Raw genomic sequence first — 143,464 nt, 5'->3', positions numbered from 1 at the left:
CTCCTAGATTTGAGCCTCGGCCTTTCTAATGTCCACGTAAGCAAGATCTACTTTGAGCCCGGCACTGTGCCACTCCGTGCTCTGAGATGCTACGGCCAGGTGCCATCTGCTGAGAATAATCCTCTTATCACTTGCTGCTGCTGATGTTGGCTAGGGAAGGACTTTACTAGATGAATGTTTTGGGGGCAGGAACACACGCCAATCAGCCATGGACCCTGGAGGGCTCAGGAGTTTAATTGCACACCAGCTCAGCAGTACTATTGGATGGCTGTTCACGGACCGCCGATGTGAACAGAGCCTGGTGGAAGGGTCTCAGGCCAGTTCCTAGTAGATGAGTAACGAGGGGGCCCCTCTACAGACGTATGCCTGTTCTCCAGGGTACGTACCATGGGCCCCGCGGCCTTTCTTGTCCTGATGGTGCAGGGGCTGCAGGGCCAAACCTGAGTAGCACTGTGACTCCCCCCCCCGTGCACCAGGTCGCCATGTCACTCACGCATTTTTAACCCTGCTGTCATGACAGACGACTGTGGGGCCAAACCCGCGTGGGCAGTGGGGTGGCTGGAACTGGCTGCTCAGCCTCACCCCCCGCTGCCACTCAGTGGCAACCTCAAGCTGTGCTACAAGACGGGGCGGCTGCAGCGAAGGCCCAGATGGGGAGGCCAGCCAAGGGAGGGGGTGGTGGGGAGACGTGGGGCGTGCCAGGTGGAAAATGGCTGGGGGTGCACCTGAGCCACTCTGGAATGCGTGAATCCCGACTCAGCTGATTGCCTCCTCACTATTATTTAGCCAAGCTACGGTGTGTAGAAAAACTGCCCAGCCCACGAGGCATGTAATGCAGAACCTCTGACCCATAGCGCCAGCCTCAGGAAACTGTTCGCCAGGGCTGTGGGAAACGACAGCGGTTTGTCCACGTGATGTCCTTTCAGACACAAAGCTGCCTGTCGGCCCGCCAAGGATATGGCTGGGCTGTAATCGGGACATCTGATTGCAGCATGTGCAGACACACCGGGGCCAGCTAGTTCCACGCTTGCTTGAGTTGCAGTAACAGTGAAGTTGCAGCCGCGTGGCCGGTTGCATGGACTAGGCCCGCCCGCATGGACTAGTCCCGCCCGCCCACAAGCCTGGGTACATACTCAAGTGGCTGCTGTTTGAGTAAAGCTAGCTGTGTACACACACCCCAAGGCTCAGTCTGGGCAAGAGTCAGGAGATCTGGCTTCTATTCCCAGCTCTTCCACTGCCCTTCCAGGTGACCTTGGGCAAGTCACTTCACCTCTCTGTGCCTCAGTTTCCTTCCCGCTTATCAGCGTTTATTTAGATTGTAAGTTCTTTGGGGCCAGGGACTGTCTCTCAGTGTGTATATGAATAGCACCCAGCACAATAGGGCCCCAATCTCATCCTGGAGGTGCTACTATCCTACAAATAATAATACAAGTCACAGAGAAGAGGGAAGCCCAAGAAAATCCATGCACAATGGCTGGCTGTGTTGCAATGGAAAAGGCTGTTAGTTAATTGCCGACTATCTTGCTGGAGACAGCCTAGCTCTCATACACCTCTCAGCCCCATGATACCTTTAAATTTCATCCTGAATTAGCTAAATGAATGTGCACCCGTCTGGACTGCACGTGGCCATTTACTATATTAAATACAAAGGACAAGTGCATTTTTCCCCTCTCATACATTACATGACTTCTAACTTTTGGTCTTTCTCTGGGAACCTGTGGCAGACAAATGAAAAATAACTCGTCTACCTCCCAAACCGCTAAAATCTCTCAGTAATCCCTCCCCAATACATACTTTGCCCTCCTGCATTGTTCAGCTGAAATGGAGCTTCTTGGTACCATTAATCAACAGCTTCGACTGCTGGATACCGCATAGCACGTGTATACTTGGGGAAACCCTCTCATTTATAAAACACCAGGACCTCACACAGTCTCCCATTCCCCATGACCCCAGAGAAGGGGTTAGTATACATGGCACGCTGGCTGAATGGGAAGGTTCTAATATTTATATGGCAAGCCATTAACAGCAACGTCTTATCTCCCGTCTGTTGGAATGGATGTGGGACACTGACTCTCAGTCTTATGTATAAGTCACAGGCTTGCCCCTGAAACAGGATGACTTAGTACTTTTTTCTGGCCATCCTGGCTTGTGACTTGATTACAGCATATATATTACAGATATAAGTAGGCTTGGCAGAATTTGATTGTGTTTTAAAATAATTTTGATGGATAATAACGTTTATTTGTAAGCTTTCCCTCCCCTTGCCCCAATTTTTATCTATTTAAATTTTCACAGTTGTTGTAAATTATGGGGGGGGAGATGGCATCAGACAACAGGGCGGGGGGTCTGATAATAATTATTGAATGACAGTAGATGTAGGGATTCAAAAAGGTTAAAGCTTTATAACCATTAAAACACAAATTTTCAACATCACAGTAAATGTCCTTAAATCAAAGTCTATTAAGTCCTCAAGCAGCATTTTTCTTACTTTGCCTGTCTGCAACTTGCAATTATCAAAGGAAATATTTTTGTTGGTTTGTGCGTGTACAATGAAGCTGACATTTACCAATAAAAGTCTAATCCTTCTAAGCATATATAGAAATGCCTTCATGGGGAAAAAATTCCGGGCTTTAAAAGACTTAAATCTAGAATAGAAAGGTATAACAAGAACCAATGGCCGGAGTTTAAATTCAGATTAAAAATAAGGCAAAAAAATGTAACAGTGATGTTGATTAACCGTTGGAACAAATTGCAAACAGAAGTGGTCGCTTCATCAGCTCTTGAAATCTTCATACCAGGACTGGATGCCTTTCTGGAAGATTTGCTTTAGCCAATCCCAAGTTACTGGGCTCAATGCATGCATACCTGGAGGAAATTCCCTGGCCTACGTTACACAGAATGTCAGAATACGTGGTCTCATGAGGCCTTGAAATCCATGAAACAATGACATTTTTGTTGCCCACGAAAGCGTCTGCCCAAATAAATGTGTTAGTCTTTAAGGTGCCACAGGACTCTCGCTGTTATGCATCCATAGTGGAAGTTATGTGCGTAAAGCCTTGAAGTTAAAGGCAGAGTCACCAGGAGGTGATGTACCTCAGACAGGTCGTCAAAGCCAGACCTAGTGGTCAGCACGAGAGTCCACAGTCGCATGATAGAGAGCCGGGAGCTGGCCAGCCAGGAGGGTAATATAAGGAGAAGGAGGGAGGCCAGGGCTGCAGGAAACTCAGGCTGGGAGTGTGTAGGTGCCCACGTCCGGGGACCGCAGAATACTCACTTGCCTCTCAATAATTGGATCCTAGAAGCCGCCCTGCAGGGGGAACGAGGGCATAGACCAGCTCCACCGAATTGCCATCCCTCAGGGTAAAGTGCAGGTAGCAGCAATATATTACTTCGGGCTTGTCTACACTTGACATGCTACTGCAGCACAGCGCAGCGTGGCAGCTAGACCACTGTAGCGCTTCAGTGTAGACACTACCTACACCGCCAGTATGGCTTCTGCCTTCGGTGTAGGTCCTCCACCTCCCCAAGAGGGGATGGCGTGGTTGGTGGAAGAATTTTGCTCTTAACCTATCGCTGGCTACACAGAGATGAAGGGCAGCTTAACTACATCACTCAGGGGTGTGGATTTTTCACACCCCTGAGCAACGTGGCTGGGTCGATCTAGTTTGCTAGTGTAGTGTAGTGTAGTGTAGTGTAGGCTTTAGATTGGCAGCTCTTTGGAGAAGGGAGCCTCTTGTTGTTCTCTGTACCGCACCCAGTGCAATGGAGTCCTGGCTGATGACTAGGATCCCTTGGTGTTACTACAATAATAATTTCAGGGTACTTCACATTGTCGGAACAGGGGAAAGTGCCCTTAGTGTAAATGAGAATGGGGCCCAAGGTGCAGGCAAGACAGAATCAGGCCCAAAGCTTTAGAAAAGTGAAACATACTGTACGTTTTGCATATCCGTGTGACGCTGTCTGGATTAGGGGTGACCATTTATAATAGTATTTAACACCAATATGACAAAGTTGCAATGATTCTTACAAACTAGGCCATCTCAGGTGTCATTGGAAAGGTTGTTATTTGCTAAGTAGGATAATATTGTTTATGTGTCTGTATCGTCTTTGTCCTATACGTTATGGATAGGTGCGATATAGCTGTACCCAAAAAGTTGTGCTGTGCTGCTGGGTTACACCCACTAGGCAGATTAGTGTCAGCGCTGATGACTCATCGAGGGCCATCAATGATATAATGAGGCCAGGAAGAGAAGCCAGGGCTGCAAATATAAGTCATCATGGCATGTAGGGACATGCCTATGGTCAGGGGGACTGCAAGTGCTTTTCCATGCCCATGTGCTGCTGTGACTGTGAGTTTGTGTTTGAAACAAGCCACATGATAGACCAGAGACTATAAAATGCAGCTGCACCAATACCACCTCCAGCTCCGTCTTGTCTTCAGTTTCATTCTTGCTTCCTATCTCTGGATCAACCCCTCTACATCTGAAGCTGTGAAACAAGGGACTGAGACCCACGTCCATCCAGGTACTGGACGTACTCCAGAGGAGCTGTGCAAGCCTGCAAACTCCAATACTGTAAGAAGCTGATATACATGGACTTTCAAGTCATTTGTATATATCTGATTGCTTTGACCATTTAATCTCTCATCTTGTCTGTTTCTTTCCTTTTATAATAAACCCTACTAAAGGATTTGAATTACTAAAGGATTGGCTGGCAGCGTGGTATTTTGGGTAAGAGTCAAACCAATACTGATCTAGTATTGTGGCTGACACTTTGGAGATTATGAGAACATTTTATACATTGACCAGAGTTTTAAATAACTCCTCACTTTATTGCACCTAGTTGCTAATTGGGAGCCAGAGACTGAAATGCAATAAAGGGGGCTGTGTATTACCTTTTTGAGGCTTCTTGATAACCAGTGTGGGAAATCAGGAGCATGGTTTGTGACTGGTTGGGGAATCTGACTTCAGTGTTAGCCACCAGTTTGGGAGAATCTGCTCTGTTTCTGCAGCCTGCCCTGACCTTGGCATTTTCAAGTGGGCTACCCTAGGCACGGATGGGTCACAGCTAGTTAAATGAGAGGCTGGATACACAGACTTAGAGGCAGAGTTAGAAACCAAGAGAAGGTTTATTTTAGAGCTGGTTGGAAATTTTTCGGAAAAATTTTTTTGGCTGAAAAATGTCATTTTTGCGTCAAAGTATCAACCTGCTGCCCTTAATGATTTTTAAAGTAAAATAATAGAATAGCTTAACCATTATATCATATTATGCACAACTATTACTGACATGAAATAACAAAAATTATAAACATGAAAAAAAGAAATAGAATTTGAAACAAAATGTTAGAATTTCAAAATGAAAATTTTCCAAAACTGAAATTTTTCAGACATGGGAAATGTCAAAATTATTTTTTCATTCCAATTTGGAGCAAACCAAATTTCAAAATACCAAAAATTCCCATCAACTGGAAATGTCAAGTTTCAGCCAGCTCTTGTTTAAAACGTCATGTTGGCAAATGCAATAAAGAGCAGCGAAAACACAAGCGTTTATTACCTGGCTCCGGTATTCGGGGTCAATAAGCCATAGAAGGCTAAACATTGCAACCAGCCTCTGACAGCAGCAATGAGGAAGTCAAAGGATTGTCTCAGGATGGAACACAACATATGTTTTGCAGTTCAATCTTGCTGCAGCGACCAGCTGTCATGGCCAGGGAACAAATGCTTAGTCCTAGTGGGTGAGGCTGGAGTCAGAGGCCTGGGTCCAGAGCCAAGGATTAGAGTTGGAGGCCGGGAACCAGAGCTAAGGGTCAGAGCCGGAATCAGAGGTCAGGAACCAAAGCAATGCAAAGAGCAGCATCTGTGAAAGCAATCAGCTGAGGATTCACCTTGGTGTATAGATGATTCTCTTCAGGCTTAAATAGAGCACCTGGACCAATCAGGGACCTGAAAGGCACTGCCAGTCAAGCCCTTTGTGGGCAGTACCATCCTGGGATGCTTAGTCCCACAAGGCTGTCAGCCTATGGAGTGCTGCTTCATCAGGGCTATGTGGTGGTGGTGGTGTGGGTGTGGCAGCTACCCAGGAACCAGCAGAGACAAGTTCTGGACCCGTGGATGCTCGCAGCAGTGCTGTTAAGAGCTTTTTCTCGGGACTGCTCTGGGAAACCCTCCATGCTCCACTTTAGCAGGGGTTCTGTGTGCAAAGGGGGGTGTTAGAGGGGCAGGCTGCAGAATGGACTCTAAAAACAAGGACAGCGGTTCTGAAACAAATGGGGAACTCGTGCAGTCTGAGGACGGGATGGGGTGGTGTATCTGGCGTGGGTTACTCAGCAGGGTGGGAAGTAGCATCATGCAGGTGCCTGGAGAACTGAGATTTGAGGAGGCCAGATGGAAAGTAGGGGTAGCTAGTCCAGGGGAGAGGGTTTCGTCAGGGGAAGAGTGGAGGTGTACTGGGTTCCACTGTGCCTGGAGATGGTGTCTGGATGATTGTGGGGAGATCATTTTTATAGGCACAAAGAGCAGTGAGGCACCCACTGAAAACCTGAGACATGAGAGAGTGGTCAGAATCACAGATGATCCCAACGTCAGGGTGTTGGGAGCAAAGGCCTATTTTAGGTTTGATAAGAAGCCTGCAGTGATTTTTAAGAGTCTATTTGGATAGAGTTTAACAAACGAAGCTTCGTTAGAACTCTGCAGGTGTAAAAAAAGAGCTAAAGTAGCTGTAAAACTGGAAGAAGTGTAATTCCCAGCTCGGGGAGACATACTCACACGAGCTTTGGTTGACCAGCAGCGTAGTCATTGTGGTGGAATGGGTCAGCCACGCAAGTACGCACACAAGCTCTCGGATGGGATTGTATTTGGGTGGTTAGCTTGTCCCCCCGGCACTGTGGCCACACTGCTATTTTTATCACACTAACCAGTGCACGCCTGTGTCCCCGAGCTGCAAATTACACCTCCACTGCAGAGGCATACCGACACACACAGCATCACCGTCGGAAGTGTGTAACACAAAGGGTCCAATGAGTGAAGCCCCAAGAGACTTGGAATAGAAGCAAAGGCCCGTTTCTTCCCTAGTGTAACTCCCCTCCAGACCCCGCGTCTGAACTTGGCCCAGGGAATCTGCTTTACTAAGGTTCTTTGTGCAAAATGTTTCAACTCCAGCAACAACGAATGGAACATTTGTTTCTCTTTCCAGGGTGAAATAACAGAACCAACATGTTCCCCCATCACAATAAACATTTCACACTCCCCAGTCACTACCCCCCGGCTCCCTGGATGTACGGCGGAGCTCGTGCCAGGCTCCCCTTCTGTTACCAATAGCCTGAATTGGCAACAAATGAAAGGGCTGTGTTCGATTTCGGCCAGGAGTCTGCACTCTTGGCAAGGTCCATTGCACCAACGCTGACAAGCACGGCAGGGCAATACAGGAGAATGCAAAGCGAACTTATGGAAAAGAAGCTTTGGCATTACTCACCACAGGCAGGTGGATGGTATGGGATATGGAGGATCCTCTTATGGGTCACTAGTATGAAATTTTAACCACTGGTCTCAACTGTCCATTAAGCGCCAGATCCGAAGGTCATGGAAGCCAATGGGCATCTTTCCACTGACATCAAAGGGCTTTGATCAGGCCCTATGTAAGTTTTCAATCTCTTAGGACTGGCCTACATTACAACATGGTTGTAGACCAAGCTGCCTGTCCGGACAGAACCACCCGCTGGCACCCAACCTCCCACCCACCTACCTACCCACCTCTCTGCTCTCTGCCCCCCATGTTATATCCATTTTAGATAACTTTTTGTAAGACTGGGCTGAAATCTTGACCCCGGGCAAAACGTTCATTGACTTCAGTGGGGCCAGGATTTCACCCTAGAATTGGCCTGGGTGTGTGGGTAAAGGGGGAGGCGGAGAGCCCAGTTTGACAGCCCGCAGCTTCTTCCCTCAAGTCCCCTCAGCAGATTCCAGCCAAGAAACATCGCCTTCCTTGGGCGGGGGGGACACAGCACCGTGCAGGATTGGACCACTGCTGAGCTCCTGCAAGTCCAAGGGGGGCCATGGGTGAGCGTTGCCTCGCAGGATTGGGCCCAAGGGGAGCTGCAGATGATCAGTATCTCGCAGGATCAGGCTCTCCGAGCACTTGTAGGCAAGGTCCGAGTGGCCCTCCCCTGCTCAGCCAGCTGAAAGGGAGGGGGCACTTTATTTGCATGAGTACATCTAGGTGCTCAGCATGGTCGCACCGTATCTGCGTAAGCACACCTAGGTGCTGAGCATGATGGGAAATGATCAGTCTGGCTGGTATTGCGTTAGAAATCACTTTAGTGCTAACTGCAGGGGTAATGACATGTTGCCCCTCTAGTCTATAAACACATGGCAGCGGAACTGTGCTTAGCCTGTTCTGATGAAAGATTCACTCTCATCTGAACAGAACCCATCCAAGGAGGCGTTCGGGTGCTGGAGCACTGGGAGAGCAGCTTGGAGGGGTTCTCCCTGCTGAGGTGGTACTAGATTGACCAAGGGCTGCCCTCAGGCATGGGTTGACTATCTCCTCCCACTGTTAAAAGGTAGAATTAATGATTCCTCTTGGAGCCTTTTGTTAGAAAGCAGGGCCAAAGCTCCTGTGTCAGCAGAGGGTTTCCCCATGAAGTCAGAGCTGAAATGACTGAAAGCTGAAACTCACTAGAGCTGAAGTCACTAAAGGAACTGGGAAACTTCGAGATACTGCCAGCCAGCAGATCTCAAGATGTTGCATTAGAGCATGAGCTGGGAGCAGTTGTGCTAGGCAGTGTTTTTGGTACCAGTTGGAGTGGGAAGTGACGGTTATCAAAGAGACAAGGTGGGAAAGGTAAGATCTTTTATTGACCCATCTTGTCTTTCTAATATCCTGGGACCAACACACACAGCTGTGACTATCCTGCATGCAGTTCTGAAAGTCAGTTGTGGTGGTCATGAAATATATGACTTTCAGGGTGTCCATAGTCACTGCTGTGACTGTGTGGGTTCAAATCCCATTCGCCCAGTAGGAATTCTTACATTGCCATATCCAAAGAGATCCAGAGGCTTTGGGGCGGGAGGTGAGGGACAAGGTGACTTTATCCACTTTTAGGCTCCTTGTATTCTGGGGCCAGTGCCAGTTAGAACAGTCCTAAGGTCTCTGTAATTTGCACCCAGCTGCCAATGCAATCGAGGGCTTGTTCCAGCGACCAAGAATAGGCAGAGTACAGCAGAGTTATGGCGATGCCCCCTTTTCCTTAGCCGCACTCTCTCCAAAAAGCCCCTACGCTGAGGGCTGCTGGAGGAGGGGGAAATCTAGAGAGCTGCTACATCAGTTCTGTACCACCTGGGGAGTCCTCCTCCTCACCTCGGGGATTCCCAAGTGGCCAGATCCACTGTCTCCATGACTCGGTGCCAAGGAATCATATGACAACAGCGACTCAGGCCCTTTGAGCATGACTGACTTCTGTTATATATGAAGGGGCACAGCTAATCAAGAAAGAACGAAAGTAAAGTCTGCAGGAGAGCGCAGAATGCATCTGTCCTCTGTCACGGGCTCTGTCTCACACAAGGGCAGTGTCTTACACACTGAAAGGTGCATTACCCAGAACACCAAATTATGACAGCCACCCAGTATGTGCACCCCACATGAGCTGGGATTTTCCGAGGGTAAGAGACTTCTGCACACAACTACCAGTGATTGACTCCCAAAAAGGTGCAGCCTCCAGCCAGAAACTTGAATTCAAGTCAAGCAGCCCGCGCTTCCACTGAAACAAATTTCATCCTGATTCAAAGCCCGACCGGCCTTTTCATACTAGCCACTTGCAGCCCCGCAGGGACATGGCAAAGAACGATTCGTGCCAACGCAGCAAATGAAAAGCCTGGCTCTCCCCAGGGACTAAGATGCAGGAGACCAACCTACCTGGGTTGGGGGAGAGGGGGAAGTCCAAGGCAGGGCATGGAAAGCTTTGTAGCAGGACCGGTCCCACAGCTGGGCTTCCCCAAGCATAGCTGGTATCGCGCTGAGGCCTGTCTCAAGCGCTGGGAGAGTCACGAAGGGCCGATGAAGTCAGAAGGCAAAAGCTTGAAGGCCTTGGTGACACGTCCAGACCTGAGACCCGGGCTGAGGTTTGCAAAGGAGACTCGAGGATTTGGCCGCACATTGGAATCACTGGGAGCCGTGCAGCTAACTCCGCTCTTTCGTTTTGCAACGCATTGTTGGTTAATAATGTCCCCGTCAGCCTAGGCAACGCCTCCATGGCAGATGGGGTCTTGAGGAGAAGTGGCGGGTGCAGAGTGGCGGCTCTGCACGCGCTGCCGTGCACTGCGGGGCTCGTGAGCCAACACTGGGGCTGAGGGACCTGCCGGGCAGAACGCCGAGGCCTGTTCTGTCCCCTGCTCCCTTGTTCCGCAAAGAGCACCGGGGAGCTCCAGAAGATCTGGGACGAGCTTTTTGACTCCCAGCAGACGCATTGCTCTGCCCTTCCCATTCAAAGAGAAGGCTGCTGCGTCACGTCCAACCAAGACGGCAGATCTGGTACATTTCAGTCATGTACTGTCACTCTTTGGATGCTGTTTCCAGTCCAACGGCTTCCTTCATCTTTGGTGTCACTGCGCAGTTATCTTTCACAATTGTTGCACAGGCCTTGAGGTGGATACGTGCAAAGAGGGTGAGACTTTTATTGTTTGAGGACACTGTTCCGGCTGCAGCTGTTTGACTTGTAGTTAAAAAAACAATCGGTCAGGAGACACATGAAATCCACTCCCTGTGACTTTGCCCTCCTTGTTCCATTTTGCATTACTTCCTCTTGCCTGTCCTACAAAATACGTCAACGCAACTCAACTCACCAGAGCCTTTTTGTCGTCTCAGGATTTTAGCAGGACAGAAGCCAGAGGTGAGTCTCTTTCTTCATTGCTGTCTGCAGTGCGCTTTGGGTGGCCAACTCTCTAACGCTGGCCAGTTCAGACCCCTCGGTGCTGTTCCCAGCTCTGCAAGTGATTCTGCTTCACGTTGCCTCATTTAGGGCTTCAGATGCGTGGGGAACACTTTCTAACCTGCTTTGCCAGTTCGTGGCATTGCTCCCTTCCCTTCACCACCGTCATATTTAGTTATCACTAGTCACTAATCCTTTACTGGTGTTTCCTGCATTCCCAGACCAGCTATGCCGCTCAGCGAGCAGATGAGAAGCCCAGCCTGCAGGCACCTCTTCATCTTTATTCTCTCCCAATTCGTAACCGCCTTCTGTTTGTTTGCTTACATTCGTGTCTTCAGGGACCCAGGCCCAGAGCTCTGGCCTGGCCACCCCTCTGCCCTGACAGCCCAGTCTGGAAACAAGCCCACAGCTCCACAGACTGGTTCTGAGCTGACTATTCTGCTGTGGACTTGGCCCTTTGGGAAACGTACCACCCTGAGAAAATGCTCTGAGCTCTTTAGCATCCGGGACTGTCACATCACGGCCAACCGCAGCTGGTACCACAAGGCTGATGCTGTGATTGTGCATCACCGGGATGTGTGCTACAGCCGAAACAATCTGCCCCAGGGCCCACGGTCCCCTTCCCAGCGCTGGATCTGGTTCAACTTGGAGTCCCGCAGTCACAGCCCTAACCTGGGCATCATGGATCACCTCTTCAACCTGACCATGTCTTTCCGAAGGGACTCTGATATCTTCACCCCCTATGGGTGGCTGGAGGTCCTCAGCCAGCCCCAGAACTTCAGCATCCCAGCCAAGTCCAAGCTGGTGGCCTGGGCAGTGAGTAACTGGAAGCCAGGCTCCCATCGGGTCAAGTACTACGAGGAGCTGAAGAAATACATCCACGTGGATGTATATGGCAGACAACACATGCCTCTGCCCCGAGACAAGCACCACTCCACCCTCTCCCAGTACAAGTTCTACCTGGCCTTTGAGAACTCGCTGCATGAGGACTACATCACCGAAAAGGTATGGAAGAATGCCCTGGGTTCAGGTGCTGTGCCCGTTGTCTGTGGGCCCCCCCGAGAAAACTATGAGCGCTTTCTGCCCCCCGACGCCTTTATTCACATCAATGACTTTCCCACTGCTCAAGGGCTGGCCCAGTACCTTCAGGAGCTGGACAACGACACATCGCGATACCAGCGCTACTTCCAGTGGAGAACCTGGCTGAAGCCATCAGAGCCAGCTGACTGGGCCTTCCACTTCTGCAAAGCCTGCCGGGCCTTACAAATGACAGAAGGCTACCAGACCAAACCCGCTCTGTCTAAGTGGTTCCAGTAGAACAGGGCTTCTCAAACTTTTTTTTCTGGGACCCCCTTTGAAAGTATTTCAAGCTGTGATGACCCGCCCCAAAAAAGTGTCAGCCCACCCCATGCCATGCCACCCTTACTTCTGTGCTGCTGCTGGGGGATGCGCTGTCTTCAGAGCAACCGGTCAGCAGCCGCTGCTCTCCAAACACCCAGCTCTGCAGGATTCTGGCTCTCAGCCATGCATCCCATGCGAGGGGGACGACAGCTTGCGACCCCCACATCATAACCTCCTGACATCTTGAGGGGTCCCGACCCCCAGTTTGAGAACCCCTGCGGTAGAAGTTACATGCTCAGCTTGCTGTGATTCCTGCTGGTTCAGTTGCACTTAGCCAGGATGGCTGCTTTGCTTTGTACGGAGACATGCCTGCATTTGACACAAGCTGAGTAGACTTTGCACCAGGGATGGGCTGTTCCCTCCCAGATCCTTGGTTGACTAGCTTCTGAAATCTGGATCTGTGAAATGCAGAATGAAGACGAGACAACACAACAAAAGGCAGCTTCCGTGAGTGAGGGGAGGGGACCAGTTTGGGGAGCTCTGGTTATGGCCAGTCTGGGACGCTGGCAGGAACTCAGTCCTCATTTGACACAGTCAGGAAAGGTCTGCTACATCCAGGGGGAATCTGCCAACACATTAAGGTATTGTAAGAATGGAACGACAGGCATTGAGCTGATAAGGGCTCGGAATAAAAAGCCTTTGTGGATTCCCTGGAGGGGCAGATAATAAGGTAGAGCACAGAAGGATGAGGGGCACATGGGGCGTTGTAGCTTCTACATGCCGAGCTGAGCAATTTATAGGCATGATTGAAGCATTAAGGGATAGGTCTTTCTCTGGGCAGGTGTATGTTAGATAGATGGATTGATCGATAGGTAGACAGATAGATCAGGGCTGCTTCTAGGGTTCCATTATGGTGGGGTATAGGGCAAGAGGTTATTTTGGGTCCCCTGGATATTGCTATTTAAAAAAACAACCAACCCTCCAGGAGTCCAGGGGCTGGTTAGATCCTTGGAAATGCTTGGATTTTACGAGTTTAATAAAGAAAAATTTGGGCACTGGATTTAGCTGTGATTTATAATTTAACTAAAGAACAAAGACTCTCCTGTTCCACCCCTTAACACTGGAGAACTTTACATATTTTGGCCTTTCTGACAATACTTTTTGGTGTCCTTTATAGTTTGTTTTGAAAGTGGGGTTGGGGCGCTGTCACTGACATAATAAAACCACCTAAGTGAGCGGCGGGAGCTATGTCCTGCCGACATCGCGCTGTCCACACAAGTGTTTATAGCGGCAGAACTTACGTCACTCAGGGGGTGTTTTTTCACAACCCTGAGCGAGACACCTTTTGCCTGCATACGTGCTAGTGTACACAAGGCCGTAACTTCGGCCCACCCGAAACCCACCACTACCAAAACAAGCCACTGCACTGCTTCTCCTTCTAGTCAGAGGAAGAGAGAACAAACACATGGTAGCTGTGTAGTCATGCGGCTTAATGCAGGCCTGGAAGGTGCTTAGATACTCTGGCGATGAGCGCAAATAAAAACCGAGCAAATGGCACCGGCAGAGAAATGGCAGCTTCCAGTAGCTAAAAACCATCAGGCTCAACCTTTTCTAAGCACTAAGGGTGTCTGTTTGCAAGGCTCCTGTTTATTCCTGCCAGCCCCGTGGCAGCACATCAACCACTGATCTGCAGCACGTTGTAGGCAGCAAAAAGGGTGTCAAACCTTCGAGTCACTAGCATCTGAGCACTTCCAACTCTTAGTGCACGGTGCTGTCCTCTCTGACTCTTCCCAGCAGGCAGCTTGCTGACTGTAAGACCCAGGAGAGAAAGAAAGAGGAGGTGTTTTTAGAAGCACCCTCTACCCCCTGCAGCTTGGCTGTGGAAACCTGAGCAGAATGCTGAGCTGTGAAGCAGTGTTATGATTTGCTTAGGCTGTAGGAGCAAGAGGAGGTCAGATGAAGATCAGGACTGATCCCCTTTCTGCATGGTCCCTGCCAATAACCACGAAAGAGACACTCACTGTCTCTAGTGTTCTCCTCCCCATGGGGCTTCTCAGACTGTGTAGTGACATGAGGCGGTATAAAACCCTGGGAGAGGTAGATGCTGTCACCTCCCTGCACAGGTGTACCTGGGCTGCATTTTCACAAACAGCCTCTCAAATCAGCTCCTGCAGTATTTCCCCCCCCCCGCAAGCCTGACTCTTAGCGTCAGCAAAAGACCTCTGGGTGTGTAAATCGGCTTCTCACACACGCACACTCTCTCTCCGGCAAATTTGGGAGACTGGCTGGAAAGCACAGCTTGTTCGGAACGTGTGTGTTGTGCCACTCTCCAGCAGCTGGCCCAGGCAGGGGATAAAGGCCGGCCTTTGCTGCCAGGAAATGGAATTATTTTGTCAGCTTGTGTGGTAGAGGCGAGGGCTGTGGAGGTAAAAGAGCTGGAGCCCAGCCCTTTGGTGGGAGCTGTCATGGCTTTCATGTTTTCCCATGAAGTGAGAGCTGAAATGACTGAAAGCTGAAACTCACTAGAGTGGAAGTCGCTAAAGGAACTGGGAAACCTGGAGGGACTGAGAGCCAGCAGAGGGGACCGGTTGAGGCCTGTGCCTGGTAGATGGTGGGAGCCAGCAGAGGGGGCTGGTTGATTCCCACGACCGAGAGGTGGACAGTGGAACTACGCGGATGGGTAGGGCAGGGTTAAGCGAGAAGAGAGAGACGAAGGACACGCCCCACATACTCTGGGGTGGAGGTGGGGTTTCTGCTCGTTCTTTATGAATTCTGTTTGCACTGTTTTTCCAAAGCACTGCTGTCTTCCTTCCTTCCTTGTATTAAACGGTTTACTTTCTACACTCAGACGCTGTGCTAGTGAGAGGGGAAGTTTTGCCCTTTGGGGGCGCCCAGCGGACAGTGTGTGATTTCCCAGGTGACCGGGAGGGAGCTCGAGCCCGTTTGCTGTTGTACCATTGACAGGACCCCTAGATATAGAACCCGGCCCTTGCTGCTGCCGACACACTGAAGTCGATGCGGGTTCTGCGCCCGGAGGGTTTTGCAGATCAGAGCCTTCCGCGGGAGCTCTAATCAGCAGTGGCGTACCATGGGTTTCCGGTGCCCCGTCGGCGGCAGCGCCCTGCGAGGGGGGGTGTCTGTGAGCCCATTTCCCGCTCTTCCCCACCCTCCTCCCACTGTGGGGGCGGCAGGAAGAGGGTGTGGGGGAAAGTGGCAAACCGCCCCACAGACACCCCCCCCCCACCGTGGAGTGCTGCTGCTGCCAACGGGGGGGGGGGGGGTGCAAATGTAAGTATGAGGCGGCCGTCCAGGCGGGGGAGTGTGTGACAGACTCTACCCTGGAGCCCCACCTTTGGCTGCCTGGCCCCTGCGTGGCCGGAATCCCCGTGGCTCCCTCCTTGCACCCAGTGCAAGCGGGAGTGGAGGGGCCGGGAGGTCGGGAGGCAGAGGGGCCGAACTGGCACGGTTGCTGGGGATGTCGGTGGGGGCAGCTCCTCCAAGGACGGCCCTGCTGGCATGGCCCCCCCGCTCGGCATGCCACTGTCTGGAAGCTGCAGAGAGACTGAGTTGCAATGCGTGCTTTATGGCCCTAAGAAAGCTCTTCGCCTCCCTCACGGCTGTTTCTCAGGCAGGTGCCGCTTATACTGTTTGTGCTTCTATGGCTTCTTTGTCCTGAAAACTGGAGCCGGAAGAAATAATCTTGCTTTATCTATGCTCCTTTATTGCCTGAGCACAAACCAAACCAAACCTTTGTTTAGCTTGGCAGGAAGCTCCCCACCCATCTAAAATCTTAAATCAGTTACAAGAAACGAAGAGGTAAGTCTTCTGCATTTATTGCACCCTTTATATTTTGCCAAAACGGCACCACTAATGTACTCCCACTGCTGCCTAAGGCTCTTCCTTCTATCGCCAGCAGGAATTGAAAAGCAATGAATCCCTCAACTTCATCCAACTTGCTCTTTCATGCAAAATCTTAACAGCAGCCTCCTACACCCTTGCATTAAGAAATCAGCCTGCCTGACAGCCACACATTCTAGGTCCGGTATCGGGGAAGTTGTTCTAACTTAACAGCAGCCTTCAGCGTTTTTAAGAGGTTGCATTAGAGCATGAGCTGGGAGCAGTTGTGCTAGGCAGTGTTTTTGGTACCAGTTGGAGTGGGAAGTGACGGTTATCAAAGAGACAAGGTGGGAAAGATAAGATCTTTTATTGACCCATCTTGTCTTTCTAATATCCTGGGACCAACACACACAGCTGTGACTATCCTGCATGCAGTTCTGAAAGTCTGTTGAGGTGGTCATGAAATATGACTTACAGGGTGTCCATAGTCACTGCTGTGACTGGGTCGGTTTAAAACCCATTCACCCAGTAGGAATTCTTACATTGCCATATCCAAAGAGATCCAGAGGCTTTGGAGCAGGAGGAGAGGGAGGTGAGGGAGAAGGTGGCTTTATCCACTTTTAGGCACCTTGTATTCTGGGGCCAGTGCCAGTTAGAGTAGCCCTAAGGTCTCTATAATTTGCACCCAGCTGCCTATGCAATCGAGGGCTTATTCCAGTACAGCAGAGTTAGGGCGAAGCCCCCTTTTCCTTAGCCGCACTCTCTCCAAAAAGCCCCTACACTGAGTGCTGCTGGAGGAGGTAGAAATCTGAGGAGCTGCTACCTCAGTTCTATAACCCCTGGGGAGTCCTCCTCCTCACCTCGGGGATTCCCAAGTGGCCAGATCCACTGTCTCCATGACTCGGTGCCAAGGAATCATATGACAACAGCGACTCAGGCCCTTTGAGCATGACTGACTTCTGTTCTACATGAAGGGGCACAGCTAATCAAGAAAGAACAAAAGTAAAGTCTGCAGGAGAGCGCAGAATGCATCTGTCCTCTGTCACGGGCTCTGTCTCACACAAGGGCAGTGTCTTACACACTGAAAGGTGCATTACCCAGAACACCAAATTATGACAGTCACCCAGTATGTGCACCCCACATGAGCTGGGATTTTCCGAGGGTAAGAGACTTCTGCACACAACTACCAGTGATTGACTCCCAGAAAGATACAGCCTCCAGCCAGAAGCTTTAATTCAAGTCAAGCAGCCCGCGCTTCGACTGAAACAAATTTCATCCCGATTCAAAGCCCGACCGGCCTTTTCATACTAGCCACTTGCAGCCCCGCAGGGACATGGCAAAGAACGATTCGTGTCAATGCAGCAAATGAAAAGCCTGGCTCTCCCCAGGGACTAAGATGCAGGAGACCAACTCACCTGGGTTGGGGGGGTCCAAGGCAGGGCTTGGAAAGCTTTGTAGCAGGACCGGTCCCACAGCTGGGCTTCCCCAAGCATAGCTGGTATCGCGCCGAGGCCTGTCTCAAGCGCTGGGAGAGTCACGAAGGGCCGATGAAGTCAGAAGGCAAAAGCTTGAAGGCCTTGGTGACACGTCCAGACCTGAGACCCGGGCTGAGGTTTGCAAAGGAGACTCAAGGATTTGGCCGCACATTGGAATCACTGGGAGCCGTGCAGCTAACTCCGCTCTTTTGCTTTGCAATGCATTGTTGGTTAATAATGTCCCCGTCAGCCAGGCAATGCCTCCATGGCAAAGGGGGTCTTGAGGAGAAGTGGCGGGTGCAGAGTGGCGGCTCTGCACGTGCTGCCGTGCACTGCGGGGCTCGTGAGCCAACACTGGGGCTGAGGGACCTGCCGGGCAGAACGCCGAGGACTGTTCTGTCTCCTGCTCCCTTGTTCTGCAAAGAGCACCGGGGAGCTCCAGAAGATCTGGGACAAGCTTTCTGACTCCCAGAAGACGCATTGCTCTGCCCTTTCCATCCAAAGAGAAGGCTGCTGCGTCATGTCCAACCACGACGGCAGATCTGGTACATTTCAGTCATATACTGTCACTCTTTGGATGCTGTTTCCAGTCCAACGGCTTCCTTCGTCTTTGTCGTCACTGCGTAGTTATCTTTCACAATTGTTGCACAGGCCTGGAGGTGAGTACATGCAAAGAGGGTGAGACATTTATTGGCTGAGGTCACTGTTCTAGCTCCTAGTTGATTGGCTCCTAGTTAAAAAAAACAGTCAGGACATACGTGCAATCCACTCCCTGTGACTTTGCCCTCCTCATTGTATTTTGCATCACTTGCCCTCCCTTGTCCTACAAGATCAGTCAACTCAACTCACTGGAGCCTTTTTGTCGTCTCAGGATTTTTGCAGGACAGAAGCCAGAGGTGAGTCTCTTTCTCCATTGCTGTCTGCTGTGCGCTTTGGGTGGCGAACTCTCTAACGCTGGCCAGTCTGGACCCCTTGGTGCTGTTCCCAGCTCTGCAAGTGATTCTGCTTCACGTTGCCTCATTTAGGGCTTCAGATGCGTGGGGAACACTTTCTAACCTGCTTTGCCAGTTTGTGGCATTGCTCCTTTCCCTTTGCCCGCCTCATGTATAGTTATCACTAATCACTAATCCTTTATCGGTGTTTCCTGCATTCCCAGACCAGCTATGCCGCTCAGCGAGCAGACGAGAAGCCCAGCCTGCAGGCACCTCCTCATCTTTATTTTCTCCCAATTCGTAACCGCCTTCTGTTTGTTTGCTTACGTTCGTGTCTTCAGGGACCCAGGCCCAGAGCTCTGGCCTGGCCACCCCTCTGCCCTGACAGCCCAGCCTGGAAACAAGCCCACAGCTCCACAGACTGGTTCTGAGCTGACTATTCTGCTGTGGACTTGGCCCTTTGGGCAACATACCACCCTGAGAAAATGCTCTGAGCTCTTTAGCATCCGGGACTGTCACATCACGGCCAACCGCAGCTGGTACCACAAGGCTGATGCTGTGATTGTGCATCACCGGGATGTGTGCTACAGCCGAAACAATCTGCCCCAGGGCCCACGGTCCCCTTCCCAGCGCTGGATCTGGTTCAACTTGGAGTCCCGCAGTCACAGCCCTAACCTGGGCATCATGGATCACCTCTTCAACCTGACCATGTCTTTCCGAAGGGACTCTGATATCTTCACCCCCTATGGGTGGCTAGAGGTCCTCAGCCAGCCCCAGAACTTCAGCATCCCAGCCAAGTCCAAGCTGGTGGCCTGGGCAGTGAGTAACTGGAACCCAGCCTCCCATCGGGTCAAGTACTACGAGGAGCTGAAGAAATACATCCACGTGGATGTATATGGCAGTCATCACATGTCTCTGCCCCGAGACAAGCACCACTCCACCCTCTCCCAGTACAAGTTCTACCTGGCCTTTGAGAACTCACTGCATGAGGACTACATCACCGAAAAGCTGTGGAAGAATGCCCTGGGTTCAGGTGCTGTGCCCGTTGTCTGTGGGCCCCCCCGAGAAAACTATGAGCGCTTTCTGCCCCCCGACGCCTGTATTCACATCAATGTCTTTCCCACTGCTCAAGGGCTGGCCCAGTACCTTCAGGAGCTGGACAACGACACATCGCAATACCAGCGCTACTTCCAGTGGAGAACCTGGCTGAAGCCATCAGAGCCAGCTGACTGGGCCTTCCACTTCTGCAAAGCCTGCCGGGCCTTACAAATGACAGAAGGCTACCAGACCAAACCCGCTCTGTCTAAGTGGTTCCAGTAGAACAGGGCTTCTCAAACTTTTTTTTCCAGGACCCCCTTTGAAAGTATTTCAGGTTGTGATGACCCGCCCCAAAAAAGTGTCAGCCCACCCAATGCCATGCCATGCCACCCTTACTTCTGTGCTGCTGCTGGGGGTTGTGCTGTCTTCAGAGCAACCGGTCAGCAGCCGCTGCTCTCCAAACACCCAGCTCTGCAGGGTTGTGGCTCAGAGCCATGCATCCCATGTGAGGGGGCCGACAGCTTACGACCCCCCATAATAACCTTCTGACCCCCTGAGGTGTCCCGACCCCCAGTTTGAGCACCCCTGCGGTAGAAGTTACATGCTCAGCTTGCTGTGTTTCCTGCTGGTTCAGTTGTACTTAGCCAGGACGGCTGCTTTGCTTTGTATAGAGACATGCCTGCATTTGACACAAGCTGGGTAGACTTTGCACCAGGGATGGGCTGTTCCCTCCCAGATCCTTGGTTGACTAGCTTCTGAAATCTGGATCTGTGAAATGCAGAATGAAGACGAGACAACACAACAAAAGGCAGCTTCCGTGAGTGAGGGGAGGGGACCAGTTTGGGGAGCTCTGGTTATGGCCAGTCTGGGACGCTGGCAGGAACTCAGTCGTAGTTTGACACAGTTAGGGAAGATCTGCTACATCCAGGGGGAATCTGACAACACATTAAGGGGTTGTAAGAATGGGAGGGCAGGCAAGGAGCTGAGTAGTGCTAGGAATAAGAAGCCTTTGTGGATATATTGGATATATATATTGGATATATATTGGATGTTTAGTTTGCATAAGTGCAACTGTTGTTAGACCTGTCTCAGATTATTATTATTATTATCATCATCAGACTAGGTTTAGTCCTGGAAGCTCCCAAGGCCCGCTATTAAGCGTGTGCAGGGGCCAGCCAGGTGGAGGCACCGCCAAGTTTAAATTCCTTTAAAAGTAAAAGGGACTGCAGCAGGGCGGTGGATAGAGGATTCCCACCTATTCTACATCACCGCTAGGATACTCAGGATCTCCTTTGTTGTTAATAACCTTAGGTGCCCTTGCACACAGGTGAGTGTTGCCGGCTGCCAAGTAACCCAGAAATAGAAGGGGGTTACACTAGATATGAAGAAAACACTCACGGCTGAGCTCCAGGGTCCGGCCAGTCAATTCTGGAGGGGGATGTATAAAGCTACACCCTGGGCTCTCCTCTTGACTGAAGCAATGGGAACAGTCAACCCAGCAGAGCCCTGCGGGTGGACAGGAACACACAACATGTGGTCATTGAGTAGGTCTACACTGCATTGTAAACCTGGGGTGTTTTCAAGCCTGCACCGGAGCATCCGCGCTGCATTTTAAACCCAGGCTTGCAATTGCTGGACCCAGGTCTCCCAGCCTTGCCAACCTGGCCATAGTGCACTGCACTGACCTGACTCAGGGCCGTGGCTTGAGCTGTGGCCACACTGCAAAATGACAGGGCTAGCACCCAAGTTACAGAGAACTCAGGCTCTGACCCACTCCCCTAGCAGGGTCTCATCACCTGGGGGCCTGAGGACTTGCTAACCTGCGTCAGACTGATTTGTGTGGATGGAAGAGGGGTTTGGGCTCAGATGTGACTCAGAGCCTGCCTGGGCTTAGTGGGTAGTGGAGAAATACCCTTGCCTCAAGGATACATCTTGATAGCAAAAAAAAAAAAAAACCCATGCAGTGAGTCGCCAAGCCCAGGTCCGCAGGCTTGTGCTCGCCGACAGCCCTAAAAATAGCTGTGTAGCTGTTCCAGCTTGGACTGGAGCTCTGATGCCCAGGGAAGGGAGTGTGTTTCCAACCCAAGCCAGAGCATCCACACGGCTATTCTAACGCCACAGTGTGAGCTCCGAGGGCCTGAGTCTGTGGACCCGGGCTCCGAGTTTCCCTGCCATGGGGTTGTTTTTTGCGTTTTGGACTTTGGTTTTTTTTTGGCAGTGTGAACAAACCCTTAGTGGCCCTGAAGTTTTTCCACCCGTGACAGTTAGAAGGGAGCTCCCCAAAGGAGTTTGATGGCACTTCATAGAGGGTGATGCCTTCAGTTAAGCAAGAAAACCTCCAAGTGAATTGGACATCCATTGCTAGGGTTTGGCCAGTGGGCTGCTTCTCTGGTAACAGGGATAATAATACTTAGGTGAGCATGGCAAGAAGCAGTGAAAATTTCTCACAGACTTCAGTACACAGAGGGGCCTGGTTCTCTGTTGTTCCACATTGCTGGGCCAGATCCTTAGGGACCTGATTTCAGTGGAACTACACCAAGATATGCCAGCTGAAGATCTAGCCCACTGCGTTATTTACACCGTTGCACAATGGGTACAAACCACCACTGTTCTGGGAATAGCTCAGAGCAATCCGTGAGCATTACAGGAGCTGTCTAGTCTGCAAAACTGTGCAGAAATAACCTAAGCTTGTTTCCCATGTCGAGTACCCTTGCAAACACGCTGGCCCAATTCTCTGTTGCCTGCAGCTCAGGGAGTCATTTAACACTTCTGCAAAGTGAGTGTAGGATGCTACCATTCTGCTCTGGTGGCATTTCACACTCACTTGGCTGTAAACAGTAGCACAAGGTGCAGAGCAATGGAGACTCCCACCAATGATCACTAGTTATACTCTTGGGTTATTTTTAAATGGTGAGACAGTGGAGCTGTGATTCTCCTGGCTGTAAACTCCAGCTTTGCTTCTGGGTAGGCACCAGCCAGCAGGTTTTTTAACAGCTTCACTTACAGCCAGCCAATTCAGGCTGTGATACACAGAGCCGAGATGCACTCAGCAAGCCATTCCAGTGTGTATCTGACCATGAAGTCCAAAACAGCCAGACCAGACACATGAAGCCAAACCCCCCACATCAATCAAGGGCAAAATGTAAGATGTAAAAGACTCTGAGTCTATTTTCCCAAGTGAAATGCACTTTGTTCTCTCATAAATCCAGCTCTGTGCTATGATCACTTCAACAGTGAACATATAAATAGGTTTGGCAGAATTCAAGTTTCACCATTTTATAATTTCAACAGATAACATCTATGTTTATTTTTAAGCATTTTGAAAAGCTTAATATCTATTTAAATGTTCACAGTTGTGCAGAATCATGGGTTTTAAAGCATTTCAAATTTTTTTTTATCAAGTTACAGTTGCAGGGACCAATGGAGGGGGAAGACAATAATTATTTAATGACAGTCGACCTTGAGATTCAAAAAAACTAAAGCTTTATAACCTTTAAATACAAACTGTCAATGTCATAGGGCCAAATTTTAGCCCTAAATCAAACTTTAATAAATTCTCAAGCAGCATTTTTCTTACTTTGCCTATCTGGAAATTTCTATTATTATTTCTGGAAATGTTTGTGTGTGTATCGTAAAATCAACATTTATCAAAATTTACTGATGAAAACCTAATTCTTGCAAGCCTACACATTAAAAAACCCCCAACTTTGAATCAATACAAAAACCTGCCAAGGACGTAATGGGATAACTCAAAACTGCCAGTAACTGTTTGCTTTCAACGCTCTGAGCACACAACGCGCCTCTCCAAATTCATTCTCAAAAGCAGTCTCATTTCCAAGGGGCTTACAATTTGCACTGTGCATTAAGATGATCTGGTAACAATATAATTTATTATTTGTACTGGAGGAATGGCTGTGAAGGCTCCACGGCTCTAGTCAGGTATGCAGCGTGCAGGACACAGGGCAAATTCTTGAGGCTAGAGACCATGTGTCCATCTAGGATTATACAGCACCAAGTAGACCACAGCTCTGATTGAGGTGTCTGAATGCACAATGCAGGTCTATATATATATGTATGGGGCCTTCATCTGGATCAGGGCCTCTATATGCAAATGCAATATTGTAGGACAGACTCCTGCCCGGTCCAGTCCTGGCGGCCCTTCCGCGGGCCCAGGCTCGGCAGAAGGCCACTGCGCCTTCCTACTCAACAGGGGAATGTTAGTCTTTCAGCCTTTCGCCCCGGCCCCCGGGCGGGCAAGGAGCCTTTCGCCCCGGCCCCCGGGCGGGCAAGGAGCCTTTCGCCCCGGCCCCCGGGCGGGCAAGGAGCCTTTCGCCCCGGCCCCCGGGCGGGCAAGGAGCCTTTCGCCCCGGCCCCCGGGCGGGCAAGGAGCCTTTCGCCCCGGCCCCCGGGCGGGCAAGGAGCCTTTCGCCCCGGCCCCCGGGCGGGCAAGGAGCCTTTCGCCCCGGCCCCCGGGCGGGCAAGGAGCCTTTCGCCCCGGCCCCCGGGCGGGCAAGGAGCAGTGAGCTCGACTCCAGCGGGCAGTAGAGGCTATTTCCCTTTTGGGGGTTGGCAAGGATCGGGGGGAGGGGGACGCAGGCCCACCCAACTCCACTGCGTCCCAGCCCAGGGCCCTAGCAGTGGCACAGGCGTTGCCACTCAGTTGGCGGGGCTCCTGCCGCAACACGCTGACTGGGCGTTACCCCTAGTACAGCCACGCCTCTGGCTGCCCCTGGGCTCCTTCCTCCCCGGGTTCCCCGGTACCTGTGTTCGTCGGTTCCTCTGGGTCGTCGGGGTACACCGCACGGGGTAGGCTGGTCAGTCCTTCCGCGTCCACGGGGGGTAGAGTGGGAAGCTCCTCAGCGAGGGGCAGCTCCTCCAGATCACAGGGCTGGGGGTAGGGTTCAGCCTCCGGCAACTCCTCCAGGTCAGGTCCTGCCTCCAGGGGTTGGGCATCCGGCAGCTCCTCCAAGTCCGAACCGGCTTCTGGGCGGAACTCCCACCTCTCCGGTTCAGGGGGCTCGTCCCAGCCGCTGCGGGCCTGAGGCTGGGTCCAGCGCTTCGGGCCTGTAGGCCTCGGCCAGTCCAGGGGGCCCGGAGGCCCAACCCAGGCCTTAGAGGTGGGTTGCCGGGGGCGCCCCAGGGTCCTCAAGGCCGGGCTAGGGTTACCTGAGGCAGAGATCTGGCACGGTTCAGCCCCTTGCTGCAGCTGGCAAGGCAGCACATCTGTCTCCACCAACAGCCTTCTGCTTTCTGAGCTGCAGGGCCTGCTTTTTATGGCTGCCGGCCTCCCTAAGGCTCCGCCCCCCTGCTGCCGGGTTGGCCGTCCGGCAGGACCTATCGGGGCCCAGCTGCCTGGTTGCCGGGCAGACTGGGCTGCCGGCAGGTCTAGAATCTGATTGGGTGCCTGCCGCCCTTCCGCGGGCCCAGGCTCAGAGGAAGGCCACTGCGCCTTCCTACAAATATTAATGATCATGATTATGATTGTATTACCAACACAAGAGCCTGAGATGACAGACCGGGGAGGAAGCACAGGTAAGAGTGAGCAGTGGGATGAGCAGCAGTCACAGGTCACCAGCGGTTTGTCCACTGTTGAGTTTTTGTGGAGGTGTCATGGGAGAGGGAGTTTTAAGGAGGGATGGTTGGAGTCCTGCTAAGTGCAGGGTTATCCCCTTTCCCTGATAGTTGGGACACAGGAGCAGGTTTGCACCAGATCGGGTGGGGTTTGACTGGAGCAGCGAGAAACATCTCCAGCTAGTTTTGGACACTGTCAGGAAACTGCAAAGTGAACGGTTTGGAAAACCTGAGCCGAAGAGCCGTCAGCCTCCCAGGCTTCAGGCACACAGGCAAAATAAATACTCTAGGTTATGATTTATGAATATTGATTTAGCTGATCCTACAGCAACAGAGCTGCCAGCGAGAAAGCCCAGAATTGCTGTGCAGCCTTCAAGGGATCAACTGAACCCTCTTATTTTAATGACAGAGTCCGAGAATAAAGCAGGGTATAATGAATGCCCCATGCACAGAAAGCAAACGTGGCCCATGTGGTGGGGCCAGCTGTGCTGGCACATGCCATGTGAGCTAAACAGCTAAAAAGGAACTGAAATCATCGTGACATACTTTCAAACAGCAAAACAAAGTTTTATTAACTTGAAGCTCCCATAACTGGCAGCTCCCGGTTATTGAACCGGTTATTGAAGCGAAGAAAAGAGAATCGAGTTTGCTATGCTGAGCCCCTGCGTTTGAGTTCATTATTGGAAGGGAAAATCAACACCACAGCCTAAAAACTGCATAATGAAGAAATTCAATCGAGTGAAACATCTGGATTCCTGTTCTTCAGAGGACTGGCTGCCAGGGACTGGAAGAGTACTCTGGAAATGACAGTCACATTTATTAAACGAGAGCTGAGGATGGGGCGAGCTTTGCTTGCTGCCCCTTTCTGAGTGCCCAACTTCTCTGGTGGTTTAGTCCTCTGCCTCTTTTAAAACAGGCCTCCTTGTTTTACAAAACCGTGAGCCGGGGAAGTGAAAAGAAAAACACCCCACGTGCAATCACAAGGTGTATGCAAACAATGCCACAAACTTGAGAGAAACTTCTGCTCCTAAATTCGGTTCCTTCCATAGATCTCCTGTATGGTGGACTAGGTTTTTAATCAAGGGTGGTGTTGGTGGGTGTTGAAAAAGACACCTTCGAACATATTGACATGGGCGGAACAGCCTGTGGCGCTGTCTCGCTGTGTTTAAAGCTGCCGGCGAAAGAGTGGAGGGCGCGCGATCCTTCGGCGGACGGAGCTGCGGGATGGGATCCGCAGCTGAAATACCCTCTATCATGTCATTTCTCGGCAGAGACTATGATGCAGCGAGAATTACGCCAGCCAGTAATTTAAATGTTGCCCGCCGGTGGAATTGAGTTCGACACCCCTGATAAAGATTCCCTGGGTGCACACCCTAAGGAAAATTCCCTGGGTGCACACCCTAATGAAATGTGCTGTGCACGCCTATGCTTCTTCCAGATTAGGAGGCCTTATCCAGAGAGATAAGAAGAGAAGAAAATGTGAGATTGATGACTGTGCTGCTTATCAGAATCACACCACCCCGCTGGGCAAAACCTAGTGGACTGGGACAAGGAGGTGGAAAGTAATGCAGACAAATGTCACCCCCCCAATAATCCAGGCCCTCTGGAAGAAGGAATCAGCAGCCTTATGTAAAGTGGTCTGGTGCTGAGATGAGAATGGAGTGACATTTTTTAACTGACTTTTTTTGCGTGGGGGGTATGTGTGTGTGTGTGAAAAATGCAAATTCGGCAGCATCAAAGTGTTTCGTGAATACGTGGCGGTCTCAGGGAATGGTTTTGGTTGTTAAAAAAAAGAAACATATGGTTTCAATGTTTTCGAAATTAAATGTTTTGATTTTTTTTCTTTTTACTTCAAAAATGTCTTTAATTTTTTGAAGTTGTGAATCTTTGAAAAGTCACCAAAAATGCCTCTTCGGTTGACCCCACTTTTTTTTTATTTTGTTTTATTTTTCTGGATTGCCAGCGGCCTGAAAAGTCCAGTATTTGCATCAGTCAAATCATGACCTGCTAGGTTTCTCTGGGCAATCCACATCTCTGTCCCACGGATGATGGGACACCTGTATGAAGATATTGGGGTCCAGAGGCAATGCGTATGGGGGGGCCCACAGAGTCACATGCACCCCCTGATTTCTGCCAGGGTTTGCCAGCCCGCTTGGTCACATGGTGCAGCTGGGCCCCTTCCCTGCGCAGCAGCTTCTAGAGCCTCTGAGTTGCGTTCTGCGGGGACAGGCAGGAGCAACAGCGGGGAGCTGCAGGCTTCCTGGGAGGGGACACTGTGGGGTGGGGGGGGCTGCCTGGGAGCCATGACTCGAGCTGTTCCGGGGGCAGCCAAACTCCCCCCTCTCAGCAGGTACAGGTCATCTCTCTAGGACTCACCCAGTTTTGCCCAATGAAATTACTAGGCAGCCAGTTTAAAACAAACTTAAGGAAGGACTTCTTCACACAACGCACGGTCAACGTGTGGAACTTGGTGCCAGGGGATGTTGTGAAGGCCAAAACTTTAACATGGTCCAAAAAAGAACTAGGTTAAGTTCATGGAGGACAGGTCCATCAATGGCTATTAGCCAAGATGGTCCGGGAGGCAACCACATGCTCTGGGTGCCCCTAAGCTGCTGACTGCCGGAAGCTGGGACTGAATGATGGGGGGGAGGGGTGTTGCTCGTGGGAAGCGTTGCCTGGTGGTTAGGGGGTCAGGCCCTTCTTAGCGCAGAGCGGGGTTGGTAGGGAGGCCCAGGCCCTCCCACTCCACTGGCCTTTTAAATATTAGCAAAGGTCCAACACCCAGGAGCGCCTTGAGGCTGCCCTCCTGGGCCACTTCCTACCACCCACTCTCTTGTCCAAGTGTCACAGTCTGTTGTGAAAAGGTAACAGAGAAAGGGACTCGCTGCACTCAGTCTGTCCAGGCCCTGCAGGCAGGCTCCTCTTCTCCAAAAGAAGGCTCCTGTAGCACCCCTCTTCAGGAGCTCCCGGGGCAGGTCCTTCTCCTCGCCTTCTCAGCCTCCGTCTGGGTGGGCTTGCTTCCTTTGAAGCTTCTCCTCCAGCTGGAGCACGCTCTGCAGGTGCTGCGGGGTGGGACCAGTGGGGCCCAGAATTGCTCTTTAAACCCTTCAGTTCTAGAGTGGAGTTTACACACCCAGTCACAGCTGGATCACTTGATAATTGCCGTTCTGTTCATTCCCTCTGAAGCATCTGCAACTGGCAGAAGACAGGATACTGGGCTAGACGGACCATTGGTCTGGTCCAGGATGGCCATTCTTATGTTTTTCTCTCCAGCCACTACAACTGGCTTGTCAGGTGTCCTGCCACTTTGGTTCCTGGTCTGTTTTCCTTCCCCCCCATCCCGCGACATGCCTACTATTTCTTTAAATCGGTATCAGCATGGGACAGGGAAGGGATATAGGCAGTGACGCAGAAAGAGACAGTAGCAGTAGGAATTTCCTTATTTTGATAACATTCCTCGTTTGGTGTTAGGAGAAAATGAACCAGATATTCAGCAGTAAATTGTCATTGACTTCAAAGGGGCTCGGTCAATTTCCAGCAGCCCAGGGCCTGTTTTTGTGATGTGTGTCCATTGTCACGTGACATCAAGTGTAAAAGCCAATCAGGAATTTGCAGCTGTACATTGGTTTCCATTTGACAACGAAAGCCCCGTCCTGTCCCCGTTGAAATCAAAAGCAAACTGCCGTTGATTTCAATAGGAGCAAAAGCAAAGATGTCAAAGCAGTGGAAGCACGGCAGACACGGTTACTTCATTGCCATAAAATGCAGCAGCCCGTTCTGAATTGCGTTAGAATGCTGGCACTTCATTTGGCAGGGCTGGGAAAATCCAGTTGCCTGCTCATCTTAGATTACTTCTGTCAAGCTATCCTGCAGTGACTTAAGAGTGTGAGTAGCAGCCACAGCACAGACTGTTAGGAACCAGGGCCCAAACCGGGTGGTGAGTGCTGTACTTAGATTTCACCAACCAATTATCCAGTGTAAACTCCTCAGGCGTGAGGACAGCCTTAGCATGGAGTCACAGGCAGTCCCCGGTGTACTCCAATCTGTCTTGCCACCCCGGTAAGCCTGCCTTTGTGATAGAAGGTCCCTAACCCCAAGGACCACAGCAATATTCAGGTTACTCCCAGTCCCAAAGGACAGTCACTTACTGCACCTTGGATCTCACACCAAAGAATGCTTGTAGCCAATCCTATAATAAACTATCTACAGATTTATTAATAGGAAAAGGAAATGAGAGTTATTTACAAGGTTAAAGCAGGTAAACATCAATACACAAATGAGTTACAATCTTAAATTGAATAGGGAATAGAATCTTCTATAATAAGCATGCTCCATATGTCATTTAGGGCTAACCCAGGAGAAACAGTTGAGGACCTCTTACTTATGCCTAGAAAACCTTGACCTCTAGAGGCCAGGCAGCATAGACATACAATTTCTTCTTGTTAGGGGTTTTTATTCCTTTACCCAGTTGGGTTCTGAGCTGCAAACTCAGCTGCTGCAAGGAATTTACTTGCATGACTCATCTTTATGAGCAGAGCTGGGGAGAGGAGCAATCACCAGAGTCTTTTGTCATCTTTAAAGTTCCACCATAATTTGTCTAGCGTCGATGGGCCTTCCTTGTTAGTCAGAATATGAGACTTTCTGCTGGAGATCAGCACTTTACACTAGTTATTATCTCTCTCCTGTCTGGTGACGTACACTGTCACAGAGGCTGATAATACACTTGGGCTATGCCAGGTACACCACAGACAGTATGGTTCAGTGCCCCAGGGACTGGAATGCAGGACACCTGAGTTCTATGGCAGACGCTGCCAGTGACCCTCTGCGTGACCTCCAGCGAGATGTTTTTGTCTGTCACTGTTTCCTCCCCCACCCTGTGTCTGCTTGGCCTATTTAAATTATAAGATCTGTGGTGCAGGCACTCTCTCACCTGTATTTGTTCAGGGTCTAGCACACTGGGACCCTGATCTAGGTTGAAGCCCTAGGCACGATCATCATAAATATAAACCTGGTGTGTTGAGCACCACTATTGTCATTGGGAGGGAGGGAAAAAAAAGGTGTCCAAGACCCACTGCAGTTTGATTAATCCCAAGAATCCAGCTCCAACTATGTGAAACAGACAACAGCAGTTTTTGAATGACTGAGACACAGGCCCTCCAATAGCATCAATGTTTCTGGCTGACAAGCGGTTGAGGCAATAAATGGCTTTTGCAGTTGGTTAAACGCCAAAACAAAGTTACGCTTCCAGCGCTGGAACAGAATCTACATGGTGCAAGGGAGGAGGAAAATCCAGCAAAACATCACATGCAAAAGAAAAATGAGGTGTCTCTGGCCTCATGGAGCTTGCAACTCTGCACTCAATTGTGTTTTCAAATTTTCTACTGACACCACTTTGGGCTGGGGCTTGTTTGATATCTATTGCCTCATATTTGAGGCCAGACAGACCATTATGATCATCCGGTCTTCATGCCGCAAACCCCAAATGTTCAAAAATCACGAGTCAGACCAGGAAAAATCACGGGATTGGCTTGAAAATCACCAGATTTTTCAAAACAATAACTTTGGGGGACTTTTTATTTATCTCCCGGTGTCATAGTTATGGCTTTCAAGCTATTCTCTGCAACCATGAGAGTTAAAAACTCACTTTGTATTTAAATGACAGCTGAGATGCTGCCAGGAAAAGCACCAAATGTCAAGAGACTGATTAAAATATTGCAAGTGTTGGTAATATTGCAATCTGACCTGCTGCATAATATAGGCCAGACAATTTCATCCAGTGGTTCCTACATTAAGCCCAACAACTTATGGTTGAGCTAGGGCATGGAAAGAGCTATCCAACCTGAATTTAAAGTCTTAATGGGTGGCGAATCTGCCATTGGATCTATCACATCCAATGGCTAATTACCATCACTTTGCACATTATTTCCCATTTACATTTTTCTGCCTTCCATTTCCAGCCATTGACTCTTTGCCTGTTAACTTATAGCACCTTCTAGTGTCAGAACTTTTTAGTGTACTTGTTTTGATTTATCAGCTGGGAGAGTTGCACGGGATCTCAAAAGCTGATTTGCAGAGGTGATTTCAGCGGGACTGTTGGAGACTCAGCACCTGCTGAAAAATGAGGCCCCAGGACAAGTTAACTTCATCGCCAAATAAACCTGACAGCAAGAAAAATGTGCCCGGAAGGAAAAGCTAGTGAAGAAAAGGGGAGCCCAAGTGATCAAAACTCTCATCACCTGGCAAAAAGACTGGGTAAGGCTGCCTCACAGGGGCTCCAGCTGATGGCTTTGGGCAGGGTTCTGTGGGCTAAGATGCCTGAAACAAGAAGGCTCTGCTGGCTTCCAGCCTGTATCTCTAGGCTACACAGCAAGAACACCTTTGGCTGTTACCATTTACCTTGGATGAGTGTAAGGGGATGTGCAGCTGCTCAAGTGCCTGAGGCATACGGGAGTTATCATGTGTGAATGGCTCCCTGCTTTCCCATTGCATAAATAGTGCTCCCAGGTAGGGCGGCTGGCGCGTCTCCATTTAAATAGCTTTTTGCTGGAAAACTGGGTTTTGTTCAACTTAATGAAATTTTGCACAAAAAGGTGTCTGCTTTCCACAGAAAACTTTGTCAAAAAGCTGAATGCCCCACAATGAAAATATTTTGATTTGAAAATGATGCTGCAGTGCCTCATGGGAGTTGTAGTCTGGTTGCCTCATGTTCTCCTTGATGGGCTGGGTCCCCAGCTGGACTAACTCTCCCCTGATGCATCGCCATCTCTCTTCAAGAGAGGAGACTGTGGTGCATCATGCGAAATGTAGTCCAACCAGTGAGCACAGCCCCTAGAAGAGAATGGGAGCATGGGACACCCAAACTACAACTCCCACGAAGCACCACAGCTTCCAATTCAAAATATGTTGGTATTCAAATTTTCACTGAAAAAAAATCTATTTTTTGTGCAAAACACTCCCCGCCCCCTTTTTTACTCATCAGTTCAACTGCCCTGGCAGAGCTCAGTAAAGGCCTAGGATCCTGTGGTCATGGCTGCTGACAGCTCCTTATGTAGTGGTGAGGAAGGCCAACCCCCACCTCTGTGTCCAAACTGGAAGGAGATGGGGAGGGTTTGGTACTTCAGGGGGAGGGGGAGTATCTAGATCTCAGCTCCACCCCCTTCCTTACCTTGAAAAGGGGCAGAGCTGGCAGCCAGCCTCTCTCCCCCGGACAGCCATGTTAAGGGTTGGCTCCCGGAGTCCTGACAGCACAGAGGGGGCTGTGGTGCAGAGGCCTCCCACCTCCGGGGCAGCCCCCACGGACCATCCAGGGGGCTGCGGTCTGGGAACTGCAGCCCGAGCCTCTCGCATCAACCGTCATTTCTTCAAACTGTCGTGCACGTCAGATTTTCCAGGCAGCCTTTTCCAATTTGATCATTAAAAATCAAATCCTCCGCCCCCCCCCCCCTTCTTTTTGACACAGGCTGGCAGGAAGATCGCAGCCTTTTTCTGCTTCAGGCATGCACACACACACGCACGCACACACACACACAAAGAGATTTATGAGTCTCTGAAGATGGTTCATAAAATATTTACAGAGTGTAGCTTCGAATGTGAGTGTTAGAATCCCCCACAAGCCGGCGGCCGCTGTCAGGAATCTGGGTGGCAAGAGGGGAAATGTAAACAGCCCTTTTTCCATTCCTCAAAACTCTATAAATCTTCTGCTCCTAAAACTTTTCTTATTTTTCATCTAAAAATCATTCCCCCACCCCACACACCTCCCAGCCAAATAGCACTGATTTGGGCGGGGAGATCATTCTCCTTAGTTTAAATTGGGTGTTCAGCAACCAGGCCCCAAAGAATTCTTATCTACCCTCTCCCGGGAGGCAACACCTATTTTTAGATCAGCAGTAAATGAAATTACCGTTGCAGGAAAGAGTTAGGCCTTTTCACCGCTAGGAAGGTTTTGCTGGCATACGTGTACCAGCAACTTTTCCTAATGTAGATGCAGTTTATAGCAGTATAGAAGTACTTTTGCCAGTCTAGGTTACGCCAGCTCCCCAAGAGACACGTGTAGACACGTTCTACAGCGACAAGAAGCGTTGTACCACTTTAGCTATACTGCTGGGGTTAAAGGAATACAACTTTTGGGTGCAGAGAAGTCTTAAAAGCCTAACTCCCGTTGATTTTTAATAGGGCGTAGGCCTGGGCTACCCTACAACGTTCTGCCACCATAGCGCCATCAGCACCGGCTAAGCGACAAAGCGCGGCTGGCAAAACCCCCAGCGTAGACACCACCAGGCTGAAAGAAGAGGTCTTCAGCTGGTTTAGCTAACGTCATTCGGGGAGGGGGTGTTACTGTAGCATTGTCTACACTAGCATTTATGGCGGCAAAACTTTTATCGCTCAGGGGTGTGAAAATACACCTCCCCGAGCAACGTAAGTTTTGTCAGCATAAGCCTTTGTGTGGGACCGCGCTATGTCGGCAGGAGAGTGTCTCCCATGACATAGCTACCGTCGCTCATTTAGGTGGTTTTATTATGGCAGCGGGAGAGCTCTCTCTCGTCAACATAACACATACACAAGCGCTCGCACAGCAGCACAGCTGTACAGCAGCACAGCTGCATCAGTAAGTTTTAAGTGTAGACTAGTCCTAACTCGGCAGAAGAATACCTTGTGTTGCCATATGCAGCGTCTAGGCCGTTAAGCTAGCATCAGAGCCGTGCTTGTTGCATGATCCTCTGATGTCAACAAGGTGACAATGACTTACAGTTTGCCCAGGAGCTCTCAGAAACAGGGCGAGCTTGGCCCCGGAGTTTTGCTGATGGCTGGAGCTTGGCAAAGTTTTTTGGATGCAGAGATGTGTCACCAGAAATGCAGTTTATGGGCTGACAAACTATTTGTGAATTCGTGTCAAAGTTGCAGAATAGTTTCAGCCAAAAACAGGGGGGCGGGAGGGAGGAAGAGATTCATAAGGGGACTAAGGTGCCTTTAGGATGTGCTCCCTTTATACCACTAGCCCAGTGGTCAGGGTACTCACCTGAGATATCAGAGACCCAGACTGAAGTCCCCATTCTGGAGCACAAATCTTGAACACAGATCTTGCCCCGCACAGGAGGGTGGCCTAACAGCTGCACCGTTGACTATTCTGAGAGTTGCGGAGAGCTCTCTAATTCTCTCTCGTTGAAGCTGTTTGACTATGTATAAAATACATGGATAGTTATTAGGCCAGAAAGAATCACTTGATAGCCTGTTAGTGGGCGATTCTCAAGGGGTGGAGACCTTTGTTCCGTCCCTGCTCCAGGAGCTATTTAATTATTTATACTAAGTGGAACAGCTGCAATGGGAAAGTTTGAGAGCAACCCAACTTAGGATAGCCTAGTGGTTAGTGCTGCCTCCTAGGAGGAGAGAAGTCCTGGGCTCAAATTCCTGCTCAAAGAGGGTATGCCTAGGGCTCTCACACCCCCGTCTCGTGCTCTAGCTCTTGGATGGAAGGGAGCCGCCCCCTCCTCCTTGGTTTTGTGACGCTATTCCTTCATTTCCTTTGCTATTATTTTAAAGAAGGTTAAAATGTTTGAAAACTAAACAGAACATTTCATTTGGGGCCAAATAAAAGGTTCCATTGGACCTGAAACAAAAATGTTGTGACTTCTTCAGTTTACTCAAAATGGTGAAAAATTTGGGTTTCGAATTGACATTTTTTTCTGGTATTTTGGACACTGCCCGCAAGCAGAAAAATCAGTTATTTGTCCAGCTCTGCTGACCACAACTCCGAAACTCTCTGATTGCCAGGGCTCCCAAACAGTGAAGCAGATTCCGCCAATACTTGCTGAAAAGTATCACGAATAACACTGTAATAATCGGTCATTTTCATGGAAAGATCTCAAAGCACTTTACACGGAAGGATAGGTATTATTATCTTAATTTTACAGATGGGGAAAAGGCAGGGATGAGTGATTAAATGACCAGATGTGCTGTTTAACCTTAGGCAAGTCAGTGAAAGAATTCTTCCATGAACCTGACTGCACCTTCAGAGGGAGTTAGGTCAACCCAAACCAGGCACTCAGGGTACAAAATTTTTCACAGCCCTGAGCAACATAGCTAGGTCGATCTAATTTTTAAGTGTAGACCAGGCCTTGGTTTTGTGTGCTATCCACTGGAAGATGCAGCCCAAGAAATAACAGAGGGAATTGCTTGCTGCACTGAGACTGAAAAAACGAAAGAACTCCGGAAACGCTATTACAAAGTAGGACCCAGGTTCTCTTCCGCTCTAAAACCTTTGCCCAATGGGCCAAGTGAGGTCCATGTGAACAAAGCCTACAGGGAGGGCTACCATAAAGGCAGGTTTGCTTGGCTTTTTACCAGGTCCAGCAGTTGCAATGTTAATAGCACAAATGAAGGCAGCATCCCACTGACATTGATTAGACAGAGACAGAAGGGAAAGAAAATAACTGGACAGAAATCAATACAATCCTCATTTTATTTTCACCTTGTCTTGAGTATGTAACAGCATCACACCTGGCTTTAGTTTTGTCTTTTTAAAAAAAATCATGCCGCGTTTTATTCACTGTTCAGAATAAATGGTAAAATGTAATAAATGTAAACTGCACTGGCCCCATTTCTGCTCAATAAATTAAAAAAGAAAGAATGCATTATGTAGACTGCACACTACGGTATCTAAATAAATAACATAAGTTACTTTGAATAAATAGAGATCATCTAAAATATAGATGCATTGCATCAACTTCTTGCAGTTGGTCATTCGAGCCCAACAATGTGGGAATGGAAGTGGTTTAACATATGAAACTGACCAGTGCTGAAGAATGGATCCTGGTTACTCAGAAGAACCCAGTAACATAATGTGATCCTGTGAAACTTACAAAGAGAAATGAAATACTGTTTCCGGCTCCTATTGTGTGTGTGTTTAAATTAATTTGAAACTACTCTCCTATTTTAAGTTGGGACTGTATTCTTTGCTCAACCAGTAGTGAAAGCATTCAGTAACCCTGTTTATTAAGAGAACAGATTCCCCATCCCTCCAAATAATTTGTCTTCATAAATTAGGCAAACCAATTTAACAAAAAGGTTTTGGAACTATTTCAGTAAGGAATGATCCATTTGCCACAGCCACTGGTTTCACTCAAAGGAAAACAATGAAATCGGGCTGCTTCTCCTCTCACATATACCAATGCAAATCAGAAGTGACTCCATTTCAGTCAATGGAGTTGCAACTGGTCTAAATGACAGAAGGAAAAGCCTCATAATCACCTCTGTACTTCACAATCCTTCTTGCACTGACCAATGCTCTGGATAAATAATAACAACACAGTGAATTATTCTGTAGCGCATCATCAGACAGAAGAGGGTAAAATAATCCACCAACCCTCATGCTTGATCACAACTGCCAGAAATTTTGGGTTTTTTAAATGCGTCATTGTGTTTGGAAAGCTTATCATTTTTCAAACGCTATGAAATATTTTTGCCACCCTTTATTAGTGGGTAATATTTAAAGCTAATGGCCGATCTGCAGCATATATACAAATATGCAAACTGCAGGAAAAAAAACCCCATAACAGATGTTACATGCTGTTTATTGTTATTAACAATAAATAATTCATGGGATGGTGTGGAAAGAGCCAAATGGCAGATTTGGATGTAGCTTTCATGTATAGAATTTTCCATCCTTTTGCCCTTTTTGCATTTTAGACATTCATCTGGAGGCCTAAGTCTCTTATTGCAGCTGAGAAGGAGATGCAGAAGCATGTGTCAAATAATAGAGAGCCTATTAAAAACAGATTTCAGAGAATAAGCAATGGAGGAGCATCCAGAATGTGACTGATTGAGCAATGTTATTATGCAACACAAACAGAGGGACTTTCTCTGTGTAATGGCCCCAAATACAGCACTGAACAGACACACACAAATTAAAATCCTTTGGTGAGAGGGATACATTTATAAACAAAGGCAGGGAACTTGCATTCAGAAATCCAAACTTTAACACTCTCGTTCAAACATGAAATCAAATCAAACACATGCAGCAGGCACACTGGCGGTACGGCACTGCGGAGGGGATTTTCATCTACAGTTTTGGAGCAGGGCGGTTTTAGTTCTCGGCTGCTTTATGCTGAAAACAACAAACCACATCACCTTTGGAAACCCAATGGGCCTAATTCTGACCTCCCACAAGTCTTTCACTAGTATAACTGTATTAAGCCTGATTCTCCAGTGACCTGTGAAGTCATTTACACAAGGGCAAAATGAGCATAAAATGCAACTGAATCAGAACGGCGCCCCTTTCACGCTCACTTTGCATCGGTGCAATTGACTGCACAAGAAAGCCTGATTCTGATTCTCAGAGCAGCGTACAGCCGCCTTTGAACATAGGAGAATCAGGCCCACGGAGCGAGCTGCAAGAGTTCTTTCTGTTGCAGCGTACTGCAACGGCACAGAGAATTGCAATAGGGGAGGGCACTGCAACAGGCTAACGTGCTGCAATGCTCATGCCAGGCCACTTGCAACTCGTGGGCACAGTACCAAAGCCCAGGCATTTGAGTGCCCTCTGCTGTGCTACTGAATCATTGCCTTGGTTCTTCACTAAGAATGGACCTGTGATTTTTGGAGCGGACACCCTGCCTGAGAACGCCGTGCAGAATCACCCTGGGCTAGAGCTGGTTGGCAGCCAGAATGACACGGCAGTCAGCGGGGCTTTCAAAGACTTTATTGGATATGAGGATAGATCAGAACATTTTAATCAGCTTCAAGAGGAGGGGAAAAAAAAGCAGCCTCAACTGTCAGCTGGAAAACCGAGGTGAACAGCGCAGCTCTGAGTTAACGGATAGCCTCAACTCCCTGTATAATGAAGCTTCACTTTCCCTTGGCAACCCCCTCCGGTCACAATGATTCAGGGCCTGCCATCCATATGGATCTCAAAGCTCTTCACTAACCGATTGTACAAACTGTGGCCAAATCGTGCCCTTGGACACATACAAGGGACATGCAGGTACCAGAGGACAGGACTTGGTCCAGCGTATACAAGGATCCACTCCCATTCCACCGCCCTCACATGCAGACTCCTCTGGGGTGAAACACACCCATTGTTTAGCAACGCCATACACCAGAAGTGGCAGGGAGTGTTTACAAAGGAGACTGCGGGAGGGGGTGGGAGGTGGTAATTTTTGGGGGTCAGAACAATATGAACTACCCAAGACATTAGCAAGAAGGCCAGAGTCAGCCCCTCTGCTCTGCTATGGCTCCTATCACAAGCAGCTTATTCAGTGGCACCCGTGTAACAACAGGGCCAAGGTCCAACCAACGGGAGGCATCTCCCCCCCACTCCCCCCCGTCTTCATGCCCCTCACTACAACTGCAAGACTCACACATTTCTATTCATCACATCCTCTTCTATAGATATGAGCTAGCTGCCGCCTTGGCTGGCAAGCCAGGACCTACAGAGCCAACTTTCCCTAGCTGGGGCCGTAACAGGCTTATATTCTCTGTGGATCAAGCCCCGAGTGGGACCAGTAGTTCTCACCAACCAGTGAGTAAGTCACACCTAAGAAAGCGTCCGTGCTGCATGGGTTTGGGGCATGAAGGGTAGATGAGGCAGATCGCTATATAGGAAACAGAGTCACCCTCCATGAACATACTCAAAGGACCTGATTCTGCTCTCACTCACACAGGTTATTATGCTGGTTTACGTTGCCCTCACTGCAGCCAGTCCTGTTTTACACGAGCGTAAGTGACTTCAGAATCCAGCTCGAAAGGCCAAGATCTTCTGTAGCTACTAGCAATCCTGACTGCCCAGTTGGAGACCCCGTAAGGGAGCCTGATTTCTGGGGGCGGGGACGGGGACAGCTCTGCGCTTGCTAAAAAATGAGGCCCCGTTTAAGGTGTCTCATAATTACTAGGCACTTCTGAAAATCTTGGCCTTTTGGCCAGATTCTGAAATCACTTACACTGGTATAAAACAAGTGTGACTCCACTGACGTCAATGCAAACCAAAAATCCTGCCCCCCAATTCCCACTGACTTCAATGGGAGCCCGGTGAGAACAATTTCCACAGGATCAGACCGTAAGAGCTTGTCTTCACTGCAAAGATAACCTGAGTTATAACAGGGGAGTGTTGCCCCTAACTTGGGTCCCCATCCACACACAAACATCCTTCCCTGGAGTATGGTGGTGCTTTGAGTTCCACTTGGCTGGCCCGTCAGGGGCTATGGGTTACATCTTGAGTGATAACACAGCCGCTCTGTAGTGTGGACTCAAGCTACTGCCACTCAGTGCCTCTGCTCCTCCAGAGCCTTCCCACAGTTCCCCACATGTGCCCAGACAGGACGTTCTCCCAGAATTCACTCAGAAATAACTCTTAGAGCAGCTCTGCTTACTGCAGCCCAAGGAATTATGGGGTCTCTCTCTGCAGAAGTCTTAGACTGTGAGTGCAGCGCCCGTGTGGACACAGCCACTCGAGTGTTACCTGGCAGTGCGGCTGCTCACACTCATGCCTGGCTGACACAAGAGGAGCAAACTGGAGTGTAGATAACTCGATTAAAACTGGCTGTGAATTTTATGGGAAAACTTTTTGTTTAGTCAGAAAACACTGATTCACTGAAACTGAAATTTTTCCCAGGAAAGGGTTAGTTTCGGGAAGGTTTTTCATATCAAAATAAGAGAGAGATGCCTCCTTTCCCTCCCCTCAGAGTAACTAACTGCCCAGGGCTCAGACACCTGGGATGACTGGGGGAGACCCAGGTTCAAGGACAGTAGCTCTTTCATATCCCACAAGTGCCCTGACTGGTGGGCTCTTGGCTATTCTGGGTGTTTTTCTCTCTCCTTTTTCATGAAAAATTTCAAAAGGTCTCGGTTACATCCTGATGCGGAACAGGAAACATTTTGAAAACTCAAACATTTCTGTTGGGATGGGAAAAGCTCTTCCCACCCAAGTTAACTCTCCAGTGAAGACATACCCCAGTCCACCAGTCCACAGAATCTCTGCTGCATTCTGGCCCCAGCCATATATCATTTTTTCTCTTTGAACTGGAGACTCTGCAAACAAAACCAATTTCATTTTTATAGTGGAGTTGGAGCTGGACAGGAATCAAATCCTCAAGAGGCCATTTACTCTTCTTCTTCAGTTTTTTTAAAAGTCAAAAGAGCCAGCCTCTTATCTCATGTAAATAGAACTTGCTGTGATCCTAGCCCCCAAGTTTAATGCGATTGCATCTGCTGCCGGCCTCGCTCATGGCCTGAGGTTGTGGTGATGTGATTTTTTTCATTTACATCTGTTGCTGTGGCACAAGCAATGCTCAAAAACAAGAATGAAAAGAGTAATTGTGTAGGTAGAGCTGGTCAGACTGTTTGCTGGGAATAAATCCACTGAATATTTGACAGATTTAGCCCTCCCCGCCCATGAGTCAATCCAGATTTCTGCACCTGCAATCATTATTTACAAGCATTTACCTTTAACAATACTTAGCTCTGTAATAGCACTTTGCAGACCTGCTCTAACACCCACTGAATCCAGGGAAAAACTCCCTTGGCTCTCAAGTGAATGCAGGGTCTTGCATCAAGAGCAGCCATTCCCCAACCATTCAGGAGACCAAATCTTTGTTCCTACAATAGCCAGGACTAGCAGTTGTAACAGCAGCGGGACAAGAGCCCGAGGAAAACAAAGAGTTGTTTGGGGTCTGAATGACTGCGCACAAACATGATGGCCACCTCTCATATTGCATCAGCTCCCTGACATTTTTCAGAATGGCGTATTTTTCTGCATGCCTAAAGGAAATGAAAACCCTGAAGAATTAGCACTGATCTGCCACGGACAACAGGGATTGCCAAAGTGCAATGCTCTAGTGGACCATCACATCTGTTTTTTTGTCTCCAAAAGTGACATTCTGTTTACACACAATGGCCTCGGATTGGCATGGTATCTCTTGGCCGACGCTAGCGTATCAGGTTTCCCCCAGATGTAAATATCACCCTACGCTGATTCGGGTAAAGTGGAAATCTTCATCACACTTTTCTACAATGAATGGACATAAAAATCACGCACGTCTTTCATTTTTCTATCAACTGGGTGACATTCCGAGCTGATTTATACCTTGGGCAATCTCCGTGAAGCCAACAGACTGGATTCTCCCGTCACGAACACCAATTTCACGCTGATGCAACTCCACTGACTTCAACACAGTTGCTCCTGATTTATGCTGGTGTGAGTGGAGAATCTTAGTTCCTTGGAGTTGCATAAGGGGGCTGGGGGATGGTATAAGTCAGCACAGAATTTGGCACATCTAATAAAATGAAAAGCAAAGGTCGAGACACAGGTGGAATGGATTTAAAGGGGCCAATTCAACTCACACTTATCAAATGCAAATACAAATGCAAATCAGGAGCAACTCCACTAAACAACAGACTTGTGGAGGTGTAAAAAATGGTGTAAGTGTCCGTAGAATCAAGCCCAAAGAGGGGTATTCCATCATAAAACCTCAGGCTGAATTCTCATGCCCAGCCTGCATTAGGAGGTGGACTTCTGCTACATTCACTGTATTTTTCAAAAAAAACCCAAAAACCCAGCTTGGCTGTCGTCACTTCTGAACTAATGGCAGCTTGGGTTAGCACAGTTTGCTGCTGAAGGGAGTTTACAGTACACCGTGTTCACATCCCCATTATGGCATTAGACATGGTCTTGTAAAGCTCGATATGTGCGAACCTGGTAGAAGCAAAGCGGTGTTGTAAACAGCTGCCTTTTGCAAACTGACCGGAGGTTTTACATATGTGTAAAATCCAACAGATGGACTTTATTCCACTCCCCTGCTGCCAGTTTCTACATCTGGGCTCCTCTTTCAAAGGTGAAGGTAAAGATTAGGATTCCAGAACACAGCCTGCTTTTACATGGAAGCAGGGTTCAAATTAGTCAAAGCCTGCTGAATGATGATGTTTATATTGCTTTGATACATCTTGGCTCCGTTCAGATAAGAGCAGCTTTTGGATCCAATGGAAAAAAGCCCGACCTTCTGCAGAGGTCAGAAATCTATGCTATTTACTCTCCACGTTACATTTTTCATGTCTTGCAGGAGATACACACAGGAAATATTTGGGTTACCATTCACATGATGGGCTGGGGTTTTCAAAGTCAGGCTCTCAATTCCCCTCGACATTTGTGGGGAGTTGGGTGCCTAACCACCTCCCTCCGCCCCCCCCCCCCACCCCGCCTTGGCTCCTTTGAAAATCCTAGCCATAGCTGCTAATTATCCATCTTTGCAAACAGGGGGGCTTTGCTGATTTCATGGACAAAAAAGGAAATAACCCATTTTCCCTGACTGCTGTGAAAAATAAACAAGAGGGCCAGATTCTGATCTCAGCCACTCCAAGGTGGAGTGACTCCAGATTTAAATTGGTTGTCTCTGGGATCACCGTCTGGCCCACAGTTGGGCAAAAGAAATGGAAGTCAATAACAATCAAAGAATTCCAGGCCTGTTAGCTTTCCACTGCCTTGGTTAATGCCCAGGACATGACACCAATATGCTCCTTCTGTTTATCATTTGCGTTAGCTGGGAAAAGAGCCAAGTGGAGAAAACCATCTATTCCAGGCGACAAATATAGCTTGTTCAGAGACTGCAAAAGTCTGTAGTCTCATTTATTTCCCCACATAGTAAACAACACTGACACAGCTGTAAATGCTAACCATAGACAGAAAGGGCCTGGTTCTTCTCTCACCCATGATACAAGCTCTTCTACCCTATCAAAGTCAATAGGAATCACTTGTGACCTGCTGTGGGAAGAACTGGGCCCAAGTTCTCTGGAGATAAGGCACTAATTAAGCAGCTGACCAGCACACACAGCTCACCACACACTCGTACATTCGGCCAACTAAGTGGGAAGTCTTAAATCCAAGACCTTCTAGGATTCAGGCTCATGTGATTTTGTGAGTGTTCCCTGTTGCATTTAAAAATAAGTTGGGTTCTTAAGATGCCCATGGATTTAAGTCCCCTCATCTGCAGAGATGCAGTTCCCGATGGAGCTGTTGATTTCAGCTGCTTCTGGAGTGGGATCCTGCCCTTTCTGATTTGTCACTGAATTTCCATTGCTGCTCCAGCTAGGATGTTACGTATCCTAATTTTATGGCTCTGGTCTTCCGTTGTATCACAACCCAAAGCATCCCTAGCCCTCCGACTAAAATGCCATCCCATGGAAACGCACATCTCTCATACTGCAGAGTTTTTATACACCGTTTTACAAGGTGCACAGAGGACAACCTGGTCACGTGAACCAGTCACCAGCCACCAGCAAGCGGTGGAGGAAATGGAGAGTTGATCCAGTTATGTTAGGTTGGCGTGAGCCTTAAGAGCAGGAAGAGGGGCACGCTATCATTCTGAGTGGGCAAACAAGAAGAGGTGATTAGACGTGGCCCGCGACAAACAAGGTGAACAGATTTGAAGACCTCCTACAGCTCTTGGGAGACAGAAGGCTTTCCGCTGACCTTCGTGGGATTTGGATGAGGCCCTAACGGGGGAAACGTCAAACGTTTGTCCGTTAAAAAGCCCCAATGGAGGTCAAGTTGGGTGTAAATGCCAGGGAGCTCCGTTTCCTTTCAAAGGATGGCCAAGGCTGGAGCAGCAACCCACACTCTTTGCATAGCCAAGTGGAAGGCTGGGCTCAACAGTCACCCCAGTCTTTGGGAATGTGGAGCCCGAGGCTGGCATTTTCAGAGGAATTAGAGGCCCAAATCCCATTGAAAATGAATGGGAAGTCCCAAGACAGCGTCAAAACTCTCAGCCTTACTGGCTAATCATCCTCACTCACGACTTGCAATAGAATTTGGGTGCCTAACTTCCTTAGGCTTGGCCTACACATAGATTTTGTACTGGTATAACTATTGTGGTGCGGGGTGTGATTTTTTTACCTGTCTGGTTATACCAGTACAGGCTCTAATGTGGACACAGTTATACTGGTGTAGCTTATTTTCCTTCCCTATACTGATAAAAGCACCTTTATACCAGTATAAGCATGTACACACTAGGGAAGATGGACTGCTTTAGTTACACTGGTATAGTTAAAGCAATGTGACCTTTGTGTGTAGACAAGCCCTTAGACTCCTTTGCAAACCCAAATCTTAGGTCAGGTCTACACTACACACTCACTTCAATATAACTATGTCACTCAGAGACATGAAAAATCCATCCCCTGAGTGACATGGTTTTACTGACCGTAACCCCCCGTGTAGACAGCGCTATGTCTCTCCTGCCGACATAGCTACTGCCCCTTGTAGAGGTGGTTTTATTATGCCAACATGAGAGCTCTCTCCCGTCAGCTTAGAGCATCATCAACCAGCAGTGCTACCAGTGCATCTGCATCTCTGCGAGTTTGTAGTCTAGACCTGCCCTCAGTGTATAATGAAGTCAATAGACCCTGCTGGAGCATAGGGGCCAATGATTCTACAACAGCAGCGCCCCTGCAAAGCCAATCCAAGGAGAGGCATGGACCGGAGGTTTATTTCAGCAGGACAGGAGGACTGCCCAAAGGTGGTGCTCAAAGCAGTAAAAACACGGGAAATTATGGCTTCCTTCTCAACAATCACATTTCCTACCTAGCCTCAGTGCCGCCTCCTGCACGTACACATGACTGATTCACAAGGCTGAGATTTTCAAAGCTGCCTAGGAGATGAGAACACCCAGTCCCCATTAAAATTAAGGCCGCTTTGAAATTCTCAGCCTAAAATGGATCAGTGCCCACATGCTCTACCCCAATCCTCCTCCTCCGGTTAAACAATCAACGAGACTGGTATTTTAGGATCACTATTCTGGCCCAAATCAATGGAACGGGTGGGGTGGGGGGGACGAAAGCATCCAATAGTTGTTAATTGACCCCACTAGAAAGTTGGAATAATGGCTATGAAGGAGTGATATCTGTATATCTGCAGTCGCCACCAATATTTATATCTATAGCTCTCTATATATTCCTGTATATTTACAGAGCATGAATATACTGTACGTATACAATAAAATAAGGGTAAGATATGATTTCAAGATATAAAAGAATATTTCTCAGCTGTTCAGTCATTTATCCACTCACAAAGGTTCCATCCATGTGAGTTCCATGCCCGGGCACAATTCTCTGGCGCAATCCACTTTGGAGGGGAGTCTCTGGCACACAGAGCATTTTAAAGACCCCGGAGGCCTCAGTTTTCAGAGGATTAGGAATGTGGACGCCAATCTGAATCCTCCTTTCAGACTGGATCGCAGTTCCGGAGCCGGCCGTAAATTGCATCCAAAGACTAGAACGACCGGCACCTTTTGGACTTGAAATAGTTGGCCAGCAAAGCTTTCCTGCTAAACCTCTTTGTGCAAAAAAAGAAAAGCAAAGCACATGTGGATGCCAGGCTGGTGCCTGCATCCCTGAGGAAATCAGCAGGTGTTTCCTCCTACCTCTCCATTCCCCAGCTCCTCCTTCTTAGAACAGACCAACGCTCAGGGGCACCAGGCACGTGGGGGGAGCGCAGAGGCACCTGCAGACGTGTCGAAAGGCTCCTCGATCTCGCTCAAAACAACCTGGCATCAAGAGTTTCCCTGTTGCCCCTAGAGTCCAACTGCAGAACTGAGGTAGACTTGGAAACAGTTGTCTTCTCGACTCCCTCTGAGCCTGGGACCCCACCTTAGTTCCTTTCTCTCTTGGGTCGCAGCAATATCCCTTTGGACAGACCCTCGCGCTCTTGGCTTTCGGGCACTGCCTTACAGACATCAAACTTCCCAGGTTCCCTTTCCCTGCTTCACACGCAGCCACACTCCTTGGCCGACAGCTCGTTGACGGTGTAGTAGCGGTTGTAAGTGTCCAGGAAGGAGACGTCGTCGTCGTAAGCGAGAGGCCTGCAGCAAGGCCGGGCTCGGACCTTCTCCTTTTTGATCTTCTTCTTGAGCCGCATGTTCTTCAGGGAGAGGTCGTAGTTCCTGACGGCCGTCTCACACGTGCCGCTGCAGTAGCGGAACAGCACGATCTCATCTGACTCGTAGCCTAGGCCCAGCTCGCTGACGCTCACCTCCAGCTCCTTCAGGGTGCAGGGTTTGTGACGGGCCCGGGCTCGCTTCATGCGGTTCCCGGGCTTGGGGAAGAGCGGCAGCTCGTGCCCCCCAGAGTTCATGGACTGGCTGTACCTCTCGACCAGCGTGGAGATCAGCTGTCGGATTTCACCCTCCGTGTAGCTTTCGAACAAGGTGCTGTCTGCAACAGAAGAGGGACAGGGGTTAGTGAGCCAGGCTCCGGGGAATGGAAAGCACCAGGAAAGGGAACCTAGGCAGCCAAATCTCAATGGGTTCCCAGGGGATTTGGCCGTCTAACTCCTTCGGACTCCTTTGAAAAGCCCAGCCCTGAACACTTCTGCTGACTGCAGCTGAACGTTCCAAAAATGCTTAAGTGACTTGAAAAGGCTAACGCCCATTTGCTTACGGTGGGGTTTAAGCTCCAAAATCACTTAAGGTTTTCCCCCTTCGTTTCCCCAGCCTGCACTCACGAGCAGCAAAGAGCCCATAAAAGGGACAGAAGAAAATGATGGGAGTTAGAAAATCAGGGATCCCGTAATTTGTGCAGCCCCTCCGCAATGTTTGCTACATCACCTGCCTAACACTTCCCCTTGCAAAGCCATTGACCTGTGCAGTGAAACAGACACGCTCCTGCCTGGTTAGCCCTGGCCCCAGCCAAACTCCAGCATCATCAAAAGACGGACATTCACCCTCTCCACCACCCTGCTTGCTCCTTAGAGGTCAGATGGGCCGGTTTTATTTAGCAGAGCAGACCAAGGCCTTGTCTACACTAGGGCTGAAAACGAGCGACTTGGACTGTCGCGGTTAATCACCAATTCAAGTACTATGGTTTAAGCTTTGCATCCCATCTTCCCTGGTCCTGGGGGTGGAGGGTTCCCTGGGGCCAAGATCCACAGGTGGGGAGGATAGGGAAATGTTTTTCCTGGCACCGACTCTGCGATCAGTCCCACAGAGAATACCAGGCAGCATGAATTAAGTGGCCCCATTCTCCCCCACGAGGGTTGGTTGCAGGGACAGGCTCTGACTGGGGTTTTACAAAGTGGGGAGACACATGGCCAGGCAGCCAGAAGCCAGTGCAGCAGCGAATGCCCTGCATGCAGGTTCTCCACCCCATGCAGCCAGCTAGATCTCGGAGATCCATTGGTTCGGATGGGGCAGAGCCCTGGGTCCTTGGCCACAGGGGCCCTCTGTGTAAAACGGGTGAGAGAGTGAAAAATAAATAAATTCAGGGATGAGCCGGGTTTCAAGTGTCTTATCGAAACAGGATGAAAAATCTTTCCTCCTCAGAGTGAGAGGCCTTAACAACAGCTTTCAAATTCAGCCAAAGAGCAAAGCTGGCTCCAGATGCTCTTAGCTTAGAGATGTGGCTAGGGCCCAAGAGACAGGAATGCTTTAGGTAAGGCTGCCTCAGGCCCTGTCTACACTTGAATGGATATGCTGGTAGAGATATACCAGCCACGCGCCACCACCCTCTTCACCCCCACTGCAGATGCAGCTTATACCAGCCAGAGAGTGCTCCCTCTGGTAGAGCTTCAGCCTGTTCCCCTACTGGAGTAAGCTATGCTGGCAAAAGAACTTTAACTGTTTCTGCTCTGTCTACAGTAGGGTTTTTGCTGGGATGGCTGTCGGTCAGGAATGAGAACCAAAGAGAATCACATCCCTGACAGACGTAGCTATGCCAGCAAAACTCTTCCGTATTGATCAGGCCTTAAAAGTTCCTAGCATTTCCTGACGTGATATCACTTTGTGCTGTTTTTTACAGCTTTCCTTAAGCTAAGCACTCTCTGGTTGGGTAAGTGTTCAGGTAGGAGATCTCCAGATGTTTTGGGCAATGGCAATTTCCCTTTGAGTTAATATAGGCCAGCATGGGGCTTACTTTTATAGGACATGTGCAACTCCAGTCCTGAGCATTCGGGGCAGTTTCTGTAAGAATTAGGGATCTGTTAACCCTGGCACCAAATTCCAGCGGTTTAACGAAATTCCCTCTACTGTTTCATTTGAATAAGCAGCATGGATTGTGTCTTGATCTATGTGATGTAGCTGGGTGGGGTTAATGCAGAAGCAGCTGCATTTAAATGGTGGGTGAAATACTCATGGTGTCAGTTAATTAATGGATGCCTGCAAGCACATTGTGATTCTCAGAGGAAAGGCACCATAGAAGTACCAAACATTGTCCTGGGGCCAATTGCTGGTTTTACTCAGTCCTTACTCGCATTGATTACAGCAGGAGTCAAAACGTAAGTAAAAATGTCAGGGTTTGGCCGAGGGTTGCTATTGGTAGTAAATTATTCTAATCCCTCTACTGATCAGAGAACGCCACAGAACCATGTTGTTTATATGTCAGAACTGGTTGTTTCAGCCCCAACTGACTTTAGTCCGTGTACAGTGGAGTTGGGAAGGAAATGGTTTTCCCAGTCTGCAAAAACTAGGTTTCAACAATTTTCCTATTTCATCTCGGGACGAAATGGAGACTTTCAGACTTTTTTTTTTTTTTTTTGGCAGAACCCCAAAGCACAAGACCAGTTCCAGAATACCTCCGTGATTAGGGTGCTCATCTCAGATGGGAGAGACCAACCCATGTTCAAGTCCCCACTCTGCCTGATTCAGAGTAAAGGACTTGAACCAAAGTCTTTCACTTTCACTTCTGCAGCCACTGCTCATCATCCCATGCTTGAATTATGACGCAATCCCACTAGCCGGTGCTCGTTTCTTGAGTCCAGAAGCAGCGCTCCACCATTTGCAGCTGCTCTGCGAGTGCCAGCAACAACCTTGAATTGGTTCTCGCTATTTTCCACAGCCATCCACCCTCCAGGAAACCATCACCTTCCCCACGACTCATCTGGTAGCTCTCAAATACTGGAGGATCGCAAGTCCTGGGCTTGCAACTCTCATGCCAATCGTGCAGAGCTGTGCAGGCTCCAGGCTTCTGTCAGAGATGGCGGACAGCGACAAATCCCACGCTGGCTTGTAGGATTTTCAAAATAGACACGAAAATTATGGGATTGGGATGACATTATGGGATGGAGAAAATTGCACGATGGGACCTTGATACGGCATCCCAGTCACCCCTGCATGCCCTGTTTCTGCCCCACCATGCATTGCTGAAAACGTCCCAAAACACAGTGCACTGGATGGTGGCCAGTTGCGTACTGCGATATGCAACCGCCCTGTGCCTGGAAACATGCAGGCCTGGTGAGCACACGCAGCGCCAACACAAGGAGCCAAGAATGATGCGCACAAGTGATACTCTAACTTGTGTTGGCAAAAGTTTGCAGTGTAGACATGCCCTGAGGTAATTGCATAACAGAGATGATTACAGGCTTAATTGGAAGTAATTTATATGTGATGGTGGAGAGTGTTGATACTCTGGGGCAATGACTGGGCTAATGAAGTAATTAGCTCAATACGGGAAGATATAGAATTGGCAGGCCGTAAGAGGGGAGCTCAGAGAAGGAGCTGGGTGTGGTAGAGAAAGCTGGGTGGAAGATTCCTCCTGACACATGCCTGTGCAATGAACTACAATGCTGGGAATCGAAAGATATGCATGGGGAAACGAAACAGCCTGTGTGTATATTGTGAACAAGAGACCATTCAAATGGGCCAGGCCCGCGGCACACCGGGGAGCAGCCTATGACAGAGGCCCAAGCAAATCGCTGGGTGGGCAGGGAACTTCCACCGCTGCGCCACAAATGGAACGCATGAAAGCCTTGTCCTCCAACCCCCATCTCACCTTCCATCTCCTGGCTTGGAAAGGATCAGGTCAATATCTTTTCCAAGCTAACTCCGATCCCTCTCCAGAGTTCCTGCTGGAACTCCTGCTCTCCACACCCCTCACGTTGTCCTGTTTATTTTCCTACTAGACTTTCCCAGCTTGCAGCAGTTCAGGCCGCCTTGCATGGCATGACACTTGACGTGCACGCTTTAAAAAAAAAAAAAAAAAATCAAACATTTGGTGAAAAAATAAAATTAATTCCTGTCGCGTTCATGACTTCCAGATGCTTTGCAGAGATCCAGCCACGTCAGAGATGCTCGGAGGAATCATGGCTTCCTCTAACGAGAGGGAAACGGGCAAGCGCGTACTGCAGTGAATGGGTCAGGCACCGCATGCTACCGCTCATGCAGGCGTCGCAAGCAATCAAAGCACAGGGAAGAGGGAAGGAGGCAAAGAGACATGTCCCCGATCGATGGCGACCACAGTGCCTGCATCTTGGGCAGCTGCACTGTAGCTATGAAGGGACTAATTCTGATCTAATCAGCTGGGTAAAGAAGCAGTAGTGACTCTGCTGGAATCAAAGGCGTTGATTCCAGTCTCACTCCAGTGTCACGCTAGCGTAACACAACTGAAGTCAATGAAGATCCGCCCAGTTTGCACAATGGTAAGTGGGAGGAAAATCTGGTCCATAGGAGTTAAACTGATCTGAGCTCAGATCAGACTCGAAGTCTCTAACGCTGTTAAAACCAGATGTCACTCTGGATCAATGCACTGTAACAAGTCCAGGCTATTCTGTACTCAGTGCAAGCTCTCAGGGCCTCTTGCTTAAATGAGGTCACAACCCCGTCCTCTGAACAGACGTCATCTAACCTTTCCAGACACAGGCCTCAGTTCACAGGTGATGAATAAGGAACAGCAAAAAGGCGCGCAAAGGGCAGCAAAAGGCATATCTCTGCCCCAAAGGTTACCGCCCTGGCAAATTTCACAACCTTGCTCCAAAGCAGGACATACCAGAACTCTGCAAAGAAACGGCTGGCAATTCTTTTTAACACGTTACCAAAGCGATCGGACTTTCCCTTCGCCTCCCGCTTGGAAGTGGTTGAATCATTTTCAAAGAAACTTTCCGAAACAATTCAGCCTGCGGCAGAGAGCAAGAATGGAATACTTCAGCCACAAGGGTTCAAGTCTGGTCGAGTTATAACCAGCGGAAAACCGGGTCTGTCTTATAATGGAACGTGCGAGGCGGCCCGTGACTATCAGCATGGCCACTGACTAGGCCTCTTTTTACTTTTGTCTCCACTAGCACCTTTCAGCCAGGTTCTCGGCCAGTCTTGGACCCTCCCAGCCCCTCTGCGAGATTCTACGCCGTGCGTGTGTGTGAGGCTGCCCCTCACGTCTGGGCAAAGCTTGCTGTAGACATCTGCACCTCATTGTCTTCCTTCAAACGCCTCCTGTACTGCGATGCCTACAAAAAAACTTCACAACGGCTGCTGGGCTGAGCTACTGCTTATCACGCTCATCATTGTTTGCTTGTGTTACCCCATCTGGCTGTATCCCTCTGTTGTCTTATACTTCGACTGTAAACTCTCTGGGGCACAGATGGCCTTTTTGGTCGGTGTTTGTGCAGCACCTGGTGCAACGAGGTTGTGTTGTGTGATTAGGACTCCTCTAGGTGTCACGGTAAGTGCAGCAAATAATATTTTCATCAGCAGAGTCAGGGGCAGACCCGGCTCTGCTGACTCTCAGTCCCCTGCTCTAACCACCAGACCGTGCTCCCTCTCAGTGAAGCAAAGACAGAATTAAGCCAGCTAGAATTCAGTGAGGACCCAGCGACTTCAGGCTACGTCTACACTGACGGTGGCAAAGTCGCCGCCGTCAAATCGACTTATCTGGATCGACTGAGCGGTCAGCGAAGACCCGCTCAGTCGATCCAGAAGTCGACGCTGTGAATCCAGTCCCGCAAGCGGCGCAGCGCAGTGGAGACGGCGCGCAGAAGAGAAGCACAGCAGTCAACGGGAGTTACGCAAGTTCTCTGCGTATTTTGCGTAACTCCCGTCGACGGCCGCCGAATCGCCGGGGTAAGTGTAGACCAAGCCTCAGTCTTAACCAAAAAGTGGTCAACGCCTGTGGGGAGGACCAGAATTTCATTGATCCTCCGAAGGGCAGCAGCCCTTTGACAACCACCATCCCAGGGCACTGGCTCACCACCGCCCGGGGAGTCCCCTGCCAGCACCTCAGTGCCCCTGGGAAACCCGTCTCTCTCGGTACCCACCAACTCTCACTAGGCTTTAACCTTGCAGGCAAGACAGGAGCAGAGCACAGCAGGTGTCAGCTGCAGGCCCATAGGCACAGGTCTAAGGAGAGCGGGCTGGTTTTGGGCAGATTTGTAATCACATGCTGTCCATCATACACAAGATACGCAAATCCACATGCCGTCACACCATGTACAAGAAGGCCTCCGGTAAAGCAAAAGAGGAACCAAACCCCTTGTCTGGAGGGGTGAGTCTTGGTTGAGGAGAGAACACAACGATCCCTGCAGCTTAATTGGCTCGAGAAGCTAGCGGTGGCCTGGCTCAGACACTCAGGGTCTGTCTACCCTGCAACGTAAGCCCTGGGTTAGTAGAACTCGAGTTAACAGACAGTAGGTTTGTTAACCTAGGACTTGAGCGTCTTTACTCATCTGTAACCCCAGGTTCGGAATTGTTGAACCCTGGGTCCCAGCCTGCAGCTCTAGCTAATACACTGCATTAGGTGGGCCTGAGTCCAACCACCCATATCCCAGACTTCCTAGCACCTTCCCGAAGCGTGGCCGCTCCAGCCCACTGTTCATGACGCAGCGTGGGAAAATTCAGTGGTCCAGAGGACACAGAAAGTCAGCCTGTGGGATTGCGGGATACTTTTGGAGGATTCTCAGAGCAGGAGTCCAGTGGGGTTGTATCTGTACTGCAAAGCAATAGGGCTTGAACCTGGGTCCTGACTTGACTCAGGCTCAGACCGTCCAGGGTACATCTACATGGCAATAAAAGACCCACAGCATGGCCGCGGCTAGCCTGGGGCAGGTGACGTGGATTTGTGGGGCTCAGGCTGTGGCACTATAAAATTGCAGCGTAGACATTCAGGCTCAGGATGGAGCCAGTGCCCCGAGTCCCCCAGCTGGGGAAGGGTCTCAAACCTGAATGTCTAAACTACTATTTTTAGCCCTGCAGCCCAAGCCGAACCAGCTGCCCTGGCTCTCAGACTTGGTGTTGCAGGCTTATATGGCAGTGTCGACGTATTCTCATCCCGACTCTGGGTCCATACCCTGGGTTAGCGCGATTCATGTGTAGACATAAGTGGGGCTAGGCTTGAGCCTGAGTCTGAACCCTGGGCTTACACAGCAGTGTAGACATGCCCTAAGTCCCCTGTGGCATAATCTCACCATTATCCCACACATCCTGTGCATAGCAGGGCTAGGAGGAGGAAAGATCTCCCCCCAGCAGTGCCCGCAGAGGAGAGATGCCTTCCCCCGGCTCGGAGCGGATGGAGTCAAGGCAAAGCATGCTATAGCTTACATTGAGAGATCAGTGGGTCCCGGTGCTCCAGGGCTCGTGGGTATCTTCGCTGACCTACAGGCGAGGCAGAAGAGGAGGTTGACCTTGATGGCGAGGAAGGGAAGGGGCTGTATTTCCGGCTTCCGTTGAGCATGTCTCTACAAACTAAAATGGCCAACATGGAACTGAGGAGCATCGAGGCGATGGCTGCAAACTTCCATACCTTCATCTTAGAGCAAGTCAGAACATGGAAACTCTGCAAAACAGGCAAAACAAATATCCTTATTACACAGCCTCTGCCCCCGGCCCCCAGCACCTCCCTGCATCCAGGTCCCCAGGAATAACGGTCGGGCTGCAGGCTGAGCAAGCTCACTGGGGATCTCAGAGCCATCACACACATTCCTTTGGTCCGACTCACCCTCAACCTTGGGTCAGTGTCTTCATCCTGATTTTACAATGGGGGAACTGAGGCACAGAGCGGGGAAATGACTCGCCCAGAGCCAGGGGGTGAGTCAGAACCCAGGAGTCCTGATTCACAGCCCCATGCTCTCAACAACAGGCCTCGCTTGGGTCATTACTTTCCCATCACGGTAGCCGGTTGCTCTGCTCGTGGGACAGAGGACATGTACAGAGAAGCAGCACTGAGGAGCAGACGGTGCTGGGCATTAACAAGGGCAGACGGGGGGAGGAGGGCACGCACCCACACCCACACACACACATGCATGTGCCCTGGGAAAGGATGGGGGCTGGGATACAGGAGCTGCTCAGTGCGAGAAGGCTGTGCTATCCACAAGGGTGGTAATGCACAGGCTTCCCATGTGCCCCCCTGCCCCCTCTAGCCAGCAGAGCTGCCTGGATGCAGGAGGAACCTCGGCTGCATCTTACAAAAGGCAGGAGATCTCCCCTTCAGCAATTACTCCCCTAGAGCAATTCCGGATGAGGCAAGAAGGATTCTACCTGGGGTTGCAAGTGATGGATGATGTCCCCATTGCGGGTAATGCACTGTCTAGCCTGATATATTTTAAATGGATCTAAACCAATATATAACTGGGGGCTAGCACATTTCTCCTTCAGATAAATAGCCATGATTCATCATCAAGAAACCCCAGGCTCGTCAGAACAGCGAGGATGTGAACGCTAAGTGCGATTGCTATGTCTGATCGCTACCTCCGGAACAGGATGGATTTAGAAGCTGTTGCCAGCAAACACCCACAGAAGCAATTCACACTTTGCCTCTTTTCCAAAAACCTTTTGCCTTATCCTGCCTTTCTCTGGGCCTCGGGGAGTCATTTAATCCAGTGCAAGGCAAATGCCGTTCTGATTCAGTAGCACTTCACACTCACTTCGCACTGGTTTCAGTGGCAGCACAAGGATCAGGTCCCTTTTGAGAACTGAAAATAAAATAAATGAATACATTCTGCTCAGATCAGTTGAAGCATTTTATTTCAGTCGTTTTGAAACGTTTCGTTTAGAGCGTTCCGAAACATTTTTTTCCGATTTCAATTTTCCCTTTTTTAAAAAACCTCTTACTAGTCTAAATGTCCTCAGATTTCCAGATCAAAAATAGTTTCAACTAAATAAGCCTGAACTTTTTGTTTAAAAAATGTGGACATGGGACATTTTGACTGTTTCAAAACTCTTTTTCCCGATAATGTCTCAAGTCAGGAGATTGTGCAACAGGGCTGATTTTGCTGAAATAGTTTCAATCCCGATGATTTGAAATTATCCAGCAAAAAACACCTTGTTGAAAAATTACCAACCAGCTCGGGTAGAGACTTAGCCCTGGTCTACACTACAGAATTACTTTGATATAAATATGTCACTTAGGGGTATGACTAATCCACACCCCTGAGCGATGGAACTATACCAGCCTAAAGGCTGGTGTAGACAGCACTGGATTGGCAGGAGAGCTTCTGCCGCTGACACAGCTACTGCCTCTTGTGGAGGTGGGTTAACTACACCCATGGGAGAGCTCTCTCCCATCGGCATGGAGCGTCTTCATTAAAGCACTGTGGCACTGTGTTTTAAGTATAGACCTGCCCTTAAACAAGTTTCACTGCTCTTTACTACGGTTTGCTCTGCAAAGACATCTCAGCTAAGGGTGAGTCAAGCTAGAGTCTGTTCTCCCTTGGAAATTGACAACAGAATTGTTTACACAGTTCCAAGCAGTTACACATGTGCAAACTCCCAGAGGACACTTGGGATCTACAGGAACCATCCAAAGTCTACATTTCAAAACAGCCGGGAAAGCCGTAACAGAAGGGCTCACTTGACACACAAACCCTTTGTTAGTGGTGTTGAGGCACGAGAAGGAAGGAACCTCAGTACGTCTACACTGCAATTAAAAAGCTGCTGCTAGCCCGTCAGCTGCCTTCGGCTCACAGGGCTCAAGCTAAGCGGCTGTTCAATTGTCATGTAGACATTCAGGCTTGGACTGGAGCCCAACCTCAGGGACCCTTACACCAGGGCAGAGTGGGTGTAACATGTTCTCATTCTGCTTAGAACTGGGAGACGTTCTGGAGGAAACTTTTTGTTGGGAAAAAAGCAGCTTTAGCAACATCGAAACCTTTCACCACTTGTAGGCTAAACCAACAAACAGACAAAAATGATTCCACAGACATTGAAACGTTTCAACAATCTCTAAACGAAGTGCTTTGGTTTTCTGGTTTGAAATGGTGTCATCGCAAAAATGGCCTTTAATTATAAATAGATTTTTTTAAAAAGAAATTCAAACACGTTTCCAAACGATCAAAATCGAAACATTTGGATTTTGTCAAAATGAAACATTTTGTCGGACCTGAGACAATTTTTTTTAAAAGTCGACTTTGGTCTGACCCAAAATGAATTCCCCTTCCTTCCCCATTTTTTGGAATGTCCAATTAACCAAAAAAAATCCATTATTCACCCAACTCTAATTTTGATTTGGTAGCCTCTTACTTTCTTTTTGCACTGGGGTAATTGACAAGGAACAGGGGAAAAGTCACCGGAGTCTTGGAGAGACAACACACACAGAGCCCTGTGATGTCATTTTTATAGTCCCTTTTCAGAGCTGAGCCACAATTAAATGCATTAATTTAGAAGGAGAAATTAGATGAATCCAGCTGTGCCATATTCCAGCTGGCAAGAGCCCTGCACCCTGTGCTCCCGCTAGTGGAGATTCTTGTGTTCATTACCAACAATTCTCAACAGCCAAGTAATAATTACGGGCCAAATCATACAGTCCTCACACAGGCCTGATTTTCATTGACCCTAACTCCCCTTTACACCTGCCAGCGAAAGAGGCCTTTACAATGAGTGTAAACGTAATGTAGATCCAAACCAAGGCTTTCTTATACAGGGCTACGGCCTTCGTATCAACGAGACGCAGATCCCACTGACTTTAATAGGAGTCTTGCTTGCACAAAGTCTAAACAAACTACATGACTTAGCCCAATAATAATACCAATAAATTATGAACTGGGCACCCCGTGCCAACCCACAAGGTCTCTGGGCACCTAGTATACTGTAATAGGTCTCATTAAAAAGCCACAGAGCTAATAAACAAACGAGAGAGCAGAAACAAACGCCCATCTTCTCAGCTGGCCTCCAGCCCTACGCCCACACCTCGCCACACACAGACAACCCTCCCTCCCCCCAAACAATGCCAGGCTAACACAAAAACAGCTCTTCAGTTTGGGTCCGGAAGGAGGTGGACTCTGGGGTCGGGGCATATGCCAAGAGGGAGAGCGTAGCGCGGTTCATGGGTCTGTGACCTCCACTGCCTGCGTCCTGGGCAGTCAGCAGCTATCCCCCATCTGATCTATGGGATAAAGAACAGGACTGCGAAGGGGCGTACCACCCCTTTAAAGGCCAGCCTGGCGCTCCCAGCAAGAACTGCCTGAGGCTCCCTCCTCCGCCCTCGGACTGACCTGTTTACACAGGAACAGGGAGCTGAGCTGGAAAGAGAGGACTAGAAGCCATCCAGGTTGCCACCAGCGGTGATGTCTCTCTCTCTCTCCCAGGCTGTTCTGGCTGTGAGCTCCTGGCTGACCTCAATGAGGTTGCAGGCTCATTCACAGGGCCCTGCCAACAGCACCGAAAGGTCTGAGAAGTGACTGTAAAGACAGCTCTGTGTTTGTCGACCCCAGAGCCCAGCATGCTCAGCTGACAAGCCCAGAGGCGTTTGGCTGCAATGCCAGGTTAGCCTTAGTCTGCCGGAGGGAAACGTGCAGCTGTGCAGTGACAGCAGTGCAGTTCCCAATGCACCCGAGCTGCACGGGCAGGGTTCACCCCGATGCAGAGTAACCCAGCAATTCACCAAGCCCCACGAGCAGCGTTTCACATTCCCTTTGTGCTAGCATCCATGCTGAGGCCAGGTGCAGGGGAACGGGGCCCATTGGCAAGGGGGCAGCGTGTGGGTGAGGTCTACCGAGCCATGGCCTGTGGTGCCTTGGGTTGAATCACTGTCACTCCGCTTCCTTTCATTAACACTCAAAATAAGCAAACAGACGCTAGCGGTGGCAGCAGGGGATGCCCAGCTATTGGGCTGCCCTGCCGGAGCCAGGCTTCCTGGTGTAAACACACGAAGGTCTTCCCAAGGAATCCCGGACACCTCTGAGTGTGGAGACTATTGTTGGGGTGAAAGGAACATCTCTCTGCGGGGAGGCAGAGAGCAGGATGTTGGCATGTCTGGGCTCATGCCGCATCCATGCCGTGCTTATTCTGTGTCTCTGGCCCCCAGGGCTGTTGTGCCATCAGCTTTCACCAGGATTAAATTAAAGGAAAGCAGCAGGGGTTAAACTGCTGCTTGACCAGACCTCAGGAATAAGACAGAGAGTGGCTTCTAGTGTCAGGTTAGTTACAGCCACCGTGGAGCAAACTCAGGTCTCCCAGACAATCCAGCTCCTTGCTGAAGGAAGAAGACGGGATTCTCCCACCTCTCACCCCCGTTTCAGGAGTGATTTCATTGTACAGCTCCGCATCGGCTCGGCCCAGCCCCGTGACACAGCTCCGTCCTGTACCCGAGTCAGGTTTAGTTGATTCTCTCCAACTTAAACTGGCCTCCTGACCTTGTCCCAACTTGCTGCTTAAAGCTGTGCGGGAAACGCCTGCAGTTAAACGGAGCAGGTGGGAAAGGGCTAACCGGGATGGCAGGGAAATGGTATTCATGCCGAAGTGGAGAACCAAGAACCATCAGGACGGCGGAGGTGCTGCCCTAGGAACGAAGGCGACGATCACTGCAGCTGCACTGTCGTCGCACTCTAGACAGTGAGGCTCATCTTTACGGGATCGCTTCACAGCATTTGGCTCTGTGATGACTGCTTATGGATCTTTAGCAGGTCTCCCCAAACCATGGGATTTCACATTAATTACAGTGGTTATCTACACTTCTTCCCTTCAGCCACCAGGCCCTGGAGCACCGGGCAAACTGCTACCTTCTCTCCCCCTTGCCTTGTTCTCTGTCTCCAGCCAGACCAGATAAAACCAAGGAAAATGGTTATCCCCACTCTGGAGGCTGGAGTCCGGCTGATTGTAAATGTTATCTGAAGTGCCCATCATCTCTTTGAGGTTGGATTCAGGAGACAAAATGCCCTCTGCGCCCTCTGCTGGCTCTGCAGGAGAACCGGCTGAGCAGAGTGATACATGGAGCCAGGTTAATTTTTTTTTTTTTTTTTTTTTGCAGCGAACAGGAATTTGGCCGAAAAATGCATTTTTCGGGGCTCCGAAACGACTTACGAATTTGGGTGGGATTCAACACATAGTTTATACAGCTGCAAGGCTGCTTGGATTTGGTTGCATTTCACGCCCGCTCTACAGTCCGCTTGCGTGGATGTTAATGAGCTCCCAGTGTGCCGGGCAACTGAGAATTAGGCCCTAGGTAGGGGGCGGCAGAACCAGGGGGATAACGCCCCCACAATGCGAATACTGGGGGAACCGATCTATATTGCTCACTCCTCCCCAACATCTCGTGGAGGTGAGAGCAAAATGGGACCCGGCTGTGTCCTGAACATGCACTGGTGGTGAGAAGAGATGAGAGCAGGACCTGGAGGAGGGCTGGAGCAGCCGCAGCGGTGCACGATATCAGGCCAGCCGCCGGGGAGAAGGTAGGACTCCCCTGACCAGCCCAGTGCCACCTTCCGGCCACGCAGGGCCCTGCGGAGGCACCCAGCCCAGGAGAGGAGCAGGATCACGGGTGCTTGGGTGGAGCAGGGGACAGGACAGGGCACCGGCACCTGGGCGGGGGTCAGGTGGGCATTGACACCAGCCGCCGAGAGACTGCCATAGGAACGGCAGTAGGAACAATCGGGAAACACCTTTCCAGCCTGGAGCCGGCTCTCCCCTCCCCCAGTCTTTAGCTCCTCTTGCTCCTCCTCCAATCCCGCTGACCACTGGCCTTAAGTTCCGTTGGTCCCGCACCATTACGGGGGGTGGAACAGCTTCCCTATGAGGAGAGATTAGAAAGACTGGGACAGTTCGTCCTAGAAAGGAGACGACTGGGAGGTGGAGGGTGGAGGGGGAATATGACAGGAGTCTATAAAATCATGGTAGTGGTGGGGAGAAAGTGAATAAGGAAGTGTTATTTACCCCTTCACATAACACAAGAATCAGGGGTCACCGAAGGAAATCAATAGGCAGGCGGCTTAAAACTAATATAAGGAAGTACTTCTTCACACAATGCACAGCCAACCTGTGGAACTCATTGCCAGGGGATAGTGTGAAGATCAAAACTATAACTGGGGTCAAAAAAGAACTAGATAAGTTCACGGAGGACTGGTCCATCAGTCGCTATTAGCCAAGATGGTCGGCGACACAGTCCCATGCCCTGGGTGTGCCTAAACCTCCAACTGCCAGAAGGGAGGACTGGATGATAGTCCTGAGGTCCCTTTCAACCCTAATCTTCTGTGATTCTATGACAGGGGGTGGATCACTCAGTAATTGCCCTGTTTTGTTCATCCCCTCTGAAGAATCTGGCAATGGACCACTGTCAAAGACAGAATACTGGGCTAGATGGACCATTGGTCTGACTTAGCACGGCCATCCTTATGTGCCATTAAATTCCCTGTAAAGGCGAGTTTTCATAAAGCTGAACTGGCCTGTGATTTCCTCCCTTTTCCTTTCAGCTCTTTGCAAACTCCAAACATGTCTCCATTTTAAACCACATTCTCCAATCTAGAAACACAGAAACAAAAAGGGAATACTTGCCAAGTGGGGGGGAAAAAAGTGAGTTTAAGTGGGGAAAGAAATGTTTACTGTAAAATGGAACTCAACAGATTCTCCTTTAATGTTACAACAGTTAATAATAAAAATGGCGCGAGGAAGCGACTACATTGCCAATAACACTTTATTTTACAGGATGTAAATAATTACATGTTAACTAATGAAGTAATTTTATGCCCTGCAGGTTACAGGATAATTGTATAACCCAGCCAGAGTCTAAATATTTTAAATGGACCGTAAACAAAGCCAAGTTAGAAAAAGAATAGTTTAGCCATATAAGGAGAGGAGATCGTTAAATACAGCTATGGAAACAGGATTAGCTGTGTACCTACCTGATTCTGCAGGCAACAATTTCAATGAAATTCATATCCATGTACAGGAATAGCACAAGGATTCTACAGACCACTTAGGACTCATGTAAATCCTATTCTGAGAGCTTAGTAAGTGGTGTCTAAACCTTGTGTTTGTCTTTTGCACAGTTTGTATACCAGCAACAGCGTAGTCCCCAGCTGAGATCCAAGTGCCACCGTGCTACACAGCTGTACACGCACATGTAAGAGACAGTCCCTGTCCCTAAGAGCTGACAATCTAACTAGACAAGACAGAGCGCAGGGTGGGAGCAAGGAAGGCCGATTCTCCGCATTTTACAGAGAGGCAAATTTCACCCAGTACGAACATCAGATCTGCACCAGCGAGCGTTCCCACCTGATTTCAAGGATTGTGCCCTTCCAGGGAAGGAGCAGAAACGTACCCTGTGAGCTGTGAGTCCAGTCAAAACAGATGGAATGAGGAATCCGTGCAATGAATTGCCTGAGGGCTCAGAAATGTTAGCTGAATCCTTTCTGTGTATAGCTTGGAGGAACAAAAGACAGCAAATTGATGTATATCCTTGGAAAATTCATTGCCTCCCCCCCGCCAAAAAAAAAAAAAAAAAAGAGAGAAAGGGGTGAAATTCACCACATACCACAGGCCACGCTTGAGAAAGCCTGATTTTCATTCCTTATTATAAGTAACATTTCAGTAGAAACTCAAGGCCCCAACCAAGATCAGAACCCATTACGCTAGGCCCTGTACATATACTTAATAAGAGACAAAGCCCACAATCTAAGCAGATAAAGGATGGGCAGGGGAAACAACTTGCCAATGCCCATTAATTCAGTGGTAGAGCTGGGACCAGTACCCAGGTCTCTTGATTCACAGTCCAGGGCCCGAGCCATTACCTCCTGCTGCCTCACTTGCTCCATTTTCCTTTGAGGTTCTCAAAGCACTTTGGCAACTAATCAGTAAAGCTTCACAACACCCCCATGTGAGGCACAACGGCATTATTAACCCCAGTCTACACACGGGGTAAACTGAGGCCTAGAAGGACTCAGCGGCTTTCTCCAAAATCACAAGGGAGTACAGGGCACATTCAGGAGCAGAAACCAGTTTTCCTGCCTCTTAGCCTTGCGCCTTTACTATAGGAACATCTTCCCTCTCCCACTGGTAGAGAGCCCAGACTGGCCTGGGCAGTGGGATTTCAAAGATGAGGCACCTCAGTTTCAACATTGCCCTCCAGTGGCTGCAGGGCAGACTCACAGTTATCTGTATCCCAAGGGGCAGATGATGATCCATGATCTTGGACTTGTAGGCCACAGACCGTAGGCCTGGGTCCCCACCGTCATGTGTGACTGCGTGGCTGCCACGTACTAAAAGCTCAGTTCTTAGCACGGAAAAGCAGCTTGTGCATTTTTCCCGGGACGGGGGGGATAGAAGTGATGAGGTAGTTTCTCAGCTATCTAATTACCAGCCCCGGTGGGTGAGCCGACTGGAACAAAATGACTTGTGACGGAAGCAATGGTAACAAACCCATGTGCGGCGGGGGAAAATACAAAACCACTAGGTAAACCACACACAAAAGTGGGGAACCAAGCCTAGAACCTCGGTCCTTCAAATCAAAACACAGGCCACTGCTCTTGAGATAACGGAGAGCTCCTGGAGCTCACTTTTGCCGTAAGGCAAAGCTGCAGCCACCAGAGAGCAGCATGGCAATCACGCATTCACACAAAGCTAGTACATCACACAATCACCTCTTTGCCTCTCAAACCAGACTAAATAACCTAAATCTTGGCAGTGGAGAAATGAAACATCGCTTCAGCACAGTGTTAGGGTAGGGGGAAGGAAAAAGATCAGGGCATGAGAGCAGAAGGTGGTCTAAGCCAATAATTGTGGACGACACAGAGAATTCTCCCTTGGAAATGTCAGTCGGTGACCCCTTCTCTGAGCTGTGCACAAAGCTGCAGAGCCAGTTGCACCACACTCAATAGGCCAGTTGCTTAACTTAGGGGGAGTGGAGTGTGGAGGCATTTGACTATGAAAGGATTAGGAAAGCCACCCTGGACTACAACCCCATTCTATCATGCAAGTTAAATACCACTGAGACTAACTACAGTTGGATAGGAGACTGGGAAGGAAAAACTAGCGTGCGGCAGAGGGTGGGGCTGGTGCTGTACTTTCTCTGACACCAGGGTGATAACCGTGTCTGAGAGAGTCGACACGGAGTGGTGGTAGGGTGTACTGGTTAGAGCAGGGGCCTCTGCACCAAGAGGTGCATGTTCTACTCCCAGCTGCTTTACAGCATGGCCTTGGGAAAGGCCCTCCTGGAGATCAGGATTCAGTTCCCTGCTTTACCACCGACTAGATGTGGAGCAAGTCGCTTTGGGTTGAGAGCTGTGTCTCATTGCTTCTGCTGTGCAATGGAGATGACAGCCCTGCCCTACCACACAGGGGTGTTGCGAGGGTAAACGTGTTAAAGATTATGAGGGGCTCATATGCTATGGTTAAGAACATCAGAACAGCCATACTAGGTCAGACCATGGTTCATCTAGCCCAGTATCCTGTCTTCCAACAGTGGCCAAAGCCAGGTGCTTCAGAGAGAATGAACAGAACAAGGCAATTTTCAGGTGATCCATCCCCTGTTGTCCACTCCCAGCTCCTGGCAGTCAGAGGTTTAGGAACACCCAGAGCATGGGACTGTGTCCCTGACCATCTTGGTTAAGACCATTGATGGATCTATCCTCCATGAACTCATCTAATTCTTTTTTGAACCCCGTTATAGTTTTGGCCTTCACAACATCCCCTGGCAATGAGTTCCACAGGTTGGCTGTGCGTTGTGTGACAAAATACCTCCCTTTGTTTGTTTTAAACCTGCTGCTATTTATTTTATTGGGTGACCCTTGGTTCTCGTATTACGTGAAGGGGTAAAAACACACTTCCCTATTCACTTTTTCCACCCCATTTATGATTTTATAGACCTCTATCATTTCCCCCTTTAGTTGTCTCTTTTCTGAGGTCAACAGTCCCAGTCTTTCTAATCTTTTCTTGTAAGAGAGCTGTTCCATACCTCTAATCATTTTTGTTGCCCCCTTCTCTGCAACTTTTCCATTTCTAATATATCTTTTTTGAGATGGGGCAGCCACAACTACACACGAGATTCAAGATGTGGGCGTACCATGGATTTATATAGTGGCATTATGATATTTTCTGTCTTCTTATCTATCCCTTTCCTAACGGCCCCAGCATTCTGTTAGCTTTTTTGACTGCTGCTGCACATTTAGCAGATGTTTGCAGTGAACTATCCATGATGACTCCAAGACCTTTTTCTAATTTAGACCACACCATTTTGTATATATAGCTGGGATTATTTTTTCCAATGCTCACTACTTTGCACTGATCAACATTGAATTTCATCTGCCATTTTGTCACCCTGTCACCCAGTTCAGTGAGATCCCTTTGTAATTCTTCACAGTCAGATTTATACTTAACTATCTTGAGTCATTTTGCAACATCTGCAAATTTTGCCACCTTGTTGTTTACCCTCTTTTTATGAATAGGTTGAATAGCACAGGTATAAGTACAGACTCCTGGGGGACCCTACTACATACCTCTCTCTATTGTGAAAACAGATCATTTTTTCTACCCTTTGTTTCCTGTCTTTTAACCAGTTATTGGTCCAAGAGAGGACCTTCCCTCTTATCCCCTGATTGCCTACTTTGCTTAAGAGCCTTTGTCGACAGACTTTGTCAAAGGCTTTCTGAAAGTCAAGTACACTATATCCACTGAATCGCCCTTGTCCACATGCTTATAGACACCCTCAAAGAATTCTAATAGATTGGTGAGGCATGATTTCCCTTTACAGCAGCCATGATGACTCTTCCTCAACATATTGTGTTCATTTACATGTCTGATAATTCTGTTCTTTACTATAGTTTCAACCAATTTGCCTGCTACTGAAGTTAGGCTTACTAGCCTGTAATTGCCAGGACCACCTCTGGAGCCTTTAAAAAAAAAAATCGATATTACATTGGCCATCCTCCAGTCATCTGGTACAGAGGCTGATTTAAGTGATAGGTTACATACCACAGTTAGTAGCTTTACAATTTCATATTTAGTTCCTTCAGAACTCTTGGATGAATACCATACAGTCCTGATGACTTATTACAATTTAATTTATCAGTTTGTTCCAAAATCTCTCTACTGACACATCAATCTGGGACAGTTCCTCAGAGTTGTCATCGAAAAAGAATGGCTTAGGTATGGAGATCTCTCCCACATCTTCTGCAGTAAAGACCAAAGCAAAGAATTACATTTAGCTTCTCTGCAACAGCCTTGTCTTCCTTGAGTGCACCGTTAGCACCTCGATCATCCACTGGCCCCACTTCCTGCTTCTGACAAACTTAAAAAAATCTTTTTTTGCTCTTAGTTTTTGTGGCTTTAACTAACTGCTTTTAAATTCTTTCTTGGCCTGCCTTATACTTTTACAACTGGACTTGCCAGAGTTTATGCTCCTCTCTCTTTTCCGCACTAGGATTTGACTTCCAAATTTTAAAGGACGCCTTTTTGCCTTTGACTGCCATAAAAGTCGCTCAGACAGATAAACTCTCCATGTCTCAGGTTTCAGGCCAAGTCTACTTGGCGTGCTGTACTGACAAAGCATTCCTAGTGTGGACGCAGCCGGTACTGGCAAAAAACTGCACTTTTGCTGTTGTAAATTGTTCCAGCCTCCCCACCACATCCCTTGAGTGAAATATGTCATGCTGGCACGAGTGCAGTTCTGTTAGCATAGCTGCATCTATACTATAAAATCCGTAGCAACAGTCTTTACCTCACAGGGATATTTTAAAGCTTTAATATTGTTTGAAGGCTTGGCTCTTCTCTGTCTAAACCAGGAGTAATTTCCCTGAAGTTCATGGCATTACACAGGGGTTAAACTGGTGTAAGGGTGTGGAGAATCAGGCCTGGAGCCTTGCAGATCTTTCGATGAAAGGCGCTATAAGAGCACAAAGCCGTGTGGGATCGGTATGTTGGTTTCAGGGTCGACATAGAGCCGGAAGGAGCTAAACGCAGGACTTGCATTTCTAGCATCAGCTGTTCTCTGTGGCACTCCAGAGAGAAGGCCCTGGGTTCTGTAAAGGTTACACGTCCACTGCACACTTTAAATCACACGACACCGTACAACTGCGAACCTTGCTGGAGACCCACGCCGTACTGACCAAGGCATCTTGCTTGTACTTTACAAGCTGACAGACACAGATCTGGATCTTCCGCTGCAGTGGAAGACGGTGAGCATCTAACAGGACAGAGCAACGCTAGGTGAAGGTTGAGAACAAGATGCCGAGAAGCTCAGACGCACTCCCATGGAAGGTGATGGGAATTTGCGTGTTGAGAGACTGAGTGAAAAATTCAATGTGGGCCTCTGGATTTGGTCAGAGGTGAGGAGATTTTAGCTGGAGAGTGGGTCTGACTTGGAATTTGGTAAATGCAGCCTAAATTAACAGCCCCGTGCTAGGGAAAAGCAAGACAGGATCTATAAAAACTACCAAGGTCCAGGACCTCAACCTGACGTCTCCTCTGAAAGCAGCTGCGAGCACTCCCTAGCACATTGGGTTGGTATTAATGCAGAGGAAGAGCGCCACCTGCTGGATGCCCAGAACTACTTCCTGTGCCACCATCCGGTTCCGTGGAGGCATCTCATGCGGCTTCTAGGCCCTGCCTGGCAGCTTTTAGCTTGGGAGAGCTGGCACGGTGACAGCACAAGGTGGCATGGCTGCAGGCCACGTGAATGTTTACAAAGAGACGATCTCAAAATACTTTTTTCCAGAACAGGAACTACTGAACTGTCAGCAACTCAGAGGCACAAAAATAGACAAAGGGAGGCAAGTGTTCCTTTCGGGCGAGGATAAGCTGCTTGTTTGAAGGCTCCGAGTGGGATTCTCACCAGGAGTTGGACGACTTGCCGGAATGGACGAGCCCCTGGAGGTCACCATCAAAGGGACTGAGCGCCCAGCACAAACAGAAGGAAGAGAGATGAAAGATTCAGCTATTTGCAGAAGCCGCTCTGCAGAAAGGCAGCTAATTTCCCCCTCTGTAACAAGCCAGGGCTCAGGGGGATGGAAAGCCTTTGTAGAGGTAACCTGAGCACCCTGGCTTCAGGAAATCAGACAGCAGCCCCTCACTGCAGCAATGTACACAGATAGCTTTACAGACAATAGAGGCAGGCGTTCCAGTCTAGCCTTTCTATTCAGGTTAGCAAGAGGAGGAGTATGGCAGTTGCAGTAGTCATGGACCAAGGCCCCCATTGTGCTAGGCGCTGTACAAACACAGAACAAACAGGCAGTCCCTGCCCCAAAGAACTTACAGTGTAACGTTCTTATCTCGTCCTTTGCACCGTAGTATCTGAGCATGTGATACTGTTAGCAATGCGGGACCCCATCCAATGGCAACACACATGCACACACACCCCCTCTCTCGAATACGCTTCAGGAACATTATGACAGACTCAGAGAAGGGCGTCCCAGCACCTCATTCTTCAACTCTAAGTGGACGAAGCAGGCAAACAGCTCTCTCTTGTGCCCATGATGCCCGTGCACAATCAGCAGATGAGTGGCCGTGACGCGACTTCATCTTCATTCCTCCACAGCATAGGTAAATTGAAAACTCTTTCTGGGCTGGAGTTTGCTGTGGCTTATGCTGGTGTAATCTGGGGCAACTGCACTGAAATCAAGGAGGGTTTGCTCTGGGTTTACACAGGAGACTCTGAGATGAGAATCTGTCTGTCCGTCTCTCTCTCACTTCATTACAAAGCAGGTAAATTCCAAAGATGAAGCACTCTGGCCTACAGCCCCACCATCTCTGCCATAGACCAAAGAACGTTTAGTTCCTAAGAAGATTCTTAGGTCTTGTCTACATGGAGACACGCAGGAAAATTAATCTGAATTAATTTTTAAAGTGGATTAATTAAACCACATTAAACCCCTGGGTGGACACACTCATTTGGAATGAAAGTGGTTTTAGGAAAATTAATCCAAATAAACTGAAGGAGTGAATTCAAAGTAGATTAGTAACTAATCTGCTTTAAATTCAACCTTCAATTAATTTGGATTAACTTTCTTAAGTGTCCACATGTAGACAAGCCCTTCTTTCAGTTTGATTTCACACAGAACTGGTCCACAAAGAGCTCATCAAGCAAATCTGGAGCAAGGGAAAGGGCACCATTGTCTACACAGTAATTTCTGGTTCATCCAAAGCCAGGAAAAACCAAAGAACTCAGAATGAGCTTCTGAAAGGCCTTGAGTAAGCAGCTGATCTTCAGTTTAGCCATGTTCCATGTGGTTTGTCCATCACTAGTCAGAATGTCCAGGCAGTTTAGTTATCCCACTAGCTAAACATTCTTATACATTTTCCCTTTTGCACCAAGGAGATCTCTGTAGTAATTACACGAATACAGTTCGGACACCACAAATCATCAGGCACTCAAGTCTCCTTTTCATCCTGGGACTTACCTTCCATCCAATCTGCATCGCAGGCAGGGATGGCCACTCTGGGGAAAACCCCAGGATATCCCAGAAAGGTCCGGAGGCATTAGGCACAAAGACTGGGATTTCAAAGGCGCCTAAGGGAATTAGGGGCTGAACTTTCACTGAATTCCAGTGGATGGGGGTGCCTACGTGGAGATGGGTGAATTACTGATTTTTCACTTTGACCAGCACACCAAATATTCAGTTTGGTTTAAAAAATGTTTGGTGCATGTCAGCAAATTGGAAAAGTCCATTTCAGGCCAGCAAACGCTTTGGGTAGGTTTGCACTGCAATAATAAAAAGACAAACAAACCTGTGGCACCGAGTCTCAAAACCTGGGTCAACTGACTCAGGCTACGCAGGGCTAAAAATTGCAGTGAAGACATTTGGACTTGGGCTGGAGCCCAGGTTCTGAGATCCACTCCAGAGCTCACGTTCCAGCCTGAGCCCATGTGTCTCCACTGCAATTTGCAGCCCAAGCCAGCTGACCTAGGCCAGTCACAGATCTTTTTATTGCACTGTAGACATACCCCATGCAACCTTCAACCAAGTTGTTAGGATGCTTGCTTGCACTGTGGGAAAGCCAGACTTGGATCCCCACTCGGGAGCAAGGACTTGAACTTCAGATCATCCCCCTGCCACGTGAGGCCTCTAAACCCCAGGCCAGAGGCAGCTCGTGCGGGACGGAGGGGGCGGGAGGGGCTCTCACTATCTTGTCAAAGCTGTTCCACTTTGAATACATATTTAAATAGCCACTGGGCCAGGCAGAACATTAAACATTCACCTGGGAAGTGGGCACTGTGATCAAATCCCTCCTCTGAATCAGACAAAGGGAAGACGGGAACCCACAGCCCTACCTCCCAGGTGAGTGCCTCAATCACCAGCCTATGGATTCCTTCTTTCCTTCACTGGCCCAGCGAATAGGGAAGTAGTTCTACAGCATGGAACAGCTTCAGCAGGAGGCCTTGAGAGCAGAATAGGCTCAGCTGCTCAGAGGGAGACCCCAGCTCACGTCCTTGTTCTGCTGCAGGCCCTGGCTATCTCCTTAAGGAAGAAGTAGTGAAGCTGTGGAACAAAACATACCTTCTGGAGACTGACGTGAGGCTGGGAAGCAACGGCAGATCTGTTCCACTCATCCAGAGTAAATCCAGACAGACTGCTTCTGGGGCAAAGGGGGGAGAGTCTGGAGTGGAAGCAGCTCTGCTGGGATGACAGGGACTCGTAATTAAAAGCCCCATCATGAAAGGAGAAGCAGGGTCACAGAGGCTCGTCTATAAAAAAGTTTCATAGTTGGGAAAGAATTCCTGGAAAGCCTCATAATGCTGCAGCACGGGAACAGAGACCCGAACAACGGGCTGCAATGAAAGGCAAGCGATGTGATGCTGGAGTGCAGACAGGATAAACAGCCCAGGTGGCGCTGGGGAGAGCGAGAGGCAGCGACACTAACCAGAACCCTTCAGCCTGTTTGAAGTTCCCCAAAGAAGTTTTGCCAAGGCAGCTGTTGTAAACCTCCAGTTGCTCCCGCTGGCATCTCCAGAACCCACTGTGCTCCATTCTCATTGAATGCTATTCTTGGGGAGTTTGAAAGCAGAGGCGAGGTGGAGCGCTCTTTCCCAAAGCTCTGGGGGCGGTTCACTTGCAAGCTCTGGTTCTCCCTCGCTGTCAGAACTTTGGCTCCATCCCTGCCACTTGCCCTCTAGGTGAGCGGCAAACGTCAAATGCTAAATAAGTCCTGCATGTGCAAAGCTTTTTTGCTTTTGTTGTTCTTTGTTTTTTTGTTTTTTAAAGATGCACTGCCAGACAGAGGCAAAACGTGGGGCAGACTGGTGGTCACTACCCTGCAAAAAAAAAAAAAGCCACAGTAGCAAGTCTCTCTCAGAGCCTGGGTCAACAGACATGGGCTTGCAGGTCTCACACTGCAGGGCTAAAAAAAAGCAGCATAGACGTTTGGGTTCAGGCTGGAGCCTGGATTCTGAAATCCAGAGAGGTCGGAGGGCTGCAGAACCCAGGTTCCAGCCTGAGCTCAAAAGCCTACACTGCTTTGTTCTTAGCCCTGTAGCCTGAGCCCGGTGAGCATCAGTCAGCTGACCCAAACTCTGAGACTCGCTGACCCAGGTCTTTTTTTTTCAGTGTAGACGTACCCTTGATCTGTCCATCAGGGAAGCTGGGGAGGGTAAAGGCCCCTGTTTTAGTTCCCACCCATAAAATTTTAGGAGAAATATTTCAGCCAAACAGCAGCACTTGAGGGGGGTGGGAGGGGAAGGATCTGTTATTTTGCTTTGTTCTTTGGGCTCTTCTGTGTTCAATCTGTCTATAAAGGAGAGGCTGGCAAGACGTTTAGGGGAGACTCAGAATATAGGGTTTAAAGAGTTTTGCAAAGCCTAATATTAAGGGAATTGTTTTAATTATTTTAGGTCTTAATATTTAAGTGAAAACAGTTGTTTGAGCGGTGGAGCTATCCCCAGGAGGTCCCCAGGAATTCCAGGCTAGTGCTGAGTGTCTCCAACTCTCATCCTATAGACCAGGGTTTCTCAATCTACTAGGGACCAGCCTGCTGCCTTCCTAAACCGTGTCAGGGAAATCTCAGGGACCAGCGCCGGTCCATGGACCGGTCATTGAGAAACACTGCTCTAGATCATGTCATAAAGCAGATACGTCTCATGGTTCCCACTTCTCTGCTAAGCTCCTCTTTCTGTGGCCCACAGGAACGGACACACTGGAGCAGACCTGAGGTCCATCTCACCCAGGATCCTGTCTCTGACAGTAGCCAGCACCAGATGCTCCCGATGAAGATGTAAGAAACCTTGCAGGGTTGGTGGATTAAGCCACCCCCATAGAAATCTGCTCCTTGATTGTTAGAGAATGGATTATACCCTGAAGCATGAGCTTTTCTCTCTCTTCCAAGACTGTGGGGTTTTTTAAAAGTAATTTCTGTGGTAACTGGATATTCTGGAAGAGCTCTGCATATTCCTGGTATCCATCATCCAAACTTTCAGGACCATTTGGACAGCGCATCAGAAATCCATGCTCCAAGCTCAGCAAAGGGGGGAAGTCAATTAGATTCTGAAATCTCATCATTTTAAAAAACCAGCAGCAGCATCACAGTATGGGGAAGAATTTTCGTATAGAGACAACATCCCTTGAAACGGGGATATATGCAGGGCACGGCAGTGACAACTTAGCTCCTGGTTCTGCAAGCCTTCCTTGCAGCGAGGAGTCCACTGAAGTCAAGGGGATGGCTCACATGGGTGCTGCAGAATCTGGGCCCTTGGTCTTCTTCCCATATGGAGCAGTGGGAAGTTGTGGCATTACAGAGGTGTTTTCATGCCACCCTTCCAAATTATTTTGCACTGCTAATTCTTTGTCTTGACAGATAAACAGCTGAAAGGAACATTACCTAATGGTGTGCTTGAAAGGCTGACAGATCAGCTTGTGCCCACGGTGAGACAGCATGGTCTAATGGTTAGGGCCCTGATTTGGGGTGGCAGGATAGTTGGGTTCTGTTCCTACCTCTGCCACTATCCTTGTGGGAGTTACTTCTCTTCTGCATCTGTTTACCCTCCCACCCTTTGTCTGACTTGTCTATTGACCATGTCAGTTGTCTTTCACCATGTTTGTACCATGCCTAGCACAACGCGCTGGCACTTCTAGGTTATATTGTAATACCAATAACAACCGCCACCCAGGCCTGCTTCCAGACGCAGCAATGCGAGTGTTAGCACAGGCCTGTCCCCCACCATGTCCGTACTGTTCTGATAAGAATGCCCTGTGCCCTATAGATCATAACTCCCAGTAGGTTAGTACTAGTCCGAAAGCAGGGGACCTACGGCAGTGCATACGTGGCCCTAATCTCCACTGTGCAAAATCGATCATCTATCAACACTGGGTTTTGTAAAAAAAGCTTTCTATTTATGAATCATTGGCAGTGGTTTTCAACCTGTGGGCCACGGACCCCTAAGATTTCCAAAGGGCTCTGCATCTCCATTCAAAAATCTTTTTAGGGGTTCGCAAATGAAAAAAGGTTGAAAACGACAGGCCTAAACCGCTTGCCTTGTGACCTTTTTAAAAGCCAGCTCACTGCTTCAATGCGCGAGACGACTAAATTACGTCATGATCCCGGGCCTATCTTTTGGATTGTCTTGCATTGGCAAACCACAAAGCGTGTGCCAGCCAACAGGGGGATCTGAAATCTACAGCAAAACAAATGAGGGCCCATGACTCACTCAGCCTTTATTTGAACTGTGCTCTCAGGCGTTTCATTTCCATTGACAATTTTAAAAACGGTTTGCTGTAACAATAAACAACAACAATAGCAGGGCCTCGGTTACTTAACGAACAAAGCACAGTTCAGGTTGGGAGGTGCCGTTGCCAAAGGAATCTAGAAGGATTATAAAAATGACGGGTGCCAACAAAGCTGACTATTTATTTCCAAACAGCCCGAATTCACTCCTGCCCAGGGCCAAACTCACACTTGGAAGCGACTGATCTCTGCTAAGCTGCTTCCTTTCCTGGTTGACTCCTGCAGCACAATGGCACTGTCTTCATCGTCTATGGATGGTCTCAGTGACCTCCCCCTCTATCCCAATCCCAGTCAGACGTCGTGTTAGCCGACAGCTGATTAAAAACAGACGACATTGGGCCAGATTTTCCGAAGAACTAGGCTTCTGTTTAGGTGCTGAAATGACGTGCCCAGCACTTGCCATTAACCATGGAAATCGCCCCCTTTCCCCCGTGCCAGGGTCGCCAGTTTCGGTTGGACATATTCCCAGAGGTTTCATCACATGACATAATCTTTAAATAAAGACAAATCTTTAATTCCTGGAGACCTCAACCCTACCCACCACCCTCGTTCTCAACGGGAGCTGCTAGGTGTTGAGCGCTTTCAGAAACTTGGACCATTGCACAGATGGTCACCCCAAGGACACCAGCCTTAATATTTCCCCCTATGTGTTGAATACGAGGAGGGGCAGAACTGAGCTGTCAGATGTCCTACAGGAGCGGGTCCTGGGTTAGCAGCCACTATACTGAATGGTAGCTCAGAATGGATGAATCTATAGCTGAGCTGCAGAGCTGAGAGAGGAGGCCATGTCTGCTGGCTCCTTGGCCTTTCTGCTGAGTCTGCCAACAAGACAGCCAGCTAGTGGGGGTAACGGTCTATTAATTAGCTTCTATTCTGAGATCCACCAACTGATTTTGCGTAGGCTCTCCAGAGCCAACAGGAGCTTCAGATCCCCAGGTACCAATATGGAAAGGAAGGAGCCCAGCTGCCAAATGGATCCAGCCACCAGATCAGGCTCACAACACATTTCCGCCCTCTTAGTTCACAAGAGGACAGCGTGGGTTGGTCTCTCTCCCACCCTGCCTCCTCCCTTTCCTCCAGCCAGAACCAAACCCCTGCGTGCTGGCTGCCACCTGCGATGTCTCACTCAAGCGGATACAGAGTGAGCATCAAAAGAAAACGCCCCCAGGAGCAACGATCGGAAAGCCTCGGGCATTAGGCTGCTAAGCTGCGCTGATGTGCTGAACGAGGCTTCTCTGCAACTGGATATTTTACAGCATAAATAGTGACAAGAGCCTATGTTGTCGCTATGAAGCATCGATCCTCCTGGCACAGCAACACCTGCTGGGGAGGAACTGTCAGCTGCCAGCCAGCCCTTCACCCTGTCCTTTAGACATGCACTTGACCTTGGCCACTAGCTGCTTTAGATGAAAGACACTGTGTGTTATACCAGCTGATCTGTTCCAGGCTTGCTTTGAAAGTTTGCATCTAGTATCCTGCTGGTACCTAACAGTCTGAAAGGGAGATTCCTGTAAGGTTTCCTTAATAACGACAATTAGCACATATTATGCCTCAATCTCAAAGCAATTTATTAGTTATTAATTATTTGTATTACCATAGCCTCTAGGAGCCTCAGTCATGGACCAGGACCACAGTGTGCTAGGTGCTGTACAAACACAGAACAAGGGACATTCCCTCCCCCAAAGAGCTCCCAAACCAAGTACAAGACAAGACACAGCAGGTGGATATGGACAGACAGGTGAGTGCAAGGAAACAATGAGACAGTACAGGTCAGTGTGATGGGACGTGCTCTCAGGACACCTGCATCCTAACCATTGTGAAGACTTTCTATGCATCGCGGCAAGGGAGCGATTTGAATCACAGCAAAATGACTTTGCAGTGGGAGCTCCTCCCAAGCACGAGCGGGGGCTTGTTTGCAGATTTTACAACTGGATTATGGAGACTGGCAACATGGCTCAACATTAGCCCCATTGTACAGGTGGGGGAACCAAAGCACAGCGTAGGGAATGCGACTTGCCCATGAGTTCTGATCAGAGGCACCTTGGGGATGAGAGCACTTTTAGCCTAGTGTCTTACCAACTGTACCATGCTGCCCTGCTAGGGAACAGAGCAATGTTGTAGAATTACATATATCCGATATGATAGGACTTACTCCCATCCAGTTTCCTGAATTACACATAAGCTTAGCACAATTTGATTTTTTTTTTTTTTTTAATTTCGATGGATAATAGCCATGTTTCTTTTTAGGCACTTTTTCTATTTTTTTTCCCATTTAAATGTTCACAGTTGCGCAAAGTGATGGCTTCCCCTCCTCCCCCAATTGCTACTGATGTAAGCTTTCACAGTTGTGCAAAATCATTTTTTCATGGCGGTAAAACTGAGACTCCAAAAGCTAAAGCTTTATAACTGTTAAAAACAACTTGTCAAGATCACGTCACGGTACACAAAGTAAATATCCTTAAATCAAACTCCAGTAAGTTCTCAAGGGGCATCTTTCTCACTTCGCCTATCTGTAAATGTCTATTAATATCAGTGGAAATGTTTTTTCGTCAGCTTATGTGGGTGCAGTGAAATCAACGTTTACCGACAGAAAGCGAATCCTTCCAAGCCTAATGGCACAAGAGTCTTCAAAGCACAGCCAAGACAGGAAGAGAGTTCAGCTCTAACAGATCTGCCTGTGATAGGGCCTGAGAAACCAGAATAATCACATGAACTTAAGAAATACAGATTGTTTGGAACGTGCCTAGGAGATCAACAGTCCTATAGTTCACGTATTAGCTGTAAAACCATGCAAAAAAGTATTCCTCTAAGATGCTATGAGCCTGATTTTCCATTGTCCTGGACTTCATGCAGTCATTTACACCAGGGCAAGAGCTGTAACTTTACTATACTGGCAAAGAAGACTTTGCTCCTAGAGAAAAGCAGTGTGGCCTACTGGATAGCAGCACAGGCGAGAGGCTTGGGTTCTAACCTCAACTCTGCTGTGTAACCATAAGTATGTCTCTGTTTCCACTGGCTGTCTTGTCTCTCTTGATTTTAAACTCTTTGGGGCAGCCAATCTCTGTGTAGGGCCTAGCCTGATGGGCTTCTAGGCCCTGCCGTAATACGACAAATACTACTAGTGAAGCTACAGAGCTGACACAGCTGTGGGGGAGCAAGTGGCTTCCATTCTGGCTCAGGCACCAGCAATAAAATAATGAGCCACATACTGACTGCAAAAATCAAAGTGAATGGTGAGGATATTATCATATGTATCGAGGTAGCACCTAAGAGCCCCAGTCATAGACCAGGACCCCACTGTGTTAGGTGCTGCACAAACACAGAACAAAAGCCAGTCTCTGCCCCAGAGAGCTTATAATTGACGTATAAGACACAAGACAACAGGTGGATACATATGGGAGAGCGCAATGAAACAATATTGGTCACTAGTATAGGCTGTGGTATGAACACCCAACTTCCTAGCCTTTGTCAAGTGCAATATGCAATCCAGAAAAACACAGATTGACTCTCAGATCCCAGGGAGAATTTTTAGTACTGGCCTTTAGAGAAAAATCACCTTTTTGCTTGTAAACGGAGTAGCTTTAGCCTAGGAAATATCGGAAATAAAGACACAAGTATGAAGGATGTGGGATTGCCGTGTAATAATTTATTATTACTGTACTGATTGGGTCACTGTGGTAATTACTGTATGAATGTGCTAGTTCAGTTTAATGGGAGAGCTTTTGGGAAACAAGCAGGAAGGCCCACAATGGCTTCACACAAGCAATCTCCCGGTAAACACATTGGGGGGTCATAATGAGAGAATGCCTGAGCTATTAAAAGGGAAGATACTACTTCCAGGCCCCAGTCAAGTTACAAAACTTGTTTTGCCAAGGCAGAGAAGGAATACATCAAAAGAACTACAAACAGGTAAAAACTCTCCATTCTGAGGGGGCAGTTGTTCCAGAGCTGTTGGCAGGGAACAGACACCTGCCTGGGAAGCTGAAGAAGTCACACCTTCCTCAGCTTTCCAGGGGGATGGTGATCCTAAGGTAAGACAGGCATGCATATGGACAGTTAATTGTTTTTAAATTCCTTTTCTCTTATGCTTTGCTTTGTTCCTACTGTTAAGATTAAACAATACTTTGGTGGGAGAAAGCTGCCTGGTCACCTGCATTAAAAACTAGTCACAGGTTCCTGAAGGGAAGACCCACAGGTACCCGAACGCAGCCAGATCAACATGGTTAATACCAGATTCCAGGCTATTGACCCTGTGTGTAAGGGAGGTAAAGGCACAAAGCCTCGGACCTGATGTGGGGCACTCAGGGAAAACAGAGAGAGAGTCAGAAGCAAGCAGCAAGCCTGGTAACCATGACAGCAAGGTCCTGGGCCAGGAATGAGGACAAATGAGTAGGGCCAACGTGGGAAATATTTTCTAACCAATTATTTCAACTACACATTCACTTCCATAAATCGGACTGAAACTATGTGATGGTTCCAAGTTGCTTTTTAAATTATATCCCATTTTTCTTGATGAAACAGGAAACCAAAAAAAAAAAAAAAATTGTTCAGGTCAAATGAACCGTTTCGCATGTTAATTCAAAATGACATTTTCAAAACAAACCGTTCTGGTGTTTCCAAAGTGTTTGTTTTCAGGGGGATTGCTTGTTCCTGGAGTAGACATTCACCAAATTCAGCCTGAATAAATGAAAAGTTCAGTGTCCCTCAAATGGATTTTCCAGCAAATTTACTCCTTGCTGAAGATATTTTGCCCAGTTCTAGTAATACCTAGAGCTGAGTGAATAATAGTTTTTATGGGTCAGGAGCCAAACCGAAAAACCCAAAAGAAAATCCAGTTTGATTTGAACTAAAACAAATGTTTTCAATTTTTTTTGGTCATATCAAAAAAAATTTCATTTTGAAATGACTGAAACATGTTGAGTAGACCCAAAACAAATTTTTTGTTTTTTTAATTATTTTGAGTCATATGAAACTATTTTCCCCCCCAATGTTTTCCTTTTGGTTCAGATGTTTCAGGTGTTTTTCACCCCTTCTTGCGTGTGTGGTTTTTAAACTGGCCAAATTTAAAATGAAAACACTGTTTCGAATCAGACAGCCAAAAAGAAACACTTCAAAATTATAGAAATCTTTTTAAAAGACATCCAGCCCTGTTTTAAAGACATAGAATCCATCATATTCCTTGATGAATTGTCCCAATGGTTAATTACTCTCACTGTTATAAAAATTATGCTTTATTTCTCATCTGAATTTGTCTATCTTCAGCGTTCAACCACTGGATCTTGTTATGCCTTTTTCTGCTATGCTTAAAAGCCATCTACTATCAGAATTATCTTCCTTATGTAGGTACTAATAGACCATGATCAAATGACCTCTTTACCTTCTCTTGGATGAACTAAATAGATAGAGCATCTCTCTCACTATAAGGAAGGTTTTTCAGACTTCAGCTCATTCTTTTATGTCTTTTCTGAACCATTTTCTAATTTTTCAACAGATGTTTATTGAAAATCTTGTGATATTGTATATTTGTCTTAAAGCCCCAGCTCCTGGAGTCTCCCGATTATATGAGATTCTCAGCTTTTAATTAAAAGGAAAAAAAAGTAAGTTTCTAGGCCTCACCAATGAGGGAAAAAAGAATGAAAACATGAATCCTACAGACTTACAAACCCAAAGGCAAAAAAGAACCCAACATGTATCATAGTTTTAGTATCTCTTGATTTTTAAGCCAATCTCATAATTTTGACTCATGATTTTTGAATGCTGCACCGGACAAAAAGTTATCAGTCTCCTCTTGCCAAACAACTTCTCTCAAGATCAAGGCCTTGCTGGAACATCAAAGAGAGTTTCCACCTGCCACTCTATTTATTTTAGTGCCTTAAATGGGAGCTGAGCTGCTTTGAAATCCTGGATCTGAGTGACTCACTCAAGAGGCATTAAACAATTTCCACCCAGGATCAACATACTAGTAAAATAACTCCAGCATTTGCTGCAAGGTTGCTCCTCAGAGCTGCAGCCCCTACAACAAAACCCGATTCCCATACGGCCCGGTCTAGTGATTGAGGATGTGACGCAGAAATGACCCGTTCCAAAAAGCCACGTGAATTAACAGATCACAAAGACAATACCAAGATAGTAGAGAAAAGTCTGTCAGCCAATAATCCAAACACAGCAAAGTGCCAATGCTTGGGTGGACAGCCTAGCCTCCCAGATGGGAGCTGCATGCAGTTCAAAGAAATACGTTACTAGGAATGAGTGAGAGAGAAAAAAGAGTTCCTTTGGGAGAGCTGGGGAGGAGGGGAAAAAAGTCACTCTAAAGAAACTAAAATCTCAAGTTACTGACCCACTTCTGGGAAATTAATTACCTATAAAACCCCCTGAATTGAAAGGAAAACCAAGGAAATCCCAGAATGAGGCAAAAGCTGCACAAAGTGAAACAAGACCCACACAGCGAGGGCCTGCTGCAGTGTAAAGCTAACCTCAGATGTTCAAAAATCGTGCGTCCCACCCCTAAAGGCATGAGGGGGGTTTTATAAAGGTCATAGTGGGTTTTTTGGTCTGACTTTGGATTTTTGAACTCCCTCAACTTTCATTTCCAGTGCATGTGTGTGTGTGTGTGTGTGTGTGCATGTGTGTGCGTGTGCATGTAAACAGTTCCCAGCGCGCTGACCTATGGCCATTTACACCCCACGGAACTGATGTGCAGCAGCAGGGTCCATGTGAGAGGTCACTGCGCGGCAAGACAGCACACTGGAGATTCCCCCCTCCGGCTTGCCACTCACAGTCTCCATGGAGACAAGTCCTGAGCGTTGCCCACTCTCCCAAATGTTTTAAGGACGACGATTTTGGCCCCCCACAGCTGGAGCACTCATCCTCACATCGGCCCACCCTCCTGCCCAGCAAATAATTCTTGCCCTCCCCTCAACCCTGATATCAAGCCTCTTCCACCAGCCCAGACATGCCCAGAGGAAAATTGTCTTCCCCACCTGCCAACCCAGCCTAGATTATCCCCTGATGCACACACAGAAACCTTCTGAGATACACGATATGTAAGGACAGGCCTCCTGCACCCCAACGCCAGATCTCTCCTCTAACCCAGAGGCTCACAGCAAAATTCCCCCCCCCCTCCCCCCCCCCCCCGCAGTCCCCCTGGTTTCCCAGCCCAGATAGATAGAGCAGTCAGGCAGGGGGTCACAGTGAGGCCTAGTCAAGGCTTCTCTGCCTGGACTCCCCTACAACAGCCTCTCCCCACGGCCTTCAGCCTGGAGGCTCCTCCCAAGATGGACATCAGGTAGTAGGCCCCACTCAATCCACAGCCCTACCCAGTCCTAGCAAAGAGAGGTTGCCAACGCAACAGCAGCTCTACTATCTGCAGGCTGGGAGAAGGTGGTCAGTAGGAGTGAGTGTTGCCAACTCTGTTTTATCACAAAACTCATGACATTTGGTGTTTTTCTTCAAGTTTCAGATGCCGGAGTCCTGGGATTACCTGTCAATCTCAGCTCCCATCTAAAAAGAAAGAGTTAGCTTCTAGCCCTTGAGGACTAGCTTGAAAATGAGAGCAGAGAGTGACCTGAAAGGTTTATAAATCAGAAACAAAAAGAACCCCAAAAAGGTACTATTCTTTCATTTGCATGATTTGTAAGACCATCTCAGGATCATGAAAGGGGCTTACCCATGATTTTTGATCGCTTGGGGCTGGCCATACTGCTATAGACTCTTGGAAAGAATATTTTAGACACACGCACATGGTGACTTGTTACTGTTTTTTTCTTGTTCTTGCCGGGCCATCTCTACCCGAGACTAAGCAAAACCAGAGCTTCAGTGCACCACAGATGGCTCCGCTTTCCCTCCCATTGTAAGCGAAAACCATCCAATGTGAAAGGCACACAAAAGCCCTTTCTTCCATCCCCCACTTTTCCCTGGTTCCCCTCTGGACAGGCCAGCCTCACCAAGAAAGACCCCCTTTCCCTCCATCCGTTCTCTGGGGACGCCTTTTGGATGACAATAAAAGCCTTTTTTTCCAGGACTCCAGTGGATATTCTGCCTCCTTGTATCTAGTGAAGGCAGGAAACCACAGCAGCTAAACGCATCCCAGATTTGCAGGATCACAGACAAGAAGGAGACCGCAACTATGTGAAGGGATTTATAGCATTCCAGGCAGGATGGAAACGCCATCGGCAGGACATGCTAACCAGCAGCAAGCTGTGCCTTTCCCATTGTGACATGAAATTTACATTCGTCGCGAATTACAACAGAATTGGTTTTCATCTTGGAACAGCTGCACAAAAGCAACAAGGTCCCCGCAACACAGAAGAATGTGGCATCCCCCTAGTACCACTCTGGATGTTGAAATGGATGCGCGGCGTCTCCGGTCTTTTCCCACCAGCGTTAGCGTCTCAGGAGCAAATTTATGAGCAGGAGCGTTTGGCAGAAGCAGTGAATTTTAAGCAAAAAGTAAGTTTCAAATTTGTAACTGCAAGCACTGCCTGGGAAACCTGGCTCAAAGGCCACTTTGCACCTTGTGCGGTCATTTGCGCCAATACAAAGAGAAAGTGCCAAGGGGTGTAAAATGCTACGGTTCTGATTTGGTATTGGAGTGGGGTTGGCTGTTTATTGAGCACCCCTTTGTGGCCAGGGGTCACTTTGCAGGCACTCTGCCCCTTTAGCCCCCTTGCGGGTCCTCTAAGAGCTGCACACAGGCTTTCACATGGATAACACCACCTCCCGCCTGAGGTTGGTTTAATAACACAACCGTTCTTAACCATCAGGGCCCCAAAACAAAGTCCATCACCACACAACAGTCCATACTTAGCTCTGCCACTCTGTTCTCAGAGCCCGTCCACCCAGCTCTTCCTCACTGGAGCTCAGCCTTCTGGTACTGGCCTCTCGGCCCCCGAACTTCTAGGCCCAAACTCCATCCAGGTTTCCTCAGAGGAGCCCCCCGTCCCTGGGCTCCTCTGTCACCTCCTCCGAGCTCCCCTCCCTGGACTCCTCTGTCACCTCCTCACACTCTGCAGTTTCTCTCCTGAGCGTCCCCTCCTTTCACTGCAGCCTCCTGATGCGCTTTAAAGGGCAACCACCCATCTCGCTCTCAGGTGTGACTCATTCTGCAACGTAATTAGGGCTGCCTATCCCCAGCCCTTAAGGGGTAAGCTGCCCTGTTACACGTATCATCATAATTTATTATTTGTATCGGGCTGGCACCTAGAAGCCGCAGTCGTGGACTAGGACCCCATTGTTCAGGAGTTCTCAAACTGGGGGGTCGTGATCCCGCAGGGTGTCGTGAGGTTATTATGGGGAAGAGGGGGTTGTGGGCTGTCAGCCCTCATGCATGCCAGTAAGGCATGGGGGTGGCTCATCACAGAGGGTCCCAGCAAAAAAAGGTTTGAGAACCCCTGTGTTAGGTGCTATACAAACACAGAACAAAAAGTCGGTCCCTGCCCCAAAGATTTCCCAATCTAAGTATAAGACAAGAGACAGCAGGTGAATACAGACAGAGGGTGGAGGGAGCCCAAGGAAACAACAATTTTCAAGAAATTAAGAACACCGAGCCTCTTAAATCTCAGGGCAAGGGGTATTTTCCATACCTCTAATAATTTTTGTAGCTCTTTTCTGAATTGTCTCCAATTTTGCAACATCGGTTTCTAAATCTCAAGCACCAAAAATGGATATAGTATCCCAGCAATGGTCTCACAGATGCCGTATAAAGAGATAATATCACCACTCTACTCCCACTCCATATTCCAGCGTTCATGCATCCAAGGATCACATTAGCCCTTTTTGCCACAGCGTCACAGTGAGAGTTTGTAAGACGTATTAAGATAGATGAATATTTGCTTGTATACACACAGCATTTGACTGTATCAAAAACTGTGCCCAGTTTCCTAAGCAAACCATATTGCCCTGCCCGAGTGACTGGTCTTTGTCATAATTCACCACTCTGTCAATCATCTCATCTGCAAATTTTAATCAGTAATTTGATCTTCCAGTTCATCCACTGTGCAACCCTTATCCCAACAGGGGGTAAATTTATCTCTGTGCAGAGGGGACCAGCAGAAGATTTAGGCACCACTTCTTGAAAGTCCGACTTTAGCCCTCAAAGTGGAATTCAAGTGGTACACAGGCCCCTCTGTTTTGGAGCCAGTGTAAGCCCAGTGTGCATAAGGGGGCATAGTCAGGGTCCCGACATTCATGTGGGAGAAGGTGGCACATATCAGATCCATTTCAGAACCAGGATGCCGGAAAGGAGGTCTAAACATTTCTCCATTTCCGCCAAAGAGGGACTGGGGGTGCGGGGAGGGCTAAATCCCTCTTTTACATCCTTTGACCATGTGCAGTTCCCCTGGAAAAGCAGACAAGCTCCTAGCCACGAAGAGGGGGTTGTTGCCAGGCGCCCTTTGCATTCCTTCCCAGGAGGTCCAGTTCTGGCTCTTATTTCGCTAATTAGGCAAAATATGCAGCTGACTGAATTAGGGATGGAATCTCTTTGCAGACTCTGTTGTCTAGGTCCTTGCCCCTAATGCTGTTCAATTTCCTCCGTGAAGCCCAGCTTGGGAAGCAACATCTGCCCTTCTTTGCAAAGCTCAAGCGCCACAATGGAGACGAATGGCACTGGCAGGAGGGCAGAGCCATAAAGAAGAATAACCCCGTGCTGATTGGTCCTTCGTATCACTAAGGACAAATGGGGATGCCAAGTTTTGTTTAGCCATTTCCTCACATGGTTGCCTTGCACCATCATCAATCTGCCGTGCCCTGATGGCCAAAGAGAAACCTTCCCTGCATACGGCCTACACCCCTGCACATAAAAGGAGACGCCGCACCTAGGCTAGGTTGGAGGCAGTATGACTGGGCTGGGAATCAGGCCATGTATGTTCTAATCCCCACTGATCTGCTACATCACTTTGTGTGAGTCACTTCCCCTCTCACAGCCTGTTTCCCCTTCCACCCCTTGGTTTGTCTAGTCTTTGGGGCAGGGACTGCATATTTGTACAGCACCTAGCACAATGGGGTGATCTTGGCTGGTGGCCCTTAGGCACTACTGTCATACAAATAACAGACAGACACAATGCTGCCTTCTCTCCATGGCTCTCCCTTTATCTCCATATTTCACCCAGCCCTGCTGGGGGCACCCTCACTACCTTGGCTTTCCAACACTGCGAGTAGCAAGGGCGATCAGCGATGAAAGGGTTAAAAATGCTGGCATTTGTCTTGCAAATATCCAGGCTGGAACCAAAAAACAAAACCCAAAAACCCAAACCAGGCTCCCCACCTTTGACGTTAAACTCTCTCATGTCAACTGTGAGCTTAGCAAACCATGACTGATGAGGACTCCACCATGGCCAGGGGTCGTGACTCATTTTGCTTTCCCACCCCCACCAGTGTGCACTGGACCACAGTTGCTACATCCTGGCTCTATATAAACATCCCTCCTAATCACATACCACCTGGTTGCTGTGGCAACGGCCGTGATGTCACATCCTGAGGATCATGCCCGCCCTGTGTCGGAATAAGGAGTAGGACGGCCAAGGCAATATGGATTCTGCTCTCATTCAAATGTCACCAGCAGTGAAGAATGAGGGAGGAGAGAAGAGAAATCTCTGGGCATGGCACAACAACAAGAAGGTTGCTACAGAGAATTCTCTCCCCTGAGGCATCTGCATTCCACAGATCAATTCCGGAGCCAGCACACGTTACGCAAGGACTTGTTGCTTTGGCATGGCGTTATCGACAATGGAACATAGCAAATTAGACGTGCAAGATTTCATTAAGTTGCAAGATAATAAGCCACGAAAACCTGCTGAGTGCCCTCGGATACTGGAATGTTATCACCAGGTTGGAGGGTCCAGGGGCTCTGTATCCAGGAGGGTTGAGGAGCCCTGAGCAGGCATGGCCAAAGCAGGATGAGACACCAGCTCGGCTGCCATGCTGGATCCTAGTGTCTGGAGAGGTGGGGCCAGAGAGTTGAGTGGCTGGAACAGTCAACTGAGTGAGTAGCATGGAACCATCTTGTTATCCAGATGATTCTTGGAGGAATCCACTAGCCCAGTGGGTTCCAAGAGTGGGTTCCAGCACAACCCCCTTCCTGATGCATGGCTGCCCCGTTGACAGACAGAGCGTCTGCAGCAAGAGGAAGGCCACACACAACTGAGTGCGCGCGTAGCATAGGAGGGAGGCAACCGGGGTTGGAGGTTGAGCTAGGACCCTATAGATGAGGCAACCCAAGTGTTAAAGTCATTGGGCTATTGCTAAGGTGACCCAATTATAACTTATATTGCAGTAGGTCAGGGAGGTCACAACTAAAATCACAGCCCCATCGTGCTGGGAGCTGTACGTCCACAATCTAAATGGACAAGTCGGACTCAGCATGGGACCTGACCAAGCCAGGAACGGGCCCCCAGTCTTCTGAATTCCAGCCCGCTGCCCCTAGCCACACTGCCTCTCAAGCCTAAATGTTTCCATCCCAGAGAGTCACTTTCAGACGGGAAATTTTCCGCACAAATGGTTAAGACATTTTTTGATGGTGACCAAAAACAAAAAACAAAAACCCAAAACAACAACAACAAAAAACAACCAACCATTTCTAGCATTATAAGAAAAAATCATTACGACTTGTTTGAACAATTCCTGCACCTAAAGAGGTTGGAGTTAGAAGCCTGATATTTGGCAGAGACACAGTCCCTAGGCCACAGGTTGCTCTCCTGCAGTCTGATGGAAATCGGCTTTCACTTAGCTGCGTTAGAGCAGTTTGGCATCGTTTCCATATAGTGCAGGTGTCTGTTACTGATGTGCCAGTGTTCCCCTGACACTGTGTGTGGATGGGTGTATCGGTGGCGTCGAGAGGCATGCCACAACTCTGTTGTGGATCTGCACAGGAGGGCTTATGAAAGCTAAGTGGGAAAGCCATTTTACAATGCATGCTCTATGCTGGCACACATAGAAGGAGAAAGGACTTTGCCAGAGGCAGCCTGGTCTAGTGGGGCGGGTGCTAGCCTGGGATTCATGACAGCTGGGTTCTAGTCCCAGCTCTGCACCGGACTGGTTAGTGGATGTCTACACTGCACGCTAAGCTTAGGGCTTTGCGACCCGACTTGGTGTTTCCAAGCCTGTGCGTGAGCATCCATGCTGCTTTGTAAACCTGGGTTTACAATTGCTAGACCTGGCTCTCGCAGCTGTGCTAATACATCTATGCTGCGCTATGCAGACTTTTCTGGCTTTGCCCACGTCTACATTGCAAAATGACAGGGCTTGGCCCTGAGACACTGGGATCTGAGGGCACCACTACATTGCAAAACAAAAAACCCTCAGCAGCAAATCTCAGAGCCAGGTCAGCTGACTCAGGTTCAGGCTACGGGACTAAAAATAGCCACGTAGATGTTTCTTCTCTGGCTCTGAAACCCAATGAGTGGGATGGGTCTCGGAACCCAGGCTGCAACCTGAGCGGGATTGTCTACACGGTTATTTTAGCCCCATGAGCCCAGGTCAACTGACTCCCTTTTGTCTAAAACACTCGCTGCCGCTGTTTGTTTTAATTGCGGTGTAGACATATCCTAACCCCCTCTCCACCCTAGCAAAGTCCTAGGACCTGGGTCCTGAGTGCTTGCTGACCAGAGTCAGACTGATTTGTGTGTGAACGGAAGAAAGGCTTAGCACAAATGTGCTGAATCAGAGGCCGGGCTCAGTGTGCTGTGTAGACTTTGGCAAGTCATTTTGCCTCTCTGTTCCCCCTGCCACCCTTTGTTTATTTAGATCGTAAGAACTTTGTGGCATAGATCTTACTATGGCCTTGTCTAGACTAGGGAAATCAGTTGGGTTTGAAAATACGTTAGTGAACATGGATTTTAGATACAGCACTTTAACAAGCATTCACAAGTCAGGCTTGAAGTTTAGTGGGAGAGCGGAGTGAAGCATGACCAGCTGACATGTTAGTAAAGGTGTTAAACTGTGTCTGCATTAGGTGGAAAGCTGTGTGTTAAATCGTAGTAGCTAACGTTTTCGAGCACAACCTACTTTCCTTATCTAGACGCAGCCTTTGTATTTGTACAGCACCGAGCACAATGGGGCCCCAATATCAGACCCTTGGTGCCACCTTAATACAAACAACATCACCACAGCCACCGCGCCGGTCGCCTGTGCCCCGGGGCTATTTATTTTCCTTGATAATCTTTTTTATAATTGTTGCCATTCCAAGTAAACTAAGTTCACTGGGCCACCTTTGACTCATTGATTAGCTCTTCCACTCTCCTCCGATTGTGCTCTCTGCACTATGTTCCCTTCACAAAAGCCAGGGCGGTTTGGCCCAAACTTGGCCCAGGGTTGCCCACCCTTATCCTGTCCTAGGGCTTCCTGCCCATTTCGCTCTCGTCAAGATTGGACTCATCACATCTAATTGTGCCTGGCATTTTCCTTGGCTCCTTCTTTGAAACTAGGCCTCAGAGAAGCAACTTCTCTGATCTTCAGGAACTGTTACTAAATATTCTTCACAGGGCAACCAAAATTGTGGTAGGCTTTTCCTGGGCAAACACAAAGAGCTCATGATCCAATTTTAGATACGACACAACGAGCGAGAGCAATGATGCTATGGTTTGGGACAGGCAGAAGGGCAAGAGGTAAAGCAATGAGATCCCCTGGGGAGCTGAGAACTAAAGCAAATGGTTCTATCACTTGAGCTAAAGAAACAATTCAAATAGCTAGTAGCAGTAGTAGATCATTACCCTTTTATATAGACTAGTCACTAAAGAGGAACATGTCACACTTTGCCAGTGTGTTACACAAGGTTACTGAGTTATGGTGTGTGTGGATCTTGATGGGACCATTTAAGCCACTGGGCTAAATTTGCCTCTTACACTGGTGTAAATCGGGGTAAAATCAAGAAAGTTAAGTGAGATCAGAATCAGTACCATCATTTTATTTAATTGTAAATTAACTCACTTCTTGTAGGTACCAGGGCAGAAGTTACTGGTTTAAGCACATCACGTGGCTGTGTACCAAGTCTGGTCTCCTCCAAACTGGTTTCACACTGTGAGAACTCCATGAACTTGTGTGAAGTTCCCCCTGAGCATTTCCACTCCTGGGATTTCACACTTAGTTTCTTTCAGCTGAATAACATCTGGCCCTGGTGATTTATACTCCAATACCACAAGTTCCTCTGCAACCCCCTCCACAGAGAATTCCCTCTCTGGCATGGTCACATGCCAAGATTTCCCATAAAATGAGCCTCAGGAATAGCAAAAACCCGCCCCAACTTTTAGCAGAAAAACTGACACACACACAAAAAAAAAAATTCATGCATCTTTGCTGCCACCCTAACATCCTCCAACTGTCCCATCTCAACTCCAGCTTCCTTCCCCAGATGTGAAGACGAGCTCTGTGTAGCTTGAAAGTTTGTCCCTTTAGAACAGAACAGAAGTTGGTCCAATAAAAGATATTATCTCACCCACCTGGTCTCTCCCATCTCAACCTGAAAGTGTAGGGCCTCACCCGTCAATCACCAGTATCGCTGGCTATCTGCCCTGCCTATTGGGGCCAGTCTCCATTGCGCTGCTTCTTGTTATGCAGATTCAAGGCAAGAGTAAACCATAAACATCCCAGAGCATTTTGCCCCCATGGCGCACAGGGGTAAGTGATGGCCCAGGGTGTAAGGCAGCGGAGAATTGGATGCAGACCACACCTGAATTTCTAATGTGTGAAACAAACAAAAATAAACAGACACCTTCCATCTCAGGGCACGCCCTCCCGAGCCTTCATCCCTCATAAAGAAGTGCATTTTCCCTTTATGGGTCACTCCCAAAGTCTGGGTCCTACAGCCCATCCTTGGAAAGTCTCTCCAAAGTGCCTTGGGCCAGACCCAAGGCCAGTTGTCCCGGTTCAGTCACTGCTGCAGGGACTCTCGGCCTTTTCCCCACGACCCCCCATGACAACAGAACACAAGGGTCAGGACCCCTCCTGCCCGATCCAACCATGAACAGAAGGAGGGTGATTGCAGCCTCCTGAAAACTGCTTCCAACCTCCCGTGAGAAGCTCTGCACTAGAGATTAATTCCTCTTTTTTCAAAATAGACGCCTAAAATTGGACTCCGAAATTCACATTTAGACACCTAAATAAGGGGCCTGATTTCCAATTCCACAGCTCTGAGCCATTTATTGAGGTGCTGGGGTATGGACATAGGGGCCTAACTGATTTTTTGGGGTTTTTTTTTTTTACATCTGGGCATTAACTCTCTGCAAAGCTGCAGAACCCAAACGAAAATCGCTGCTACCAACCTCATAACGCCTGATCTGTGGGCCTGGGACATTGTGCAATCCAAGAGGTAAGCGCTATTTATGGTAGGTGCAGGTATTAGCAAGTACGTTACAAAACAAAGCAGGTACTTGTGACACCCCTGCAACTCAGGCCAACGATGGAGTTTGGAATGCCGGCCGAGATAACGCCTGGGAGTTGCAACAGGAGCCACTTTCTCCCAGTAGAGCCAGGAATCCACGGCCACATATGCACTAAGGATGCGACAACGGCACAACGACTGGTGCAGCAGCACTGTAGCATGGATGCGTCCTGCAGTGACCAAGGGTTTTTTCCCCATTGCGGTAAGTAACCCATCTCTCGGAGCAGTGGTAGCTAGGTTGACAGAAGAATTCTTCTGTCGACCTAGTCATATCTACACTGGGGGTTAAGTCAGCAAAGCTGCGGCGCTCAAGGGTGTATATTTTGCACACCCCTGAATGCCACAGATATGTCAACCTAAGTTTTAAATATAGACCAGGTCTAAGATAGGAAATATGCAGACAGAATAATGTACGTGGAGGGTTAAAGGCAGTACATGGGATGGGGATGCTGGGGGAATTTCTAAGCTTGCATGCCACAAGGAAAGCAATTTGTAGTTTTGCCCTTTCTCTCCTAACCCTTTCTGTACAGAAGGAGCTGGCTCATGAAACCTTCTACCGAAGATTTTACCGTTCGGCTGGCTCTGCTCAGGGCAGAGGGTCCTATTGGAGATTTGCAAATCCAATTTGTGCTAAACCCTTCCAGTGGATTAGGGGTGAGTACAGCCCAATATCATGCTAGCATTTACTGGCCTGCCCCTGAAGCAAGTGGAGACATATTGAACCACTTAGAGCAACGTGAGGGCAAACAAATGAGAAATTCCTCCCAGAGCTGCAATAGGACAATGCCTTGAAAGGCAACATGAAAGGTAGGTTCGGAGGCGAGAAATAAAGGACTGCTTGGGCTAAAGAGGGTGGGGGGGGGGGGGGCCAGAAAAGTTTGAGAAGAAGGAGATGGCAGTTACCCAAGAACAGGATCATAACCCCCATGCGCTGCCTACCTGCGGCCAGTCTCTGATGCATTCTGGAGTCTCTGGCTGGAACAAACCTGGATGAGGCTTTGCAAAAATCCCTTCTTTGGGAAATCACTCCTTCTCTCACGTGATCTCGGGGCCGCTGGCAGCTGTCTATTGGATGTGCCTCTAAGAGAGACCATCAGACTGAAGTCTTTCCTGCTTGCTCCGCAGCCTACAGGCGTTGTGGGTTTGTTTTTCAGTTCGAGGATACTTTGGAGATTGACTCTTTCACGCTCAGATCCCTCCAACAGATCCATGACTACCAACAACATAACGCAACACCTCCTGACAAGTCAGCAGTAGCAAGGACCAAGCCCTCAACCTTTGGGTCTCAAAACCAGGCGCTGCATCTGCTTGAACTAAAGAACCCGTATTTCTTAACACAAAGGCTCTAGCTGACTCACATACTCCTAGACATGGACTAGCCACAAGAGGGAGACAAAGACACATGGCTGCTATAACGGTTGCTCAACCGTGTGCCATGTGCCTCCTTTACACCCAAAGCCCTAAGCACAAAGGAGCACCGCCATCAGCTGTTCTAGTGATGGGGCTTTACAGCATCTGGGCTCCCTAGCCCCTAGAGGATGCCAGAGCCACATTCACTTCAGCCCCAGTCGGGCATCTGCGTAACCTAGGGTGGGAAAAGCTGCCATTTAGCAACAAGCCCACCAAGAAGTCAAAGGGCTCTGCTGATAGGACAGCAGGCCTGTGTGTTGGGGCTCAAGGGACAGAGTTCGGATCCTGCTCCCGCTGCCAGGGTGTCCTGTCTGCAACACCTGGCTTTGTTCCACACGGGAAGTGGGCAAACCCGGCGGTTGGTATGAATCAGTATCCTGGAGAGTTGGTTTATTTGGGCTGTGAGTAGTCAGGGGACGCGACCTGCTGATCAGTGCTAGGAGAACTGAACGACTGCAGGTTTCAACCTGTTCCCAGCAGTCTTTGTGCATCATGACCATCTCGGCAGGAAGCCATTACCGAGCACACCCAGCGTTGTTAGCCTTGCGCCAGCAATTTCCAGAGTACCAAGTGAAAGTGCTCATTAACTCTGAAAAGTGACCCTGTACCAATGGACTCACGGGGCTGAAATAGGTGCCAAGCAGCGTTATGAGCAATATTAATTATTATTACAATTGCCATTATGTTTATTATCTCTCAGGGACTCCAGATCAGATACGTGCAGTTTGCAGGTAAAGGGATGGGGGTTTTCGTTCAGCAAGTTCACCTGGAATCAAGAGTCTGTGGGTCAACTTTTGCCCTCAGTGACACCCGTGCAGTCATCTGTGAGTCTACCCCAGTGTAATGGATGGATTGGAATTTAGGCTTTAAGTGCAGGTCCTTAGGAACCCTCAAATACAGATAGGTGCCTAGTGGGAATTTTCAATGCACCCCTGGGGGTTAGGCACGCAGGTGCTTTGGAAAATCCCATTGGGTGCCAATCTTTAAAATTCTGGCCCTAAGTTAAAAAGCATTTCAGCATGTCCTGAGGTCAATAGGACTTATGCACATGCTTCAGTGTTTTGCTGAATCAAGGCTTACTAAGCAACGCTGACAATGCTGCTCAAGACGACATAGGCTCCAGCTCATTCTCTCTTAGCTATGGTAGCGCTGCAGCCATACCAGGTGCAAAGAGCAACAAAGAGGTGTTTGTTGTTAGTGCAGTGAGCAGATCGGACTTGGATACACATGGGGGGGAGCGCTGATATATGAGAAGGGGCTTTTTTTGCATGGTCCCTTTTCAGAGCAGAGCTGCTCTCAAAAATCCAAGATCAAACCAAGAAATGTATCTTCTCATCTGCTCCAGAACATGTTCCTTATGTGTTGCTGCCCTCCATCTTAATTACATCCCCGCTGCTCCTATCAGAGCGCTGTAACCTGTAAATATTCTCCTGGGCCCCAATCCAGCAACACTTAAATCTATCCCTGCTTAGCAAAACACTTAAACACATGCCTAATTTGAAGCATGTGCTTAGCTGGCTGGGTGTGTTGCTAAACAAGAATGCATGGCTGAATGGGGAGGTCCCAATATCGATCTTAGGGGTTTATGCTGGTTCCCCAGATTCCTCCCATGCGCCAGCGGTATGCCTTTCAGATCCATTTGCACGGGGTGTATCGACCACATGGTTCCCAGCTGAATCCGAGTTTGTTATTTTCTGCCCATGTTGCTAATCCCTCTCTGTCCTGCTCCTCCCAAATTACTATCATCTGAGAGCCTCATCAGCATGTTGTTTACTCCCTCTCCGAGATCATTCATAAGATGCCTCCCAATGCCTTTAATACAGAGCTATGAGCTGTTTGGCAACTCACCAGGGTGTGATGTGCCAGCGAAAGAGTAACTATGTAGGTGCAGGCATAACTGTGCTTGCATACAGAGCATTGCACGCTGATCCAGCTGTCCTTGTTTCAAGATTACACAACCCACATAAAAACAATGCACTAATAAATACATCAATAGCGGGTGCCTGTTTGCAGGCCTATGTGAAAAGAGTTGGTAGGTCTCATGGACAACCCATTAAAAACCATGATCACGCCTGCATCAGAACCGGATGGACCATGCAGGCTGAATCCTTGGTCAGGCTGTTGGAGATCTCTCAAGGGCCCAGCATTACTGTAGCAGCTAGAATTTCCAGCTGAGATTATGGCACGATAGCGCTAGGTGCTGTACATACCACACAGTGAGAGAGAGTCCCTGCCCCAAAGCACTTACGAGACAGATGGTGAAAACAAAGACTCAGAGAGAAGTGGCTTCCCCAAGGTCACACACAGGACACCAGCGATAAAGCTGGGAACAGAACCCACATTTCCCGCACTGCAGGGTGCTATCCACGGGACCATGCTCTCTCTTAAGCTTAGGGTGAAGTTTACACTCACACTACCTGTGCTGCATCTGTTATCTGGCTAGAGAGAGATCTTCACACTCCCCACGTAGTCTTCAATCTAGCACCTTTCACCAGAGCAAAAAGCTCAAAGCAATTAAATCAAAAAAGTACATCCATGACAATGCGGTGATGATGACTGCTAGTTAAAATAAGCCAGTATTTATCTTCAGCAGCACAAGTATCAGAGGTTTCAGCTAGGGTGACCAGATAGCGAGTGTGAAAAATCGGGGTGGAGGTTGTGGGGGAGGCAATAGATGCCTATATCAGACAATCAGACAAAGCCCCAGATATCAGGACTCTCCCTATACAATCGGGACATCTGATCACCCAAGTCAAAGCTGCAAGGGAAAGGGGAAAAATGTCTGGTGCTTTACAGAACCTTTGCCTAGCACGACAGGAGCACAGTCAGCTGCGGAAGGTCTTAGAGCTTACAGAGAAAGATTGCCCGGGATGGGGAGGGAGGAGGTGAGAGATATTTGTTACGTATGAGAAATACGCTTCTCTGCCTGGCCGCACAGAAGCCTGCTGACCGTGGAGAGGGAAATCAAAAAGACACCACCCCAATCGCTGCAGCAAGCCCACCCAGCTCTATTTTTATCTTGTGATTACAGGTCCCAATTCAGAAAGGTTTTTAGTCAGATGCCCACCTTCCAGCACCTGAGTAGTTCAATATCACCCACCCCATGTATCCTAAAATCATGAGTCAGGCCCCCATAATCATCAAATTGGCTTAAAAATAACTTTTTTTTAAAGCAGCAACTTTTGGGTTTTCTAATTGCCAGCAGGGTTCTGAGCCTCTGGGGCACACTCGGGTCATGTTTTCAAGCTTTCCCCTGCAACCACGAAGGCCTGACATTTACTCCTGTTTGTAAATGAAAGCTGAGCATCTCACCTAATCACAAGACTCCAGGCACTGAGGCTTTATGAAAAGCACCAGTCGTCATAAAAGCTGGCAACAAATCCCATTGGCTTACTCGTGTGCTTAAACTTGGGCAGACACTATTAAGACAAAGTAAATTGGGCCAAATTTATTATTTGTATTACAATAGCATCCAGAGGCTGGATGCTGCTCAGACAAAGTGAGAGACAACCCTTTTGCCCTATTTGAGTTTACATGTACAAACAAACTAGATTAGAGAGAGAGAGAAAGCCAGAAGTAAATGGTTTGGCCTGAGACTTAAAACCCACAGGGGAGAATGAACAGAATACATTCAGAGTAATTATTATTGTCAGCTCTTCGGGATAGGGACTGTCTTTTTCTTCTGTATTTGTACAGCACCTACTGCAATGTGGGCCTTCCTGGTCGACGACTGGGGCTCCCATAATATAAATAGTAAAACTACCCAGAACTTACATAGCATTTTTTCAGTAACTGACCCCAAAGCACTTTACAAAGGTGGGTGGGTAATATTTCCCCATGTCACAAAGGGGAAACTGAGGCACAGAGCCACGGGACTTGCCCAAGGGAGTCGGTGGCAGAGCCATGCATAGAATTCAGGAGTCCTGACTCCCAGTCTGAGGCTCTAGCCACTGGGCTACTTGAGCAAGAGGCCGAGACAGGGAGTAGAGGGCATCGGGGATGCAAAGCTGGCACAGAGCAGGAGATCTTAGCCAGGGGCATCTGGCAGGAGCAGCGACTTGGGAACAGAGGGGAATCTTTATAGCAACTGTCTGACCACCAGATCTGTGCAAGCAAACCCGCAACATCTGGCTAGCCGCCTGCCCCAGCCTTAGATGCTCCTGTTGAGGTGCCACATGAGACGGGCTGACCTCCCTTCTGATCCACCAAGCAGCCCTTTGCACCGGAACAGCAGCAGCCTGTGTCAAGGGGACCTTTGCCTTGAGGGCCCTGGTCCCAGTTCACCACGGTTCTTAAGCACGTGCCCAGCTTTGAGCAGTTCGGTGGGGACTACTTACGTGTTTGAGGTCAGGTTGCCACCACTGAGATGGCAGAAAAATTGGCCATTGGCCACCTACCCACCAACAGAAAGGGTCCTAGTGCCGAGTGTAGCTAATTATTCCCCACACCTGGGGCCATAGCCACCTCTGCATGACAAGTCACCGAGACACACAGGAGCTCCTGTCTTTCCCCCCATGAACCCTTACACCCACCCCGTCCATGATCCTTAGCCTTTGAGGAAACCCTCTACTATCCCCTCCTAGGAGCCTCTGACACCACCTCCACCCTTCTCCTTACCCCTCCCTGCTGGTGAGCCTCAGGTCCATCCTACTTCCCAGTTCCCAGCACCAAGAAAAACTGCAGCCATTTCAGCTGATCATGGACCCAGCACACAGAGTGAGACCCAGGTACCGGCCAACTCCAGGGCATGCGAGGTGTGTGGTAGTTCCCAGATCGCTGCACGGCCGCGTGTGGGCACAGCTGACAGGGAGCATTGGTCCCACATAAAAAAACCCCAGCTTATTCGATTTTTTCCACCAGCAAGACAGTGCAAGAACCGGCCAGGCTAGTTACAAACCAGCCAGTTGGCAATCCTCGTTTGAAGGTAGGCCAATGCTTGCTGAATACAGCTCTCCACACACAGTGTTGAAATGACTTGCATCACGAGCTAATCTGATCAAAAAAGCACATCAGCATCGCTCAGGTACATGTTATAAGAGCACCCGTGTTAAGAACGCCTGCACATTGGTGTGTCGCAGTATGCCACTCGATGGGGGCGTTTGCCTATGAGAATTCAGCCCCAGCCGTAAGGTCTCCAAAATGCTGCCCGCACCATGGGAGTGAATATCTCATGGCAGACGACCAAGATTCAGAACTTTGGAGCTGGGGCTACCAGAACCCCCCAGACACGTGGGGTCGAGTGATGTAGAGAACATGGATGAATTCATCCACCTAGACTGCAAAGGGGAGTTCAAATGGTCACAGCAAACCGGACATTGGGCGAATAGATCTCCCCGCTTCCTGCATGAAGTCCATGTCTCACTTTTGGACGCAAGAATGTCTTTGCACTGAGACAAGCCGTGCACTACCTGTATTGCTATATGGGTCAGACACTTCTTACAGGCACTACGCATGCGGCTGGAGGTGCTCCATACGCACTGTCAGCACCAATTCCTGAGCACAAAGTGGTTGGACTTTGTGCAAAATGTCAGTCTTGCAAAGACCTGCTCTTCCTTTAGTCACTTATTCTAGTCAAAAGCAGAGTCACAGGTCACCTGGATGGACAACAACACCCCAGCAAACTGCGATCTCAAGTTCTCCATCAATGCACAAAGGGGTGCCCCCTCTGACCCTACCTGGCGCTGCCCATGGGGTTGCCCCAGAGGTCTGTGGATTGCCCAGATCTGGGCACTTCACTACACAATGCCTGGTGTGACCTCCTCAATCACAGCTGCTCTGGCTGGTCCAGTGGTCCTTAGCAGCTTGCGTGTGTTTCTTCGGTGAGAGAATTGCTGCTCCCTTGATCCCATTTTAGGTCAGCCAAGCCAAAGCGTTGGAGCTGGAATTCCATACCACACCCCCTAATGCACGGCCCAAAGACAGAGCCCAGAAGGAGAGGGTCCAGGGTGGATTTCAGCCATCTCTGTGCCACCTGGATTCTGGGCTGCTGGGGGGGGGGGGGAGGCAGGAAAATGGCCCCTGGCATACGCTGGAGCCACCTCCCCAGGCTGTCTAGGGCCTGCACTGCAGCCCAGAACCCACCCCCCACATGCCCCGTATGCTGGGGGTTGTGAGGAGGTTAAAGCAGACTGCTGACACCCGGCCTATGTTTCTGCTCCCATGTCTCCTCAGAGCCCCTTTACACGGCCTGTTTGCCACCAAGGAGACACACTGGGGCAAGGCCAGAATCAGGCCCGTCCCCATCTTGCCAACCTGATACAGACCACATCTCATTCCAGAACCAGAAGGACAGTTCGGACGGCCACCACGCCGAGAAATCCACGGGACAGGCGCACATTACCCCTGCCTGCCGGAATCGATGCTAGCTAGTGGCTCGATTCCATCCCGGGCTACCTGCTCCAACAATGATCCTTTTTAAGCCCCGCCCTCGAGCCATTCCTCACGTAGGCCCCGCCCACAAAGTGACCCAGTTTACCGAGACAGCAGCAGCCAGCCAGCCAGCCGGAACCAGCAAACGGGGCCTCTGTCCCCCAGCGAGGAACAGCTGTCAAACAGTTGCCGTTTGTTGAATCCTCTCTTCTCCATTTGTGCGACGGGGATAACGTCCCTGGCACGAGGGCGTCAGCCTCGCTTGGGCAAGAGCTGTTTATGGCCTCTCGTGTTCCTCTGCCACATTCCATTCGCTCTCTCTCTTGGCACCGTCCCTTCCCGCCAGCCCTGCAGAGATGCTAAGCCTCAAAAATGTGCTCTTCATAAGCAAGTGCCACTTAGCTAAGGCAGCAGCTGCCCTACTAAACGGGAGTCAAGCACTTACTCAGGGCGGACATTCAGGGAAGCTACTCAAGTTATTCTGCCCACTGCGTGCGTGCGTAGGAGATGGCGCCGTGTGCCGGCGGGCGACGGAACACGTGAGCGTGCACAAGAGACAGTGAGCCTGGTGTGCAGGGGAGGGTGTACGCACTGAGCTCCTTCTAGGAACGTTCTGCTTTATACCCTCGGAGAGGCTTCATCTTGCTCTGTTCTAAGGGGCTTGTAATAATCGCTTATGGAAATCCCAGGGTTTCTTGGAACACTGCAAGTAACAACTCCAGCGCACACAGGCAGGATTTCACTTCCTCTGAGTCTCCACTCCATCCCGATCAGCAACAACAACATACACCACCACTAAGGTTAAGCTACAGCATCATCTACTGATGGCACCACCATCTATTGGCTCAGCTGTCAACACTGATCTGTACAGTATGTCTACACTGCTCAATTAACCCAGGCTCTGACCCAGGTGTTAGCATCAACCTCCCCTCCCCCACCCCTCCACACACAAAAACCTCCGATCCAGGTTGGAGGTGCTTTAAACTCACACGCGCTGACCTGGCGAGGGGGTAGGTTAGAACCCAGGCTCTGCTTTAATGTAGACTGAAACCCACCCACTTTGCAGCGAGGGCACAAACTAAAGCACTCGACTGCTGATGGTCCTCGGGTGCCCTTCCCGCAATACCCCCTGAAGTGGAGACAAGTTCTCCCCCCAGTCGATTCGGAAAGAATCCTAGAGCGTCTCAGCCCAAAGAACCAGGGGATCTGTCCTCAGACACACACGGGCAAGTGCGGAAAAGTGAGGGCAGAAAGAGCGGGTCTGACTTTGCTGTGGGGATGTTCACACCCAGGCGCTAGGCTAACCTGCCTGCTCAGACGTGGAGGCCGATGTGGCCCAGGCTGTCTGTGCAGCATAGTCATAGCTATGGGCCAGATTCTCCATGGCCCTGCCCCTTGTGCAGCCATTTGCATGGTTGCAAAGCGAGTGTAAAATGCTCCCACTCCTATTGGGCAGGGCTCTGCATTTGCTTTGCACTGACATAAATGCCCACTCAAGATGCAGGGTACTGGAGAATCGGGCCCCATGAGCACAGGGCTGGGCTTGTGCACTGGTTTTGCCTACTTGGGTACAAATGGGACACGGTATGTGTTGGGTACAGGCTGAGTCTTTCCACCAGTTTCACCTCTGTTACAGCAGGATAGTATATTTCTTTAACAGGAACTCAGTGTCATTCAATGGAACTCACCCTGCAGGCCAGGTGGAAACCAAAGGATGGCTGAGCTGTGCTGGCATTGCCGCTTGGCAGCACCCTCAGAGCGGGGTGCCTGTGTGCCGAGAGATAGCCCTGCACCATCGCCATGTTTGGTCACTCAAAGATCCCCTCAGCCTTTCCACACCACTGCACAAGGAGCCCTGGGAAAGGGCATTGCCCCTCCTACATCCCAGCCACGTGTAGCTACAGGACTGTGATACTTCTCTAAAAGGTTATTTAAGATCCAGTGAGGCCCAGATATTCCTCTCTGAGCAGCACAGCCACAATCTATAGCACGGCGTAGAGGGTATGTTTGGCCATGTCTTCGGGAGAAATTGCAAAAGCAGCATGCACAACGGAGAGAGAACGCAAGGCAGCAAACACAGGACTAAAGCCCAGCACTCCAGCTCTAAGACAAGACAATGCTGTGTCCTTGATCACACCACCTATGTACTGGGATGCTGTGGAAATCTACATTCTCTTTGCTCCCACCTTCTGTCTAGCAACAGCCCATCTCTAAAAGTGCGCTTGCATGGTGCCTACGTGCTCTGATTTCAGCTGGATCCGCCAAACCCTCCAATAATAGAAATAACAACGGCAGAAATCATCACAAAGAGGCAAATCCTCCCCCGCAACCCCTGGGACTGTGTGGATGCACCTGGAAGCAATGGTTCTGCTGCATTGGGGGTTAGGAGGAAGGACTGGGGGGAGCTCAGCTCCATGGAAGTTTCCCAATCAAGGGTTGGGGCCTAAGAATTCTCTAGGTCAGCCTTAACGAGAGCAGAGCTATTGCTCCACTTTAACGTGCAGCGTCCCCTGCAAAGAGGAAGCAGTAGGGCTACAAAAGGTCTTAGGGTGCGTCTACATGGCAGCTAGGTGGTGTGATTCCCAGCTGAGGTAGAGGTGCCCAATGCTAGCTCTGCTTGGGCAAGCATGCTAAAAATAGCATTGGGGTCCCAGCGGCTCGGGTTCACCACCCAAGTACTTATCTAGGGATCTCAGGTGGCTGGCCCAAGCCACAGCCCCACTTATTTTTAGTGCACTAACTCAAGCAGAGCTAGCGCGTGTACAGCTACCTGCGCCGGGACCCACACCTTCCAGCTGCGGTGTAGAGAGAGTCTTACGGTCACTCTGGCTGTGTCTACACTGCAATCAAGAGGTGTGATAGCAGCACGTGGAGACATACCTGTGCCAGCTTGAATAACTGCGGCAGTGAAGCCGCAGCTGCTGGCGTATGTGCCCTGGGTGGATGATGCTGGCCCATGCTAGTTAGATCAAAGCTAGCTTGGTATATCTACACATGCTGCAATCATGTCTCCCAACTACAGTGTAGACACACTTTCTGGGGCCTGTTATGGAGAAATCCTCCCATTTACATTTCCCCAGTACCCAGCCCCTCTAGGATCTAGCTCCTGGTTTACAAGTGAGTTAAAGTTAGTGGGGACAGAGCAGAGGGATTAAAAGCTGCACCCAAAAATCTGTTTGGAAAGAAATGAGCAGGGGCTGCTCTCCAGCCCTTAATAGAGCTTAATGCTATTGGTGCTCCAGCCCAATAAAAACAGCTCCCGTATTTTACAGGGAAGGTCTAGAGGTCAACAGCAGCCGGCAATAAATATCCCGTGCCTTTCCAAGAAGCCCAAGGAGGCCACAGCCAAGAAGAACATTATTAAAGGCAAAGAAGCTACTAAACGCTGTGCAGAAGTTCATTTCCTGCGCAGAGATTCAAGCCCTTGATCCCTTTCCAAACAGCCTGGCTGTGCACACACCGACTCAACAAAAGCGGGAACGTCAAAGGAAGGCATGTTGGCCCAGTGGAAACAGATCTGGGCAAGAAGGGGTTGATGTTCTCTCATCCACTGAGCTGTATAATTTGTTATATTTCCTGGGCAAGATTCTCAGTTGCTGTAAATCTGTACAGCTCCACTGAATTCATGCTCAGTGATGGTGATGTATGGAAAACTGTGCTAAAATGACAAGCTCTCTCTTTATGAGTTCAGAGTTTCCTGGGCCCTCTTGCAGGTTAGGGGGCTCTGTAGGGACGTGTGAGATCTGGGTCTTCTGGAGGCAGTCTGCAAAGAGACAGCCTAGAGCAAAGTGAGAGTGAGTTGTGCCTTCTTGTTTTAGAAAGCAGCCTGCTTTGTCTTTCTGTTTTTGTTTCTTGTGCGTTCGGGTTCTGGATTCTAAAAAAATACACTAGTGTCATGTTGCCATCTTCCAGAAAGAATAGCTATTGTTTTCATCTAACTTCTCTATGCACATGCCATGACAATAACAATGATGTACACCAGCTGGGAACTGGGGGGCCATTTCCTTTCCAAATCAGTGATGGGAGAACTTGGCTTGATCCAATTTAAAGCCCACTCAGAGAAAGTGAAATTGACGCCTGAGCAGAAGGCCAGCACAAGGCTGTTAAACTTTGAAAATTATTACTATTTAAACTGCTGTAGCGCCCGGGAACCATTCAGCAAGGCTCCATTGTCCTAGGTGCTGTACAGACAGGGAATGAAAAGACAGTTCTTACCCCAAGAAAACCTAGAATCTCAGTTGTGCCTGATCCTTGACCCGGCCACCTCTCCACAGGAGTGAATTTCACCAGCACGTCAATTGTGATAGCTCCATTCATGTTGCAATGAGAGAGAGACTGGGGTGGAAGGAGGAGAGAAAGTGAAAAGGGGGGGGGCACAGAAAAACAATGAAAAAATAGACTGAAAACCAGGACAGAGTGGAGCAAAGTAAAAAGCAAAGATGGGGTGGGGGAGAACAAAGAATCTGAAAGAGTGAAAATGTCTAATGAAAAAATAAATACCTTCTTGCGCCAACCTAGACTTGGTGGGATTCTTCTATCCCTTTCCCAGTCCTGCCAACCCACAAGTCTCCAAAACTCTTAAGCTAGACACACACATACCCCAAAAAAACTTATGAGATTTGAAAGAATAATACATTCTTTTATTCACTGTCTGGGTTTTGAGCCTTAAAGAGGCGTGTTTTCAAGCTTTTCTCTGCATCATAAGAGCTAGAAACTTCCATTTTTACAAAATTGCATCAGAGTTCCATGGAATCCCAGGACTCCAGGAGCTTGGGCTTTAAGAACAGCAGCAGATATCATAAGACTCACAAAACAGCCCTGCATGGATTAGCAACACCACTTCCCATTAGGGACATGACTTTTAAAAAAAAAATCAGAGCCACCTTTAAGCCACTATCAAAAACCCCTGCTCGTGTTTCCACACACTGGAGTGAAACATCAGTCATCAAAGAATTTCCAAATTCGAGCAAACACAAGAGGAGTCCCTTTTGCACTCTTTGCTTAGCTACCACTCTCACTCTAAGATGAAGGTCCATCCAGAACAAGGCTGAGATGTTATTATCCAACATATATATTGCAATAGTGCCTAGAGGCCAACCAAGTGGGTCCCATTGGGCTAGATGTTGTACAAACGTATAGAAAAGGACAATCCTTGCTCAGAATTGCTTATAATCTAGTGACAGATTTTCGAAATAGCTCAGAGACGTATTTTTCAGGTACCCCACAGCTGAGGCCAGCATTTCAGCCCCCAGCGTGCCAAAATCTGCCCCATTAACACAATGTGCCAAATGAGTACCTTCTCCAGTGCAACAGAGGAATGTGGTATGCGAGGAGTTCTATGGCCTGACCCCAGCCATTGATTAATGTTTAATATCCCATTGACTCCAGTGACCAGTGTTACATCCAGGGCTGGGAGATCAGAGCCATTCACTAGCCATCCATCCGCTTTAAAATATATTTGGGCTCCCACCATTTTATCGGGGAAGCACCATGAATAATTATCTCCACCACGAGCTGCACATGTGGCCATCCATTAGATGCACAGGTTCCTTCCTCGCTAATTTTCCTCCCAGAAATCATTCCGAGTTTGGCAGTTCTTTTGGGGCAGAGACCGTCTTTGTACAACACCTAGCGCAATGGGGGTTCTGGTCCATGGCAGGGGTTCCTGGGTACTGCCACAAATAATAAATGACAATGATTAAGTGCAAATTCATGGATACTGTGGCCACAAGAAAATACAGCACAGGTTGGCAGAATTCGATTTAAAAAAAAAAATTCAACAGAAAATATCTAAGTTTATTTTTTAAGCTTTTTTTTAATCTATTTACATTTCCACAGTTGCACCAAATTATGGGGGGAGGAGAATTATTTAATGGCAGTAGACACAGAGTTCAAGCTTTATAAACAGTTAGCACACAAACGGTCATCATCACATGTCAAAACACACAAAGTAAATATCCTTAAATCGACAAATCACGCCTGTTTTTACTATTCATTCATTAGTCCGTTTGTAACAAGTCGGATTCAAACATTAAAATCCCTGGATTTTGACTGCGTGCAGCATTGTTGTAGCCGTGTTGGTACCAGGCTATTAGTGAGATGAGGTGGGTGAGGTAGTATCTTTTAGCAGACCATCTTCTGTCGGTGAGAGAGGCAAGCTTTCAAGCGGACACAGAGCTCTTCTTCAGGTCTGGATTTTGACTGTAATTAGTTCTCAAACAGCATTTTCCCTACTTTGCCTACCTGTACATTTCAATGATTACCACTGGAAATATATTCTCATGTGTGTGTGTGCATGTGTGTGTGGTGAAATTGATGTTGACTGACATTTACTGATACAAATCTAATTCTTACACACCTCAACGTGGGGCTCCTCCTTCATTTCAAGGCTAATCCTGTTGTCCTCTTCCCTGTCTCCTGCACTAGCATATCAAAAGCCTCCAGCCCTGCCTTGCAGAGAAGCAAGGAGGTCCTGCGTGTCAAAAACAGAGCCTGATCAATGACAGCAGCGCTCTGAGGTTTAAGTTTAGTTAGATGAACAAGCTGAGGCAGCATTGCTGCAAAGGGAGGAGAAGCCCTTGGCCAGATCTCCTCTGGCACCCTCCCTTCGGGTGCAGCTTTGAAGCAGCTTGGAGGGCTCAGAGCCGAGGGCCATGTGCTGCCAGCCCACATGGGACCAGCAAAGGGACGTTTCCCGGTGGCACCATTCGGCACATGTTCTTTGGTTTAGACAAGTAATGAAAGAGTCTGCAGCAACTGGAGAAAAAAAACCCACAACTAACAGTTGTGGACTGTGCATTAGTAGCCTCAAACCCCTGTATCAGACACTCTGTCAATGGTGGAGTCCTACTGTTTACCTCTTGCATTCTCCTTGTCTCTGCCCATCTGAAGCCACAGCATACGCCATGTCAGACAGAAGGACTAAATATCCCTATGGTCTGACGAAAATGTTTTTTGCCTAAATTAATTATTATTTATATTATCGTGGTGTCTAGAAGTCTCAACTGAGATTGGGGCCTGGTTGTGCTGGGCTCTGCACAGACCCGGTAGGATAGCCCAAGAAGCGTACAAATCCAAATAGGACAAGACTATGTCTCCGTACCGCACCTAGCACAATGAGGCCCTGATCTTAGCTGAGGCCCCTAAGCACTGCTGGAATCAAGACAACAGCAATAGGCATCAAGGGCGTGCAGATTGACGATCCTATCTCTTGCGATCTAGAAATTAAGTGTTAAGCATGTGCCCAGTCGTGCCGGAATCCTCACGTTGCAATAGGCAGGGGTGCCGTTTGCATCGCGGAAACATGTTTAAACTGAGCGACTTGCTCAAACAGAAGGTGAAAACAGGAATTGTGTTTCCACTCCGGACCTTGCGTGGAACTGTTCATTGAGGCAGGCCAGGAGCACCTCGTGGGAAGTATGCAAGAGAGGGACTGAGATGCTGGGGTCCTTCCCCCTTTTTTGTGGGGTAGACATTCAGAGAAACCCAATCCAAAGGGGACTTAAAGCCGGATTCAACTTCCCAAGCAAGGATCTCTGCACCTGGCATAATATTCCTCGCAACCCTCCCTCTCATTCTCTGCATGACACAGGCACCGTGCTGAGCTGTCAGGACTCCAGGCTCTCTCTAGCACATACCCTGGGTCCCTGATGGGCATGTCCATGGGCAACTAGCCTGTGTTGCAGCCCACGCTATCACAGCTTTACTGCTCTTGGTACCCATGCTAGCTAGATCAAAGCTAGCTCAGGGACGCAGCATAGACATGCCCGCTAAGGCCCAGCACTGAATGGAACAAGGACAGTTTTCAATCCATAAGTAGATACATAGATTCCAAGGCCAGAAAACCACCAGGATGCTCAAGACATCCTGCATCACATAGGCCATACAACTTGCCCACAATAACAATTTAGTTGGGGTTGGTCCTGCTTTGAATAAGGGGCTGGATTAGATTACCTCCTGAGGTCCCTCCCAACCCTCAACTCCTATGATTCTGTGAATTCCCAGAGCAGATCTTTTAGAAAAATATCCAATCTTGATCTAAAAATAGCCAGTGACGGAGAATCCACCACGATTCTTGGTAAATTGTGCTAAGGGCTAATTACCTTCACTGTTAAAAATGTACACCTTATTCCCACTTCAGCTTCCAGCCATTGGATCATGTTATCTCTTTCTCTGCTAGACTGTACTGTGAGGAACGAAAGAAGCATTTTTAATGAGGCTTTCCCAACAGCAGCTGTTTGAAAATCACTCAGGGGGCTGGAAGGTTAGAGGCAGCCACAGCAGGAGTGGATTAGTGGGCAAAAGGCAGATGAGGAGGTCAATAGAGCACGATGAATGCTATTTAGTGCATGAGACTGGAGCTAGTGACAACAGAAATAAGTTCATTTAACCCACTGACATCATGACCACAGCATCTGTATTATAAGTGCAGAGAGGGGCTGGGATTTTCAGGAATGGCTAGTGATTTTGGGTGCCTAATCTGAGACATTTTAAAGAGAACAGATTTTCAGACGGGTTTGTAGTTCAACACTTTCTGAAAATCAGGTCTCAGGTTTAAGAGGTCTCAGGCTGAGTGCCCCAAATCACGAGACACTTCCAGCAACCCTGGCTGGAATGATTTAGCTGGGGTTGGTCCTGCTTTGAGCAGGGATTGGACTAGATCTCCTGAGTTTCCTTCCAATCCTAATCTTCTATGATTCTATGAACCTTGGCCAAGGCGTGTAGGTAAAAGAGAGCAGGTTGGTCATGCACTTAAGACCCTGGCCAAAAAGTCACAACTGGGGATCTGTTCTTGGTTCTCCCAGACTCACTAACCAAGTCACTTCACTTCTCCGTGCCTCAGTTTCCACACCTGTGAAATGGGGATAATGTCTCCGGCCCCTGCAGGGGGTATGGTGAGACTAAACACATTAACCAATGCAATACTGGGGTGATGGGCATCATAGAAAAGCCTATGAACAGCCAAAACCTGCTCCCCACTTCCATAACCCATTCAGAGAATTAGACAGGAAGCCCTGAGACCACAGTACACCCAGGCAGCCTGTCTGACCACACCTATGCTGAAAGGATCACTCCTACCTTTGCCAACTCCCTCCTGCCCTGCTCCCAACGCAGACCTGGGCTGGGATTTACTGGCATTCCCCGGGACTCGCCGTGCTCCCCAGCTCACCCCTCTCTGGAATCTCTCGGTTTTTCCTCTCCACGTGGCAGACACTGCTGGGAGATAAATATATCAAGTGTAGCCTGACTGATTAGCTTCATTAGGTCATGTCTACACTAGTGAGTTTACAGCGGCACAGCTCCACCAATGCAGCTGCGCCGCTGTAAGCTCGCTCGTATAGCCACCCTACGCCGATGGGAGAGAGCTCTCTCGTCAACGTAAAGCCACTTCCACAAGCGGCGGTTGCTATGTCGGTGGGAGAAGCGCTGCGCACACTACCACGTATGCTGGCAAAACTTATGTCACTCGGGGGGAGAGTGTTTTTTTCACACCCCTGAGTGACATACATTTTGCCAACATAAGTGGTAGTGCGGAGAGGTCAGCTGGATAGCTCGGGAAGGGGATACAGCTGAAACTGTTGGTTGTGATTTATTGTGTGTATTGTTGTAGCATCTAGGAGCATCAGTCGTGGACCAGGACCCCACTGTGCTAGGTGCTGTACAAACACAGAAGAAAAGGACTCTACCGGCCCCAAAGACCTTACAAGGCTTTGGAACTGCAGATTGCCTGAAGTAAGAGGACATATGATCCATTACACACGTGGCACTCAAATCACTCAAGAGTAGTGAAGCATTGACTGACGGGCAATAAAAAGACATTGCTATCCCTGGTTCACAATGGGCAAACTGCTATAAAATAATCTGTCCGGCCCTTCATAATGCACCGAGAGACTTGGGGAGAGACTATTTTCAGACAAGCTCAGTTTGACATAGCTCCATGAAGTCAGTGGAGCAATGCTGATTTACACCAGCTGAGCATACGGCGCTCAGCCTTTGGATCAACTGTTCCCTTAAACTTTTTTTCCCTTGAAGTGCCAACCCCTGCACATCTTATAAAGTCGTCAGATTTGGCGCTTGCACTGTGAGTCAGCACCCATGCCTAATGCCTATGGCATTTCCTAACCCTAAGCGTTAAGTAACCAAAACGCCTGCCACTTACAATCACCATCTGTGGTGCATATTACCTGTGGGAGCAAGCACTAACACGGAGCGTACTGAACTAGGAAGCAGCTCCTTGAAATCAGTGCTTTGGGCTTGCCAATCCCTCTCCTGGAACCTACTCCTTGCTCAACAGGGAGGTATTGCTATAGGGTGGTCAGTTTTGGCAGGGAAATTTGAAAGAAATATAATAAAGCCACAGAGTCAAAAGCCTCTGACTCACGTCAAATTCAATCAATCAAGCAGCCAATCCAGCCGTCTGCGGTGGAGTTGAATGAGCAGGGCTGAGTCTCTGTCCCAAGGGAAGGGAGGAAGGGGGGGGGGGAAATCACAGCTTGTGTGAATCTTGCATGCCCCCACCCTTTCTGACAAGATTACCATCCTCGAGACTCTGTGCAGTGAGTGCTCACAGCATAAGGAGCCTGAACCTCCTGCAGTCATTCATTCACTGCCTTGAGTCTCACACAGTCATTCGCACCTGGGCAAAGTGGATGTGAGATGCTGTCAGAGCAGAACGGGAAGAATTTAGGCTCACTGGTGTAAACGGCTGCATAAGGCACAGGGCCATTACAGAATCAGACCCTGGCCCTTCCACATCAGGGGGCAGCAAACATAGTTCTTGCAAAGGCTTCTGATCAAAGACAAGCCCTTCATTAGACCAGCAGGCTCTCTGGTCCAGTCAGAACGTGACTCGCTCATTTCATTCTGCTGGGAAACGGGGATCATTCTGTAGATGGTTCAGAATGTCAAACTCACCAGGTGCCATCAACCACCCACACTCACCAGGCTGGGATACTAATTGCCAGTTGCTGACCAAGGAGACCATGTGCTGAGTTCTCTGCTCTCTGTCTTTCCCCATCCCTTACAGGCAAGATTTCCCCTGAAGTGAACAGGAGTTTGCATGAGTTGAGAACCGAGCCAGGGCCTGAGGTTCTGCCTTTTATTTAACTTTGGAAAAGCAGCAGTAATAAAACTGGCTTTTGTTACAGCTTCCCCGCTGCTGGTTACAGAGTGCCCAGTGAATATTTAATGAATCAGGTCTTGCCTGTGAGGTGGGTCTCATTAGCTCCGTTTTACAGACAGCAAATCAGAGACTCAGCAAAGATCAAGGCCTGGTTTTCAGAGATGTTGAGTTCTTTCATCTTCCATTGAAGTAGGTGGCTAAAAGTAGGACCCTAAATCTCCTAAAACCACAAGCGCTGGGCTTGATGCAGGAATCGCTGGATGAGGTTCTCTGACCTGTGTCATGTGGGAGGTCAGACTAAATAGTCATGATGGTCCTTTCAGGCCTCACAGTCTTTGCATCTGTGAACATTTAGGTGCCTGAATAAGGAGAACTGAGGGTGCTCTGGGCCTCTGAAAAAGCAGGCCATAAATGATTCACCCAAGGTCACCCAGTGATGGAACAGGAAACAGAACTCCGACCTGCTGACTTCTAGGCTTCAATTTGTGAATAATCTCACTTCACTGCCACTTCAACTACTACCAAAGAAGCCCATCATAACAAGGAAATCAGATCATCTACTCTGCACATTATGTAATTGAGGGTTGGATCCAGAAGCAAAGGTATGATTTAAACCCACCCTGGGTGCAAACTATCATACACAGGTAAGAACATAAGAACGGCCATAGTGGGTCAGACCAATGGTCCATCTAACCCAGGATCTTGTCTTCTGACAGTGGCCAGCGTCAGGTACATCATGGAATGAACAGAACAGGCAATTGAGTGATCCATCCCCTGTTGTCCACTCCCACCTTCTGGCAGTCAGAGGCTAGGGACGCTCAGAGCATGAGGTTGCATCCCTGACCATCCCGGCTAATAGCCAATGATGGACCTGTCCTCCATGAATTTATCTAGGGTTTTGTTTTGTTTTTTAACCCTGTTATACTTTTGGCCTTCACAACATACCCTGGAAACAAGTTCCATAGGTTGACTGAGCATTGTGTGAAGAAATGCTTTCTTTAGTTTGTTTTAAACTTGTTGCCTATTAAATAGTAAGGAATCACTGCATCAATAAGCATGTAACAACTTCCATGGTTCACATTTTTAAACCTCCACCCAGCCCCAGTGATACTGGGAATTTCCCTTCCCTTTGGGCGCAGGTGAAACTGACCCGACAGGCCCGGCTAAGCTCTGGATACAAAGACAACAATTCAGAGGGGGCTTAGAACTGGCTCATAAAACTTGTGGGAAGGTGACAGGTTTGTGAAGGCAAGCAAAGCCCAGATGCAGATTCTTCCATTTCTTAAAATAATATTTAGACAGGACACATTTTCCCCCTAACGAGAACAAACCCCACCATGATCAGCTCTGGCTGTGTTTGTGTTTCTGTGCAATGGGATTGCTTCATACTTGGAGACAAACTCCTCTCTCTAGACAGACAGGACTTCTTGACACCAGCACCGCAGCGTGAACTGGGCTTTTCCTCCAGCAGGATGGGAAGCGGGAGACGTGCGTCTATTGGGGACACGCAGGCAGGGAATGGGTCTGGCTGGCTCCAGCTCCTATTGAAGTCACTGGAGCAGATTCTCCACCGTAAAACCATATTAATGAAATGACATGACCATCCCGATTTAGGGACGCACGGCACCCACTTTACACTGGCGTCAATGACGCCACAAGGTGCAAGGCGACGGAGAATCGGCTCCATTGACTTCAGGGGGCGTCGGAGCCAGCCTAGGATAGGAATACTTGAAATGTTCTTTGTCAAACTTCACTCCAGTTCTTCATTCCCGGCAGGCTTCAGCAGACAGACTGGAGCACAGTCTTCAGTCAAAACTCCGTTTAGGCCACATTCTGCCCCCCCAAAAAGATGCAGTGAGTGTAATTGAAGGGCTGAATTTGGCCCAATGATTTCAATGAGGGTTTTGCCTGAGTAAGGGCTGCAGGATTTGGCCGCCCAATCACAGGCCTGATTCTGCTGCCTTTACTCACATTGAGCAGTGTCTCGCTAGGGGCCCAGATCCAAAGTTCATGGAGCAAGGTACAACCAAGTACAAGTAACGGGGACAGCCTCAGGCCTGCAGCCCCAGGTCAGCGCTTTGGCAGCCGCTTAGCTTTAAGCTTGTAATGCCCTCCGTGCTGAGCAAAGCACTTCGGCATGGACTTGATTCCCACCGGCTACCAGCACATACTTAAGTGCTTTGCTGAGGTGGGTCTTATCGGAACAAGTTGTGATGGCGAGGGTCTAATAAAGCAGAAGCAAAACCAAGATTTGATCAGGGAGGGACACCGCCACATGCCGATTTGTGTTCAAAATAAACAAAGAAGTAAATATATCAACCCCCCAAAGGCATGAAAACGTGCAAAGCAGCTAGAAGTTCTCCCCAAGGTTCTGTCCCAGGGTCACTGCCTGCCCTGACAGTGGTTAGGGATCCCCAAGACGATTACCCTTTAAATGGACGGAAAGCATAAAACATTGGAGAGCCATATGGAAAGCTGAGGTTCAAGGGAGGCACCAGGGAAAGCAGCTGAGCAAAACGACCGGCGGGAAATGGTTTGTTTCATGCATGGGTGAAAGAAGCAGGCAGCTTCGGCCTTCCATCTCGCCCGTACCTGAAATGCCCTGGGGAAACCGGGCTAAGAGCCCTTTTGGCGTCTTTACAATCTTTCAGAGGGGAGGGAAGAGAGAGGAGAAGCAGTCTTGTCAAACGGGCTTGGTCAACCGAACCTTAGACTGTCCAGCTCCTGACCCAGCCTGTCTTTGCCTGGGGAAGGGGACAGGGGCTCAGAGCCGGTGGGGGGAAGGGATATGTCGTGTTTCTGCCCCCCCCCCCAGGGCCCCACTCGCTGCCCCTGCAGCCTGGGACTGGAAGGAGGATCCCTACCGTTAAGCCCGGCCAATCCAGACTCCTCAGATGCGTCTCCTGCTGGGTCTCAGGGGCGAGAAATCTCTCCGCTCCCGAGCCATGAAGAGAAGGGTCAGGTCCCCCGGGTCCACGCCCTCCATCGAGGGAGCCAGGCAGCGCGGTTCCCACGGCCGATTAACTCTTCATGCCAGGCGGGAGCAGCGGGAAGTCAGCGGCGGGCAAGCGGCTCGGCTCCGGCGCGTCTTCGCCGGGAAGTCCCATGGCTCCAAATCTCCAGGGCAGCCGCCCCCTCCCCGGGCTAGCGTCGGGCCGCGGGGGGGAGAACGCGTCGCCTCGGCCCCTGCCGCCCCGCAAACAACGCACACGTGCGGCGGGGGGTCGGCCGGCTTCTCCCTCCCCGGCGCCGCCCGGGGCCCAGCGTGCCCGGCGGAGTCCGGGTGGGTGGCAGGCGGCTAGCCGGTGCCCGTGGGGGCTGAGCTGCGCATCCAACCCACCCCTCTCCAGCGTGCCAAGCCAGCCACCTGGCAGGGCCCCCCCGGCTGCTCTGCTGAGCGGCTCCCGGGGGAGGCGAGCGGAGGCAGCAGTGGGGGGTGATGCACAGGGGGGCGGCTGCTGCCCCCCGCCCGGCCCGCTGGCGACCTAGCGCCGGGGAGCCAATCCCCCCCCCCCGCCAGAGACACGCAGCGCCTCGGGCTGCCGCTTCTCCACGGACGATTCCTCCGCCCGTCACAGCCCCGCTGATCCTTCCAGCCCCGGCGGTCTCGCTCCGGCTCCCCGCAGCCCCTGCGCCGCCGGCCCTTCTCTGCGCCCCGGGCCAGGAGGCTCCGCGCCGGGCACGGAGCAAAGGGGGGCGAGCGCCGGGGAAAGGTGCAGCTACTTCTCCGGGCGCTTGTGGCAGGAGAAGAAGAGGCGAAGGGAAGAGCGGGGCGGAGCCCGGCGTGAAGGAGGCAGCCCCGGGGGGGGGGCGGATTGGGGGCGGGCTCCCCCCTGGCTCGGATTACCCCCCCCCCCCATTGCCATATAGGTGAATGGATCGCGGCGAGCTCCGGCCCCGGCGCCACTCGCTCTCGGCCGGGGTTTAGGGGCGCTGGGCAGGGACAGAGAGAGGCCAGGCGAGGAGCTGCTGGTAGGCGCGGGTCGGAAACAGCCCCCGGAGCTGGGCAGAGAGTCACCGGTGATTGCTCGGAGCTGCGCCACTGGCTCCAGCCTTTCCCCCCCTGGAAGCGCTTTCCAAAGCGCAGCCGAGCCGGTACCGGCGAGGCGGCCGGGGCAGATGCCGCGGAAGGCCAAGGGCAGGGCGCGGGGGGAGCTTCGCTGAGCTCTGCCCCGGGAGCCCTGCCGGGCCCGGCCCAGCTCTGGAAACGCGCGCCGGGCTCCGGCGGGCCGGGATGCTGCGGACGCCGTGCACCGCTCTCTGCGCCAGGGCGCGCCCGTCCCCCGACTCCCCCGGCGAGGTGGATTAAGTGTCACCCGCCGGGTGGGTCTGGCTCCTGCCGTCTGTCCTCGCCTCGGGTTATTTGCCTGACGGCTCGGGGCTGGGAAGGGAGCTGGGGTCCCTCCGGGCAACGCACCGTCAAGTGCCTTATGCAAATGCCCAGGGGAGCAGGGCGCATCCCAGCCCTTTGCAGGGCAGCTGCTGGCAGGCTGGGAGAGAAGCGGCGAGCTCGGTTGAAATCGCAGCCCGGTTTCATTTCTCCTCCCCTTTTCCTAACTCGCTCTCGAAGTAAAACGAAAACAAATTGCAATCCAGTCCCTCGATCTACCTCCGGTTTCCGTGCAGACTTAACACTTGGTTTTTGTTTGTTTGGGGTTTTTTTTGGAATAAAACAAAGCGGCGCAGCCAGCGTCTGAGATACCGCTTTCTGTACCTGGCCTGAGATGTCCCACGTTTGGGGCCCCAGACTTACACACACTTACGGTGAGTAGCTCGATGCACGCGCACGAGAAGTTCCATTGGGCCTGATTCTCCATGGCCCTGTGCCGCGCGCAGTCTCTTACACCAGTGCACAGTGGGTGCAGAACACCAACCTTGTGAGCTGGTAACATTTTACACCGGAGCTAACGAATGCAAGGGTCAGGGCAAGGGAGAAGCAGACTGGAGTATCATGGGGGCACTGCTGGTTACCCCATCGCAAAGCCAGAAATTGGGAGAGGACCACAGGGAGGGGATGGGTCACTCAACGATTGCCTGTTCTGTCAATTCCGTTTGAAGCACCTGGCATTGGCCACTGGGGGAAGACAGGATACTGGGATAGATGGACCAGTGTGTGCCCCAGTATGGCTGGTCTTATGTGAGATATTGAAAAATGAAAGAGGGTCAGAGGAGAGCAGCCAGAATGACCAAGGGCCTGGAAAAATTCCTGTGAAGACAGACTAAAAAAGATGGGGATTGTTGTGTTAGAAAGGAGATGAAGAAGAGAGGACATGATGAAAATGTTTAAAATGATGGATGGGGCAGAGAAGGGAGACAGGAGCTTCTGTTTTCCCTATGGCATGAGCCAAGAACAAAAGGAGGGAAATTCAAGAGTGATCGAAGGAAACGGTATTTCACAGTTTGTGATTACACTGTGGAACTCGCTGCCACAGGAAGTCATTGTAAAGCGAATGGACACTAAGAATATCCAGAGTCATGCAGCAGGGTGTAAGCCAATGTCCAACTATTAGAGCTCAGGATGAGACTGAATGGGGGGGGGAGGAGGAGATTTATCCCACATCTGCTACTGGGGGGTTCTTCCCCCTTCCTCTGATGCTGGCCCATGTCAGAAATGGGATACAAGGCTGTATGGACCTTGGGTCTGATCCAATCTGACAATTCATACATTTCTACGTACTGACATACGCACAGGAGTAAACTTTATGCCACTGTTACATGCATAAAGTTACTCATGTGTGTAAGTGTTTGCAGGTTTGAGGTCTTGATTTCTGCCCACAGCTTATTCTGTGTTAAGCGGTGGGAGAGGGGTGTAGATATGCCCTGTTCATGGGTTGAGAATTCTTGCCACACTTTTTTAAACAAGTCAAACAGCAGAAATTGCTGAAATTTTAAGCTTGGCCTAGATGTCATCCCTGTTTCGGTGTATGTTGCTTAAGGGGGGAGGGGGGGGAAATGGGGTTAGGTACCTTACCAGGCCCACGTGAGGGGTATGAAATGTGAAAGAAGCAAGCTGTGGAACTGGGATAAAAGGAGAGACAAGGTAAGGAAGGGGAAGGATAGCAGCTGCTGTGAATTCCTCCCTAGAGGACTAGAAACATGCAGTGTCAGTTGCTGATGTCTTATCGCTCATGGGTTGCAAAGCAGACAGGCAGACTAAAAACTGAATGAGCGATCAAAACTCAGAGCAGCCGCTTCAGTTCAAATATTTGTAGATAACTTTTGTTTATATTAGACTTTAAACCGTGCTGCATCCCCTGCTCTTCCTGGCAGCCAGCAGCACCTAAAGGGGACGTGCCAGACGTTGTTTTAACTTTCTCTGAAGGAAGCAAGCAACCCGCAGGATTGAAATGGATGGTTTATGCACCACCCACCTGACTGCAACAGCCCCCCTAGCTTTCTCCTGGCTTTCCTTTCCAACTCCTGCCGGCAGCTCCCCCTTGTGTTCAAGCATGTATTGCATCTGCTCCCCCCTCTGCTAACATTTTGGCTTGGGGGGCAGCCCTGAGCAAACGGTGGTGGGCGCATGAAGAGTTCCACGGCTGCAGGGACATCTCTGAGTTACGTCACCCCCCTGCTTCCCCTATGTTCCCAGGGGATAGCAATTACTCCTGGCCTAGATCAATAACTTATTGCTATCCTCCAGTGCCTGCCCATTCCCTGCCCCTACAAACCGTCTCGCCACGGTAACACGAAGCAGGCAAGAAGAGAGAGCAGAGGCAAAGACTGGGAGCAGCAGGGCCCCAGGCACCTAGCAAAGATAGGCTTCAGGGGTGGGAGAGGGAGCTGAACCCCCCTCTAGCCCTAGTCACCCATCACGTATCGCCCACAGACTTGCCCAAGGTCACAACATAAATCTGTGGCAGAGCAGGAAACTGAGTCCAGAGATCCCGGACTCAGGCCCTAACCCTAGTGGGTGGATTCTCCATCTCTTGAAGGCTTCCGGTTGAAATCAGCTGCCTTTCTGGAAGATGCGTGTTCATCAAACACAAGCAACTGGGCTCTGTGCAGGAATAAGTGGGTAAAGTTTTCTGGCCTGTGCCATACAGGAGGTCAGACAAGATGATCCAGTGATTCCTTCTAGCCTTAAAAAAAAGGCGTGGGGGGAGATGAATCCAGGAACTAAACTAGCCTATTACAAATGAAGGGGTCAGGAACTCATTCACCTTCAATCCCTGTATGCAGCACCATGCGTTCTCACTTTTATTCAGGTTTCTAGGAGCAGGGTTCCTCTCCATCTCTTTCCACATCAGAGCTTGGGCAAGACCAAGTTAGGGGATTCTAAATGCCAGGATGATGGACATGGTCAAAATGCCAGCTGGAGAGATTTCTCCAGTTTTCCAAACCAAGACTGGAGTGATGCTCTAATATGGCAAAGATACACTGCTGGGAGAAGTTATTTTTAATAATAAATAATCCAGGTTCAGCTACCTAGATTGATGTCAAGGAATTTATATCCTACAAGAAGAATACTTTTAATTTAAGTCAAACCTGGGCCCTTGAAATCTTACAGACCAGTTGATGTAGAGCAGTTCAAAGGACAGGGGTTGTTTTGGTTGCATTTGCGATGTGGTGGCTAGGTTCCAGAAGGGACTTAATCCTTTTGTGGGAGTTCCTGTGTCCAGGGACCAGATTTGCCATGTCTGTTTGTGTGCCCTGCAGCTCAAACCAGGATTTTAGGGGTCTCTGGATGGCAGTGCTACCCAGTGAGCCATAGAGCAGCACACACACACACCCAAAAAAATTAGGGACAGCTAAAACCCAGATGCCAAGGTTCTTATATGCCCCCTTTCTAACACCACAGAGTCCAAGAGCTCACAACGCACCCTGTGAGGCAGGGAAGTACCATTATCCCCATTTCATAGATGGGGAAATGGAGTCACAGAGCAGTTTAGTGACTTGCCCAAGGCCCCAGAGGGAGTTGATGGCAGAGCTGAATCCAGATCTCCTGAGTCCCAGCCCAGTGCACAGAGTTAGTTTGTGCTGAAACATCCTGCTTTTGTAATCCTGTGCTCACCTGCTTGTCTCACCCACCTGTTATCTCTCATCTTACACTGGGAGCTCTTTGGGACAAGTACAGTCATCTACGATATTTGTACAGCCCCTAGCACAATGGGGCTTGTGGCAGGACACACTCACCTTTGGAGCGCCCCCTTGCGTCCACACGTAATATCACTGGTATTCCTGCCTCTGGCTCCAGACAGCCCTCCGACCAAGTCAGAAAGCTCAAACCCCTTTCGGGGTATTACAAACAAGTCCAAACAAACCTGAATAATTCTTCTGTCCCTTTGGACTACTGAGCTCTTCAGTCACAAACTCTTCCTCGGGGCTTCCCCTGTAGGAGCCTACCTTGCCCTAGTGCTGTACTTCTCCCTTGACCCTCCTGTTAAACCCTAGCTTTGGGCTCCTCTCTGCCAGAGAGAAGCCTGTCTCCTCTGCAGCCTCTTCCCCAACTGAGTGCCTTCAATCTTCTTATTATGGCTTAGCTCCACCCCCTCTGCCAAGAACCAGTTCGCTACTTGCCTCCCCTTGCAGAAAGCATGACTAAGTTGGTGCATTTGGTAGCTTTGCAGGTGATGGGGGTTAAGCCCCATCATAGGGCCTCAAACTGATTAAGGCCAATACCTGCTACTCCAATCTAAATATGGACTATTAAGAGAGTCACATGAGAAGATCCATTTTTCTAGTGGAGCCTGGAAACAAGATCTTTGCTGTTGTCAAAAACTTACCTCTCCCAAAAGAAGCGGGGGGGATGGACTACAAGAACTGAACAAGCAATATGAACAAATTTTCTAGCATGCTTTGATCAGAAGTGAAATAGTTAATGTCAGTGCTTACCTGTATCACATTAGGCTTCCAAGTTAGCAGACATTTATGCAGCAGCTCATGCTTCCGTTTCAGATGACTATGGAGGAAAGGAGACATTGGTGCATCAGGTTTTGAGCTGGTCAACATTTTTCAAACAATCCAAATGAAAATACATTTTTTTTTTAATTGCAAAACCCCTTTTTGGTTTTACAAACCTTTTCCTTTGTGGAAAAAACTTTTGTAAAAAAATGATCTCAAGATGTTGCTGCTGCTTTCTTTGTCTCCAAAGAAAACTGATTTTTTTCCCCCCAAATTAATTTTCACTTTTGGTTGTCCACTGTGTAATTTTGGATTGGGCACAGGTTACGTTTCATTGTCAATACGGGGCCACTCCTGGCTGTTCCCTCTTGACCACTCCTTGACTAGATGAGTATGTACAAAAATACCTGATGCACTCCCGTAAGGGTGCCCCTCCTTGGGGGTTGCAAGGGGAGCATGGCCTAGTGGCCACACTGTAGTCTGTGGCCAGCAGGGGTGTGTGTGTGTGGGGGGGGAGGGGATTCTTAATGTCTAGGACTCACTGGCGGGGGAAGGAGGAGAAGCAAAGAAATGCCCCCACACTTCCTCTGGCTGTCCTAGGATTGGGGCCTCCTTTTCATCAGGGAGGGCTCTTCTTTGGGGTACCAGACTCAGGGCCTGCTGCAGCTCTGCTGGAACTGTGAGCTGTAGGTCAAATTCTTTCCAGCTCTGCTACCCAAAGGAGCTGCTCCTCTCTCTCTCTCTCTCTCTCTTTTAGGTGCTTCACCCAACAGCGCATTTGCTGCAGGTGTGTTAAATGTTGGCTGGGCCCAGAATGAGCCCTTAACCCCTGGTTTCCCAGTGTGGGGTTTGTATACCCCATCACAACCCCCCTCCATCTGTGTCTCACAGAGGGGTCTCTTTGTGGTTTGGAAAAATTTGGGGGTTTGGTCAAATATGAAAAACAAAATGAAAAAAACAAAAAAATATTTGTTTCAAAAACTTTGAAAAAGAAAAACCATGTATTTTTTAGATTTTTCACAAAGATAAAAAGGAAAAATGTTGCTCAGCTCTAACCGGTTTGAATATTGAAGGTTATCTTTGCATCCATAAAAACTGGAGTAACTTAATCTTTCAGGAGCAGGCTAGAACCTAATTCTCCCAAGTGCTACAGTTGGACTTGAACCACAAACCCACACTGCACATCTAAATACACCTGCCTTCTTTTCACCATGCTTTGTGCACTGCAAGATCAGCTATGTTAGAATACTTCTGATGCATGTCAAAATAACCATCAGAGGTTACTGTCCTGACTGTGTTATTCGTGTTCATATTTAATTAAAGAGAAAAACTCCGTTTTTAAAATTTGGATGAAGCTATTTCAGAATTTCCAGCCTACCTCATCCTGAGCTGAGAGCCCCGTTGGGCTGGGTACCATACATACACATAGTAAGAGACATCCCTGCCTAAAGAACTTACACTGCAAGTAGACAAGACAGAGAATAGGTGAGAGGGGAAACTGAGGCACCAAGACCAGAAGTGATAAAGCCCGGGTCACACAGCCGGTGAGGGGCAGAGCTGGGAAGTGTGGTTTTGTCACGTTACGCATGAGGAGGTCAGGTGTTGGGCCAACCACCTCCCAATATCTTCCCAACTGACTCAGTGCTGGTTCAGGTGGCTTGGCCATCTGCTCCACATTCAGAGTCCATACAGTTTGCAAGATTTAAGGGTTTGTGACAACAAAAGCTAGATGGAGAAGACCTTGTGGATGGCCTCATACATGCTGGAGAGATGCCTCCACAGAGAGCAGTCGACCCAGCTCTCTGGAAATGGGTGATCTGAAGTGTGCGCTCCACCCTCCATGGGCCGGAGAATTAAGGAATGAATGGACGTGCTGGGTCTCAGTGCTGTGACCTCTCCACTAGACCGTGCTAATAGCATCCAGGCCTCCTTGCACAAACAGCTGTCTTCCTTCTTCCTTTAGGCCACGTCCAATGTTCAGATTTGGACGAACATGATTACGTAAAAGGCTTTTGTCCAGATCTAATTAGGCTGCCTAATTTCATAATTGCATATTCTCATGGTGCAAGCAATGTTAGTAAGTAAGTTTAGAGCATAGCAAGAGATGAGAGCCTGGAAACACTCAGATCATTAGTACTGATACCCTGGTGAAATACTCAGAGCCAACAGGCCACCGGGGTGCCGCTCCTGGGCCACTCCTGACTGTTCTTTATTGGCAATACACCGCCAGCATTCATAGATTGATGCAGTTTAAGGTCAGAAGTCTGACCTCTAAGTCTGACCTCCTGTGTAGCACAGGCCATTAAACTTCACCCAGTTATCTCTGTATTGCGCCCAATAACTTGTGTTTGGCTGAAGCAGATCTTCCAGAGAGTCAGCCACTCTTACCTTGATTTGAAGACACCAAGTGATGGGGAATCTGCCACTTCTCTTGGGAGTTTGTTCCATTGGTTACTCATCCTCCCTGTTAAAATGCTTGCCTGACTTCTGATTTGAATTTGATAGCAGGGCTGGATGAATATCCACCATAAATGAGGAGGCTGTGCACACTGGCATCTTGCTGCTAGATTATTTGTACTGTGGTAGCATCCAGGAGCCCTAGTCATGGACCAGGGACCCAGTGTGCTAGGTGCTGTACAGACACTGACAGCATCCAAACCTGTCCAGCAACAACACAGAAGCAGCAAGCTTTGCCTCCCCGCGTGCAGCTCAGGAAGTCATTGGCAGCCTTGCCTGAACTTGGATTTACCAAAGAAATGAATAAATCCGCCCCACTTTGCTGCTGCTTGTCCAGGGCACTCACCTTGTTCACTCATCAGGCCGATGGCTCCCATAAAACACCCTTGTTTTGCAGCAAAAGCAATATCCGGCTGTTTGATTTATAACGGTTCCCATGGCCCAGTGAAAGCCATTTCGTTCCCAGAGCAGTAAATTAAAGGGATGGTGTGACCGGGCTCGCTGGCCATATGACGGTATGGCGTTGGTTCCACCAACCACCCCGTATAGGGGGCGTTCCAAAGCGGAGGCTGCGACGCTTCCAAGACAAATGGATTCCAAAGGCTGGGTTTTCCCTTCTTTGATTTATGCCATTGGAATTCTCTGGCCTGTGCACCTTGTCCTGGCATCCCAGACTAGAGGAAAATGAGCTGCAGATGTGCCCAGCACACCTGGATTTCAAATTTCTTCAGGGACAAACTGTGAGAGGGAAAGCCCTTTCTAGTGACGGCATGGCCCAGGGGGGCGGGCGGTGTCAGAGCTGGAGATCTACAAGCTATTCCCAGCTCTGTAACCTTGGCCAAGGCACTTTACTCTTCGGTGTTCCCTCCCTTCCCTTCCTCTGCCTCATCTATTTAGATTGCAAGCCCTTCAGGGCAGGAATTGTCCCTTAGTATGCCCCAGATCCTCAAAAGTGCCAAGGAAGGACCTTTGGGGGTCTGGGCCTATGTTTGTGTAACCCACTGATCAGTGTGTGTTACGGGTCCCTGTCTGTGCTGAGCCACAGAGGATATAAGCCACCTGCAGCTCAAGCCATAGTAACAGGTGTTTTGGTCTGGAAGTTCCCGGTTCAGTCCCTGGAACGTTAGCTAGGAAGGGGACTATCAGATTTGTACAATGCACTTTGGTACGAACATGGTATTAGGTCGGAAGACCAGCAAATTACAAAGCCTGCGGACCGAGGAATGCCGCTGCAGAGCCGCTGATCAAGTGAGCATCAACAGCTTTGATGGGGCGATAAAGTCGCGAGTGAGGAGCATAACCCGAATATCCAGCCAGACCATCTTAAAGGACCTAGCTAGAGATCGCTCTGGATGGTGCTTAATATGTTTCACCCCTTTGGGATTTGCCTGTGCCTCACGAGCGTCAGCCACCCTGCAGATTGCACCATCCCGGTCTTCCAGGACAAGCTGGACCGGTCTCCCTCTCCCCCACCACCCTACCCCCGGCCTGTGCAGGGTGGCCTCAGTCAATCCGCAGGATGCAATGCGAGGTGCTCGAATAGAAGTCTCCTCCGCGGCACTGCAGAACCTCCTGCGTGTGAATGAAGGCCGTTCTGCACACTGCCCAGGGGCTGCAACAGGGAAAACAAACACCGCCAAGGCAAAAATGTCCTGCCAAACCCGGCAGCTGCTAAACAAACACCTTTGGCTTAATGCAAAGTGCCCTAACCAGAGTGGAGGGAACCGTGCCTGGGAAAGTGTAGGGGAAGTTACAGGGTTGGAGCGAAAGGACACAAAGCAGCGAGGGCTTTGCAACAAGAGGCCAGCAGAGGCAGGGCCCGGTGCCTCGCATCTTTTTTTAGAATTAGCATTTTATTTACAACAGGTTGATTACGAAGCCAGACGACAAACGTCACAGGAAGGATTGAGCACTCCGATCGTAGCTGTGAGCGTAACAGTTATTGACCAGCTAGCTTAGGGCTGTATACCGCTGCCTAGCACCATAGTATCTGGGCACCACCTATGTAAAAGCAATAGCAAAGACAAAGTCCCAAGGGGATTTCAGGGAGTCTCTGTGTCTTCTCCCTCTACAGGGTCAAAACTCCACTTGGGGGTGGTTTTTTGGTTTGGACTTTTAGATTTTATTGAGCTCATTTTCAGTTGGGAGGGGTGCACGGGGGTGTCAGTGTTGTGAGCATCCTTCTTGTGGTGGAAAGGCATTGTCGAAGGCTCTCCAAAGGCACAAAACTAGTGTTGTTCTGCATGGACCTCAGGGGAGTTAATCCTGATCTATGCGGGTTTACATGAGAAGAGAATGAAGCCCAAAGAATAAATAAGAGGGTGTGACCTCTCCTAGCAGGTCAGAGGCAGAACCTTGCCTGCTTACTTCCAGTCCAGTGCCCTACCTACTAGGCCATGCTGCCTTAAAGCAGTGCAGGCTCTTCCCCCACCCTCTCCCCCTCTCCCCCCACCCCTTCCCTCTTCTTGTGCCATATGGTTGAAAGTCTTTACAGAAGAAATGTAGAGGAAGGAGGGGGTTGAACGAAGGTAATGTAATTGTACAGGGATACGAGGAGAGGGAAACGCCCAAGCACAGGTGGTGAGATGAAAGAAGATACGAAGAGTGTGGGCCGAATTCTGGCCCTTGTGCCCCACTCCAGCAGCATCAGGGGCTATAAAGGATTTATAACAGCCAAGGGGAGACTGCCCCCAGTGCAGAAGCAACATAGGACTGACATACACAACCCTACACTGTCCCCTCTTGCAGCACCATGGATAGGAGCATGCCAGGGCCAGGGGCAAATGAGCACAGTCACAAGTTAGAGGAGTGCCTGGGGCTGCTCTAATTTAAACCATGGGTCACACCAGCCCCCAGACCTGACAGATCCTAGGTGGCACAAAGGTGATTTAAAGCTACCTCTGCCCACTCCCCACCTGGTCTGAGCCTTCTGTGCCAGATCTTTAGAGGGAAGCAGCCCCAACTGTAGCCCTTTTGGTTCTGTGTTTGTACAGCACCTAGCACAGTGGGATCCTGGTCCATTACTAAAGCTCCTGGGTGCTGGGGCAATACAACTAATAAATAATGCTCCATCTAGGCATCCCATGTTCACTGCCATGGTACCTGAAAGCCTAGATAAGGATGGGCGGAGAGGATCACAAAGAAGAATACATTGCTTCATGGTAACTTGTCTGCTAAACCATAACTGCACCAGCCTTCTCTTCACTAGCTGAGGCTTGGCCTCCTTGCAAACATCCCATTAGCATGTCTGTTCTGTTGGATAATCAGTGCCAAGAGGTGGTGGGGGTTTTATTTAAGGTCTGATCTCATAGCCCAGCCTGGAATGTGCGTGCTTTTAAAGAGACTCGCTATGCAGGTTTGGGCTGAAAATAAGGTCTCCCGATGACGCTGTCGCCGCCTCGCTGAGACAGATGTTCCTTTGGACACATGTGCCCAGCATGTGGATGCTAATAAAGGAGCTGCTCCTAGCAACAAGGATTGGAAAGCTCTCAGCACTTCCTTTGGGATATTTGTACAGTGGGGCAGATTAGTGAGGGAGCCGGCAGGTTAAAGCACTGGGGACAGGAGCAGGGGGTGTGAAAATGGCTGGCTCTGCGATTGCAACAATGGGCCGGTGAAACAAGAGGCGTTTTTCAGGACCCGGCTGGGGGGAAAGGAGGCATGCTGCAGGCCGCTTGCCCCAAACACATGGCAATGTCGCCAGATCCCACGCGACTCTCTCAAGAAGAGATAGGGAGGGGGCAGATCCGGCCCGGTTCCCAGGCGCTCCCTTTCTCACCAGCGGAAGAGGTGGGTTGGTTGGAGAAGCACACGTAGTCTCTCTCAAGGTGGAGGGTGGAAGACACTTTCACCCCGCAGGATTTGGGATGATTCATCTCCTGGGCTGACCAGCCCTTTCCCTGCTCAGCTGGATAATTCACCCCGGTTTTGATCCATGAATTGAATTGTAAAGGTTTCCATGGAATCTTGTTTGGAAATAGAATCTCCAGGCAACCCCCCCCCCCCCCCATTGCCACTAGCACCCCAAACCACCCTCCCCTCTAGTCACCCCCAAAGCAGTATTACCCCAAACCCCCTTCCCTTTAGCCCCCTGCAGCATTATGACCCAATCCCCCTGCCCTCTAGCGGCCCCCAGCATTGCTGTCCCCCCAAAATTCCTCCTATCTAGCTTTCCAGCACCACTAATGCTGCAAATCCCAGAATCCCTCACAGCCACCTGGGTCTGCACACATGCCCTCGCCAGCTCCGTTACCATTCCAGGATGCGCCTGTGCTGGCAGCACACACAGTTACTGGAGACAGCAGGCCTGCACCTGCTCATGTTGACGTCGTTGGCTGTGCGCAAGCCTCCGCCAGAGACACTTAGGCCTCGCCTGCTGTCAGCGCACCTCAGTCCCCACCTGCAGCCCCGTTTGCATTCAGCATGGGCTCACCGTCCCAGAGCACCCCCTCAGGGCGAGACCCAGCACCCCAGACCCTCTGCCGCCTCCTCCTCCTGCAGTGATCTAGGCGGTGATGGGGCCCCATGGCCATGCCACGCGGAGAATCCTGGCCCTTCCAGGTTAACCGTGTCCCAGTTCACAACTCAGCAGAACGAAAACTCCTCCGCCCTTCCTGGGCTCACTCCTCGGAAGACAATTCACCCCGCTCCCAGGCCTGCTTTAGGAGTCTCCGGTCACCCTTTCCCTCCAGGGACAGCCCCAGCCAGGATAGTGTCTCCTTCCCACAGGCCCCTCTCTGGTGCCTTTCCCAGAGAGAGGAAACTCCCCAGTACCTGTCTCCTGGATTGGCTGGTCTCTGTCTCTTCTTCCCCTGCCTTGCCGTGCAGTCCTTCCTTTATAGGAACCACCCTGCCTAGATCTCCTCAGCTGGTTCTAATCCTTAATGACCCATCTCCCCTCCAGGTGCCACAGAATAGGCTAACTGGGCTCACTGGCTCCCCTTAGCCCTGCCCCAGTGGCATTGATATCCCCCGTCACAGCAGGACGGTAGTCCTATGGGGCCTGCTGGAGATCAGAGCCTGTGCTAGGTGCTGTACATACACATAGGGAGACACAATGCAAAAAGACAAGGCAGAGTGTATGTCTACTGAGCGAGCAGAAACCCATGGCAGCGAGTCTCAGCGTCCGGCTCTACAGACTGGAGCTCATGCTGCAGCACTAAAAGCAGCTGTGTAGATGTAGACGGACCCAGAGAGGGGAAGGAACTTGCTCAGGGTCACTCAGTGGGTCAGCAGCAGTGCTGGGCTTAGAAGCCAAGGCTCCTTCGCTGTCTCTCTTCACTGTACCACACTGTCTCTCCTCTCTGTGGCCCTGCTGTTCTAACCTTGAACCCCTTCTGCACATCCTTCGTTGCCCCCCGGTCCTGACCACCAGCACCCCAGGAGAGAGATTGTCCTGACCTCTGAAGGCACATTGAGACATAGAGCTGGAGGCACCACGGCAGGCCTGACCGGCCCTTTTCTCACCGTGTCAGCTCGCCCTGAATCCTATCCCCGACCAGCAGCTTAGATGAGAGCCTGAGCTTCCAGCCCTTGCTCTTATGTGCTTAAAACTCTCCAGATCCATGTCAGCTTGGGCACAGGCTAATGCAGTTCTCGCTGCAGTCAGCAAGAACTTTTATGCCAGGGCTAAATTTGCCCTATTGCGTTTCATTGCTAATAAATCATTGATTGTTTCCTAATGACTCCTCTGGCAGAATTGAACTTTACCCAGCAATAGTCGATGCTGGTGCAGAAGAAAGCGGAGAATAATGCCACGTGTTTGTGATTACTTTATTTTACTGGGGGACTTAAATTATTGGGATTGGAGGAGCTGACGGATTTGATGCTATTATTGTCACCAGTGTATAAAACTGCAAGCCCCTTTCTGCATCTGTTTCAGAGACGTAATGATTTCCATGTGTGTTTGCTGTAACTCGAGGAGCCAGAGACCTTGCAATGTGCATTTCACACACATCTTCGTCCCCCACGTCCACAAAGCTAGTTTAAATATTTACGCTGCCTTGTTGAATGGAAGGCGCTCACAAATGACAGTGATCCTGCCTGCAGGAAGGAAATCTACACCAGTGCAGCTACACGACCATGAGTAATACCTCACTATTATATGGTGCCATTCATCAAAGTAGGTCAGTGTCATTATTCCCATTTCACAGATGGGGAAACTGAGGCACAGACAGCTGACGTGACTTTCCTCAGGTCACCCAACAGCAGAGCCAGTTTTACTGAGTCCCAGGTTAGGGCTTTATCCACAAAGCCAGACTGCCTCCCTAGCACAGACACCCAATGTAGACACAATGCACCAGAGCCAAATGGGGCTTACACCAGTGCAGTTTAGGCCTTGTCTATCCAGGGACCCCCCAAGAACATTAATCCGAATTAACTAAAGGTGTGACTTTGAAGTGGAGTTGTTAAACTGCAGTAAACCCCTGTGTGGATGCTGTTATTCACAATTAAAGTGGTCTTAATTCGGTTTAGTTTAATTTACTTCCTCTGCGAATTTCCCTCAAGTAGACCAGGCCTGAGTAAAGAGCTCCTAGAACATCAGGTAACTCTTCTCAGCGTAGAGTCTAGTGCTGCCCGAAGAAGTCCAGGCTAATCTCTGTCAGATTTGCAATTGGGCTGAAGCCCATCCCGGCATGGAATACTCCATGCAATTTAAGCCGCACTTAAGTAAGGGGAGGGTGGGAGTAGGATAACTATGTCCTGGGCCTCTGTACCCCCTGTGTGTTATAGGCATCAGGAGCTTTATAATAGGCCAGCAAAGAGAGGGTCTTTGGGGGCAGGCTGGGGCTACTGGAGCTGAGTGTTTTTAACCAACGCCCAAAAACCACATGGTGGAGCAGCAGCCACAGGCAATGCTGCAGCTCCCAGCCTGGGTGGAAGTTGGGCCAGTGGCTTGCATTCCCATCTCCCCTGAACAAAGCTGGGAGTTTGCGCTATGCAGGGAGGGGCGGTTTTCATCTCGTGCTTGGATTCCATGAGACTGGGCTTCCAAACGTAGTCCCCATCACATGCTTAGCAGCAACGCAAGCTCCTCCCGCCCCCCTGACTCCACTTGTCAGAATAACTCCCCAGGGTGGGAAGGGCAGACCAAAAGCCCTACCGGTTTATTCACTCTGCTTGGAGCGACGTTTGGTCCCTCTCCAGCAGGGCTGCATTTGAACTAAAGTTGAGCCAACTGGTTTGGACAAACTAAGATGCTACATGAACCTTCCCCCAACCCCAGCCCCCTGACAAAGGTTTATGGCAGTTCAGTTCCACTTGTTTTAAAACGACTGGATGTTGTTGTTGCAGGACCCTTGGCCTTCCTTGGTTCCAGCCGGGGCCGGAGCTGCCGTAGAAGTGCTGGGAGAGAAGCCAATCCTGACCTTTCCACAAGCAGCACACCTAGGAGACTTCGCAAGGAAACCGGTTCTTGCGAGACGGCAGGACCAATCCTGCAGAGTCAAGACACTTGGATGAGGATAAGCATCTGGGCAGTTCAGGCTCCAGACCTTGGGACCAATCCAGTTCTCCCTGAATGCAACTGGGAGGGAGTCGTTCCACTCGCTTTGATGGAAGTTGGATCAGACTCTGCCTGAGGTTCTCCCATTTCTAGCTTGTACCAGCAATCTCATAGTGAACACTTCAGAGTCACGTTCCCGGCCCCCTGAGCACATGGCCGACCTGGTCCCACCCAAAAAACCCCTGAGCACACAGCTGACCTGGTCCCACCCCCGGTAAAGCCAATCTGTCTGGAAACAGAAAATCCAGCCCTTCCAGGCAATATTGCGCTGTTAGAATAATTGCACAAATCTCCCCATATGAATCTCAGCTCTGCCTTCTCCTGGTGGCTTGCCTGCATGTGAGTCTGAAATGTTAATGGCCAGCAGTGCACAGGACACAGATTACAGCACGGCCGGAGGCACGACGCAGGCATGAACCCTTGCTTCTGGTGACAAACGTCTGAACAGATGCAACTGCATCTTCTCAGCCGCTCTGCAAGCCCAGCGAGAGCTGAGCACATCTCAGATCCTCCCCTCCTCTCATTACCCAGAGAGTCAGGAAGGACTTGAGCCAAGAGGGAGACAGCACATCACTACAGCATCTGCACAGGACCAAACCCACTAGGATCTCAGGACAGAGATGCTGGAACAATTTGTATCGTGGAGGCACCATTGAACCAAATTGTAAACCCCATATATAATGGAAACCATTTCAAGCCAGGGGGTGCGGCAGCACCCCAACTTCCAGCCCTTATGCCCCAGAGTGTTCCCCCAACAAACTCTCAATGATCATTTGGATGGGGAAGGGCTAGCTTTTCCAAGCCAGCAGCCTAAATGACATGTAAAATCTGCACTTGCAAAAAGGCTAACTGAATGTCTGCAGGCCCTGGGAGCTCCTTGTATTCACAGTTATTAGGGCCAAATTCTGGCTGTTCTTGCGTGAGTGCACAGCGTGGGCAGCAGACGGGTCCAGGGAAAACTTCCCAGCCAGGCACTGCTAAGCAAGAAGCAGCCAGAATCCTGGCACATGCCCACCTTGCCGTCAAAGAGCAGGATGCTAGCGAAACCTGCTGCACTCGCATCGCGTAAAGTGGGGTGTGGGAGAGCCATTGCTCTCTGTCTTCTGCAGATGCTGGCAGAGCACACGTGGCACCTTCATACAGGACCTGGCAGGGCTCGTTCTCGGGTGCATCGTCCCACAGCAAATCCTCCTGCAGGCAGAACAGCTACAGGAACTGCCCCTCCACACAAACCCCTGTGGTTTGTTGACCCCTTCATTTGTACACGTCCCAGCATCTCTCACAGGCACCTCTTAGAGAATGAGTCTGGATTCGGACGTATCAGGCTTGATCCTGGTCTCGGGCTAGGGTTACCTGATTTACACCCATGTCCATGACAGCAGGATCCGACTCTTGCACCAGCGCCCGACTCTGCGCTCAGTTGCATCAACGTCCATCTCGATTAACACCGTTGACGTCAGTGGAGTTATTCTGTTTACACTGGCACTGGTAACAGCTGGGTCATAGTCCACACCGAGAAGCTCTCGAGGTAGAATTACCATTGAGTTAGACCTTCGTGGCTACACAAGGGGAAAACTCTTTTCATTTTTCTTGTTGAAGACTTTTAAATCCTGACTCTTTTGTAAGCATCAAGTTTGGCAACATTTTGTGGGCGTGCAAGATTCAACCAGGATCTGGTTACAGGGACAGGGAAGGGAGAAAGTGGAGAATCAAAGAAAGGAAGTGAAAAAGTGGTGGATCAGGCATGGAAGGAGCAAGTGAGAGAGGAGTTCAAGGGGAACTGTGGGGCTCGATCTGAATTTAGAACCCCTTCCCCACTCCCCAGTGCTGGATTCCCTGGTGTTGCCAACTCCTGCGATTTTATTGCGAGGCTGGTGATATTTGGTGTTTTTATTAAATCCCCAGCTTCTGGGGTCATGGGATTACAAGAGACCCTTGGATTTCTTTCTTTTTAAAGTGTGTTTCTAGCCCTCGTGGTTGCAGAGACAACCATGACAAACGTAACCTGAGGGTGTCCCAAAGGCTCAGACACCAGAAGGCAAATAGGAAGAACCCAAAATGTGTTAGCAGTTAAAAAAAAAAAACCTCATGATTTTTCACCCAATCTCATGGCTGTTTTGAGATCCGACTCCTGATTTTTGAATGTCAGGGGGTGACACTACTAGAGCGCTGCCAGTGTTCTTTAATCCTCACCTGCAGCGTCTCCTATCCCAGTGCCAGCACACACCTCTGCTGATGCCTCTCAATCTTGACCCACAGCACCCCTGCTATTACAGTCCCAGGCTTGCCGCTTTCCCCAGACACAACTCTGCTGATGCCCCTCTCTCCTGACCCACAGCCCATCCAGGACCAGACAGTGCTGAGATCATGGTAGTTTTGTAATGTGCCGTGTATGCTCTCTGCAGTAAGCTGAGTCCATCACAGTCCTTTTTACTTGTTTAACTTGCCTTTCGACCAGTAAGTCTGGAGGAAAAATCTGGTGCATTATCACCCTGCCCCACAGCTTCTCCCAGTCTTCTTGGTGAACCACTGAAACACCTCAGTGAAGATCTCTTGTTCCAAGAAGTGGATCATAAACCTGGCTGAAGGCCAGGGCTTTAATTAGTGCCAGTTCACAAGAGTCCTTTTCTCCCACCTTGTCCTCAGCATCCCGCCTGGAAAACATGTGCGGAAAGCTGCGGAGCTGCTCCGTCTGCCATAAACATATATGAGATCATCTCTCTCTTGGCTTTATGGCCCAGGTTTTCAAACGTGCATGTGCAAAAAAAGCATGCACACATTTATGTGCCAGGCCCAGCTCGTGAGCACAATTCGGATGTTTGCTCACCCTATATCTGTACCAAGTAAGGACTGCAGGAGCTGGCCCAGTCTAAGCTTAGCAGGCCAGTATCTAGATATGAAGTTAAAGTACCAGGGAGACACAGTGCAAGCAGCATCAATGATAAGGACACTGGAAAGTCTCTTCCATATAGAGGCTTCTTAAGAGTCTTCTAAAAGTCCCTCTCAGATTCAGCTGTCAATCCGACACTTTGGCATACACGTTCCATGTTAAATATTTCTTTGGTCCACCTCTCAGTTCCCAGTTAATTCATCAACCCGTGAGGGAAAGGACGTTTCAAATACACGATACACAGTAAGACCAGAGACTGTGAAATGCAGGAATGGAGTGAAAAAATGGAAGACAGCCGGAAAATGCTCAGTACATAATGTCTCACTCAAAATCTAATATGAGCAAGTGTCCATAAACATAAAGGGAAAAAAATCTAAGCAATTAAGTCATTGGAAATGTCAAATAGCCCATGGACCCCACATTCTGACATGACGGATGGATAAAAACATAGACATTAAAAATTCCTGAAAACTAACAAAGGAACAATGATTAATTTCTCCCTGTTCCAGGGCAATCGCATTATATACACACAAAGGAGTCATAAAAATTCCACAATGATGGAACAAAAAGTCCCTGAAGAGCTTCACAGATAAAATACAACCATACTTGAAGAGGTTGGAAGCATTACATATAGGGCTGCGCCTCGGACCGGCTCCTGCTTACGGATGGTGCATGATAGACTTCTTCCCTGGAGCATATCACGGCAATGTACAGACCACGCTTGTTAAAATTCCTAGTAAAAAAAAAAGATTCTGCTATGCCACTGTAAAGGATCTACCCCAGCCGTTACTGCTTCAGGAGCACAAGCCGTTGCCACTTGTGATAATGGTATCCCTGTGTTAGGTGCACGGAAGTAGTAGGCTGTTATCCTGCATCTGAGCAATGCATGACAGAAAGACACGATTGCCCACGCATAGCCAGGGACTATGCTACTGCCAACAGAATCTACGTAACTACATGGAGAAAGAGGTGGGGTGAAGTCATCAGTGCCGCCCCTCATATCTCCCTCAAGACGAACGACCCGTGGAAACCAACCTCCAACTGGAGCAGTCTTCCCTGACTTTGAAGGGCTTAGTAAGAGGCAGATGGTCTCCAGGTCAAGGCACAGTTTGACTTAACTTGCCATAGTGAAGAAAAGGAGAAGCTGTTGAGGTGAGGTACTCAATGTGTGCACTGGATCAGTTTGCTGACTAAGGGCTTGACCCTGGGAGCTGTTGAGAACCTCTTGCTAGGTGTAGCATGCTCCGGAGTTAGTGCAATGCTGCGTGCTTTGACTTCCGGGTGAGCTGAGGGGTCTCAGGCCTGGCTCCTCAAAGGTATTTTTGACCTCAGCATCACCTAGGACGAGACTCTTGGACCACAGCGGTGTCAGGCGAAGCTGGCTGCTTTCCATTTTGCTGTGCGCTGTCTAGCCTGTCGGTCATGAGAGGCTCCAAACCCCAGGCCCGAATAGCCTGAACTCCTTCGCAGGTCAGTGCAAGCCTGCACAATGCAGTGGGAGGCAGGGAAACCCTGTGCACTAAACATCATTGCTAAACCAGGGAGAAGAACCTAGAGAACCACTCAGAAGAGGCTGAATTTCCAGTGCAGGCTTGGGTAATAGTATCTACGTATTCGAACAGTATTCGAAGGCAGTAGCTGGAAGCTTAGGAGCTTTGATTGCCTCCCATACACGAGGGATAATGGCGCAGGAACAAGCCTATAAGTCAGGAAACCTGGGGTCTAGTCCTGCTGCTCTTCTGACAGCGGACAAGTCATTTCAACTCTGTTTCCCACACACACTTTGTCTGAGCTGCCTATATAGCTTCTCCGTTCTTCAGGGCAGGGAGTCTCTCTCCCTAGATGTATGTACAGCATCTAGCTCCAGGGCCCCTGCTCTTGGCTGGAGCTTTTAGGTGCTACTGTCACGTAGATAATGATTAAATGAAGGGGGAATGCCTGTCAGCTTCCCTTTTACTAAAAATGGGTATGGCTTCCATTGCCAGTGTCTCACGCCTCCACTCCTGAACAGGGGACAGATCTGTCCAGTAAAGCAATGTCTAGGGTGACTCTTTGAGCCAGGTATCACTGGTGGATCATACTGAGCGACTGAGATTTTCTTGCTAAGGGAAACAGTTCCCCAAAGACATTGATTGGGCCTTAGTCTTATAGAGACACCAGGGTCGTGGCACATCTGCAGCTGGACCCATCGATGGTTTGCTGGGCAAGTGTCTGGCAGAGGGCCTTGCTTCGGCTCTCACAGTCATCATGCTACAGGAGCTGCAATTGCTTAGCCTCTTAGTACCCAGCAGTCTTTGCATCTGACGCTTCACCATCTCTTCACCCACGTCATCTTTGAAGATACTTTGTGTGTTCGGCTGGGGATACGGCGCAAAGCTAGGAGGGTGAAAAGATCACACCCCTTAACCGACATAACTATGCCAGTGTAAGAGCAGCGATGCTGACAGAAAAGTGCTGCTGGAGGCATAGCTTGTGTCGCTCTCATCGGTGGTGTTTCTCCACCCCCAGCACGCCTCCTTCCATGGGCATACACAGCGTCCACCCGCGGGAGCTGTGCCCACATAGGATCCGTAGAGCAGACGTGGCCTTAGACTCTGGGGGGTGAAATTCACCTGCGCAGAGGGTCAGTGTAAGGATCTTGGGGTTAAATGGGACTTAGGCCTCGCACTTGGTCCAGGGCCCCAGGATAAATCCCAGCCTCCGTGCTTAAGCATACCTTGTATGCCTCGGCCTGGATAGCTCTGATATGGCTCACGTTCCCCATTTCACGGGCTCCATTGTGCAACTGGATGGCAAGTACCTGGTGCGACGATCAAAGCCACTCACACAGTCCTGGGCTGCAGCACAAAGCCAAACGATCAGACTGAGGTATGTGTGATACAAAATCTTGTAAGAGGGATGCATAACAAAACACTGTGCTGTAGGGGTATTCTCCTCCACTGGTGATAGCTGGGATTCAGACTCATTCATTCTCTGCATACGGTAACAAACCCAAGAGACCAGGGAAAGAGATTCTTTATTGTCATGTAAGAATGTTACATTTTTATTTGTCCAATTCCCTTGTTATTCTTTTGGCTTGATTTCTGGGTCACCAGGTCTAGTTTCTGGTAACTGTTGTATTTTTACCATTGTATCATGTCCCAGGTGTTTGAACTGAGCACTTTGGAATATCATAAAATTAATGGATAAAGTACAGTCATTTCAATCCAAGACAGATTTTCTTTCTTCCCTTAATGAAAAGAGGATGTTTCAAACCCAAATCACAAAGAAAACACCAATAAAAGAATTGGAAGAGGCCAGGGCTTAGTAAAATAATATTCTTTGTTTTACTTTTATATGATGCCTTTGAACATCTAAGCCTCTAAGTACGTAGCAAAAGTTCATTAAGGAAGTCTCCCAATACCTCCAGCGGCCCAGAAGGCAAGGGGGATGGACCACTCCACACCTCAGTTTACCCGTCTGTAAAGTGGATGGAAGGTCTACTGTCTTGATCAAAAGTGCATTGAAATAAGTGAGAATCGTTCCACTGATTTCAGTGAACTTTTGGATCAGGTCCTACGTGACATGGCAAAGAACCCATGATAAATTGGTAGCAAAACTCAGGAGTCCTGACTGACATTGTGCTTATCCCCAGAACATCCTGTCTGAACCTGTGCAAAAGGGAAAGGCAGACAGTTTTGTCTTGCATGAATAAACAGAGAGACAAAGTGGGTGAGGCAATATATTTTATTGGATCCACTTTGTTGGCGAGAGAGACATAAACAAAGGCATCCAGCTGTGACATGGAGGGGAATAATATGAACAGAAAGACAATGGGTAGAAAGGCAGACAACGTATGTAGATGTTGGCACACAGAGACTATGCCATTATGTGTTACCAAACACAGAGAGCAATCAGACTGGCAGTGTGAACGTCTTTTATTTTAGATTAAGGGAAACTACCAAACAAGACAGAACCAAGTGGTGGGCCAGCTGGCAGCTGATTTCAGCGCAGATGCGCTGATGTACTCCAGCGGAGCCTCTATCTGTGTGGGAGAGAGCACAGCATGTGTCATCTCCATAACATGCTGCCCTGGCTCTACCTAACAAAATGGCTGACAAGCATAACAGGTGTGTACTACAGCCATTCTTCATAAGCCTCTGAGCCGTGAGACCTGTTCTCGCCCAAAGCATCTACGTTCTTTTTTTAACTTGCTGCCATATCCTGAAGAAACCCCTGTGCACGGGGGGTGGGTGGGGGGGGTGTTGCTTGCAACCCAGTTGTGTAGCTTGATTATAACTCACTCACCACCGGAGAACAGATGCTATGTGACCTCAGCTGTGACCTCAGCTGATAAAGATGTTGTTCTCTTATCCTAACGAGCCGTTAAACTTCTAGTACGCTCAGGACACAGCAGAGCATTCGCTGGGCCCTTGACTGCAAGGATTTGGTTGCAAATGTGTCAGGAAAATCATCAGGCATGTGGCAAAACTATATGAAGGAGCCTGAAGGAGAGCAGCAGGGAAAATCCCACAGGAAGACTCCACGTGAGGAGTCTGGAATGTCACCCACTTCATCGCTTTGGTGGACCAATGTCCATGCCAGAGAGGAAGGATGGTTCGATGGTTAGGTCATTAGCGAGGGGGCTGGTTCAGATTTCCACTCCAGCACAGATTTCCTGTATGACCCTGGGTAAATCATTTGCCCTCCCCTTTGTAAAATGAGGATAAGCGCACTGCCCTGCCTTCTAAGGGTGTTATTGTGAGATGCTCAGATACCATGGCGATGGGCGGTTATAGGAACCTCAGATAGCGATGCCACTGAGCCCTTCTATTCACTAGGAAACAATGTTGGTTTTTGGCCATGTGCTAGCTACCCTGTGGTAACGAACATGATTATTTATTATTTGTACTGCAGTAACTCCTAGAAGCCCCGTCATGGACTAGGACCCCATGGTGCTAGGCACCGTACAGACATAGAACAAAGAGATGGTCTCTGCCCCACAGAGTTTCCAATCTACATAGTAAAATCCTAGGCAAGGCCAAGGCAGTTAGCAGTTTTCATGTGTGTTAGCTGGTTGTGGTAAACCCTACGCTCCCCTCCTCGTGTTTAACTTGACCTGGTAAGGTGTGAAAATGACAAACTGCCTGGTCTTAGGAGGGTTTTTACCAGCCGTTAGCTTATGCATGAGAAAAGCACCACAGGAACAGCATCAACCACTGCAGAGGGACTGGAGTGGGAACTAGGAGGTCTGAGTACTATTCCTCTGTGCAACTTGGGAGCGTTCTCGTCCCACTGTTGTTTTGTCTGTTAGACTGTAAGCTCATGGGGGCAGGGACTGTGTATATACATCAGCCAGCACAATGAAGACTGGATCCGAGTTGGAGCCCTTAGGTGTTACTGGAATACAAATAGTAAATTGCTGAACCAGGGCTTCATGGGAGCAATACCCGTTCCCCAGACAGCTTCTCTGAGGGACTATTCCCGGACCTGCTTCCTTGCAGATGCCAGGAAGTTCCTTGGACTGGCTTCTTGTACAGCTGTGCCCAGCGGTGCCCCCTCTGCTCCCATTAGCTGTGCTCGCCCCTGGACTGAGTGTGGTTTATATTTCCTATCTGAATTGCACAGGGCTCGGGGTTTTCCATTTCCAGGAAAGGTGGGCACATCAAGATAATGTTTACACCAAGCCACAACAAAATTCGCAAAGATCACGCCTATCTCACCGAGTCTGGAGGGAGGAAAAAGGAGGCCGGTGGCCAAATCTGTCTGCCATGGGAAGTGTTTTTACTTTTTACAGCCAATGTGATCATTCGGCCTCAAATGTGGCCTCTGTTAGGAACAGCTGCCTCTTTCAGAAACCCGGACCTGCCGTAACTGCCCATAAAGCAAGCCTCCCTATTTTCCCCTCTCCTTTTCCTCCCGTGACATCCTGCCCACTTCCCCTCACTCTCTCTTCCCAAGCCCCTCCTCCAGCTGAATCAAGAGACTGGAAATTGAAGCAAAACCAATAAGCAAGCTCAATCTGGCTTGCCCCATTCAGGCGTTCCCATGCCAGATGCAAGCTGACCCCAGCAGACTGCAGTGAATGAGGGCTACCATGAGCCCGCGTCCATGCCTCTCAGCTCTCCCCGGAGCGGGAAATAGATGAACCTTGTAGCATGCCCTAAAAGTCAATATATTCTGGATGTTTGGACCATTGGACTCGGCATTCTGTAGCGGAGAAGTGGCTCTTCTTGTTCAGGGTCCTGCCTGAGACAGGGGCCAGCACTCATCTTGTGTGGGTTGAGTCTTTGCCAGGTGGTTCGCACACCTATGGCTCGATCGCCATCTGATTAGGGAAGGCTGTCAAGGAACTATCTGTGCTAGACAAGGTGGAACTGTCGAGGTTTGTGCCCTGAAGAATTTTGTTTTAATGAAAATCTGGAAACCCATTGGATTTTCAAACCCCTTTTTTCAGTTAAAAAAAAAAATCCAATTTGACCACTACCCAATCTTTTTCTTTTTTTTGAAAACAGAAAAAAAAAATCAGTTTTTGGTTTTTCATTGGAAAACTGGAAAATTTCAACCAGGAGAAAACATTCCAAAAAAATGTTGACCAACTCTGCTGGACAGTCCAAATCCAGCTCTCCTACCCCCCAAAATAACCATTTATGTTACTCCCATAGCCTCCCCCATGGACAAAAATTTCATTCTCCCTCATGTCCACAAGCAGAGCAAATAGATGGCTGTCTGGGAGGCAAGCTAGTGTACACTTGGGGGAAGGTATACATGAGAGGGGACAAAGGAGCGGGGGATCTAGTGTATGTAAAAGGGAGAAGCAGGTGGGGTCAAGGAAGAAGATTGTATAAGGGAGAAGTCTGGGGTGGGTGTGGGATGGGGTGTGTGGGTGGGGTGAGAATGAGACAGGATGTGTTATGTGGGGAAGGTAAATTACATGCACAAGGCAGACCTGGCTGCAGTGAAGTCTTGAGATGGTCTTACGCATAAAGTCAGGAATCTGATGAGAACATCCTCTTGAAATTAGTTACTGAAAGTCCTGTTATTGGAAGGGACTGGTGAACTCCCATCCATAGCCCGTGAATTATGAGCACGCTCCAGTTGAAATGTGGCGGAATAAATCTAATCATGTTTTTATGATCCTCTTTCTTCTCACATGGGGCTGGGCGCTGGACGTATGATGTACAGAAAGGGAGTTGCTCCACATGCAGCTCTTTGATTAATGGGTTGAATTATTAGCAGGTTACAAATTCAAATTGCAAAGAGGTGATTCACTAAGAGCAAACCAGAGCCGTCAGGAGAGCTGTGAAGTCCAGGTAGAAGGAACCAAACTCTGCCCTGAGGCGTTTTTCAGGATCTCAGGCGCTTCTGGTCTTTCTTGCAGTCTTCTCTGTGCCTGGTCAATGCATGAGCCATTTTGGGTGCATCTACCCCAGGAAAAATGTGGAGGCAAGAGAACAGGAAGCTTTGTGGTCTAGTGGTTAGGGCACTAAAGTAGGTGTCAGAACACCTGGGCTCTATTCCTAGCTCTACTGGGTGATGTTAGGCAAATCATTTCCCCTTCGTATCCCCTCCCATTCTGTCTCATCTATGAGGAATGTAAGCTGCCTGAGACAGAGGCCGTCTCTTATTCTGTACATGTACAGAGCCCAGCACAATCGGGCCATTGTAATACAGCTCCCTGAGTCGGGAGTGATGACAAGTTGGTAAAAGTGGCAGGGAGAAGGGGGTGGGGAGAGTAGGAAGGTCTGGCAGGGCTCTTGTGAGGAAGCAGGGTACTCTCCTCCCCAGGCCACTGCTTCTCTCAGCATGTCCAGGGAGATGCTGACAAGTAGCTCTTCTCCCCATCCTCAAGTTGCTTCCAGGGGGAGGGTGGAGTGGTTCTTTGCTCCCTCCTCCACCCCCGTCACTTGGTCCAGGGAACAGAGGGGTGGGTTGGTGAGTGCCCCGGGGGGTCCCCTGCAAGTCCTTGCCAGCCTCCGTAAACAATCACCACAGGCATCTCCAGGTTTCCTTACCCACCACCGTGCTTTATTACATCCCTGCAGCGGTCACCGCCCGCGGGGCTATTTGCATCCTGGGCACAGTCAGTAGCCAGCTTCTCCCACCAGCGGCAGCAGCCAGCCCTGCCTGCCTTCTGGTACTCCCAACTCTGGTCCCTAGCGCTTCCTTCCTGCCTGCCTGCATGGCTCCAGCTGCTGGGCTTCCTACACCATCCCCTCACCTGGGCCTCTACTCAGTCAAGGCAGGAGAGCACCTCTTAGCTGTGTCCACCACATGGAGGGGTGAGGACTGAGGCGGGAGCCTAGCCGCAGAGAGGAGGAGGAGAAGGGCGCGGGAGATGACAGCCGAAATCTGCCCTTGACTGGCCAGGGTTAGGGCTAGGGTTCTTTACACCTATGCGTTGGAGTGAGGCTCCAGGGCCTCATCCGCCACTCAGTTAGGTGTATGTGAAGGCACACAGAGCAAGACAACAGGGAATCAGGCCCCTTGTGTGTTCACGCCCCATGTGTACTCCCGTGACTCTGTCCCGGTGAGCTCTGTGACAATTGCCGCACTGGCATATTGGCTACGACTGCGGCATTCGCCCCTTATGTCCCCCCGGGGAGCTGCATTAGTAATGAGCCATGGGTCTGGATTTCCCCAGTATCGACCCAGCCCTTCAGTTGCATCAGACGGTCCCTGTGAGAGTCCTTCAGGCCACTGTAGTTCTCAAGGACCTTGCCCAGACTCAACTGGGAAGTGATAATTAGTCACTAAAAAAGCAGTGATCCAGCCCCTACGCTCTAACCATTAGACCCCACTCCCCGTCTTTCCTGTGCCAATCTTGCACGGAGTCTCCACCGTGCCCCATGTCAACTGGAGAGACAACTGGGCTCCAGCGGGGACAGAGCAAAGACGACCCTGGGTCTGAGGTGCTCTGTGGTGAAGGAATGATAGTGGAGAAAGAAGCTGTCTGGTCAGGATGAGTCACAGCCAAGGGAAGTCCTAAATCTCCAGGCCACGGGTGTGTAAGAAATGAAGAGATTGACCTTGTCCGCTGCCACAGCAAGCCCAGCGGGATTTTTTGTTTCACTGCCAGATGGGTTATTATCCCGTACTGTCCCCACGCGACCAACCGCTTTCGCTTTTGTAGCAAAGAACAGAATAGGAATAGAAGCCGACCCCTAGCTGGCTTTGCAGAATACATCCCTGCAGTCCCTTCCCTCTCTGCTCCGGCCATGTTTTAGGAAAACCCTGTGTGGCAACAGTAGGCAGTCCAGGTTGGGAGTTGGAGATCCAGAGAAAGCCACAGGGTCTGTCTCCCGACTCAAGGATGCCCTCTGTATCCCAAACATCACAGTCGATCGCAGTGCCACTGCTGGTCTCCTTAGCCCATTCGCTCAGCAGGAGGGCGCCCATCCAAATAGTGCATCTTGCTTGTGTGAGGATTTAAGGAACAAGGTGGCTTGACTCCAGGGCTTACATTTGGTTTCAAAGGTGTTAAGGCCTGAATGCTGCTGAGGCTTGTGACCGTCCCACTTGATGAAGTGTTACATGGCGGGAGATTTCTGCAGCAATCCGGCCAGTGGTGCTGACTTCTGGTTTTGCCGGTGGGTCTGCTACCCTGCCCCCCTGAGGCTCTGCCCCACCCCCACTCCACCCAGGGGCTAGAGCTTAGAGCACGGGGGCTGAGAGCCCAGATGCCTGGGTTCTCGTCTGGCTCTGGGAGGGGGTCTGCAGCCATCCCAGGAACGAAGGAACAGTCTCGGATTACTGGCGGTTGGACACCAAAGTGACGGGTGGCGCAGCAGTTTCTTAGGGAGCTTAGACAGGCCAATTTCATTCCTTCTGAAGAACCTAAACTCTGGCAGAGACGGGCTCAGCTGGTTCCCCATTTGGGGGCTCGTTAGCTGGGCGGCAGGGATCTAGGATGCAAAGACTTTGGTATCACTGGCATGCGAGCAACAGCTTAATGACATTCTCCTAGCACCGGCTTAGCAGACGGCTGCTGCTTCAGGGGATTTATCGAATGCCCTTGTTACCTCAAGCACCGGGACTCTAATCTCCATGACAAGTGTTCACAAAGGAGAATTACATTAGTCCCGCTCTTATCTGTCTAATGGGAAACAGATTGAAGTGAGCAGCCTGGAATCTGATCCTCACCTCACCGGCTCATGAGGCGCTGTTCCCGGGCCTGTTTCCTCTCATTTGTACAGAAATAACTCCTGTCCTGATCAGAGCACCCTAATTGCACTCTGGATACAGCTGATGGGAGAGAGCCCGTTACAGAAACACGAGAGGGAGGGGGGCGCTCTGGGATTGGTCTCTCCTTCGACATAAATCTTATTGTAACAAGGTGGTTACTTTGTGCTGCTGAAAGAGAAGCCGCGTGTTTTGCTTAGCGCCACACCGGGGGGGGTCACTCCCGGCGCCTTTCTATAAACAAGGGAATATTTTGGAGACTGCCAGGTTTCTTCCTTGAAAGCCAGGCGTTTTCTTAAGAAATACACACAGATCGTAGAGCATGTACTCCCACAGGGGGGCCATGACCAGCACAAGTGCTGCCCTGGACATCAGTGGGAGGAAGGGATTCGTGGTCTGGCTAAAAATAGTTCCTGTACTGAGTCCTGCCAAACTCTCCGCACAGTTAAAAATAAAGGGCTAGATGCGGTACCCTTACTTACGGTGAGTAGCACCCTACTGTACAAGTAGCCCTGTGCACTCAGGGGAATTACTCATTGGCTAAACTGCTATACAGAGTGATTAATGGTATCCCGCATCTGGCCCGACTTAATGAGGGCTAAGTGGTGGTTTTGCCACATGTCCCAGGTACGGGGCGGCATTGCAGCTGTGCTACATCAGATCTAGATGGGTGTGACCAGGTGCTTTACTCACCGCTGGATGGCGCCTCCTTCTGGCAGTTCTAGGAATTAGCTCTGCCAGGCCCACACCCCTTCCGGCAGTTGCTCTCCATCGCTCGGTCTCTTTCTCTCTCATTCCAGAAGCCTCCTCTTTGGGACTTAGTTCTCCAGCCAGGTCACTACGAGGTTCCCCCTTCTGGGGGTGCATTAAAAAGTCCTTTCTCACCAGCAGCCTCAGGCAGGCTTTCCTTTGCCTGCCTATGATGCCTCTCCCTCAGTGGGTTGGTGGGGAAACCCAGGCCCAGGTTCCCTGGGATCCAGCTCAGGAACCTTCAAATCAGCTGCTAAGGTCTGTTCCTGCCTGAATTTTACTGCCTTTCCCTGAGTCCTTTCCTCCCTTCTCCCAGGGAGTCACCGCAGGCTTTACCAGCAGTCCCTTTTCTGCTGCCGATTTCCTGCCTTTATACCTCCGGCCCAGCTCCTCCAACTCACTCAGGGGATTACTTAGCCACCTGATTCCCCTCAGCCCTGGCCTGTCAGGTTCATTAGCCCCTTTCTCTCTCTGCATTAACCCTTTCAGGGCACCTGTGGGGTGAACACCGCATCACAATGGGGAAGCAGATAGTGATTCAGAGAGTCACGACCTGTCTCTCAGGTCCAGATGGAAAGCTTCCTCTAATGGCTCCCTCAGGAGAGATCTGCATTCAAGGAAAGCATTAAAAGTGCCCCCTGAACTGTCAAACCACTCCCTTAACTGGATTTGCAGTGACCTTGGGCATGTCCCTGTTGTGTAGATGTAGTCACCGCTCCCTTCCATGTCTGCCTCACCCAGGCCAGGACCTAGGGAAACCCAGTGCAGCCATTAGGCAGGACAGGTGGGGAACCGGAGACCCAGAGAGAACCACAGGGTCTGCCTGTGGCCAGCAGCCTCACAAATGAAGTCACTTCAAAACCATCACAGCTGAGCCCTGCCTGTTCACACGGCACCATCCAGGCTTCAGCCTTCACTCTCGCAATGACAAATGGTGTTGGAGCACGGCTGTGCATTCCTCCTAACAGAGCAGCGTGTGAAAGACTCACCTGACACTCTCCTGGGTGGCCCTGCCAGGATCCTCTCCAGCCGTGAGCCACGCTCGCTCGTCCAGTTTACATTCCACCACAGGGATAATCCCTTAAAAAAAAAAAAAGGCGTAACCCGTTTGAACGTGCTGCCTTCCTGTTTTATTGGCCCGCGTGTGAGCCCGGTGCCGGCTGAGTTTTCGCAGCTGTAACTGTGCTGGAGCTGCCTGCGTGATCAAGTTTCTGAACCTTGCCTCGCTGCCCTGGGAGCAGCCTGGTGAGAAAGGTGTTTACTAAAGAGTCTGTGGCCCAGGGGCCGCTCTCTGCCATCGGGAGTTAGAGGGATGGAATTCAGAGCTGCCAAAGGGGTTTGCAAGGGAACCGGAGTCCACCTGCAACTCACCCTTTGGGGCTTTAGAACACGTTGCTCATTTTTATGATTCATATCCTGGTGGCAGCTAAAGGCACCAGCTGAGATCGGGGCCCCGTCCTGCTAAGCACCGGACACACATATAGGGTGCGTCTACACAGCAGAGAGGAGCTGTAATTCCCAGCGCAGGTAAATGTATCTGCACTAGCTTTGATTGAACTAGCATGTTGAAAACAGCAGTGTGGCCACAGCAGCATGGGATAGTCACTAGCGTACATACTTGTGGCCTCGGACAGTCAGTCTGGTCCGCCACTCACGCCGCCACAGCCACGCGGCTATTTTTAGTGCATTAGGCCAAGCAGAGCTAGCGCAGGTACGTCTACACCTGCCGTCTGTAGCATAGACACAGAGCCCACGAACGATTGTCCTTGCCCCTAGAACTTACAATCTGAACAGACAAGAAGTGAGAGGAGAAACAGGTGCAGACAGGGAAAGGGACGTGACCCAGGTTACCAGCAGGGCGGTGGCAGAGCTGGGGAAGAACAGTCCTTACTACGGGGAACCTTGATGAGGTTCATGAAGCATCAATATTGCAGCTGCTGTTGCACAATCTTGCAGTTACAGGATTCAAAAAATAGTAAATAGCTGTTTTTTTAATATCTGTGTGTGTGAGACGGCAGGTCACAAACAGAGACAAACTGCAGTAATGGGTCACCGTAGTAAAAGGTTTGGGAACCATTGCTTTAGGGCATAAATGCCATGGACTCTGCTCCTGAAACCCTTGCCAAGGGACTGTCTACACCTGGGATATTTATAACCAGATCAAAACAGCCGAGCCTCTGCACAGGTGTGAAAAGGGGCTGACTCTGCTGTGCCTGGCCTCAGTTTGAAAGTAGGCACCAGTGCAACTGAGCACCTCCACCGGGCTGGTGTATCACACGCTGTACAAATATCCCCAGTATCATCAGTCCTTGAGCCAAAATTCCCGCTGATGTCAACACACAGTACGCATTATCAAGCCCGTTCTTTGAGGGGTGAGCACATAACCCGTGGATCAGCGCATGGGGTGTACCTTTGGCCATTGGTGCGTGATCTACACAGAACATGAGCTTGCTCCAGCACTGCATGGGGGGAGGGTCTTTAGCTCGCAGTGTGAAGACTTACACTTTCAGTTGTTGAGGTGCCTAGTTCAATCCCTGATGCATAGGGTGAGATGGTGGCTATTGTAAATTCACTTAACCCCTCTCTCTCAGTCTTACATCTCCCAAGCAAGCTCTCTCTTTGCAAGTCAGGGAGCTGTGTGAATTAGTCCTAAGTGCAGGGCAGGCAAGGAGGGCAGCTACCCAAGGCACCAGCTTTCAGGGGGGGTCATGCCGCTTGGATTGGGCTGCGGTTTTTTGACCCCAAAAATCTCCCTTTTTTTTGCCCATGTACAACCGATGTGAGGCCAGGATGGATGGGGAGACTGTAACGGCTCCTAAAAATGGGGTCAAGGGTCAATTCTAAAACCTCTTGGATGACTAGGAGAAGTTCCCTTTCCAGTGACGCACGGC

General features: G+C 49.4%; 3 protein-coding genes across 4 annotated transcripts; 2 read left to right on the top strand and 1 right to left on the bottom strand.

The window, feature by feature from the left end:
- Positions 1-11,149: 11,149 nt before the first annotated feature.
- LOC137157201 (4-galactosyl-N-acetylglucosaminide 3-alpha-L-fucosyltransferase FUT6-like) lies at positions 11,150-12,238 on the top strand. Its single transcript, XM_067554459.1, has one exon. The coding sequence runs from the start codon at positions 11,150-11,152 to the stop codon at positions 12,236-12,238; it is 1,089 nt and encodes a 362-aa protein (XP_067410560.1).
- Positions 12,239-18,737: 6,499 nt separating this feature from the next.
- Positions 18,738-19,826, top strand: LOC137157191 (4-galactosyl-N-acetylglucosaminide 3-alpha-L-fucosyltransferase FUT6-like). The gene has a single exon (XM_067554447.1). The coding sequence runs from the start codon at positions 18,738-18,740 to the stop codon at positions 19,824-19,826; it is 1,089 nt and encodes a 362-aa protein (XP_067410548.1).
- A 25,163-nt stretch (positions 19,827-44,989) lies between these two features.
- On the bottom strand, positions 44,990-110,893 carry NRTN (neurturin). 2 transcript variants are annotated; one of them, XM_067554425.1, is made up of 3 exons: positions 110,832-110,893; positions 53,384-53,618; positions 44,990-46,301 (listed from the first exon to the last, which is right to left on the bottom strand). In XM_067554425.1, the coding sequence occupies exons 2-3, from the start codon at positions 53,589-53,591 to the stop codon at positions 45,853-45,855; spliced, it is 657 nt and encodes a 218-aa protein (XP_067410526.1). In that variant the 5' UTR covers positions 53,592-53,618; positions 110,832-110,893; the 3' UTR covers positions 44,990-45,852. The 2 variants fall into 2 exon arrangements, with proteins under 2 accessions (XP_067410526.1, XP_067410536.1); XM_067554435.1 differs by lacking the exon at positions 110,832-110,893 and adding an exon at positions 54,706-54,740.
- Positions 110,894-143,464: the final 32,571 nt, after the last annotated feature.

The sequence above is a fragment of the Emydura macquarii genome, unplaced genomic scaffold, assembly GCF_026122565.2.
Source record: "Emydura macquarii macquarii isolate MOO-44397 ecotype Brisbane River unplaced genomic scaffold, CSIRO-AGI_Emac_v2 contig_306, whole genome shotgun sequence".
Taxonomy (NCBI): Eukaryota; Metazoa; Chordata; order Testudines; family Chelidae; genus Emydura; species Emydura macquarii.
Note: the sequence above shows the minus strand (reverse complement) of the source record. Positions and strands in the feature narration are given on the sequence as shown.

Excerpts from the sequence above, each read along its gene's own strand:
- LOC137157201 (XM_067554459.1), top strand. The coding sequence starts at position 11,150 with ATGCCGCTCAGCGAGCAGATGAGAAGCCCAGCCTGCAGGCACCTCTTC.
- LOC137157191 (XM_067554447.1), top strand. The coding sequence starts at position 18,738 with ATGCCGCTCAGCGAGCAGACGAGAAGCCCAGCCTGCAGGCACCTCCTC.
- NRTN (XM_067554425.1), bottom strand. The coding sequence starts at position 53,591 with ATGAAGGTATGGAAGTTTGCAGCCATCGCCTCGATGCTCCTCAGTTCC. Across the intron at positions 46,302-53,383 it reads GGACCCACTGATCTCTCAAT|ACAGCACCTTGTTCGAAAGC; the intron begins GTAAGCTATAGC and ends CTTCTGTTGCAG.